Below are 118713 nucleotides of genomic sequence, written 5' to 3' on the forward strand. Positions count from 1 at the left end.
TGAGTAATGCATAGACTAATATACAGTAGATAGTATAGAATACAGTGTATACATATGAGATGAGTAATGCATAGACTAATATACAGTAGATAGTATAGAATACAGTGTATACATATGAGATGAGTAATGCATAGACTAATATACAGTAGATAGTATAGAATACAGTATATACATATGAGATGAGTAATGCATAGGCTAAGATACAGTAGATAGTATAGAATACAGTATATACATATGAGATGAGTAATGCATAGACTAATATACAGTAGATAGTATAGAATACAGTATATACATATGAGATGAGTAATGCATAGACTAAGATACAGTAGATAGTATAGAATACAGTATTTACATATGAGATGAGTAATGCAAAATATGTAAACATTGTTAAAGTGACTAGTGTTCCAAATACTAAAGTGGCCAGTTATTTCAAGTTTATGTATATAGACAGCAGCCACTCAATGTTAGTGGTGGCTGTTTAACAGTCTGATGGCCTTGAGATAGAAGCTGACTAGTGGTGGCTGTTTAACAGTCTGATGGCCTTGAGATAGAAGCTGTTTTTCAGTATCTCAGTCCCAGCTTTGATGCACCTGTACTGACCTCGCCTTCTGGATGATAGCGGGGTGAACAGGCAGTGGCTCGGGTGGTTGATGTCCTTGATGATTGTGACAGGATGCTCTCAATTGTGGATCTGTAAAATGTTGTGAGGGTTTTGGGTGCCAAGCCAAATTCTTCAGCCTCCTTGAGGTTGAAGAGGCGCTGCTGCTCCTTCTTCACAATGTTGACTGTGTGGGTGGACCAATTCAGTTGGTCCGTGATGTGTACGCCGAGGAACTTAAAACTTACTACCCTCTCAACTACTGTCCATCAATGTGGATAGGGGGGTGATCCCTCTGCTGTTTCCTGAAGTCCATGATCATCTCCTTTGTTTTGTTGACATTGAGTGTGAGGTTATTTTCCTGACACCACACTCCCAGAGCCCTCACCTCTTCCCTGTAGGCTGTCTCGTCATTGTTGGTAATCAAGCCTACCACTGTTGTGTCGCCTCAATTGGGTTGAGGTCAGATGATTGTGGAGGCCAGGTCATCTGATGCAGCACTCTATCACTCTCCTTCTTTGTCAAATAGCTCGTACACAGCCTGGAGATGTGTCGGGTCATTGTCCTGTTGAAAGACAAATGATAGTCCGACTAAGTGCAAACCAGATGGGAAGGCGTATATCTGCAGAATGTTGTGGTAGCCATGCTGGATAAGTGTGCCTTGAATTCAAAATAAATCACTGACAGTGTCACCAGCAAAGCACCCCCACACCATCACACCTCCTCCTCCATGCTTCACGGTGGGAACCACACACCTCCTCCTCCATGCTTCACGGTGGGAACCACACACCACCTCCTCCATGCTTCACGGTGGAACCCACACACCTCCTCCTCCATGCTTCACGGTGGGAACCACACATGCGGAGATCATCCCTTCACCTCTTCTGCATGTCACAAAGACACAGTGGTTGGACTCCAGACCAAAGGACAAATTTCCACCAGTCTAATGCCTATTGCACATGTTTCTTGGCCCAAGCAGGTCTCTTCTTCTTATCAGTCCTTTAGTAGGGGTTTCTCTTCAGCAATTCAACCATGAAGTCCTGATTCACGCAGTCTCCTCTAAACAGTTGATGTTGAGATGTCTGTTACTTGAAGTCTGTGAAGCATTTATTTGGCCTGCAATTTCTGAGGCTGGTAACTCTAATGAACTTATCCTCTGCAGCAGAGGTAACTCTGGGTCTTCCTGTAGCAGAGGTAACTATGGGTCTCCCTTTCCTGTGGCGGTCCTCATGAGAGCCAGTTAACTCTAATGAACTTATCCTCTGCAGCAGAGGTAACTATGGGTCTTCCAGTCCTGTGGCGGTCCTCATGAGAGCCAGTTTCATAATTGCACTCGATGGTTTTCGTGACTGTACTTGAAGAAACTTTCAAAGTTCTTGACATTTTCTGGATTGACTGTAATGATGAAGTAATGATGGACTCTCGTTTCTCTTTGCTTATTTGAGCTGTTCTTGCCATAATATGGACTTGGTCTTTTTTCAAATAGGGCTATCTTCTGTTTACCCCCCTACCTTGTCACAACAACTGATTGGCTCAAAAGCATTAAGGAGGAAAGAAATTCCACAAATAACTTTTAACAAGGCACAGATGTTAATTGAAATGCATTCCAGGTGACTACCTCATGAAGCTGAATACCAAATTCAAATACAGAGTTCAATCCCGGGCTGTATCACAAACGGTCGGAAGTCCCATAGCGTTGTTAGGGGAGGGTTTAGCCGGGTAGGCCGTCATTGTAAATAAGAATCTGTTCTTAACTGACTTGCCTGGTTAAATAAAGGTACAAAAAAATATAATGTTGTCACATGCTCCGAAATACTTATATATAATTATAATAATAATAATTATAATACTTAGCACTTAACCAACAAAGCAGTTCAAGAAATATTTAAGAAAGTAACATAAGAAAATGACATAACAATAATGAGGCCATATACACGGGGTACCGGTACAGAGTCAATGTGGAGGCTATATACAGGGGGTACCGGTACAGAGTCAATGTGGAGGCTATATACAGGGGGTACCGGTACAGAGTCAATGTGGAGGCAATATACAGGGGGTACCGGTACAGAGTCAATGTGGAGGCTATATACACGGGGTACCGGTACAGAGTCAATGTGCAGGGTACAGGTTAGTAATGAGGCTATATACACGGGGTACCGGTACAGAGTCAATGTGCAGGGTACAGGTTAGTAATGAGGCTATATACACGGGGTACCGGTACAGAGTCAATGTGCAGGGTACAGGTTAGTAATGAGGCTATATACACGGGGTACCGGTACAGATTAAATGTGCAGGGTACAGGTTAGTAATGAGGCTATATACACAGGGTACCGGTACAGAGTCAATGTGGAGGGTACAGGTTAGTAATGAGGCTATATACACGGGGTACCGCTCCAGAGTCAATGTGCAGGGTACAGGTTAGTAATGAGGCTATATACACGGGGTACCGGTACAGATTCAATGTGCAGGGTACAGGTTAGTAATGAGGCTATATACACGGGGTACCGGTACAGATTCAATGTGCAGGGTACAGGTTAGTAATGAGGCTATATACACGGGGTACCGGTACAGAGTCAATGTGCAGGGTACAGGTTAGTAATGAGGCTATATACACGGGGTACCGGTACAGAGTCAATGTGGAGGGTACAGGTTAGTAATGAGGCTATATACACGGGGTACCGGTACAGAGTCAATGTGCAGGGTACAGGTTAGTAATGAGGCTATATACACGGGGTACCGGTACAGATTCAATGTGCAGGGTACAGGTTAGTAATGAGGCTATATACACGGGGTACCGGTACAGATTCAATGTGCAGGGTACAGGTTAGTAATGAGGCTATATACACGGGGTACCGGTACAGATTCAATGTGCAGGGTACAGGTTAGTAATGAGGCTATATACACGGGGTACCGGTACAGAGTCAATGTGGAGGGTACAGGTTAGTAATGAGGCTATATACACGGGGTACCGGTACAGAGTCAATGTGCAGGGTACAGGTTAGTAATGAGACTATATACACGGGGTACCGGTACAGATTCAATGTGCAGGGTACAGGTTAGTAATGAGGCTATATACACGGGGTACCGGTACAGATTCAATGTGCAGGGTACAGGTTAGTAATGAGGCTATATACACGGGTACCGGTACAGATTCAATGTGCAGGGTACAGGTTAGTAATGAGGCTATATACACGGGGTACCGGTACAGAGTCAATGTGGAGGGTACAGGTTAGTAATGAGGCTATATACACGGGGTACCGGTACAGATTCAATGTGCAGGGTACAGGTTAGTAATGAGGCTATATACACGGGGTACCGGTACAGAGTCAATGTGCAGGGTACAGGTTAGTAATGAGGCTATATACACGGGGTACCGGTACAGAGTCAATGTGCAGGGTACAGGTTAGTAATGAGGCTATATACACGGGGTACCGTACAGAGTCAATGTGCAGGGTACAGGTTAGTAATGAGGCTATATACACGGGGTACCGGTACAGAGTCAATGTGCAGGGTACAGGTTAGTAATGAGGCTATATACACGGGGTACCGGTACAGAGTCAATGTGCAGGGTACAGGTTAGTAATGAGGCTATATACACGGGGTACCGGTACAGAGTCAATGTGCAGGGTACAGGTTAGTAATGAGGCTATATACACGGGGTACCGGTACAGAGTCAATGTGCAGGGTACAGGTTAGTAATGAGGCTATATACACGGGTACCGGTACAGATTCAATGTGCAGGGTACAGGTTAGTAATGAGGCTATATACACGGGGTACCGGTACAGAGTCAATGTGCAGGGTACAGGTTAGTAATGAGGCTATATACACGGGGTACCGGTACAGAGTCAATGTGCAGGGTACAGGTTAGTAATGAGGCTATATACACGGGGTACCGGTACAGAGTCAATGTGCAGGGTACAGGTTAGTAATGAGGCTATATACACGGGGTACCGGTACAGAGTCAATGTGCAGGGTACAGGTTAGTAATGAGGCTATATACACGGGGTACCGGTACAGAGTCAATGTGCAGGGTACAGGTTAGTAATGAGGCTATATACACGGGGTACCGGTACAGAGTCAATGTGCAGGGTACAGGTTAGTAATGAGGCTATATACACGGGTACCGGTACAGATTCAATGTGCAGGGTACAGGTTAGTAATGAGGCTATATACACGGGGTACCGGTACAGAGTCAATGTGCAGGGTACAGGTTAGTAATGAGGCTATATACACGGGGTACCGGTACAGAGTCAATGTGCAGGGTACAGGTTAGTAATGAGGCTATATACACGGGGTACCGGTACAGAGTCAATGTGCAGGGTACAGGTTAGTAATGAGGCTATATACACGGGGTACCGGTACAGAGTCAATGTGCAGGGTACAGGTTAGTAATGAGGCTATATACACGGGGTACCGGTACAGATTCAATGTGCAGGGTACAGGTTAGTAATGAGGCTATATACACGGGGTACCGGTACAGAGTCAATGTGCAGGGTACAGGTTAGTAATGAGGCTATATACACGGGGTACCGGTACAGAGTCAATGTGCAGGGTACAGGTTAGTAATGAGGCTATATACACGGGGTACCGGTACAGAGTCAATGTGCAGGGTACAGGTTATTAATGAGGCTATATACACGGGGTACCGGTACAGATTCAATGTGCAGGGTACAGGTTAGTAATGAGGCTATATACACGGGGTACCGGTACAGATTCAATGTGCAGGGTACAGGTTAGTAATGAGGCTATATACACGGGGTACCGGTACAGAGTCAATGTGGAGGGTACAGGTTAGTAATGAGGCTGTATACACGGGGTACCGCTCCAGAGTCAATGTGCAGGGTACAGGTTAGTAATGAGGCTATATACACGGGGTACCGGTACAGATTCAATGTGCAGGGTACAGGTTAGTAATGAGGCTATATACACGGGGTACCGGTACAAAGTCAATGTGCAGGGTACAGGTTAGTAATGAGGCTATATACACGGGGTACCGGTACAGAGTCAATGTGGAGGGTACAGGTTAGTAATGAGGCTATATACACGGGGTACCGGTACAGAGTCAATGTGCAGGGTACAGGTTAGTAATGAGGCTATATACACGGGGTACCGGTACAGATTCAATGTGCAGGGTACAGGTTAGTAATGAGGCTATATACACGGGGTACCGGTACAGATTCAATGTGCAGGGTACAGGTTAGTAATGAGGCTATATACACGGGGTACCGGTACAGATTCAATGTGCAGGGTACAGGTTAGTAATGAGGCTATATACACGGGGTACCGGTACAGAGTCAATGTGGAGGGTACAGGTTAGTAATGAGGCTATATACACGGGGTACCGGTACAGAGTCAATGTGCAGGGTACAGGTTAGTAATGAGGCTATATACACGGGTACCGGTACAGAGTCAATGTGCAGGGTACAGGTTAGTAATGAGGCTATATACACGGGGTACCGGTACAGAGTCAATGTGCAGGGTACAGGTTAGTAATGAGGCTATATACACGGGGTACCGGTACAGATTCAATGTGCAGGGTACAGGTTAGTAATGAGGCTATATACACGGGGTACCGGTACAGAGTCAATGTGCAGGGTACAGGTTAGTAATGAGGCTATATACACGGGGTACCGGTACAGAGTCAATGTGCAGGGTACAGGTTAGTAATGAGGCTATATACACGGGGTACCGGTACAGAGTCAATGTGCAGGGTACAGGTTAGTAATGAGGCTATATACACGGGGTACCGGTACAGAGTCAATGTGCAGGGTACAGGTTAGTAATGAGGCTATATACACGGGTTACCGGTACAGAGTCAATGTGCAGGGTACAGGTTAGTAATGAGGCTATATACACGGGGTACCGGTAAAGAGTCAATGTGCAGGGTACAGGTTAGTAATGAGGCTATATACACGGGGTACCGGTACAGAGTCAATGTGCAGGGTACAGGTTAGTAATGAGGCTATATACACGGGGTACCGGTACAGAGTCAATGTGCAGGGTACAGGTTAGTAATGAGGCTATATACACGGGGTACCGGTACAGAGTCAATGTGCAGGGTACAGGTTAGTAATGAGGCTATATACACGGGTACCGGTACAGAGTCAATGTGCAGGGTACAGGTTAGTAATGAGGCTATATACACGGGGTACCGGTACAGAGTCAATGTGCAGGGTACAGGTTAGTAACGAGGCTATATACACGGGGTACCGGTACAGAGTCAATGTGCAGGGTACAGGTTAGTAACGAGGCTATATACACGGGTACCGGTACAGAGTCAATGTGCAGGGTACAGGTTAGTAACGAGGCTATATACACGGGGTACCGGTACAGATTCAATGTGCAGGGTACAGGTTAGTAACGAGGCTATATACACGGGGTACCGGTACAGAGTCAATGTGCAGGGTACAGGTTAGTAACGAGGCTATATACACGGGGTACCGGTACAGAGTCAATGTGCAGGGTACAGGTTAGTAACGAGGCTATATACACGGGGTACCGGTACAGAGTCAATGTGCAGGGTACAGGTTAGTAACGAGGCTATATACACGGGGTACCGGTACAGAGTCAATGTGCAGGGTACAGGTTAGTAATGAGGCTATATACACGGGGTACCGGTACAGAGTCAATGTGCAGGGTACAGGTTAGTAATGAGGCTATATACACGGGGTACCGGTACAGAGTCAATGCAGGGTACAGGTTAGTAATGAGGCTATATACACGGGGTACCGGTACAGAGTCAATGTGGAGGCTATATACAGGGGGTACTGGTACAGAGTCAATGTGGAGGCTATATACAGGGGTACCGGTACAGAGTCAATGTGGAGACTATATACAGGGGGTACCGGTACAGAGTCAATATGGAGACTATATACAGGGTGTTCCGGTACAGAGTCAATGTGGAGGCTATATACAGGGTGTTACGGTACAGAGTCACTGTGGAGGCTATATACAGGGGGTACTGGTACAGAGTCAATGTGGAGGCTATATACAGGGGGTACTGGTACAGAGTCAATGTGGAGGCTATATACAGGAGGTACCGGTACAGAGTCAATGTGGAGGGTACAGGTTAGTAATGAGGCTATATACACGGGTACCGGTACAGAGTCAATGTGCAGGGTACAGGTTAGTAATGAGGCTATATACACGGGGTACCGGTACAGAGTCAATGTGCAGGGTACAGGTTAGTAATGAGGCTATATACACGGGGTACCGGTACAGAGTCAATGTGCAGGGTACAGGTTAGTAATGAGGCTATATACATGGGGTACCGGTACAGAGTCAATGTGCAAGGTACAGGTTAGTAATGAGGCTATATACACGGGGTACCGGTACAGAGTCAATGTGCAGGGTACAGGTTAGTAATGAGGCTATATACACGGGGTACCGGTACAGAGTCAATGTGCAGGGTACAGGTTAGTAATGAGGCTATATACACGGGGTACCGGTACAGAGTCAATGTGGAGGGTACAGGTTAGTAATGAGGCTATATACACGGGTACCGGTACAGAGTCAATGTGCAGGGTACAGGTTAGTAATGAGGCTATATACACGGGGTACCGGTACAGAGTCAATGTGCAGGGTACAGGTTAGTAATGAGGCTATATACACGGGGTACCGGTACAGAGTCAATGTGCAGGGTACAGGTTATTAATGAGGCTATATACACGGGGTACCGGTACAGATTCAATGTGCAGGGTACAGGTTAGTAATGAGGCTATATACACGGGGTACCGGTACAGATTCAATGTGCAGGGTACAGGTTAGTAATGAGGCTATATACACGGGGTACCGGTACAGAGTCAATGTGGAGGGTACAGGTTAGTAATGAGGCTGTATACACGGGGTACCGCTCCAGAGTCAATGTGCAGGGTACAGGTTAGTAATGAGGCTATATACACGGGGTACCGGTACAGATTCAATGTGCAGGGTACAGGTTAGTAATGAGGCTATATACACGGGGTACCGGTACAAAGTCAATGTGCAGGGTACAGGTTAGTAATGAGGCTATATACACGGGGTACCGGTACAGAGTCAATGTGGAGGGTACAGGTTAGTAATGAGGCTATATACACGGGGTACCGGTACAGAGTCAATGTGCAGGGTACAGGTTAGTAATGAGGCTATATACACGGGGTACCGGTACAGATTCAATGTGCAGGGTACAGGTTAGTAATGAGGCTATATACACGGGGTACCGGTACAGATTCAATGTGCAGGGTACAGGTTAGTAATGAGGCTATATACACGGGGTACCGGTACAGATTCAATGTGCAGGGTACAGGTTAGTAATGAGGCTATATACACGGGGTACCGGTACAGAGTCAATGTGGAGGGTACAGGTTAGTAATGAGGCTATATACACGGGGTACCGGTACAGAGTCAATGTGCAGGGTACAGGTTAGTAATGAGGCTATATACACGGGGTACGGTACAGAGTCAATGTGCAGGGTACAGGTTAGTAATGAGGCTATATACACGGGGTACCGGTACAGAGTCAATGTGCAGGGTACAGGTTAGTAATGAGGCTATATACACGGGGTACCGGTACAGATTCAATGTGCAGGGTACAGGTTAGTAATGAGGCTATATACACGGGGTACCGGTACAGAGTCAATGTGCAGGGTACAGGTTAGTAATGAGGCTATATACACGGGGTACCGGTACAGAGTCAATGTGCAGGGTACAGGTTAGTAATGAGGCTATATACACGGGGTACCGGTACAGAGTCAATGTGCAGGGTACAGGTTAGTAATGAGGCTATATACACGGGGTACCGGTACAGAGTCAATGTGCAGGGTACAGGTTAGTAATGAGGCTATATACACGGGTTACCGGTACAGAGTCAATGTGCAGGGTACAGGTTAGTAATGAGGCTATATACACGGGGTACCGGTAAAGAGTCAATGTGCAGGGTACAGGTTAGTAATGAGGCTATATACACGGGGTACCGGTACAGAGTCAATGTGCAGGGTACAGGTTAGTAATGAGGCTATATACACGGGGTACCGGTACAGAGTCAATGTGCAGGGTACAGGTTAGTAATGAGGCTATATACACGGGGTACCGGTACAGAGTCAATGTGCAGGGTACAGGTTAGTAATGAGGCTATATACACGGGGTACCGGTACAGAGTCAATGTGCAGGGTACAGGTTAGTAATGAGGCTATATACACGGGGTACCGGTACAGAGTCAATGTGCAGGGTACAGGTTAGTAACGAGGCTATATACACGGGGTACCGGTACAGAGTCAATGTGCAGGGTACAGGTTAGTAACGAGGCTATATACACGGGGTACCGGTACAGAGTCAATGTGCAGGGTACAGGTTAGTAACGAGGCTATATACACGGGTACCGGTACAGATTCAATGTGCAGGGTACAGGTTAGTAACGAGGCTATATACACGGGGTACCGGTACAGAGTCAATGTGCAGGGTACAGGTTAGTAACGAGGCTATATACACGGGGTACCGTACAGAGTCAATGTGCAGGGTACAGGTTAGTAACGAGGCTATATACACGGGGTACCGGTACAGAGTCAATGTGCAGGGTACAGGTTAGTAACGAGGCTATATACACGGGGTACCGGTACAGAGTCAATGTGCAGGGTACAGGTTAGTAACGAGGCTATATACACGGGGTACCGGTACAGAGTCAATGTGCAGGGTACAGGTTAGTAATGAGGCTATATACACGGGGTACCGGTACAGAGTCAATGTGCAGGGTACAGGTTAGTAATGAGGCTATATACACGGGGTACCGGTACAGAGTCAATGTGGAGGCTATATACAGGGGGTACTGGTACAGAGTCAATGTGGAGGCTATATACAGGGGGTACCGGTACAGAGTCAATGTGGAGACTATATACAGGGGGTACCGGTACAGAGTCAATATGGAGACTATATACAGGGTGTTCCGGTACAGAGTCAATGTGGAGGCTATATACAGGGTGTTACGGTACAGAGTCACTGTGGAGGCTATATACAGGGGGTACTGGTACAGAGTCAATGTGGAGGCTATATACAGGGGGTACTGGTACAGAGTCAATGTGGAGGCTATATACAGGAGGTACCGGTACAGAGTCAATGTGGAGGGTACAGGTTAGTAATGAGGCTATATACACGGGGTACCGGTACAGAGTCAATGTGCAGGGTACAGGTTAGTAATGAGGCTATATACACGGGGTACCGGTACAGAGTCAATGTGCAGGGTACAGGTTAGTAATGAGGCTATATACACGGGGTACCGGTACAGAGTCAATGTGCAGGGTACAGGTTAGTAATGAGGCTATATACATGGGGTACCGGTACAGAGTCAATGTGCAAGGTACAGGTTAGTAATGAGGCTATATACACGGGGTACCGGTACAGAGTCAATGTGCAGGGTACAGGTTAGTAATGAGGCTATATACACGGGGTACCGGTACAGAGTCAATGTGCAGGGTACAGGTTAGTAATGAGGCTATATACACGGGGTACCGGTACAGAGTCAATGTGCAGGGTACAGGTTAGTAATGAGGCTATATACACGGGGTACCGGTACAGAGTCAATGTGGAGGCTATATACAGGGGGTACTGGTACAGAGTCAATGTGGAGGCTATATACAGGGGGTACCGGTACAGAGTCAATGTGGAGACTATATACAGGGGGTACCGGTACAGAGTCAATATGGAGACTATATACAGGGTGTTCCGGTACAGAGTCAATGTGGAGGCTATATACAGGGTGTTACGGTACAGAGTCACTGTGGAGGCTATATACAGGGGGTACTGGTACAGAGTCAATGTGGAGGCTATATACAGGGGGTACTGGTACAGAGTCAATGTGGAGGCTATATACAGGAGGTACCGGTACAGAGTCAATGTGGAGGGTACAGGTTAGTAATGAGGCTATATACACGGGGTACCGGTACAGAGTCAATGTGCAGGGTACAGGTTAGTAATGAGGCTATATACACGGGGTACCGGTACAGAGTCAATGTGGAGGCTATATACAGGGGGTACTGGTACAGAGTCAATGTGGAGGCTATATACAGGGGGTACCGGTACAGAGTCAATGTGGAGACTATATACAGGGGGTACCGGTACAGAGTCAATATGGAGACTATATACAGGGTGTTCCGGTACAGAGTCAATGTGGAGGCTATATACAGGGTGTTACGGTACAGAGTCACTGTGGAGGCTATATACAGGGGGTACTGGTACAGAGTCAATGTGGAGGCTATATACAGGGGGTACTGGTACAGAGTCAATGTGGAGGCTATATACAGGAGGTACCGGTACAGAGTCAATGTGGAGGGTACAGGTTAGTAATGAGGCTATATACACGGGGTACCGGTACAGAGTCAATGTGCAGGGTACAGGTTAGTAATGAGGCTATATACACGGGGTACCGGTACAGAGTCAATGTGCAGGGTACAGGTTAGTAATGAGGCTATATACACGGGGTACCGGTACAGATTCAATGTGCAGGGTACAGGTTAGTAATGAGGCTATATACACGGGGTACCGGTACAGATTCAATGTGCAGGGTACAGGTTAGTAATGAGGCTATATACACGGGGTACCGGTACAGATTCAATGTGCAGGGTACAGGTTAGTAATGAGGCTATATACACGGGGTACCGGTACAGAGTCAATGTGGAGGGTACAGGTTAGTAATGAGGCTATATACACGGGGTACCGGTACAGAGTCAATGTGCAGGGTACAGGTTAGTAATGAGACTATATACACGGGGTACCGGTACAGATTCAATGTGCAGGGTACAGGTTAGTAATGAGGCTATATACACGGGGTACCGGTACAGATTCAATGTGCAGGGTACAGGTTAGTAATGAGGCTATATACACGGGGTACCGGTACAGAGTCAATGTGCAGGGCACAGGTTAGTCGAGGTAATTTATAAAGTGACTAGGTATGGATAATATACAGCGATTAGCAGCAGTGTAAAAACAATGGGGGGGGGGGGGGGGGGTTCAATGTAAATAGTTCGGGAGGCCATTTGTTGTTCATCAATCTTACGGAGAGAGAATACAGTAGACGGCATGTGTCCGAAAGTGATTGATGACCTATTTTATGTGTCACATGGTTACGTCCATTTATGGACATCCTGTCCGGATGTTCTCACGCTATCGAGTGAGTGTTTACGTAACCTGATAACCTGTTTTGGGTGAAGAATCTGTTTGCAATAAAGCTGTCCTGGTGATTGATGTGTAGTTGAACTGTGGAGTGTGTTGAACATTTGAAAGAGTTGGCAAATGTTGTAGTGAACTTATGGATCTGCTGTATATGAAACAGCCATTTCTGGGGTAGGTATGCCTCAGTTTAAGTAAGAGCTGTGAACACTACGAGCGCCAAGAAAACCACAAGAGAGATAATCTACATAAAACATGGCTCCTAGACACATTGTCGGTGTATTGTGTCCTTCGTGTCATGAACACAATGACAAAACCATCGATGCCATTCTTTGTGAGGCCTCTGATTGTTTTAATGGTGTGCTGGATACGACGGACGGACATCTTCCAACCGGATGATTCAGCAGTGAAGGTTTTCAGAAACAGAAAACTGCCTCAGAAACACCTTTTTCAACCAAAAACAGGGAGTTTTTTCTGCTGCCTTGCAGATGAGAGATTTGTTTGAGATAAGACTTGCTCTATGTCAAATCAAACAGGCCCTGAGTGGAACATTCCTGCCAGGGTACACATTGGAAGAGGGAGGGTGGAGAGATTATTTTAAAGTCCTTGAAATGATGAAACAAGTGGAACATTTTTCCAACATCGTGAACATTTACAGTGATGGGCCCTTCTGTCCTCAAGACATATGTCACGGGTGTCGTTGGAAGTAGGCCAAAGTGCAGCGTCGTGAGCGTACATTTTATTTTATTTTAAAATGTCGCCAACAAAACAACAAACGAAAGACACAACCGTGAAGCTTGCAGGGCTTAGTGCCACTAACAAAGTTAACTACCCACACTGAAATGAGGGAAAAAGGGCTACCTAAGTATGATTCTCAATCAGAAACAACAATAGACAGCTGTCCCTGATTGAGAACCATACCTGGCCAACACATAGAAATACAATACATAGAAATAAGGACATAGAATGCCCACCCAAATCACACCCTGACCAAACCAAAAAGAGACATAAAAAATGCACTCTAAGGTCAGGGTGTGACAACATAAGTATTTGCTACTTTTTAAAATATTTGCTTTTTTTGGTATACATTGAGTGAAATGATATACATTGAGTGACATTGTTCATAATTTATTTTCATAGTTGGCCATTATATGCATGAAAATAAAGATGTGTCACATTTTGGAGAGATTTTTGGACACTATAGGGGCCTCCGAGGCCTTGTTATGGATGAATGTCTATAAAGATAGATTGGTATAAGACACTGTTGAAGTCGGAAGTTTACATACACTTTACATACACAGGTTGGAGGCATTAAAACTCATTTTTCCACCACTCCACAAATTTCTTGATTATTTCACTTATAACGGTATCACAATTCCAGTGGGTCAGAAGTTTACATACACTAAGTTGACTGTGCCTTTAAACAGCTTGGAAAATTCCAGAAAATTATGTCATGGCTTTAGAAGCTGTGTGTGTTCGTTACGCGTGTGTGCATGTGTGTGTGCGTTCGTTACGCGTGCGTGCATGTGTGTGCGTTCGTTACGCGTGTGTGCATGTGTGTGCGTTCGTTACGCGTGCGTGCATGTGTGTGCGTTCGTTCGTTACGCGTGCGTGCATGTGTTTGTGTGTTCATTAGCAGCAGTAGGAGGGGATTACAGCAGCAGCTCTCTCTGAGGTCTATTCTCTACAGAACCTGCTAATCTAATGGCCCTGACTTAAACAACACACACACAAATGCACACACACACTGGGAATTTTTACTAGGATTAAATATCAGGAATTGTGAAAAACTGAGTTTAAATGTATTTGGCTAAGGTGTATGTAAACTTCAACTGTATCTGCTCCATTTATGGGTCCCATGTTGACAAGATGAATCACTGGAGGGAATATTGACCCACTAAGCATCTCAGTGTACAGCTCAATAATAGGTGTTTTGTTACATTTCAGTCTTCTGTGATGTATTTAAAGTGTCATATTGGGATGCAAACTCATAAATGAATAGATTTAAACTATATCTGACATGTTACAGGTGTCTTCTTTTTTAAAGTCCATAACCCTGTGTGTGTGAGGTGTACACTTTTGTTTCGCAGTAGATATGTTAAAGACTACCAAGAAACACTCCGTGTTCCCCTGATTTAGCCCAGTGCATTAAAAGGTTATTAAAGGGGGTAAAATGGATCTGTGTAAGTCATACGTATAGGGTCCATCTTAAAGAGTAACCTTTCAAAAAGAGGATGGCAGGCTTGATTGAGACAGCCACCCTAGGAGACCTCACGAGAATACATAAAAACGGTTTCCTGACATGTGTTGTTGCTGACCCTATATATGGATATGCTGAGAATTCTTCTGGAAGTTTAGGGGTCATGAGATCCTCGGACGCCACATGACCTCACAGTTTTCAGAAAGCTGTTTCAAAGACCTTCCACATGCTCACACACACACACACACACACACGCACACACACACAACCTTTGAAGGACAGAGACAGAGAGAGCCTGTTATATGTAATTATTCTCAAATTCCTTGCTTAGACAAAAGGGCCTTATGAAGGGACTGTTGTAAATCCCCATCGTCATGCTGTGAGTCAGACATTTTCTCTTCTTTGATGGATCTCATGAACGCTGTCACACACCCGAGGGGGAAGACAGAGGTCATGAGCTCCTCGAACGCCACAGTACCCCTGTCACGCCCTGACCTTAGAGATCTCTGTTTGACTAGGGTGGGTACTCTAGTGTTGTATGTGTAGGGTTTTGTCTGTCTAGTGTTTTGTATGTCTAGGGTTTTGTTTGTCTAGGGTTGTTGTAGGTCTAGTGGTTTTGTGTTTCTATGTTGGCCTGATATGGTTCCAAACAGAGAGAGCTGTTTATCGTTGTCTCTGATTGGGGATCATATTTAGGCAGCCCTGTTTCTCACTTTCTGTTGTGGGATCTTGTTTATGTGTAGTTGCCTGTCAGCACTCGTTTGTATAGCTTCACGTTTCATTTTGTTAGTTTGTTCAGTGTTCATTCAGTTAAATAAAAGAATGTACGTATACCACACTTCTAATTGTGGTTTTAAAAGAAAACATGAATCATCAGCGTATAATGACGCCTTAGTTTTTAAGACACGGGTTTCTAATCCCTTAATATTGTTTGATGTCATTTTAACACATAACAATTTGATGGCAATAATAAATAGATATGCCGATAGTGGACAACCTTGTTTTACTCCTCTTGACAGTTTAAACCTTTGAGATGTAGCCATTATTTACGACGTTACACATAGGGTATACATATCTTTAACCTGTTCAACCTATGGGGGCGCTATGTCATTATTGGATAAAAAGACGTGCCCGTTTTAAGCGCAATATTTTGTCACGAAAAGATGCTCGACTATGCATGGAATTGACAGCCTTGGAAAGACAAAACTCTGACGTCTCCAAAACTGCAAAGATATTATCTGTGAGTGCCCCAGAACTAATGCAACAGGCGAAACCAAGATGAAGTTTCATACAGGAAATGCCCCAGATTCTGAAGGCGCTGTGTTCCAATGTCTCCTTATATGGCTGTGAATGCGCCAGGAATGAGCCTGCGGTTTCTGTCTATTCCCCGAGGTGTCTGCAGCATTGTGACGTGTTTGTAGGCATATCATTGGAAGATTGACCATAAGAGACTACATTTACCTGGTGTCCTGCCCGGTGTCCTGTGTGCGTAATCTGTAGGTCCATGCGCGTTCCATTTCTTCAGAAGCGAAAGTAAACTGCCACAATGGATTTTATCGTCGATAGATATGTGAAAAACACCTTGAGGATTGATTCTAAACATCGGTTTGCCATGTTTCTGTCGATATTATGGAGTTAATTTGGAAAGAAGTTCGCGTTGTAATGACTTAATATATATATATATTTTTCCCTCCCCAAATGTGATGAACAAAACGGAGCGATTAGTCGACACAAATAATATTTTTTTGTAAAAACGGAACATTTGCTATCTAACAGTCTCCTCATTGAAAACATCTGAAGTTCTTCAAAGGTAAATTATTTTATTTGAATTCTTTTCTGGTTTTTGTGGAAAATGTTGCATGCTGAATGCTAGGCTTAATGCAATGCTAGGCTATCAATACTCTTACACAAATGCTTGTTTAGCTATGGTTCAAAAGCATATTTTGAAAATCTGAGATGACAGTGTTGTTAACAAAAGGCTAAGCTTGAGAGCAAATAGATTAATTTCATTTAATTTGCGATTTTCATGAATAGTTAACGTTGCGTTATGGTAATGAGCTTGAGGCTGTAGTCACGATACCGGATCCGGGATGGCTCGACGCAAGAAGTTAACCCATTTTAAAAGAGATTCTCCAAAATTGAAATATTCAAGGAATTTATACATAAACTCCATTCGTACTTCATCAAAAGCCTTTTCAAAATCAGCTATGAAAACCAGGCCTGGTGTCCCTGATAAAGTGTTTTATTAGGAATTTTCAAATCTGACTTCTTTATGGAAATTGGTTTTCTGAGCCGGGCTTCAGTTAAACTGCAGTACTGAAGCAAGACTGTAGAAGCAGTCGAAACCATGCTTCCTGACTGGAACCATGACTGGAACCATGCCCCCTTGGTTTTCATGCACTTTGTTATGTTATGTGTTTCGTTCATGAATAATGTTGTATATTTAGAGGTTACTCATAAGTGGATGGTATTGTTAAGATACCTTTTTAGGATGACATTAACATTATTGTATGTGTGAACGGTGGCTAGCTCCTCGAATGATCCCAGTCCCTTGTATTATAGAAAGAGTCGATGATTCTCAGAACATATGTGTTCTACAAATATTTTGTATTTTCTTTTGGATGCAGGTATGTGGTTTTGTGTTGATAAATAATGAGAGCTCATTTTTGTATTCAAAAAATAATTTTTATGCACTGTGAGAGTGTCATGTCTTTGGCTATGCCGGAATAAGTGATATGACATGCTATTCTATAAAAACCCTTTCTCCGTAATTAATATTACCTGATTGAGCTAATCATGTAAATGTAATTAACTAGAGAGTCGAGGCACCACTAAATAATATTTATAGAGCTGTTATCTTCCGAATAAACTCTTAAAGACCTAGTCATATTTTACATCAATAGCAGTCAATATTAATTGTCACCTTAATTCAATCTCATCTGAAAGTTGTAAATTCTTGGTTATCTTCACGAACCCTGGCTAACAAGTTGAATCAGCGATACAAAATTGGGTTTAATTACTTATTTACTAAATACCTAACTAATCACACAGAATTACATATACACAGAATGAATCATACCTTGATTACAAATTATATCATGAAGGAAAACGTCCCTAGTGGATGGAACAGATATGACAGTTGGTTACACAAAGAAAAGGGGCTGGGTTTGAGTGAAAGAGCGGGAAGACTGAGGAACAAAGGGAGAAGCGATGTCTCTATCGTAAATACAAGATCTTATGCATTCTAAATTACCACCCATTTGGAAACGGAAAATGCAATAAATATTTACTCTGAGCTGCGTTTCGGTAGGTTGGTGGTAGATGGAAGGCCGGGTTGCCCAACCGAGTGTCTGGTGGTAAATTGGAAACGTTGTAGTAACGTCGTTGTGTGGTAGACGGGACACTCTCTCTGTTCTTTCCTAGCCCACGTTTGCAGCTGCTGTTGCTAACTCAACGGCTAGGAGGTATCACTTCTGTAGTGAATAAGAGTTCAAAGTTCATACCATTTGCACCAAAGCTCATGCTGAGGTTGGCTTAGTCCTGTAGTTGACATGTTAGTCCTTTTAACGCAGAGGCTGCAGACCTCACGTACTTGGAACAGGAGGTTACATTTTCGTCAAGGCTTTATATAGTGGAGTGAGAAGGGTGCGTTTGAAAAGTTTTATAACCCATGTCTCTTCACAGGGGCGGGCCACTGATTGAGCAGAGCCCTAACCTTATGAAAACTCAAAACTCTCATTTGGAAGCTAAAATTACATTTAATCTCTTCACCAATAATGTTATATTCAAACATTTAAATTGAACAACAATTCCATGTGAATCCGATAACTACAATGTGCAGACCTTCCACTGTAGAGTTTATGTCATCCTATCATTGATGAGAATGTCTCAGATGACAACCGAACTGACATCATATTCATTAAGTACCACCGCATATGTTCGACTGGTCGGATTACCAGAATAGTTCATTTCCCCCCACCTTCTGATGTTCCCAGAATCTCTATGTTAACCAAAGGATTTTCAAATGTCACATCAGTAGGGTAGAGAGAGGAAAAAGGGGGAGAGGTATTTATGACTGTCATAAACCTATCCCCAGGCCAACGTCATGACGAAAGAAAGAGGTGACGATTCGCAGAACATAAACTCAGCAAAAAGTCCCTTTTTCAGGACCCTGTCTTTCAAAGATAATTCATAAAAATCCAAATAACTTCACAGATCTTCATTGTAAAGGGTTTAAACACTGTTTCCCTGCTTGTTCAATGAACCATAAACAATTAATGAACATGCACCTGTGGAACGGTCGTTAAGACACTAACAGCTTACAGACGGTAGGCAATTAAGGTCACAGTTATGAAAACTTAGGACACTAAAGAGGCCTTTCTACTGATTCTGAAAAACACCAAAAGAAAGATGCCCAGGGTCCCTGCTCATCTGCGTGAATGTGCCTTAGGCATGCTGCAAGGAGGCACGAGGACTGCAGATGTGGACAGAGCAATACATTTCAATATCCGTACTGTGAGACGCCTAAGACAGCGCTACAGGGAGACAGGACGGACAGCTGATCGTCCTCGCAGCGGCAGACCACGTTTAACAACACCTGCACAGGATTGGTACATCCGAACATCACACCTGCGGGACAGGTACAGGATGGCAACAACTGCCCGAGTTTCACCAGGAATGACAATCTCTCCATCAGTCCTCAGGCTGTCCGCAATAGGCTGAGAGAGGCTAGACTGAGGGCTTGTAGGCCTGTTGTAATGCAGGTCCTCACCAGACAAACCGGCAACAAGGTCGCCTACGGGCACAAACCCACCGTCACTGGACCAGACAGGACTGGCAAAAAGTGCTCTTCTCTGATGAGTCACAGTTTTGTCTTACCAGGGGTGATGGTCGGATTCCCGTTTATAGTCTAAGGAATGAGCATTACACCGAGGCCTGTACTCTGGATCGATTTGGAGGTGGAGGATCAGTCATGGTCTGGGGCGGTGTGTCACAGCATCATCGGACTGAGCTTGTTGTCATTGCAGGCAATCTCAACGCTGCGTGTTACAGGGAAGACATCCTCCTCCCTCATGTGGTACCCTTCCTGCAGGCTCATCCTGACATGACCCTCCAGCATGACAACGCCACCAGCCATACTGCTCGTTCTGTGCATGATTTCCTGCAAGACAGGAATGTCAGTGTTCTGCCATGGCCAGCGAAGAACCCGGATCTCAGTCCCATTGAGCACGTTAGATGGAAGGGTGAGGGCTAGGGCCATTTCCCCCAGAAATGTCCAGGAACATGAAGGTGCCTTGGTGGAAGAGTTGGGTAACATCTCACAGCAAGAACTGTCAAATCTGGTGCAGTCCATGAGGGTGAGATGCACTGCAGTACTTAATGCAGCTGGTGGCCACATCAGCTACTGACTGTACCTTTGATTTTGACCCCCCCCTTGGTTCAGGGACACATTATTCCATTTCTGTTAGTCACATGTCTGTGGAACTTGTTCAGTTTATGTCTCAGTTGTTGAATCTCATGTTCATACAAATATTTACACGTTAAGTTTGCTGAAAATAAACAAGTTTATGTGCTCTACAAATGCTTTGTCTTTCCTTTTGGATGCAGAGAGGGAATTCTGATTCAGTAAAACCTGATGTCCTAAGTCAATCAACCACACACAACGCGTGCTGTAGCGGTTACACCAGCTAAATCAGCTGCAGGTCCCAGTGGTCTGGCTGGTTATTTCCTGTTTTATTCCATCCCGACCAAACCCTCGGTCAGGCTTCTATTCTATACACTTTGGGTGAGTGGCCATGGGGTAGAGCTGGACCTGCCCCTAACCCTGGTCCGCTTTCCTTCTCTGTTGGTCTGTTTTTATGCCATCTGCATTAGTGATGGGACGTTCGCGAACGAACAGCTCTTTTGAACTGATTTTTTTTGGTTAATGTCGGGAACCGAATCGCGTCGGAGAAAGAGCCATTCATTTGGCTACCTGATTTGCATACTGCTGCTTTTTGAGATCAAACTGTTTTTCTGCAGATAAATGACAAAATAATTATCTGGAGGGGGAATCCTCACTTCAGAAACAATTCAGTCAGGAGAGCGCATTAATCTGGTCCACGCTGATTTGTTGTGTGCATAAAAAAAACAAGTTTTTTGCAGGGCATCTAATATGGCCAGGTAAACATTAATATGGCCAGGTAAACATTTGAACTTGCATTACATTGGAAATATGCAATTTTTTCATGGTTCAAGGTCAATTTTTAAGCATTTTGAACCAGCCGGCTCAGCGAAAAGACTCGGAATGCCCATCACTAATCTGCAATGGAGCGCTGGGTGGTGTTGAAAGGCTGTGTGAGTTTCCCTGCAGTTTGTAGGCTCGTTCGATGTGACCAATTTGCAGTGGGTAATGCTGCACATCTGATTCAACTGCACTGTGGCTGCTTTGAAAATGAGCAGTGTAGTTTGGGATAATTTGTTAGGTATTGTGAATAAGAACGTAACATAAGAATAATGTGCCCCCTGGGAAGCTGAAGGTGTGGCTTGTTGCAGTGTGATTGCACACGACTGCATATTGTGCGTTGCCACGGCATTCTTACATCCTAGTCACAAAAAGACACAGACAGTAGTACTTTTTTTTTTTTTTTTTTACTAAAAGAATAAATTTTATTTCAGCACTGTAAGTCGTTTCTCAACCGTACAAACACGACCGCCATCTTTACATCATCAAGCCTCCCTCCTGTTCCAGTCCTCCTTTGTGACATCACTTCCTCCCCAGCCAGACGAATATAAAAGGGCTCTGCTCTCCACAACATTCTGGTGCTTCCATTTAGCTAACGATGACAAATTATACCGATCATAATTAGAACAGCAATAATAGTAGTGATGAAGATGAACCCTTTACTGCACTGTTGTTGTTTTGAGGGGTGGGGGGGGGGGCTTACAGTACATGATATAGTTGACATTACTGCTGGTTTACAGTTTATGTATTACATGTGTTACAGTTGCTTCAGAAGGCATTGGTACAGATACTCAGACTGACACCTGTAAGATGTCATCATCATGTGACCTGAACTGACCGCTCACTCCTCCTCCCTATCTGCATCCCAAATAGCATCCGATTCCCTTTCTAGTACACTACTCATGACCAGGACCATAGGGTATCAGAAATTAAACATGACAGAAACCTCCCTGCACCACAAGGTCAAAAATGGTGCACTATTATCAGGAATGGAGTGCAACATGGAATGCAATCAACTGTCTTTATTACCTGTAAGCCTATCTAGTATGGACCACTCGGGCAGTGTAGCCATACATGTACTGAAACCATATAATACAGTCCTACAGTAACCAATAAGGCTCTGTTCTACTCATCACAAAACTCCACTCTATAGGGGTAAACCAATCACACGTGCTGTGATGTCATCATAGAATCGCTCTCATGATAGGCCATTATTTTTTTCTGGGGACTTCCAACTCTGTGCCAAGTTCAGCTTCACTTGAGTCGACCATGAAATCTTTATAAGGGATGTTAATAATAGGAGAATATACGAACGCAGTGCAGAAACGATGATCATTTTAAAACGCTTTAGACGGGCGATATTTAACTGACATAGTAATAAACAACGACAAGGTGATCTTTAAAATGATTTATGGCATATCAAATACCAAGAAGGATCATCGTAAATGGTTCCAATATAAATCTCTATGTTTGGCTAAAGCCTCTCAGAACTAACGGTTGAAGGGTTAGAACACGTTAAAAAGATTAAGAAAAAAAAAAGTTTGAAGCAAAATTGAATAAAACAGATTTTTTTTTTGTTGTTGACTTTTTTTTGTTGCAGACTCTGGCTAGTTTACAAAGAGAAACTGATAATCAATAATAACATAGCCTCTACTGTTAGTGTGGGTGGTTAGGGGCGGGGTCAGAAAACAGCCAATAGAAATGGTCCTAGAGGAAACAGATAAGGGCTGATCGAGAGACATAAGGACTGATACAGTGATACCCCATTCCATTTCTCTATCAGACTGTGTGTTGGTGTACCAGACAGACTGTGTGTTGGTGTACCAGACAGACTGTGTGTTGGTGTACCAGACAGACTGTGTGTTGGTGTACCAGACAGACTGTGTGTTGGTGTACCAGACAGACTGTGTGTTGGTGTACCAGACAGACTGTGTGTTGGTGTACCAGACAGACTGTGTGTTGGTGTACCAGACAGACTGTGTGTTGGTGTACCAGACAGACTGTGTGTTGGTGTACCAGACAGACTGTGTGTTGGTGTACCAGACAGACTGTGTGTTGGTGTACCAGACAGACTGTGTGTTGGTGTACCAGACAGACTGTGTGTTGGTGTACCAGACAGACTGTGTGTTGGTGTACCAGACAGACTGTGTGTTGGTGTACCAGACAGACTGTGTGTTGGTGTACCAGACAGATTGTGTGTTGGTGTACCAGACAGACTGTGTGTTGGTGTACCAGACAGACTGTGTGTTGGTGTACCAGACAGACTGTGTGTTGGTGTACCAGAGACTGTTGGTGAAAGGGTGTAAGAGACTACTCTACGGGCTGCTTTAAGCAGAACTACCTAATGAGAGGGACAGAAAGCGAGAACGGTGAAGACAGGGGTGAAGAGAGGTAGGGTTGAAGAGCGAGGGGGATGAAGAGAGGTGGGGTTGAAGAGCGAGGGGGTGAAGAGAGGTAGGGTTGAAGAGCGAGGGGGTGAAGAGGTGGGGTTGAAGAGCGAGGGGGTGAAGAGAGGTAGGGTTGAAGAGCGAGGGGGTGAAGAGCGAGGGGGGTGAAGAGAGATAGGGGTTGAAGAGCGAGGGGGTGAAGAGAGATAGGGGGTTGAAGAGCGAGGGGGTTGAAGAGCGAGGGGGGTTGAAGAGCGAGGGGGATGAAGAGAGGTGGGGTTGAAGAGCGAGGGGGTGAAGAGAGGTAGGGTTGAAGAGCGAGGGGGTGAAGAGAGGTGGGGTTGAAGAGCGAGGGGGTGAAGAGAGGGTAGGGTTGAAGAGCGAGGGGGGGTTGAAGAGTGATAGGGGTTGAAGAGCGAGGGGGTTGAAGAGTGAGGGGGTGAAGAGAGATAGGGGTTGAAGAGCGAGGGGGTTGAAGAGCGAGGGGGTGAAGAGAGATAGGGGTTGAAGAGCGAGGGGGGTGAAGAGAGGTAGGGTTGAAGAGCGAGGGGAGGTTGAAGAGCGAGGGGGTTGAAGAGCGAGGGGGTGAAGAGAGATAGGGGTTGAAGAGCGAGGGGGTGAAGAGAGATAGGGGTTGAAGAGCGAGGGGGTTGAAGAGCGAGGGGGTTGAAGAGCGAGGGGTTGAAGAGCGAGGGGGGTGAAGAGCGAGGGGAGGTTGAAGAGCGAGGGGGTGAAGAGCGAGGGAGGTTGAAGAGCGAGGGGGTGAAGAGCGAGGGGGATGTGAAGAGCGAGGGGGTGAAGAGCGAGGGGAGGTTGAAGAGCGAGGGGGTGAAGAGAGATAGGGGTTGAAGAGCGAGGGGGTTGAAGAGCGAGGGGTTGAAGAGCGAGGGGGTGAAGAGCGAGGGGGTGAAGAGAGATAGGGGTTGAAGAGCGAGGGGTTGAAGAGCGAGGGGGGTGAAGAGCGAGGGGGTGAAGAGAGAGGAGATGTTGGTATATAGAGGAATATTAAAATATGCAATAAATTCACTGATCAATAAAATCTAATACAACTAAATCAGACACGGATAACAATGGGAGAGTTATGTTGTTGACTTTATCCATACTAGCTAGTGTCTAACTCAGGGTGTGACATCAATGTGTGTGTGTGTGTGTGCGCGTGTGAGTATTCTTACGAGTCAAGAGGGCTGTGTGTGTGTCAGACTGCAGCTCGGCACAACAGTAGGTGTTACCAAGTCTCTCTGCTTCACCCACAGACAGTAACCGACGGGGAACAGCAACATTACATCACTTCAGCACAAACACAGAGAGGGCTGGTAACAACTACTGTGTGCTTGAGTAAGTCTTCTCACGAGTGAGTCGACAGGAACGTAATCTTGCCAGCTAGCGGAGTGACATAAGTAGGCCCACTCCTCCTCCTGGCTGAACAGAAATACTCATGACCTGCAGTGTCCCATTATCTTAATGTGCTACAGTAATGTCATGAGAAAAAGGGCCAAGCATTATTCATGGGTTGCAAGTTTTGTCACAATATTGTTTAGAACGTTCGTTTTGAACTGAGGCACGACTGAGCGTTCTACTGATGAAGATCATCAGAAGTGCATTACAGTGGCTTGGAAATACAATGACATTCAACAGGATAAAATAATAAATAACCTTTTGATGACGCCAGATTGACTTTAGATACAGTATAACATTAGCTAGCTAGCTAAGATTGAGGTGAGGCCACCAGATTGACTTTAGATACAGTATAACATTAGCTAGCTAGCTAAGATTGTGGTGAGGCCATCAGATTGACTTTAGATACAGTATAACATTAGCTAGCTAGCTAGCTAAGATTGAGGTGAGGCCACCAGATTGACTTTAGATACAGTATAACATTAGCTAGCTAGCTAGCTAGCTAGCTAAGATTGTGGTGAGGCCGCCAGATTGACTTTAGATACAGTATAACATTAGCTAGCTAGCTAGCTAAGATTGTGGTGAGGCCGCCAGATTGACTTTAGATACAGTATAACATTAGCTAGCTAGCTAGCTAAGATTGAGGTGAGGCCACCAGATTGACTTTAGATACAGTATAACATTAGCTAGCTAGCTAGCTAAGATTGTGGTGAGGCCGCCAGATTGACTTTAGATACAGTATAACATTAGCTAGCTAGCTAAGATTGAGGTGAGGCCACCAGATTGACTTTAGATACAGTATAACATTAGCTAGCTAGCTAGCTAAGATTGAGGTGAGGCCACCAGATTGACTTTAGATACAGTATAACATTAGCTAGCTAGCTAAGATTGAGGTGATGCCACCAGATTGACTTTAGATACAGTATAACATTAGCTAGCTAGCTAAGATTGAGGTGAGGCCATCAGATTGACTTTAGATACAGTATAACATTAGCTAGCTAGCTAAGATTGAGGTGAGGACACCAGATTGACTTTAGATACAGTATAACATTAGCTAGCTAGCTAAGATTGAGGTGAGGCCACCAGATTGACTTTCGATACAGTATAACATTAGCTAGCTAGCTAAGATTGAGGTGAGGACACCAGATTGACTTTAGATACAGTATAACATTAGCTAGCTAGCTAGCTAAGATTGTGGTGAGGCCGCCAGATTGACTTTAGATACAGTATAACATTAGCTAGCTAGCTAGCTAAGATTGAGGTGAGGCCACCAGATTGACTTTAGATACAGTATAACATTAGCTAGCTAGCTAGATAAGATTGTGGTGAGGCCGCCAGATTGACTTTAGATACAGTATAACATTAGCTAGCTAGCTAGCTAAGATTGTGGTGAGGCCGCCAGATTGACTTTAGATACAGTATAACATTAGCTAGCTAGCTTAGCTAAGATTGAGGTGAGGCCACCAGATTGACTTTAGATACAGTATAACATTAGCTAGCTAGCTAAGATTGAGGTGAGGCCACCAGATTGACTTTAGATACAGTATAACATTAGCTAGAAAGCTAGCTAAGATTGAGGTGAGGCCACCAGATTGACTTTAAATGCAGTGTAACATTAGCTAGAAAGCTAGCTAAGATAGAGGTGATGCCATTTTTAAAAATGAGGTTTTAGACAAAGTTTGCTAGCTAATGACAACATCGTAATCAAAGTATATTTGACGGCATGATAACGCTGGCAAAATCGTTTCCTACTAAATACTTGACTACTTTAGCAATGTCATTGTATTTCCAAAAATTACTTTTTTTTAATGGCAACTTTAGGGCACCACTATGGCGCCACCGATAGAGGCCTGCTTGAGAACGTTCAGAACAATGGCATGATGCGCGACCGAGTGACGGAGGTGCAACCTATGAATATGTACTGTATCTACATATACATGTATGAATTGTAGTCGTCTAGTCATGCTGGGTATTAGATGACCAGTTGGGGCTCTTCTCTAGCCAGTCTAGGGGTTCAAATCTGTCTGCTAGATAGCCCTGAGACGACTGGATTAAATGACTTGTTGTTGTTCCCAATACTTCGTTTTACGACAACCATCAGAAGGCAGAGATGGTTTGCTTGTAAGCAGTTCCACAACCCTTTGCACGCCATGGAGTCTCGAGCCACAGCTTTCTAAAATCATTTTGGTTGAAGGGTATGTTTGCTTTTTGCAACTTTGGGCTTTGTGGCGCTATGGAGATGCTACTAAGGTAGTTGGGGCTGGAATTGGACTAATTTAGCAGACAGAATGTCACCCTTTATGTTTGTGTTTTACCTACAGTCCTGAAGAGCTTCGTCCAATACTGTTACTACTGTCCTACAACTACAGTAGCAGCACTCCTAACAATGCTCTGTATGCTTCAGCTGTAGTCATATCAATAACCAGCCATCAGTAAAACCCTGGCTTTCATTTGGTAGTTGTTTGTTGACAAGTTAACAGGCCGTTCGTTGTGTCTCGGTGGATCTTAACGGTCAGTGATTTAAATATCAACGATGACTGTGTACCCTACGAGTCTGAAGATCAGCAGCAGAGGCAGTCTTGTGGAATCCTTAGGTTCTTCACAGGAGCGAAGAGGATCAGTCAGAATGTAGGGAATAGGGTGCCATTTCATCTGGTCAGGGTTTCCTTCAGTTAAACGGTTAAGATTTTAGACCAGCGTTTCCCCAACTCAGTCAACCCCCTCCCGGGTGCACCTTTTGGTTCTGACCCTAGCACTACACAGCTTTGATTATTTGAATCAGCTGTGTAGTGCTAGGGGGAAAAAACCATGGCGTCCCCAGGTCCGAATTTGGGAAACATTGTCTTAGGCCTACCATTAGATAGATGCAGCATCAAGTCATTGGCATGGTCTCCTTCTGTTGCCTTGCCAGGGATTCATATTGGGTGCCTCCCAAATGGTACCCCATTCCCTATATAGTGCACTACTTCTGACCAAAGCCCTATGGGCCATAAACAGAAGTAGTGCAGTAGAAGGACTAGGAGTCCTTTGGGAAGCATCCATGTCCCTACGCTGGTTTAGTTGAGTTGATTAAGTCCATGTTATTTCTACAGATGTCCAGGAGACAGACAGATCAATCTTACTGCTCTGCTCTGTCATTAAAACAAGTCAATACTCTGATTCCTCTCAGAGCACACCTATTAAGGGAATACTTATTTTTGTCCTCTATCATAATTATAAAACTATTTAGGATCTTTAGATTTGGGGCAGAACATTCAAGTGGTCCCACCCCAAACCCCTGCTGATTGTCTAGGTAGTTTGGGGGAAGTGCTTCCTGTTGGTTAAAGAGCTTAGAACTCTGTGCTATCGCCGTGGTGACTGCTAATCACCAGGCGGGGTTGGGGCGGCGGTGCTACCAGGCCTGTCCCGATTGGCCAGCCAGGTGACAGGGCTGGTGTGGGTCTATGCTTTGGGACTTCATCGGGTCTTGTCTATAACGGCAACCTACCCCCATAATGCACTGCTTCTGATGAACAGGAGTTGTAGTGCACCATGTAGGAAACAGGGTGCCAATTGAGAGGTTAATTTAGACGCGGTGCCAGTCAGAGGGGCTGACCTCTGACCTCTAACACCCGATGTGCCACCATGTTTGTCCTGACTGTGTTTTAACCTGGGATCCATTGGGACTCTTCTGAAGACCACTCTGCTCACATTTAAACAGCTATTGTTAACAGGGGTATATTAACGCACAAAAGAAGTCTCTAAAGGTGTCTAATGTCTAAAGTTAGAGGTAAAAGAAATGTCCTAGGTCACAGGTCACCCTCTCAGACAGACGGTCAATTCATTAATAATCACAACGAATGCAACATTAGTAAGTGCTCCCCATTGGGATATACAATAAGAGCATAGGGGATAATGCAGTAATATAATATAGGGGTAAGAGCTTCCATACGTTGGAGCATCAGGTTAAGGTGCGTACATACATCTGCGGTCAGGGGGTCTCAACACGGCTGGGCTAGGCTAAATTAGCATGCTAGCATATTAACGTAAGTGCTAATGTTATTCAAGGGTCTGGCCTACGTTAGCATGCTAACGCATTAGCGGTGCAAATGCTACTGAAGGGGCTAAGCTATGCTAACACACCGACGCTCAGGGTAATATTTTATATTTAAATGTAACCTTTATTTAACTAGGCAAGTCAGTTAAGAACAAATTCTTATTTACAATGACGGCCTACCGGGGAACAGTGGGTTAACTGCCTTGTTCAGGGGCAGAACGACAGATTTTTACCTTGTCAGCTCTGGGATTTGATCCAGTAACCTTTCAGTGACTGGCCCAACGCTCTAACCGCTAGGCTACTTGCCGCCCCAGGTAGTGATTAGCAACACAACGTAGCTAATACAGATGGGTCTGGGCGGGGAGGTTAGAGGCGCGGTTGATGCTAATAGATCATTATCGGTGGTGTATCGGGGGATTTAGCAAACGCCGTCCTCCTTTCTCTATTCCTCTCTGACCTCACATGGAACGCCGCTTGCCATGAGGTCCCTATGGCAACAGTTTACATCCGTGGTCAGGGGGTCTCAACACGGCTGGGTTGGGCAACTAAACCTTTACACACCTCTAATGGCCAGCAAACCGAGGAACTAACAGACTGGCCCAACAGTGTGTGTTTAGTGGCAACGTTACTGTGTGTGTAAACCCACTATTACTAAACACCGTAGTTCAAGTCTAACTGTGAGGACCTCGGTAGGGGAGAGTAGATCACATCATCCCATTTCAATTCACAATCCATTTTAACACTAGGGAGGGATCATTACAACATGAGACAGTGTGCTGGGGCTACAACAGCCATGGGGGCAGGGCTTTATGGGGCGGAGGCGGGGCTTAGACAAAATGGACTCATGGAGAAAAACCTCTCATCGTTAAAATAAAACATGACAAAATCAAAGGGGTTGGGCTTACTGCTCTGCCGAACCAATCACACAAAGAAGCAGAGAGAGGGGGGGGGAAAGGCTAGCGGAACACCTCAATCAAATCCACTGATTGAGCAGAGCACCTCCCCCTCTCTCTGACTTCCTGGTTGGTGTGTTGGTGGGCGAGGCTAACAGACAGGGGAAGGCAGTGGAACACAGACGGCACTTTCAGAACACCCTGGTGCATTCTGGGAAAGCCTAGTCAATCCTCCTTCGTTACATTCCGTCTGAAGGACAGCTGTCAAGGCAACAAGGGGCCTCCTCTGATTGGTTGTCTTTGCTGGCTAAGGCACACGGGTTTGGCTGGGCCAGTGGGGGAAGATCCAAAGGCTGGCCAATAGCGGAGGCTGCAGGGCTGCCGTTCAGCTTCTGGGCCACACCCCCAGAGTTAAGACCCTCACCTTCAGAGGACTTGGGGGGGCTGGTGGAGGGGGGAGGGGGTGAGGTCTAGAGGCAAGGAGAGAAAGAGTTAATGCTTATTTAAAACTACATCTAACGGTCTCTTTAAGCAGTGTGTTGTCACACTAAATGTATTCTATGGCTTGACCTTATTCTGATGTCAAACCTTTATTCTGTTGGCAGTCACCTTTTTACCTCCTCGCCCTCCTTTCACTGGGATGTCCTTACCCCTTCTGGAGGGACGGGGGAGAGAGGGATTAGTAAAAAGTCATATTAGACTCAAGTAAGGAGTTTAATTTAGAGAGCAGCAGCAGTGTCTTACCCTCTCCCAGCCCCGACTGACACCACCTGCATGTTGAATCCCCCTCTGCCACGCAGTGGTTTGTTCCCGGCCCACTGCCCCACCACCATTCCGGCTATCTCCAACTTCCCTCCCTGGGGGGGGATCGACTGCAGACCTGCTCATTAAAAGACAGATAAAAGTGTGCTTGTTATCTGTTAGAAAAGTGCAGATAGAACATCAAACTTCTTGGTGCACGAACAGCATCTCCGTTGCAGCACCAACCCCTCGGATCCAGCACCAACCTCTCGGATCCAGCACCAACCCCTCGGATCCAGCACCAACCCCTCGGATCCAGCACCAACCCCTCGGATCCAGCACCAACCTCTCGGATCCAGCACCAACCCCTCGGATCCAGCACCAACCCCTCGGATCCAGCACCAACCCCTCGGATCCAGCACCAACCCCTCGGATCCAGCACCAACCCCTCGGATCCAGCACCAACCCCTCGGATCCAGCACCAACCCCTCGGATCAGCACCAACCCGGTGTCTTGGATCAGCACCAACCCCTCTTGGATCCAGCACCAACCCCTCGGATCCAGCACCAACCCCTCGGATCCAGCACCAACCCCTCGGATCCAGCACCAACGCCTCGGCGTCTCGGATCCAACACCAACGCCTCGGCGTCTCGGATCCAACACCAACGCCTCGCCTCTCGGAACACCCCGCCTCAATCCAGCCAACGCCTCGGCGTCTTCCAGCACCAACGCCTCGGATCCAGCACCTCGGATCCAGCACCAACGCCTCGGCGTCTCGGATCCAGCACCAACGCCTCGGCGTCTCGGATTCAGCACCAACGCCTCGGATCCAGCACCAACGCCTCGGATCCAGCACCAACGCCTCGGCGTCTCGGATCCAGCACCAACACCTATGCATCGCAGATGCAGCACCAATGCCTCGGATCCAGCACCAACGCCTCGGCGTATTGGATTAAACACCGGCGCCTCGGATCCAAACGCCTTTGCGTCTCGAAGCCAACGCCTCGGCGTCTCGGATCCAACACCAACACCTATGCATCGCAGATGCAGCACCAATGCCTCGGATCCTCTTGGTCCAACAACAAACAACAAGGCCTCGGATCCAGCACCGACACCTCAGATCCAGCACCAATGCCTCGGTGCCTCGGATCCAACACCAACGCCTCGGATCCAACACCAACACTTTAGCGTCTCTGATGCAGCACCAACGTCTTGGATCCAGCACCAACGCCCCGGATCCAGCACCGACACCTCAGATCCAGCACCAATGCCTCGGTGTCTCGGATCCAACACCAAAGCGTCTTGAGATCCAGCACCAACGCCTCGGCGTCTCGGATCCAACACCTCAGATCCAGCACCAATGCCTCGGCGTCTTGGATCCAACACCAACACCTTGGATCCAACACCCAACGCATCGGCATCTCGGATGGATCAGCACTAGCACCTCGGCGTCTTGGATCCAACACCAACGCAGATGCAGCACCAATACCTCGGATCCTCAGCGCACCAACGCCCAGATCCAGCACCGCACCTCTTGGATCCAACACCAACACCTCAGATGCACCAATCCTCTCGGATCAACACCAACGTCTTGGATCCAGCACCAACGCCCGGATCCAGCACCGACACCTCAGATCCAGCACCAATGCCTCGGTGTCTCTTGGATCCAGCAACACCAAAGCGTCTTGAGATCCAGCACCAACGCCTCGGCGTCTCGGATCCAACACCTCAGATCCAGCACCAATGCCTCGGCGTCTTGGATCCAACACCAACACCTTGGATCCAACACCAGCGCATCGGCATCTCGGATGTAGCACTAGCACCTCGGCGTCTTGGCTCCAACACCAACGTCTCAGCGTCTTGGATCCAACACCAACGCATCGCAGATGCAGCACCAACGTCTTGGATCCAGCACCGACACCTCAGATCCAGCACCAATGCCTCGGCGTCTTGGATCCAACACCAAAGCGTCTTGAGATCCAGCACCAACGCCTCGGTGTCTCTGATCCAGCAACCCCCCCCCGCGTCTCTGATCCAACACCAACGCCTCGGATCCAGCACCAACGCCTCGGATCCAGCACCAACGCCACGGATCCAAACGCCTTTGCGTCTCGAAGCCAACGCCTCGGCGTCTCGGATCCAGCACCAACACCTATGCATCGCAGATGCAGCACCAACGTCTTGGATCCAGCACCAACGCCTCGGCGTGTTGGATCCAGCACCTCTGCATCTCGGATCGGCGTCTTGGATCCAGCACCGACGCCTCGGCTCCAGGCTCCAGCACCAAAGCCTCGGATCCCGCACAGACGCCTCAGATCCAGCACCAAAGCCTCGGCATCTCGGATCCAACACCAAAGCGTCTGATGCAGGATCCAGCACCAACGCCTCGGATCCAGCACCAATGCCTCGGCGTCCAACACCAAAGCGCCGGATTAACACAGCAACCCCGGCGCCCGGATCCAACCAACGCGCCGCCTTTGCGTCTCGAAGCCAACGCCTCGGCGTCTCGGATCCAACCAACACCTATGCAACACATCCAGCACCAACGCCTCAGATCCAACACCGGCGTCTTGGATTCCAGCACCAACGCCTCGGCATCTCGGATCCAACCAAACGTCTTGCACCAGATCGGATCAACACCAACGCCTCGGCACCAACGTCTTGGATCCAACACCAACGCCTCAGCGTCTTGGATCCAACACCAACGCCTCGGAGCGCCTCGGATCCAACACCAACGCCTCAGCGTCTTGGATCCAACACCAACACCTATGCCTCAGCGTCTTGGATCCAACACCACGCCGGATCAACACCAACACTTTAGCCTCTGATGCAGCGTCTTGGATCCAACACCAACGCCCTCGGATCCAGCACCAACGCACCAATGCTCAGCGCCTCTTGGATCCAGCACCAACGCCTCTCTGAGCGTCTTGGATCCAACACCAACGCCTCAGCGTCTTGGATCCAACACCAACGCCTCAGCATCTTGGATCCAACACCAACGCCTCAGCGCCTTGGATCCAACACCAACGCCTCAGCGTCTTGGATCCAACACCAACGCCTCAGCGTCTTGGATCCAACACCAACGCCTCAGCGTCTTGGATCCAACACCAACGCCTCAGCGTCTTGGATCCAACACCAACGCCTCAGCGTCTTGGATCCAACACCAGCGCCTCCAGCACCAGCGCCTTGGATCCAGCACCAACGCCTCGGCGTCTTGGATCCAACACCAACGCCTCAGCGTCTTGGATCCAACACCAGCGCCTCCAACACCAGCGCCTTGGATCCAACACCAACGCATCTCAGATGCAGCACCAACCTCTTGGATCCAACACCAACGCTCCAGCACCCACCTCAGATCCAGCACCAATGCCTCTGTGTCTTGGATCAACACCAACGCCTCAGCGCTTGGATCCCAACACCAATGCGCCTCAGCGTCTTGGATCCAACACCAACGCCTCAGCGTCTTGGATCCAACACCTTGGATCCAACACCAGGGATCCAACACCAGCACCTCGGCATCTTGGATCCAACACAAACGCCTCAGCGTCTTGGATCCAGCAGATCCAGCACCAACACCTCAGCGTCTTGGATCCAACACCAATGCCTCTCAACACCAGCGCCTTGGATCCAAAACCAACGCCTCAGCGTCTTGGATCCAACACCAACGCCTCAGGTTTCAACACCAGCGCCTCTTGGATCCAACACCAACGCCTCAGCGTCTTGGATCCAACACCACCTCGGCGTCTTGGATCCGCCTCCTCAGCGTCTTGGATCCAACACCAACGCCTCAGCGTCTTGGATCCAACACCAACGCCTCAGCGTCTTGGATCCAACACCAACGCCTCAGCGTCTTGGATCCAACACCAGCGCCTCCAACACCAGCGCCTTGGATCCAACACCAACGCCTCAGCGTCTTGGATCCAACACCAACGCCTCAGCGTCTTGGATCCAACACCAGCGCCTCCAACACCAGCGTCTTGGATCCAACACCAACGCCTCAGCGTCTTGGATCCAACACCAACGCCTCAGTGTCTGGATCTTTGCATTGATTTATTGGATATGTGTGTGTGAGATGCTCACCTGGGAAGGCTCTGGGTCTATGCTGGGCTGGGTGTGAGTGGTGATGAGGGTGAGGATGTTGAGGGTGGTGGTGTGGCATGTTTCCCATGGGCCGGGGAGGGTAGAGGGGAGGCAGAGGGTAGAAGGGGGGAGGGGGCAGGAAGGAAGGAGGGGGGAGAGGAGGAGGAGGGGGAGGAGGACGAGAGAAGTTGATGCCTTCTAGGATGGCCTGACGCATCTTCTCCACACGAGACACCAGCTCCTCCTGTTGGACAGAACAAATGAAATACACTTATAAATCCCGGAGGTCGAGTTAGCCTTTTATATGGGTCACAGAAAGCAGTCGAGTTAGCCTTTTATATGGGTCACAGAAAGCAGTCGAGTTAGCCTTTTATATGGGTCACAGAAAGCAGTCGAGTTAGCCTTTTATATGGGTCACAGAAAGCAGTTAGCCTTTTATATGGGTCAGTTTAGCCTTTTATATGGGTCACAGAAAGCAGTTTGTCTCATGGGGGACACCCCCCCCCCGACCGACCTGTCCTTCACACATGTCGAGCAGAGCCTGGCGGTCTCGGGCGGCGCGGGCCAGTTTGGTCTGGAAGAGTTTCCCGTCGAAGAAGCCCCAGGGGCAGCAGTGTTCCCATGGTAACGGCTGACCACACACGTCGTTGACCAACAGAGCCGTGTCCACGCCCGCCATGAAGAGAGACGCCAGCTGGACTCCCCGACTGTCTACCTTCTCCACCTACAGAGATACACATTAAATAATGTGTCCAATCAAAAACGCATCTTTTGACCAATGGGTAAAATAATATGTTAACTGGCCAGATAATCCTCTAAGAAAACCAATGTCCCAAACCTCATGTCTCTATCATAATCCATTCCAAAGTCATTGGAGTTTTTACCCCCAGTAGGATGGTCAGAATTAGTGTGACTAAATCAATGGAGGCCAGAGAAACAATACAAAAGGATCCCCCCCCCCCAGAAAAATGACATCAGCTAGGCTGGATGCTGTGAACAATTAAGGCCTCATGGCTACCTGACCCAATGAAGTGGAATTCACAGGACACAAAACAATAGAGGTCAAATGGATATTAATTTTGAGACGTGACATATTGTATTATCATATTTAGTATAAGCTTTTCACATCAATGCAAAGTCCCTGTTCTTTTTAGATTTCTCATAAAACCAACCATATGGATATGTAGTGATGTCATAGGTTGAACATCCTTTTAGTGTCCATGGAACTGTTATGGACGACTGAGTTCATCTAAGCTCTTGGTCTAAGACCCTTCACAACCAGGTGAAATATCATGTGACCTCACAGGGCCTGCTGGATCTAAAGGGTCACCCATCAGACAGTGTAACCAGGGAAACACCCATCAGACAGTGTAACCAGGGAAACACCCTAAAGGATCAGCCATCAGACAGTGTAACCAGGGACACACCCTAAAGGGTCACCCATCAGACAGTGTAACCAGGGACACACCCATCAGACAGTGTAACCAGGGAAACACCCTAAAGGGTCACCCATCAGACAGTGTAACCAGGGACACATCCATCAGACAGTGTAACCAGGGAAACACCCTAAAGGGTCACCCATCAGGCAGTGTAACCAGGGAAACACCCATCAGACAGTGTAACCAGGGAAACACCCTAAAGGATCAGCCATCAGACAGTGTAACCAGGGAAACACCCATCAGACAGTGTAACCAGGGAAACACCCATCAGACAGTGTAACCAGGGAAACACCCTAAAGGATCAGCCATCAGACAGTGTAACCAGGGAAACACCCATCAGACAGTGTAACCAGGGACACACCCATCAGTGTAACCAGGGACACACCCATCAGACAGTGTAACCAGGGACACACCCATCAGACAGTGTAACCAGGGACACACCCATCAGACAGTGTAACCAGGGAAACACCCTAAAGGATCAGCCATCAGACAGTGTAACCAGGGACACACCCATCAGACAGTGTAACCAGGGAAACACCCTAAAGGGTCACCCATCAGGCAGTGTAACCAGGGAAACACCCATCAGACAGTGTAACCAGGGAAACACCCTAAAGGATCAGCCATCAGACAGTGTAACCAGGGAAACACCCATCAGACAGTGTAACCAGGGAAACACCCTAAAGGATCAGCCATCAGACAGTGTAACCAGGAAACACCCATCAACAGTGTAACCAGACAGTGTAACACAAAGGATCACCCATCAGTGTAACCAGGGACACACCCATCAGACAGTGTAACCAGGGACACACCCATCAGACAGTGTAACCAGGGACACACCCATCAGACAGTGTAACCAGGGAAACACCCTAAAGGGTCACCCATCAGACAGTGTAACCAGGGACACACCCATCAGACAGTGTAACCAGGGACACACCCATCAGACAGTGTAACCAGGGACACACCCATCAGACAGTGTAACCAGGGACACACCCATCCGACAGTGTAACCAGGGACACACCCATCAGACAGTGTAACCAGGGACACACCCATCAGACAGTGTAACCAGGGACACACCCATCAGACAGTGTAACCAGGGACACACCCATCAGACAGTGTAACCAGGGACACACCCATCAGACAGTGTAACCAGGGAAACACATCCGACAGTGTAACCAGGGACACACCCATCAGACAGTGTAACCAGGGACACACCCATCAGACAGTGTAACCAGGGACACACCCATCAGACAGTGTAACCAGGGACACACCCATCAGACAGTGTAACCAGGGACACACCCATCCGACAGTGTAACCAGGGACACACCCATCCGACAGTGTAACCAGGGACACACCCATCAGACAGTGTAACCAGGGACACACCCATCAGACAGTGTAACCAGGGACACACCCATCAGACAGTGTAACCAGGGACACACCCATCAGACAGTGTAACCAGGGACACACCCATCAGACAGTGTAACCAGGGACACACCCATCAGACAGTGTAACCAGGGACACACCCATCAGACAGTGTAACCAGGGACACACCCTAAAGGATCAGCCCACGAGGGACCACCAAAACTCAGGACAAAGGAGAACGTACAAACCCCTCAACTCAGGACAAAAGGGAACGCACAAACCCCTCAACTCAGGACAAAGGAGAACGTACGGACCCCCCAACTCAGGACAAAGGAGAACATACGAACCCCCCAACTCAGGACAAAGGAGAACATACGAACCCCCCAACTCAGGACAAAGGAGAACGTACGGACCCCCCAACTCAGGACAAAGGAGAACGTACGGACTCCCCAACTCAGGACAAAGGAGAACGTACAGACCCCCCAACTCAGGACAAAGGAGAACGTATGGACCCCCCAACTCAGGACAAAGGAGAACGTATGGACCCCCCAACTCAGGACAAAGGAGAACGTACGGACCCCCCAACTCAGGACAAAGGAGAACGTACGGACCCCCCAACTCAGGACAAAGGAGAACGTACGGACCCCCCAACTCAGGACAACGGAGAACGTACGGACCCCTCAACTCAGGACAACGGAGAACGTACGGACCCCTCAACTCAGGACAAAGGAGAACGTACTAACCCAAGGCAACAGCTACTCTTCCTGGGGTTTATTATGGATCCCCATTAGTTCCTGTCAAGGCAGCAGCTACTCTTCCTGGGGTTTATTATGGATCCCCATTAGTTCCTACCAAGGCAGCAGCTACTCTTCCTGGTGTTTATTATGGATCCCCCTTAGTTCCTGCCAAGGCGCAGCTCCTCTTCCTGGGGTTTATTATGGATCCCCATTAGTTCCTGCCAAGGCAGCAGCTACTCTTCCTGGGGTTTATTATTGATCCCCATTAGTTCCTGCCAAGGCAGCAGCTACTCTTCCTGGCGTTTATTATGGATCCCCATTAGTTCCTGCCAAGGCAGCAGCTACTCTTCCTGGGGTTTATTATGGATCCCCATTAGTTCCTGTCAAGGCAGCAGCTACTCTTCCTGGGGTTTATTATGGATCACCATTAGTTCCTGGGGTTTATTATGGATCCCCATTAGTTCCTGCCAAGGCAGCAGCTACTCTTCCTGGGGTTTATTATGGATCCCCATTAGTTCCTGCCAAGGCAGCAGCTACTCTTCCTGGGGTTTATTATGGATCCCTATTAGTTCCTGCCAAGACAGCAGCTACTCTTCCTGGGGTTTATTATGGATCCCCATTAGTTCCTGGGGTTTATTATGGATCCCCATTAGTTCCTGCCAAGGCAGCAGCTACTCTTCCTGGGGTTTATTATGGATCCCCATTAGTTCCTGCCAAGGCAGCAGCTACTCTTCCTGGGGTTTATTATGGATCCCCATTAGTTCCTGGGGTTTATTATGGATCCCCATTAGTTCCTGCCAAGGCAGCAGCTACTCTTCCTGGGGTTTATTATGGATCCCCATTAGTTCCTGGGGTTTATTATGTATGGATCCCCATTAGTTCCTGCCAAGGCAGCAGCTACTCTTCCTGGGGTTTATTATGGATCCCCATTAGTTCCAGCCAAGGCAGCAGCTACTCTTCCTGGGGTTTATTATGGATCCATATTAGTTCCTGCCAAGGCAGCAGCTACTCTTCCTGGCGTTTATTATGGATCCCCATTAGTTCCTGCCAAGGCAGCAGCTACTCTTCCTGGGGTTTATTATGGATCCCCATTAGTTCCTGCCAAGGCAGCAGCTACTCTTCCTGGGGTTTATTATGGATCCATATTAGTTCCTGCCAAGACAGCAGCTACTCTTCCTGGGGTTTATTATGGATCCCCATTAGTTCCTGCCAAGGCAGCAGCTACTCTTCCTGGGGTTTATTATGGATCCATATTAGTTCCTGCCAAGGCAGCAGCTACTCTTCCTGGGGTTTATTATGGATCCATATTAGTTCCTGCCAAGACAGCAGCTACTCTTCCTGGGGTTTATTATGGATCCCCATTAGTTCCTGGGGTTTATTATGGATCCCCATTAGTTCCTGCCAAGGCAGCAGCTACTCTTCCTGGGGTTTATTATGGATCCCCATTAGTTCCTGCCAAGGCAGCAGCTACTCTTCCTGGGGTTTATTATGGATCCCCATTAGTTCCTGCCAAGGCAGCAGCTACTCTTCCTGGGGTTTATTATGGATCCCCATTAGTTCCTGGGGTTTATTATGGATCCCTATTAGTTCCTGTTGCCAAGGCAGCAGCTACTCTTCCTGGGGTCCATTTTAAAAACATTAGATTCATTACAGATTTCACAACACACTGTGTTCCCTCAGGCCCATCACTACCACATATCTACAACTCAAAATCCATGTGTACGTTTGTTTGTTTATCATGTGTGTATCCATGTGCCTATGTTTGTGTTGCTTCAGTCCCCGCTGTTCCATAAGGTGTATTTTTATCTGCGTTTTAAATCTGATTCTCCTGCTGCATCAGTTACCTGATGTGGAATAGAGTTCCATGTAGTCCTGGCTCTATGTAGTACTGTGGAATAGAGTTCCATGTAGTCATGGCTCTATGTAGTACTGTGGAATAGAGTTCCATGTAGTCATGGCTCTATGTAGTACTGTGGAATAGAGTTCCATGTAGTCATGGCTCTATGTAGTACTGTGGAATAGAGAGTTCCATGTAGTCATGGCTCTATGTAGTACTGTGGAATAGAGTTCCATGTAGTCATGGCTCTATGTGGTACTGTGGAATAGAGTTCCATGTAGTCATGGCTCTATGTAGTACTGTGGAATAGAGTTCCATGTAGTCATGGCTCTATGTAGTACTGTGGAATAGAGTTCCATGTAGGCATGGCTCTATGTAATACTGTGGAATAGAGTTCCATGTAGTCATGGCTCTATGTAGTACTGTGGAATAGAGTTCCATGTCGTCATGGCTCTATGTAGAACTGTGGAATAGAGTTCCATGTAGTCATGGCTCTATGTAGTACTGTGGAATAGAGTTCCATGTAGTCATGGCTCTATGTAGTACTGTGGAATAGAGTTCCATGTAGTCATGGCTCTATGTAGTACTGTGGAATAGAGTTCCATGTAGTCATGGCTCTATGTAGTACTGTGGAATAGAGTTCCATGTAGTCATGGCTCTATGTAGTACTGTGGAATAGAGTTCCATGTAGTCATGGCTCTATGTAATACTGTGGAATAGAGTTCCATGTAGTCATGGCTCTATGTAGTACTGTGGAATAGAGTTCCATGTAGTCATGGCTCTATGTAGTACTGTGGAATAGAGTTCCATGTAGTCATGGCTCTATGTAGTACTGTGGAATAGAGTTCCATGTAGTCATGGCTCTATGTAATACTGTGGAATAGAGTTCCATGTAGTCATGGCTCTATGTAGTACTGTGGAATAGAGTTCCATGTAGTCATGGCTCTATGTAGTACTGTGGAATAGAGTTCCATGTAGTCATGGCTCTATGTAGTACTGTGGAATAGAGTTCCATGTAGTCATGGCTCTATGTAGTACTGTGGAATAGAGTTCCATGTAGTCATGACTCTATGTAGTACTGTGCGCCAGTCTGTTCTGGACTTGGGGACTGTGAAGAGACCTCTGGTGACATGTCTTGTGGGGTATGTATGGGTGTCTGAGCTGTGTATTAGTAGTTTAAACAGACCCCTGGTGACATGTCTTGTGGGGTATGTATGGGTGTCTGAGCTGTGTGTTAGTAGTTTAAACAGACCCCTGGTGACATGTCTTGTGGGGTATGTATGGGTGTCTGAGCTGTGTGTTAGTAGTTTAAACAGACCCCTGGTGACATGTCTTGTGGGGTATGTATGGGTGTCTGAGCTGTGTGTTAGTAGTTTAAACAGACCCCTGGTGGCATGTCTTGTGGGGTATGTATGGGTGCCTTGTTGATAGTGTTGTTAAGAAGGTAGAAACTAGGACCTGTATGACCTGCCTTGTTGATAGTGTTGTTAAGAAGGTAGAAACTAGGGCCTGTAGGACCTGCCTTGTTGATAGTGCTGTTAAGAAGGTAGAAACTAGAGCCTGTAGGACCTGCCTTGTTGATAGTGTTGTTAAGAAGGTAGAAACTAGGACCTGCCTTGTTGATAAGGTAGAAACTAGGGCCTGTAGGACCTGCCTTGTTGATAGTGTTGTTAAGAAGGTAGAAACTATGGCCTGTAGGACCTGCCTTGTTGATAGTGTTGTTAAGAAGGAAGAAACTAGGGCCTGCCTTGTTGATAGTGCTGTTAAGAAGGTAGAAACTAGGACCTGTAGGACCTGCCTTGTTGATAGTGTTGTTAAGAAGGTAGAAACTAGGGTCTGTAGGACCTGCCTTGTTGATAGTGCTGTTAAGAAGGTAGAAACTAGGACCTGTAGGACCTGCCTTGTTGATAGTGTTGTTAAGAAGGTAGAAACTAGGGTCTGTAGGACCTGCCTTGTTGATAGTGTTGTTAAGAAGGTAGAAACTAGGGCCTGTAGGACCTGCCTTGTTGATAGTGTTGTTAAGAAGGTAGAAACTAGGACCTGCCTTGTTGATAAGGTAGAAACTAGGGCCTGTAGGACCTGCCTTGTTGATAGTGTTGTTAAGAAGGTAGAAACTAGGACCTGCCTTGTTGATAGTGTTGTTAAGAAGGTAGAAACTAGGGCCTGTAGGACCTGCCTTGTTGATAGTGTTGTTAAGAAGGTAGAAACTAGGGCCTGTAGGACCTGCCTTGTTGATAGTGTTGTTAAGGTAGAGCAGCACTTTATTATAGACAGACTTCTCCCCATCTTAGCTACTGTTGTATCAATATGTTTTGACCATGACCGTTTACAATCCAGGGTTACTCCAAGCAGTTTATTCACCTCAACTTGCTCAATTTCCACATGATTGATTACAAGATTCAGTTGAGGTTTAGAGTTTAGTGAATGATTTGTCCCAAATACAATGCTTTTAGTTTTGAAAATATTGTTGGTTAATTAACAGGTGTGCCTTCTTAAAAAGTTCATTAGTGGAATTTAATTCCTTCTTAAAGTATTTGAGCCAATCAGTTGTGTTGTAACAAGGTAGGGGGGGTATACAGAAGACAGCCCTATTTGGTAAAATACCAAGTCCATATTATGGCATGAACAGCTCAAATAAGCAAAGAGAAATGACAGTCCATCATTACTTTAAGACATCAAGGTCAGACAAGACGGAAAACTTCAACAACTTTTAAAGTTTCTTCAAGTGCAGCTGCAAAAACCATCAAGCGCTATGATGAAACTGGCTCTCATGAGGACTGCCACAGGAAAGGAAGACCCAGAGTTACCTCTGCTGCAGAGGATAAGTTCATTAGAGTTAACTGTCTCTCATGAGGACCGCCACAGGACAGGAAGACCCAGAGTTACCTCTGCTGCAGAGGATAAGTTCATTAGAGTTAACTGTCTCTCATGAGGAGGGCCACAGGAAAGGAAGACCCAGAGTTACCTCTGCTACAGGAAGACCCAGAGTTACCTCTGCTACAGAGAATAAGTTAAATTGCAGCCCAAATAAATGCTTCACAGAGTTCAAGCAACAGACATCTCAACATCAACTGTTCAGAGGGGACTGCGTGAATCAGGCCTTCATGGTTGAATTGCTGCAGAGAAACCACTACTAAAGGACACCGATAAGAAGAAGAGACCTGCTTGGGCCAAGAAACATGAGCAATGGACGTTAGACCGGTGGAGATCTGTCCTTTGATCATCTGTTCCCACCTCCATGTCTTTGTGAGACGTGATGTGAGTGAACAGATGATCTACGCATGTGTGTTTCCCACCGTGAAGCATGGAGGAGGAGGTGTGTGTTTCCCACCGTGAAGCATGGAGGAGGAGGTGTGTGTTTCCCACCGTGAAGCATGGAGGAGGAGGTGTGTGTTTCCCACCGTGAAGCATGGAGGAGGTGTGTGTTTCCCACCGTGAAGCATGGAGGAGGAGGTGTTTGTTTCCCACCGTGAAGCATGGAGGAGGAGGTGGGATGGTGTGGTGGTGCTTTGCTGGTGACACTGTCAGTGATTTGTTTAGAATTCAAGGCACACTTAACCAGCATGCCTACCACAGCATTCTGCAGCGATACACCATCCCGTCTGGTTTGGCCTTAGTGGGACTATCAGTTGTTTTTCAACAGGACAATGACCCGACACACCTCCAGGATGTTTAAGAGCAATTTTACTGCATCAGATGACCTGGCCTCCACAATCACCCAACCTCAACCCAATTGAGATGGTTTGGGATGAGTCTTGGGAACTAATTCAAGACTGGTGGGAAAGCATTCCAGGTGAAGCTGGTTGAGAAAATGCCAAGGATGTGCAAAGCTGTCAGCTGGATACTTTGAAGAAAATATATTTTGATTGGTTTAACACTGTTTTGGTTATTATAATAATTAGTCATTTCACATTGTAGTCACTTAGCAGATGCTCTTATACAAAAGCGACTTACAGCAGCAATTAGGGTTATGTGCCATGCTCAAGGGCACATGGACAGATTTTTCATCTAGGTGGCTCAGGGATTCGAACCAGCAACCTTTTGGTTCCTGGCCCAACGCTTTTAACCGCTTGTCTACCTGCCGCACTGCTCCTCGCCACAGATATCTCCTCGTCTCCACACACATGCTCCCCCATGTACCACTTCATCAACTGTCTACCACCCAATCATTGTCTCTCTCTTCTCCCTGCTGACCCAGCTACACCCATGTACAAGTGGGCAGCTAACATCGGGTCCCTCTCTTCTAGAATGTGCAGGAAATGGTTCCTCTCCTCCTCACTCCGTGACTCAAAACTATTGGGTCCAGAGGCGCAGTTGATGCTCAAAGATATGATGGGCTGTCCTGAACCTGTAGCATACTGGCACCAACAGGTCTCCAGCAATGGCTCCCTCTGGGAAGTGCTCAGGAACCAGCTTTACCTTCAGACTGGACCTGGTCCAGCAGTGTTGGCTGTGTCTAGTGTGTGTTGTACCTTCAGTTCCTGTAGCTGGTCTGGTTCGTAGAGCTGGTTAGAGACTGCCTGGGCCAGGAAGGCATCTAACTCATGTCTCTGTAGAATACGACCACCTGGCCACTGCATCATATACCTGTTAACACACACACACACCTTAACACACGACACACACGTGGTACACACACACACCCCTCTCACACCCTTCCAGTCTCACCTGAGCACGCAGTATACACACGTGGTACACAGACACACACCTCTCACACCCTTCCAGTCTCACCTGAGCACGTAGCACACACACCTCTCACACCCTTCCAGTCTCACCTGAGCATGCAGCACACACACCTCTCACACCCTTCCAGTCTCACCTGAGCACGCAGCACACACACCTCTCACACCCTTCCAGTCTCACCTGAGCACGCAGCACACACACCTCTCACACCCTTCCAGTCTCACCTGAGCACGCAGCACATGAGCAGAAGGTGTTGTGGGACCTGAGCAGGGTTGAGTAAGGCAGGACAGTCAGAGCGCAGACAGGCTAGGAAAGCTCTGGTCCTCCGGGAGCGATCTTCACTGGCTCTACCAAGCCACAGCCTCCGCAGGTTAGGACAGGTCCACTCTCTGAAGCACAGCGCTGGAACCAGCTCCGGGGTCAGGGCCGACTTCGACTTCCCACTGGACCACTCCTTCACTATCACTGGAGGAACTGGAGGACGATGACAACCGGGGAGAGAAAGAGACGAGACAGACAACCAGGGAGAGAAAGAGACGAGACAGACAACCAGGGAGAGAAAGAGACGAGACAGACAACCAGGGAGAGAAAGAGACGAGACAGACAACCAGGGAGAGAAAGAGACGAGACAGACAACCAGGGAGAGAAAGAGACGAGACAGACAACCAGGGAGAGAAAGAGACGAGACAGACAACCAGGGAGAGAAAGAGACGAGACAGACAACCAGGGAGAGAAAGAGACAGACAACCAGGGAGAGAAGAGACAGACAGACAACCAGGGAGAGAAAGAGACGAGACAGACAACCAGGGAGAGAAGAGAAGACAGACAACCAGGGAGAGAAGAGACGAGACAGACAACCAGGGAGAAAAGAGACAGACAGACAACCAGGGAGAGAAAGAGACGAGACAGACAACCAGGGAGACAGACAACCAGGGAGAGAAAGAGACGAGACAGACAACCAGGGAGAGAAAGAGACGAGACAGACAACCAGGGAGAGAAAGAGAGAGACAGACAACCAGGGAGAGAAAGAGACGAGACAGACAACCAGGGAGAGAAAGAGAAGAGACAGACAACCAGGGAGACAGACAGACCAGGGAGAGAAAGAGAGCGAGACAGACAACCAGGGAGAGAAAGAGAGACAGACAACCAGGGAGAAAAGAGAGCGAGACAGACAACCAGGGAGAGAAAGAGACGAGACAGACAACCAGGGAGAGAAAGAGACGAGACAGACAACCAGGGAGAGAAAGAGACGAGACAGACAACCAGGGAGAGAAAGAGACGAGACAGACAACCAGGGAGAGAAAGAGACGAGACAGACAACCAGGGAGAGAAAGAGACGAGACAGACAACCAGGGAGAGAAAGAGACGAGACAGACAACCAGGGAGAGAAAGAGACGAGACAGACAACCAGGGAGAGAAAGAGACGAGAGGGGAAAAGTAAGACAATAGTACAAGCAAAACTAAATTGTTCACTTCCTTCCCTCCCTCCTTCCTTCCTTCCCTCACCTTCGAGGGGTCCTCTGTTGCGCATGGCGAGTCTCTCGAGGCGTCGGTGGGTTTCAGCTAGGCTGAAGAGGACCCCATAGCTGTACTGTCGGGCTGCTCTGAACAGCAGAGAGGCTGGAGGCAGTTCACTGTTACAATCATCTTCAATACACACCGCCATCTTTATCTCTCCCTGAGAGGGATGGAGAGAGAGTGAGAGATGTATGACCATATTAGGGAGACATATTTCCCTCAGATTACACAGATCCACAAAGAATTAGAAAACAAATTCAATTTTGATAAACTCCCATATCTACTGGGTGAAATTCCACAGTGTGCCATCACAGCAGCAAGATGTGTGACCTGTTGGCACGAGAAAAGGGCAACCAGTGAAGAACAAACACCATTGTAAATACAACCCATATTTATGCTTATTTATTTTATCTTGTGTCCTTTACCATTTGTACATTGTTAAAACACTGTATATATATAATATGACATTTGTAATGTCTTTATTGTTTTGAAACTTCTGTATGTGTAATGTTTACTGTTAATTTTTATTGTTTATTTCACTTTTGTATATTATCTACCTCACTTGCTTTGGCAATGTTAACACATGTTTCCCATGACAATAAAGCCCCTTGAATTGAATTGAGAGGGATGGAGAGAGGAAGAGAGAGAGAGAGAGAGAGAGAGGGATGGAGAGGGATGGCGAGAGGAAGAGAGAGATGAAGGGAGAGAGAGAGAGAGAGAGAGAGAGAGAGAGAGAGAGAGAGATGTAGAGAGAGAGAGAGAGAGAGTGAGAGAGAGAGAGAGAGAGAGGGATGGAGAGAGAGCAACTGCTGATTGGCCCTTTAAGTGTCAATGGAGGCTTGAGGCCAGAGATGCACCTTCAAATGCCTGTTACTCTGCAACCCTACAGACACACTAACAGACAGTGGCAGAAGTGGAAGTCATTATCTGACATTAGAAACTGGGGAGTTCGAGCCGTGAATGCTGATTGGCTGAAAGCCATGAAATACCACACGTATGACAAAACGCGTATTATTATTGCTCTAACTACGTTCGAATAAAGTTTCTAATAGAAATAAGGCACTTCAGGGGTTTGTGTTATATACCAAGGGCTGTGTCCTAGTACTCCGCATATTACACACCTCCTCAAGACTTATTGATTAAAAATGGACACCCACAACAAAGAGCGTCTGTGGTGCCTTGGTCAGTATGTGGTATATCTGTGGATACATCAGTCCTCTGTGTCTGTTGCCTTGGTCAGTATGTGGTATATCTGTGGATACATCAGTCCTCTGTTACCTTGGTCAGTATGTGGTATATCTGTGGATACATCAGTCCTCTGTGTCTGTTACCTTGGTCAGTATGTGGTATATCTGTGGATACATCAGTCCTCTGTCTGTTACCTTGGTCAGTATGTGGTATATCTGTGGATACATCAGTCCTCTGTTACCTTGGTCAGTATGTGGTATATCTCTGGATACATCAGTCCTCTGTGTCTGTTACCTTGGTCAGTATGTGGTATATCTGTGGATACATCAGTCCTCTGTGTCTGTTACCTTGGTCAGTATGTGGTATATCTGTGGATACATCAGTCCTCTGTTACCTTGGTCAGTATGTGGTATATCTGTGGATACATCAGTCCTCTGTGTCTGTTACCTTGGTCAGTATGTGGTATATCTGTGGATACGTCAGTCCTGTGTTACCTTGGTCAGTATGTGGTATATCTGTGGATACATCAGTCCTCTGTTACCTTGGTCAGTATGTGGTATATCTGTGGATACATCAGTCCTCTGTGTCTGTTACCTTGGTCAGTATGTGGTATATCTGTGGATACGTCAGTCCTGTGTGTTACCTTGGTCAGTATGTGGTATATCTGTGGATACTTCAGTCCTGTGTGTCTGTTACCTTGGTCAGTATGTGGTATATCTCTGGATACATCAGTCCTGTGTGTCTGTTACCTTGGTCAGTATGTGGTATATCTGTGGATACATTAGTCCTCTGTGTTAGTCCTCTCAGTCCTCTGAATGTTACCTTGGTCAGTATGTGGTATATCTGTGGATACATCAGTCCTCTGTGTCTGTTACCTTGGTCAGTATGTGGTATATCTGTGGATACATCAGTCCTCTGTGAATGTTACCTTGGTCAGTATGTGGTATATCTGTGGATACATCAGTCCTCTGTGAATGTTACCTTGGTCAGTATGTGGTATATCTGTGGATACATCAGTCCTCTGTTACCTTGGTCAGTATGTGGTATATCTGTGGATACATCAGTCCTCTGTGTCTGTTGCCTTGGTCAGTATGTGGTATATCTGTGGATACATCAGTCCTCTGTGTCTGTTACCTTGGTCAGTATGTGGTATATCTGTGGATACATCAGTCCTCTGTTACCTTGGTCAGTATATCTGTGGATACATCATATCTCTGGATATCTCTGGACATCAGTCCTCTGTGTCTGTTACCTTGGTCAGTATGTGGTATATCTGTGGATACATCAGTCCTCTGTGTCTGTTACCTTGGTCAGTATGTGGTATATCTGTGGATACGTCAGTCCTGTGTGTTACCTTGGTCAGTATGTGGTATATCTGTGGATACATCAGTCCTCTGTTACCTTGGTCAGTATGTGGTATATCTGTGGATACATCAGTCCTCTGTGTCTGTTACCTTGGTCAGTATGTGGTATATCTGTGGATACGTCAGTCCTGTGTGTTACCTTGGTCAGTATGTGGTATATCTGTGGATACTTCAGTCCTGTGTGTCTGTTACCTTGGTCAGTATGTGGTATATCTCTGGATACATCAGTCCTGTGTGTCTGTTACCTTGGTCAGTATGTGGTATATCTGTGGATACATTAGTCCTCTGTGTTACCTTGGTCAGTATGTGGTATATCTGTGGATACATCAGTCCTCTGTGTCTGTTACCTTGGTCAGTATGTGGTATATCTGTGGATACATCAGTCCTCTGTGTTTACCTTGGTCAGTATGTGGTATATCTGTGGATACATCAGTCCTCTGTGAATGTTACCTTGGTCAGTATGTGGTATATCTGTGGATACATCAGTCTGTTACTCTGTGGTATATCTGTGGATACATCAGTTGGTCACCTTGTATGTGGTATATCTGTGGATACATTAGTCCTCTGTGTTACCTTGGTCAGTATGTGGTATATCTGTGGATACATCAATTCTCTGTGTCTGTTACCTTGGTCAGTATGTGGTATATCTGTGGATACATCAGTCCTGTGTGTCTGTTACCTTGGTCAGTATGTGGTATATCTGTGGATACATTAGTCCTCTGTTACCTTGGTCAGTATGTGGTATATCTGTGGATACATCAGTCCTCTGTGAATGTTACCTTGGTCAGTATGTGGTATATCTGTGGATACATCAGTCCTCTGTGTCTGTTACCTTGGTCAGTATGTGGTATATCTGTGGATACATCAGTCCTCTGTGTCTGTTACCTTGGTCAGTATGTGGTATATCTGTGGATACATCAGTCCTCTGTAAATGTTACCTTGGTCAGTATGTGGTATATCTGTGGATACATTAGTCCTCTGTGTTACCTTGGTCAGTATGTGGTATATCTGTGGATACATCAGTCCTCTGTGAATGTTACCTTGGTCAGTATGTGGTATATCTGTGGATACATCAGTCCTCTGTGTCTGTTACCTTGGTCAGTATGTGGTATATCTGTGGATACATCAGTCCTCTGTTACCTTGGTCAGTATGTGGTATATCTGTGGATACATCAGTCCTCTGTGTCTGTTACCTTGGTCAGTATGTGGTATATCTGTGGATACATCAGTCCTCTGTTACCTTGGTCAGTATGTGGTATATCTGTGGATACATCAGTCCTCTGTTACCTTGGTCAGTATCAGTGTGGTATATCTGTGGATACATCAGTCCTCTGTTACCTTGGTCAGTATGTGGTATATCTCTGGATACATCAGTCCTCTGTTACCTTGGTCAGTATGTGGTATATCTGTGGATACATCAGTCCTCTGTTACCTTGGTCAGTATGTGGTATATCTGTGGATACATCAGTCCTCTGTTACCTTGGTCAGTATGTGGTATATCTGTGGATACATCAGTCCTCTGTTACCTTGGTCAGTATGTGGTATATCTGTGGATACATCAGTCCTCTGTTACCTTGGTCAGTATGTGGTATATCTCTGGATACATCAGTCCTCTGTTACCTTGGTCAGTATGTGGTATATCTGTGGATACATCAGTCCTCTGTGTCTGTTACCTTGGTCAGTATGTGGTATATCTCTGGATACATCAGTCCTCTGTGTCTGTTACCTTGGTCAGTATGTGGTATATCTGTGGATACATCAGTCCTCTGTTACCTTGGTCAGTATGTGGTATATCTGTGGATACATCACCTCTGTTACCTTGGTCAGTATGTGGTATATCTCTGGATACATCAGTCCTCTGTTACCTTGGTCAGTATGTGGTATATCTCTGGATACATCAGTCCTCTGTTACCTTGGTCAGTATGTGGTATATCTGTGGATACATCAGTCCTCTGTGTCTGTTACCTTGGTCAGTATGTGGTATATCTGTGGATACATCAGTCCTCTGTTACCTTGGTCAGTATGTGGTATATCTCTGGATACATCAGTCCTCTGTTACCTCAGTATGTGGTATATCTGATACATTCCTCTGACCTTGGTCAGTATGTGGTATATCTCTGGATACATCAGTCCTCTGTTACCTTGGTCAGTATGTGATATCTGTGGATACATCAGTCCTCTGTTACCTTGCCAGTATGTGGTATATCTCTGGATACATCAGTCCTCTGTTACCTGGAATGTGGTATATCTGTGGATACCATCCCCTCTGTTACCTTGGTCAGTATGTGGTATATCTCTGGATACATCAGTCCCATCTGGATATCTCTGGATACATTCCTCTGTTACCTTGGTCAGTATGTGCTGTGGATACATCAGTCCTCTGTTACCTTGGTCAGTATGGGTATATCTCTGGACAGGTTACCTTGAGTATGTGGTATATCTGTGGAGAGATCAGTCCTCTGAGGTCAGATGTGGTATATCTCTGGTCCTCTGTTACCTTGGTCAGTATGCATATCTGACACGAGTCGAGAGACAAAGTTACCTTGGTCAGTAGGGGGAGAGAGAGTCCTCTGGGTGTCTGCGAGAAAGTGGGGAGAGAGGAGGGGAGAGAGAGAGAGAGAGAAAGGAGATGTTCAGTCCTCTGAGAGGAGAGACAGTATGGAGGTATATCTGGAGGATACATCAGATGGCTCTGGGAGAGAGGGAGAGAGGGAGAGAGAGAGGATAGAGAGAGGAAGGGTAGAGTTACCTTGCAGAGAGAAAGTGGGGAGAGAGAAGAAGGGGGAGAGAGAGAGAGAGAGAAGAGAGGGAAGAGGGGAGGAGAGAGGGGAGAGAGAGAGAAGAGGGGAGAGAGAGAGAGGGGAGATCTCTGAGAGAGAAGAGGGGGAGAGAAGAGAGAGAGAGAGAGAGAGGGAGAGAGAGAGAGAGAGAGAGAGAGAGAGAGAGAGGGGAGAGAGAGAGAGAGAGAGAAGAGGAGAGAGAGAGAGAGAAGAGGGAGAGAGAGAGAGAAGAGGGAGAGAGAGAGACCTTGGGAGAGAGAGAGAGGGAGAGAGAGAGAAGAGGAGAGACAGAGAAGAGGAGAGAGAAGAGAGAAAGAGAGGGAGAGAGAGAGGAGAGAGAGAAGAGGGGAGAGAGAAAGAGGGAGAGAGAGAGAAGAGATGGGAGAGAGAGAGAGAAGAGGGGAGAGAGAGAGAAGGGAGAGAGAGAGAGAGGGAGAGGAGAGAGAGAGAGAGAGAAGAGGGAGAGAGGAGAGAGAGAGAGAAGAGGGAGAGAGAGAGAAGAGAGAGAGAGAGGGGAGAGAGAGAAGAGGGGAGAGAGAGAGAGAGGGAGAGAGAGAGAAGGGGAGAGAGAGAGAGGGGAGAGAGAGAGAAGAGGGAGAGAGAGAGAGGAGAGAGAGAGAAGAGGGAGAGAGAGAGAAGGGGAGAGAGAGAGAAGAGGGGGAGAGAGAGAGAGAGAGGAGGAGAGAGAGAGAAGAGGGGAGAGGAAGAGGGGATAGAGAGAGAGTAGGGGATAGAGAGAAGAGGGGGAGAGAGAGAGAAGAGAGGGAGAGAGAGGAGAGAGAGAGAGAGAGGAGAGAGAGAGAGAGAGAGAGGAGAGAGAGAGAGAGGAGAGAGAGAGAGAGAGAAGAGAGGAGAGAGAGAGAGAGAGGAGAGAGAGAGAGAGAGAAGAGGGGAGAGAGAAGAGGGAGAGAGAGAGAGAAGAGGAGAGAGAAGAGGGGGAGAGAGAGAAGAGGGGAGAGAGAGAGAGAGAGAAGAGGGAGAGAGAGAGGAGAGAGAGAGAGAGAGAGAGAGAAGAGGGGAGAGAGAGAAGAGGGGAGAGAGAAGAGGAGAGAAGAGGGAGAGAGAGAGAGAGAGAGAAGAGGGAGAGGGAGAGAGAGAGAGAGAGGGGAGAGAGAGAGAAGAGGAGAGAGAGAGAGAGAGGGAGAGAGAGAGAGGAGAGAGAGGGGAGAGAGAGAAGAGGGGAGAGAGAGAGAGAGAGAGGGAGAGAGAGAGAGAGAGAAGAGAGGAGAGAGAGGAGGAGAGAGAGAGAGAAAGAGGGGAGAGAGAAGAGGGGAGAGAGAGAGAGGAGAGAGAGAGAGAGGAGAGAGAGAGAGAGAGAGAGAGGGAGAGAGAGAGAGAAGAGGGGAGAGAGAGAGAGGAGAGGGAGAGAGAGAAGGGGAGAGAGAGAGAGAGAGAGAGAGAGAGAGAGAGAGGGAGAGAGAGAGGGGATCAGAGAGAGAGAGAGAGAGGGAGAGAGAGAGAGAAGAGAGGGAGCGAGAGAGAGAGAGGGGAGAGAGAGAAGAGGGGAGAGAGAAGAGAGAGAGCGAGAGAGGAGTGGGGAGAAGAGAAAGAGAAGTGGGGAGAGAGAGAAGAGAGAGTAGAGGGGAGAGAGAAGAGAGAAGAGAGGAGAGGAGAGAGAGAAGAGAGAGAGGAGAGAGAGGAGAGAGAGAGGGAGGAGAGAGAGTGGGAGAGAGAGAAGAGAGGGAGAGAGAGAAGGGGAGAGAGAAGAGAGGGAGGGAGATCAGAGAGGAGAGGGAGAGAGAAAGAGGGGAGTGCGAGAAGAGGGGAGATCGAGAAGAGGGGAGAGAGAGAGAGAAGAGGGAGCGAGAGAGAAGAGGGGGAGTGTGTGTAGTGTGTGAGATCAGTGTGTAGAGAGGGAGAGAGAGTGTGTGTAGTGTGTGTAAGTGTGTGTATCAGTGTGTGAGAGAGAGAGAGAGAAGAGGGGGAGAGAGAGATCAGTGGGAGAGAGTGTGTGTAGAGTGTGTGTAGGGGTGTGTATCAGTGTGTGAGAGAGTGTGTATAGTGTGTGAGAAGAGGGTAGAGAGAGAAGAGTGTGTAAGAGAGAGAAGAGGGTGTATCAGAGAGAGAAGATCAGGATAGATCAGAGAAGAGGGGAGAGAGAGAAGAGGGAGAGAGAGAAGAGGGGATCAGTGTGAGAGAAGAGTGTGTAGGTGAGAGGGGAGAGAGAAGAGGGGAGAGGAGAGAGAGAGAGAAGAGGGGAGAGAGAGTGTGTGTAGAAGAGGGGAGAGAGATCAGTGGGGATCAGAGAAGAGAGGGGGATAGAGAGAGATATCAGTGGGAGAGAGAGAGAGAGAGTGTGTGAGAAGTGGGGAGAGAGAGATCAGTGTGTATATCAGAGAGTGTGTGTAGAGGGGTATCAGAGAGAGAGAGAGAGAGGGTGTAGAGAGAGAAGTGTGTATAGGGAGAGAGAGAGAGAGAGAGAGAGAGAGGTGAGAGAGAGGGGGTAGAGAGAGAGAGAGAGGGGGTGTGTGAGAGAGAGAGAAGTGTGTGTAGTGGTGTATATCAGAGTGTGTGTAGAGAGAGTGTGTGAGAGGGTGAGAGAGAGAGAAGAGGGGTGAGTGTATCAGAGAGAAGAGGGAGAGAGAGTGTGTAAGAGTGGGAGAGAGAAGATCAGAGAGAGAGAAGAGGGAGAGTGTGTATATCAGAAGAGAGAGAGTGTGTGTAAGAGGGTGAGAGATCAGATCAGTGTGTGTAAGAGGGGAGAGAGAGAAGAGGGAGAAGAGAGAGAAGAGTGTGTGTAGAGTGAAGAGGGGAGAGAGAGAGAATCAGGGTGTAGAGAGAGTGTAAGAGGGATCAGTGAGAAGTGGGAGGGGCGAGAGAGAGAGGAGGAGAGAGAGGGGAGTGTGTGTGTAGAGAGTGGGTGTGAGAGAGAGAAGTGTGTGTATCAGAGGGTAGAGAGAGAGAAGAGGGGAGAGAGAGAGTGTGTAAGAGGGAAGAGTGTGTGTAGAGTGAGTGAGAAGTGTGTGTAGTGGGAGAGAGAGAGAGAAGAGAGAGAGAGAGAGAGAGTGTGTATATCAGTGTGTGTAGAGATCAGTGTGTGTAGGATCAGTGTGTGAGAGCGGATCAGTGTGTGTATCAGTGTGTGTAGTGTGTGAGTGTGTATCAGAGAGAAGAGAGAGAGTGTGTGAGATCAGAGTGTGTATATCAGTGTGTGTAGTGTGTGAGTGTGTGTAGGGAGTGTGTAGAGAAGAGAGATCAGTGTGTGGAGATCAGTGTGTGTATCCGAGTGTGTGAGAGAGTGTGTGTATCAGTGTGTGGAGATCAGTGGTGATCAGAGTGTAGAGAGAGAGATCAGAGGCGTAGAGAGTGTGTATCAGAGAGGGAGAGAGAGAGAGAGAGTGTGTGTAGTGTGTGTAGTGTGTGTATCAGGGGAGAGCTGAGATAGTGTGTATATCAGTGAGATCAGAGAGAGAGAAGAGGGTATCAGTGTGATAGTGTGTGTAGAGAAGAGGGTGTATCAGTGTGTGTATCAGTGTGTGAGCTGATCAGTGTGTATCAGTGTGTGATCAGTGTGTGTATCATTGTGTGTATCAGTGTGTGTATCAGTGTGTGAGTGTATCAGTGTGTGTATCAGTGTGTATATCAGTGTGTGTATCAGTGTGTATATCAGTGTGTATATCAGTGTGTGTATCAGTGTGTGTATCAGTGTATATCAGTGTGTGTATCAGTGTGTGTATCAGTGTGTATATCAGTGTGTGTATCAGTGTGTGTGTATATCAGTGTGTGTATCAGTGTGTGAGGCGGATCAGTGTGTATCAGTGTGTGTATCAGTGTGTGAGGCGTATCAGTGTGTATATCAGTGTGTGTATCAGTGTGTGTATCAGTGTGTGAGGGCGTATCAGTGTGTATATCAGTGTGTGTATCAGTGTGTGTATCAGTGTGTGAGGGCGGATCAGTGTGTGTATCAGTGTGTGTATCAGTGTGTGTATCAGTGTGTGTATCAGTGTGTGTATCAGTGTGTGTATCAGTGTGTGTATCAGTGTGTGTGTGTATCAGTGTGTGAGGTGTGTATCAGTGTGTGTATCAGTGTGTGAGGGCGTATCAGTGTGTGTATCAGTGTGTGTATCAGTGTGTGTGTATCAGTGTGTGTGTGTATCAGTGTGTGTATCAGTGTGTGTATCAGTGTGTGTATCAGTGTGTGAGGGCGGATCAGTGTGTGTATCAGTGTGTGTATCAGTGTGTGTATCAGTGTGTGAGGGCGTATCAGTGTGTATATCAGTGTGTGTATCAGTGTGTGTATCAGTGTGTGAGGGTGTATCAGTGTGTGTATCAGTGTGTGTATCAGTGTGTGTATCAGTGTGTGTATCAGTGTGTGAGGGCGGATCAGTGTGTGTATCAGTGTGTGTATCAGTGTGTGAGGGCGTATCAGTGTGTATATCAGTGTGTGTATCAGTGTGTGTATCAGTGTGTGAGGGGCGTATCAGTGTGTGAGTATCAGTGTGTGTATCAGTGTGTGTATCAGTGTGTGTATCAGTGTGTATATCAGTGTGTGTATCAGTGTGTGTATCAGTGTGTGATATCAGTGTGTGTGTGTATCAGTGTGTGTATCATGTGTGTATCAGTGTGTGTATCAGTGTGTGAGGCATCAGTGTGTGTATCAGTGTGTGTATCAGTGTGTGTATCAGTGTGTGTATCAGTGTGTATCAGTGTGTGTATCAGTGTGTATATCAGTGTGTGTATCAGTGTGTATATCAGTGTGTGTATCAGTGTGTGATATCAGGGCGGATATCAGTGTGTGTATCCGTGTGTGTATCAGTGTGTGAGGGCGTATCAGTGTGTATGTGTGTATCAGTGTGTGTATCAGTGTGTGAGTGCGTCAGTGTGTGTATCAGTGTGTGTATCAGTGAGTGTATCAGTGTGTGTATCAGTGTGTATATCAGTGTGTATATCAGTGTGTATCAGTGTGTGTATCAGTGTGTGTATCAGTGTGTGTGTCATATCAGTGTGTATATCAGTGTGTATCAGTGTGTGTATCAGTGTGTATATCAGTGTGTGTATCAGTGTGTGAGGTGTGTATCAGTGTGTGTATCAGTGTGTGTATCAGTGTGTGTCAGTGTGTGTATCAGTGTGTGTATCAGTGTGTGTGTGTGATCAGTGTGTGTATCAGTGTGTGTATCAGTGTGTGTATCAGTGTGTGAGGGCGTATCAGTGTGTATCAGTGTGTGTATCAGTGTGTGTGTGTGTATCAGTGTGTATCAGTGTGTGTATCAGTGTGTGTATCAGTGTGTGTATCAGTGTGTGTATCAGTGTGTGTATCAGTGTGTGTATCAGTGTGTGTATCAGTGTGTGTATCAGTGTGTATATCAGTGTGTGTATCAGTGTGTATATCAGTGTGTGTATCAGTGTGTGTATCAGTGTGTGTATCAGTGTGTATATCAGTGTGTGTATCAGTGTGTATCAGTGTGTATATCAGTGTGTGTATCAGTGTGTGAGGGCGTATCCGTGTGTGTATCCGTGTGTGTATCAGTGTGTGAGGGCGGATCAGTGTGTGTATCCGTGTGTGTATCAGTGTGTGAGGGTGAGGGTGTATCAGTGTGTATATCAGTGTGTGTATCAGTGTGTGTATCAGTGTGTGAGGGCGTATCAGTGTGTGTATCAGTGTGTGAGTGTGTGTATCAGTGTGTATATCAGTGTGTGTATCAGTGTGTGTATCAGTGTGTGAGGGCGGATCAGTGTGTATATCAGTGTGTGTATCAGTGTGTGTATCAGTGTGTGTATCAGTGTGTGTATCAGTGTGTGAGGGCGTATCAGTGTGTATATCAGTGTGTGTATCAGTGTGTGTCAGTGTGTGAGGTGTATCAGTGTGTGTATCAGTGTGTGTATCAGTGTGTGTATCAGTGTGTGTATCAGTGTGTGTATCAGTGTGTGTATCAGTGTGTGTATCAGTGTGTGTATCAGTGTGTGTATCAGTGTGTGTATCAGTGTGTATCAGTGTGTGTATCAGTGTGTGTATCAGTGTGTGTATCAGTGTGTGTATCAGTGTGTGTATCAGTGTGTGTATCAGTGTGTGAGAGCTGATCAGTGTGTATATCAGTGTGTATATCAGTGTGTGTATCAGTGTGTGAGGGCGTATCAGTGTGTGTATCAGTGTGTGTATCAGTGTGTATATCAGTGTGTATATCAGTGTGTGTATCAGTGTGTGTATCAGTGTGTATATCAGTGTATCAGTGTGTGTATCAGTGTGTGTGTGTCAGTGTGTGTATCAGTGTGTGATATCAGTGTGTGTATCAGTGTGTGTATCAGTGTGTATCAGTGTGTATATCAGTGTGTGTATCAGTGTGTGAGGGCGTATCAGTGTGTGTATCAGTGTGTATATCAGTGTGTATATCAGTGTGTATATCAGTGTGTGTATCAGTGTGTATATCAGTGTGTGTATCAGTGTGTGTATCAGTGTGTATATCAGTGTGTATATCAGTGTGTGTATCAGTGTGTGTATCAGTGTGTGTATCAGTGTGTGTATCAGTGTGTGTATCAGTGTGTATATCAGTGTGTGTATCAGTGTGTATCAGTGTGTATATCAGTGTGTGTATCAGTGTGTGTATCAGTGTGTGATCCGTGTGTGTATCAGTGTGTGTGTGTGAGGGCGGATCAGTGTGTGTATCAGTGTGTGTATCAGTGTGTGTATCAGTGTGTGAGGGCGTATCAGTGTGTGTATCAGTGTGTGTATCAGTGTGTGAGGGCGTATCAGTGTGTATATCAGTGTGTGTATCAGTGTGTGTATCAGTGTGTATATCAGTGTGTGTATCAGTGTGTGTATCAGTGTGTGTATCAGTGTGTGTATCAGTGTGTGTATCAGTGTGTGTATCAGTGTGTGTATCAGTGTGTGTATCAGTGTGTGTATCAGTGTGTGTATCAGTGTGTATATCAGTGTGTGTATCAGTGTGTGTATCAGTGTGTATATCAGTGTGTATATCAGTGTGTGTATCAGTGTGTGAGGGCGTATCAGTGTGTGTGTGTATCAGTGTGTGTATCAGTGTGTATATCATCAGTGTGTGTATCAGTGTGTGAGGTGTATCAGTGTGTATCATCAGTGTGTGTATCAGTGTGTGAGGCGTATCATATCAGTGTGTGTATCAGTGTGTATCAGAGGCAGTGATCAGTGTGTGTATCAGTGTGTGTATCAGTGTGTGTATCAGTGTGTGAGGGCGTGTGTGTCAGTGTGTGATGTATCAGTGTGTGTATCAGTGTGTGTATCAGTGTGTGAGGGGATCAGTATCAGTGTGTGTATCAGTGTGTGTATCAGTGTGTGTGTGTGAGGTGTGTGTATCGGATCAGTGTGTGTATCAGTGTGTGTATCAGTGTGTGTATCAGTGTGTGAGGTGTATCAGTGTGTGTATCAGTGTGTGTATCAGTGTGTGTATCAGTGTGTGAGTGTGTGTATCGTGATATCAGTGTGTGTATCAGTGTGTGTGTGTGATCAGTGTGTGTATCAGTGTGTGTATCAGTGTGTGTATATGTGTGTATCAGTGTGTGTATCAGTGTGTATCAGTGTGTATATCAGTGTGTGTATCAGTGTGTGAGGGCGTATCCGTGTGTATATCAGTGTGTGTATCAGTGTGTGAGGGGTGTATATCAGTATCAGTGTGTGAGTGTGCGTATCAGTGTGTGTATCAGTGTGTGTATCAGTGTGTATATCAGTGTGTGTATCAGTGTGTGAGGCGTATCAGTGTGTGTATCAGTGTGTGTATCAGTGTGTGATCAGTGTGTGTATCAGTGTGTGAGGGCAGTGATATCAGTGTGTGTATCAGTGTGTGTGTGTGTATCAGTGTGTGAGTGTGTGTATCAGTGTGTGTCAGTGTGTGTATCAGTGTGTGTATCAGTGTGTATATCAGTGTGTGTATCAGTGTGTGTATCAGTGTGTGTATCAGTGTGTGAGGGTGTATCAGTGTGTGTATCAGTGTGTGTATCAGTGTGTATAGTGTGTATATCAGTGTGTGTATCAGTGTGTATCAGTGTGTATCAGTGTGTGTATCAGTGTGTATATCAGTGTGTGTATCAGTGTGTGTATCAGGGTGTATCAGTGTGTGTATCAGTGTGTATCAGTGTGTGTATCAGTGTGTGTATCAGTGTGTGTATCAGTGTGTATATCAGTGTGTGATATCAGTGTGTGTATCAGTGTGTGTATCAGTGTGTGAGGTGTGTGTATCAGTGTGTGTATCAGTGTGTGTATCAGTGTGTATATCAGTGTGTATATCAGTGTGTGTATCAGTGTGTGTATCAGTGTGTGTATCAGTGTGTATATCAGTGTGTGTATCAGTGTGTGTATATGTGTGAGGTGGATCAGTGTGTGTATCAGTGTGTGAGGGCGTATCAGTGTGTGTGTGTCAGTGTGTGTATCAGTGTGTATATCAGTGTGTGTATCAGTGTGTATATCAGTGTGTGTATCAGTGTGTGTATCAGTGTGTATATCAGTGTGTATATCAGTGTGTATCAGTGTGTATCAGTGTGTGTGTATCAGTGTGTGTATGTGTATCAGTGTGTGTATCAGTGTGTGTATATCAGTGTGTGTATCAGTGTGTGTATCAGTGTGTGTATCAGTGTGTGTATCAGTGTGTGAGGGCGTATCAGTGTGTATATCAGTGTGTGTATCAGTGTGTGTATCAGTGTGTGAGGGCGTATCAGTGTGTGTATCAGTGTGTGTATCAGTGTGTGTATCAGTGTGTGTATCAGTGTGTGTATCAGTGTGTGTATCAGTGTGTGAGGCGTATCAGTGTGTATATCCGTGGCGTATCAGTGTGTGTATCAGTGTGTGTATCAGTGTGTGATCAGTGTGTGAGGCGGATCATATCCAGTGTGTGTATCAGTGTGTGAGTGTGTATCAGTGTGTGTATCAGTGTGTATCAGTGGCGTATCAGTGTGTGTATCCAGTGTGTGTATCAGTGTGTGAGGGCGTATCAGTGTGTGTATCAGTGTGTGTATCAGTGTGTGTATCAGTGTGTGTATCAGTGTGTGAGGGTGTATCAGTGTGTGTATCAGTGTGTGTATCAGTGTGTGTATCAGTGTGTATATCAGTGTGTGTATCAGTGTGTGTATCAGTGTGTGAGGTGTGGTATCAGTGTGTGTATCTGTGTGTGTATCAGTGTGTGTATCAGTGTGTGTATCAGTGTGTGTATCAGTGTGTATATCAGTGTGTATATCAGTGTGTGTCAGTGTGTGGGCAGTGTGTGTATCAGTGTGTATATCAGTGTGTATATCAGTGTGTGTATCAGTGTGTATATCAGTGTGTGTATCAGTGTGTGTATCAGTGTGTGTATCAGTGTGTGTATCAGTGTGTGTATCAGTGTGTGTATCAGTGTGTGTATCAGTGTGTGAGTGTGTGTATCAGTGTGTGTATCAGTGTGTATATCAGTGTGTGTATCAGTGTGTATCAGTGTGTGAGGGCGGATCAGTGTGTGTATCAGTGTGTATCAGTGTGTGTATCAGTGTGTGAGGGTGTATCAGTGTGTATATCAGTGTGTGTATCAGTGTGTGTATCAGTGTGTATATCAGTGTGTGTATCAGTGTGTGAGGCGTATCAGTGTGTGTATCAGTGTGTATATCAGTGTGTGTATCAGTGTGTGTATCAGTGTGTGAGGCGTATCAGTGTGTATCAGTGTGTGTATCAGTGTGTGAGGGTATCAGTGTGTGTATCAGTGTGTGTATCAGTGTGTGTAGTGTGTGAGTGTATCAGTGTATCAGTGTGTGTATCAGTGTGTGTATCAGTGTGTGATATCAGTGTGTGTATCAGTGTGTATCAGTGTGTGAGGGCAGTGTGTGTATCAGTGTGTGTGTATCAGTGTGTGTATCAGTGTATCAGTGTATCAGTGTGTATCAGTGTGTGTATCAGTGTGTGAGGCGGATCAGTGTGTGTATCAGTGTGTGTATCAGTGTGTATATCAGTGTGTGTATCAGTGTGTGAGGGCAGTGTGTGTATCCGTGTGTGTATCCGTGTGTGTATCAGTGTGTGAGGGCGGATCAGTGTGTGTATCAGTGTGTGTATCAGTGTGTGAGTGTGTATATCAGTGTGTGTATCAGTGTGTGATATCCAGTGTGTGTATCAGTGTGTGTTTCAGTGTGTGAGGCGGATCAGTGTGTGTATCAGTGTGTATCAGTGTGTATATCAGTGTGTGTATCAGTGTGTGTATCAGGTGTGATCAGTGTATCAGTGTGTATATCAGTGTGTGTATCAGTGTGTGTATCCGTGTGTGTATCAGTGTGTGTATCAGTGTGTGTATCAGTGTGTGAGGGCGTATCAGTGTGTATATCAGTGTGTGTATCAGTGTGTGTATCAGTGTGTGAGGGTGTATCAGTGTGTGAGGGGCGGATCAGTGTGTATATCAGTGTGTGAGGGTGTATCAGTGTGTATCAGTGTGTGTATCAGTGTGTGTATCAGTGTGTGTATCAGTGTGTATCATCAGTGTGTATCAGTGTGTGATATCAGTGTGTGTATCAGTGTGTGTATCAGTGTGTAGGGCGTATCAGTGTGTGTATCAGTGTGTGAGGGCGTATCAGTGTGTGAGTGTGTATCAGTGTGTGTATCAGTGTGTGTCATCAGTGTGTATCAGTGTGTGTATCAGTGTGTGTATCAGTGTGTATATCAGTGTGTGTGTATCAGTGTGTGATCAGTGTGTATCAGTGTGTGTATCAGTGTGTATCAGTGTGTGTATCAGTGTGTGTATCAGTGTGTGTATCAGTGTGTGTATCAGTGTGTGAGAGCTGATCAGTGTGTGTATCAGTGTGTGTATCAGTGTGTGTATCAGTGTGTGTATCAGTGTGTGTATCAGTGTGTATATCAGTGTGTGTATCAGTGTGTGAGGGCGTATCAGTGTGTATATCAGTGTGTGTATCAGTGTGTGAGGGGCATATCAGTGTGTGTATCAGTGTGTGTGTATATCAGTGTGTGTATCAGTGTGTATCAGTGTGTGAGTGTGTGTATCAGTGTGTATATCAGTGTGTGTATCAGTGTGTGTATCAGTGTGTATCAGTGTGTATATCAGTGTGTGTATCAGTGTGTGAGGCGTATCAGTGTGTGTATCCGTGTGTGTATCAGTGTGTGAGTGGGGTGATCAGTGTGTATCCAGTGTGTGTATCAGTGTGTGTATCAGTGTGTGTATCAGTGTGTATATCAGTGTGTGTATCAGTGTGTGTATCAGTGTGTGAGGGCGTATCAGTGTGTGTATCAGTGTGTGTATCAGTGTGTGTATCAGTGTGTGTATCAGTGTGTATCAGTGTGTGTATCAGTGTGTGTATCAGTGTGTGAGGCGTATCAGTGTGTATATCAGTGTGTGTATCAGTGTATCAGTGTGTGTATCAGTGTGTGAGGCGGATCAGTGTGTGTATCAGTGTGTGTATCAGTGTGTGTATCAGTGTGTGAGGCGTATATCAGTGTGTGTATCAGTGTGTGAGGCGGATCAGTGTGTGTATCAGTGTGTGTATCAGTGTGTGTATCAGTGTGTGTATCAGTGTGTGAGGCGTATCAGTGTGTGTATCAGTGTGTGTATCAGTGTGTGTATCAGTGTGTGTATCAGTGTGTGTGTATCAGTGTGTGTAGTCAGTGTGTGTATCAGTGTGTGTATCAGTGTGTGAGGGTATCAGTGTGTGTATCAGTGTGTGTATCAGTGTGTGAGGGCGTCAGTGTGTGTATCAGTGTGTGTATCAGTGTGTGTATCAGTGTGTGTATCAGTGTGTGTGTGTATCAGTGTGTGTATCAGTGTGTGAGGCGTATCAGTGTGTATATCAGTGTGTGTATCAGTGTGTGTATCAGTGTGTGTATCAGTGTGTGTATCAGTGTGTGATATCAGTGTGTGTATCAGTGTGTGATATCAGTGTGTGTATCAGTGTGTGTATATCAGTGTGTGTATCAGTGTGTGTATCCAGTGTGTGAGGCGTATCAGTGTGTGTATCAGTGTGTGTATCAGTGTGTGTGTTTGAGGTATCGTGATCAGTGTGTGTATCAGTGTGTATATCAGTGTGTGTATCAGTGTGTGAGGCGTATCAGTGTGTATATCAGTGTGTGTATCAGTGTGTGAGGGCATATCAGTGTGTGAGGTGTGTATCGGATCAGTGTGTGTATCAGTGTGTGTATCAGTGTGTGTATCAGTGTGTGAGGTGTGCGTATCAGTGTGTGAGGGCGGATCAGTGTGTGTGTATCAGTGTGTGTATCAGTGTGTGTATCAGTGTGTGTATCAGTGTGTGAGGGCGTATCAGTGTGTGTATCAGTGTGTATATCAGTGTGTGTATCAGTGTGTGAGGGCGTATCAGTGTGTGAGGGCGTATCAGTGTGTGTATCAGTGTGTATATCAGTGTGTGTATCAGTGTGTGTATCAGTGTGTGTATCAGTGTGTGTATCAGTGTGTGTATCAGTGTGTGTGTGTCAGTGTGTGTGTGATCAGTGTGTGTATCAGTGTGTGTATCAGTGTGTTGTGTGTATCAGTGGTGTATCAGTGTGTGTATCAGTGTGTGTATCAGTGTGTGTATCAGTGTGTGTATCAGTGTGTGTATCAGTGTGTGTATCAGTGTGTGAGTGTGTGTATCAGTGTGTGTATCAGTGTGTGTATCAGTGTGTGTATCAGTGTGTGTATCAGTGTGTGATCAGTGTGTGTATCAGTGTGTGTATCAGTGTGTGTATCAGTGTGTGAGGGTGTATCAGTGTCAGTGTGTGTATCAGTGTGTGTATCAGTGTGTGTATCAGTGTGTGTATCATCAGTGTGTATATCAGTGTGTGTATCAGTGTGTGTATCAGTGTGTGAGGGCGGATCAGTGTGTGTATCGGTGTGTGTATCAGTGTGTGTATCAGTGTGTGTATCAGTGTGTGTATCAGTGTGTGAGGGTATCAGTGTGTGTATCATCGGATCAGTGTGTGTATCAGTGTGTATATCAGTGTGTGTGTGTGTATCAGTGTGTGTATCAGTGTGTGAGGGTATCGGATCAGTGTGTGTATCGGTGTGTGTATCAGTGTGTGTATCAGTGTGTGTATCAGTGTGTGTATCAGTGTGTGTATCAGTGTGTGAGGGGCGTATCAGTGTGTGTATCAGTGTGTGTTCAGTGTGTGAGGCGGATCAGTGTGTGTATCAGTGTGTGTGTGTCAGTGTGTGTATCAGTGTGTATATCAGTGTGTGTATCAGTGTGTGTATCAGTGTGTGAGGCGTATCGTGTGTGTATCAGTGTGTGTGTGTGTATCAGTGTGTGTATCAGTGTGTGAGGGCGGATCAGTGTGTGTATCAGTGTGTGTATCAGTGTGTGTATCAGTGTGTGTATCAGTGTGTGTATCAGTGTGTGTATCAGTGTGAGGTGTATCAGTGTGTGTATCAGTGTGTGAGGCGTATCAGTGTGTATATCAGTGTGTGTATCAGTGTGTGTATCAGTGTGTGTATCAGTGTGTGTATCAGTGTGTGAGGGCGGATCAGTGTGTGTATCAGTGTGTGTATCAGTGTGTGTATCAGTGTGTGTGTATCAGTGTGTATCAGTGTGTGTGTGTGAGGCGGATCAGTGTGTGTATCAGTGTGTGTATCAGTGTGTGAGGGCGTATCAGTGTGTATATCAGTGTGTGTATCAGTGTGTGAGGGCGGATCAGTGTGTGTATCAGTGTGTGTATCAGTGTGTGTATCAGTGTGTGTATCAGTGTGTGAGGGCGTATCAGTGTGTGTATCAGTGTGTATATCAGTGTGTGTATCAGTGTGTGTATCAGTGTGTGAGGGCGTATCAGTGTGTGTATCAGTGTGTGTATCAGTGTGTGTATCAGTGTGTATATCAGTGTGTGAGGGTGTATCAGTGTGTGTATCAGTGTGTATCAGTGTGTGTATCAGTGTGTGTATCAGTGTGTGAGGGCTGATCAGTGTGTGTATCAGTGTGTGTATCAGTGTGTGAGGGCGTATCAGTGTGTGTATCAGTGTGTGTATCAGTGTGTGTATCAGTGTGTGTATCAGTGTGTGTATCTGTGTGTATATCAGTGTGTATATCAGTGTGTATATCAGTGTGTGTATCAGTGTGTGTATCAGTGTGTGTATCAGTGTGTATATCAGTGTGTGTATCAGTGTGTATATCAGTGTGTATATCAGTGTGTATATCAGTGTGTGTATCAGTGTGTATATCAGTGTGTGTATCAGTGTGTATCAGTGTGTATATCAGTGTGTGTATCAGTGTGTGAGGGCGTATCCGTGTGTGTATCCGTGTGTGTATCAGTGTGTGAGGGCGGATCAGTGTGTGTATCCGTGTGTGTATCAGTGTGTGTATCAGTGTGTGAGGGCGTATCAGTGTGTATATCAGTGTGTGTATCAGTGTGTGTATCAGTGTGTGTATCAGTGTGTGAGGGCGTATCAGTGTGTGTATCAGTGTGTGTATCAGTGTGTGAGGGCGTATCAGTGTGTATATCAGTGTGTGTATCAGTGTGTGTATCAGTGTGTGAGGGCGGATCAGTGTGTATATCAGTGTGTGTATCAGTGTGTATATCAGTGTGTGTATCAGTGTGTGAGGGCGTATCAGTGTGTGTATCAGTGTGTATATCAGTGTGTGTATCAGTGTGTGAGGGCGTATCAGTGTGTGTATCAGTGTGTGTATCAGTGTGTGAGGGTGTATCAGTGTGTGTATCAGTGTGTGTATCAGTGTGTGAGGGCGGATCAGTGTGTGTATCAGTGTGTGTATCAGTGTGTGTATCAGTGTGTGAGGGCATATCAGTGTGTGAGGGCATATCAGTGTGTGAGGGCGTATCTGGGTGTTGTGTGTGTGTGTATTAGTGTGCTGTGTGTGTGTGTGTATTAGTGTGCTGTGTGTGTATTAGTGTGCTGTGTGTGTATCAGCGCATTCCTTTGGACCATGATAGTTTGTTGATGTGGAGGAACTTGAAGCTGTCAACCTGCTCCACTACAGCCTCGTCGATGGGAATGGGGGCTCAGTCCTCCAATCCTGTAGTCCACAATCAGCTCCTTTGTCTTGATCATGTTGAGAGAGAGGTTGTTGTCCTGGCATCACACAGCCAGGTCTCTGACCTCCTCCCTACAGGCTGTCTCGTCGTAGTTGGTGATCAGGCCTCCTGTTGTGTCATCAGCAAACCTGATGACGGTGTTGGAGTCGTGTTGGAGTTGTGCTTGGCCAGGGAGTACAGGAGGGGACTAAGCACGCAACCCTGAGGGGCCCCAGTGTTTGAGGATCGGCGTGGCAGATGTGTTGCTGCCTACCCTCACCACCTGGGGGCGGCCCGTCAGGAAGTCCAGGATCCAGTTGCAGAGGGAGGGGTTTAGTCCCAGAGTCTTTAGCTTGGTGATGAGCTTTGAGGGCACTATGGTGTTGAACGCTGAGCTGTAGTCAATGAACAGCATTCTCACATAGGTGTTCCTTTTGTCCAGGTGGGAAAGGGCAGTGTGGCGCACATTAGAGATCATGTCATCTGTGGATCTGTTGGGGCAGAATGGAAATTGGAGTGGGTCTATGGTTTCTGTTTCAAAGCACTTCATGGCTACAGGCATGAGTGCTACGGGTCGGTAGTCATTTAGGCAGGTTACATTAGTGTTCTTGGACACAAGGACTATGGAAGTTAGCTTGAAACATGTTGGTATTACAGACTCAGTCAGGGAGAAGTTGAAAATGTCAGTTAAGACACTTGCCAGTTGGTCAGCGCGTCCTCTGAGCACACGTCCTGGTAATCCGTCTGGCCCCGCAGCCTTGTGAATGTTGACCTGTTTAAAAGATCTTACTCAAGTCGGCTACGGAGAGCTTGATCACACAGTCATTCGGGAACAGCTGGTGCCCTCATGCATGCTTCAGTGTTGATTGCCTAGACGCATGAATATTAGTCATTTAGCTCATCTGGTAGGCTTGTGTCACTGGGCAGCTCAAGGCTGTGCTTTGTAGTCAGTAATAGTTTGCAAGCCCTGCCACATCCGACGAGCATTGGAGTTGGTGTAGGATTCAATCTTAGTCCTGTATTGATGCTTTGCATGTTTGAAGGTTTGTCGGAGGGCATAGCGGGATTTCTTATAGGTGTCCGGGTTAGAGTCCCGCCCCTTGAAAGCGGCAACTTTAGCTCAGAGCGGATGTTGCCTGTAATCTATGGCTTCTGGTTAGGGTATGTACGTACAGTCACTGTGGGGATGTTGCCTGTAATCCATAGCTTCTGGTTAGGGTATGTACGTACAGTCACTGTGGGGATGTTGCCTGTAACCCATGGCTTCTGGTTAGGGTATGTACGAACGGTCACTGTGGGGATGTTGCCTGTAATCCATGGCTTCTGGTTGGGGTATGTACGTAGTCACTGTGGGGATGTTGCCTGTAATCCATAGCTTCTGGTTAGGGTATGTACGTACAGTCACTGTGGGGATGTTGCCTGTAACCCATGGCTTCTGGTTAGGGTATGTACGAACGGTCACTGTGGGGATGTTGCCTGTAATCCATGGCTTCTAGTTGGGGTATGTACGTACAGTCACTGTGGGGATGTTGCCTGTAATCCATGGCTTCTGGTTAGGGTATGTACGTACAGTCACTGTGGGGATGTTGCCTGTAATCTATGGCTTCTGGTTAGGGTATGTACGTACAGTCACTGTGGGGATGTTGCCTGTAACCCATGGCTTCTGGTTAGGGTATGTACGAACGGTCACTGTGGGGATGTTGCCTGTAATCCATGGCTTCTGGTTAGGGTATGTACGAACGGTCACTGTGGGGATGTTGCCTGTAATCCATGGCTTCTGGTTAGGGTATGTACGTACAGTCACTGTGGGGATGTTGCCTGTAATCCATGGCTTCTGGTTGGGGTATGTACGAACGGTCACTGTGGGGATGTTGCCTGTAATCCATGGCTTCTGGTTGGGGTATGTACGAACGGTCACTGTGGGGATGTTGCCTGTAATCCATGGCTTCTGGTTAGGGTATGTACGTACAGTCACTGTGGGGATGTTGCCTGTAACCCATGGCTTCTGGTTGGGGTATGTACGTACAGTCACTGTGGGGATGTTGCCTGTAACCCATGGCTTCTGGTTAGGGTATGTACGTACAGTCACTGTGGGGATGTTGCCTGTAACCCATGGCTTCTGGTTAGGGTATGTATGTACGTACAGTCACTGTGGGGATGTTGCCTGTAACCCATGGCTTCTGGTTAGGGTATGTACGTACAGTCACTGTGGGGATGTTGCCTGTAACCCATGGCTTCTGGTTAGGGTATGTACGAACGGTCACTGTGGGGACGACTTAATCGATGCACTTATTGATGGAACCATTGACTGATGTGGTGTTCTCCTCAATGCCAACGGAAGAATCCCGGAACGTATTCCAGTCTGATAGCAAAACAGTCCTGTAGTTTAGCATCTGCTTCATCTGACCACTTCCGTATAGAGTCACTGGTACTTCCTGCTTTAGTTTTTGTTTGTAAGCAGGAATCAGGAGGATAGAGTTGTGGTCAGAACTGCCAAATGGAGGCCGGGGGAGAGCTTTGTACTCGTCTGTCTGTGGAATAAATGTCTAGAGTTGTGTGTGTGCGTGTGTGCGTGTGTGTATCACTGTGAGTGTGTGTGTGTGTGTGTGTGTGTATCACTGTGTGTGTGTGTGTGTGTGTGTGTGTGTATCACTGTGTGTGTGTGTGTGTGTGTGTGTATCACTGTGTGTGTGTGTGTGTGTGTATCACTGTGTGTGTGTGTGTGTGTGTGTATCACTGTGTGTGTGTGTGTGTGTGTATCACTGTGTGTGTGTGTGTGTGTGTATCACTGTGTGTGTGTGTGTATCACTATGTGTGTGTGTGTGTGTGTGTGTATCACTGTGTGTGTGTGTGTGTGTGTGTGTATCACTGTGTGTGTGTGTGTGTGTGTGTGTGTGTGTATCACTGTGTGTGTGTATCACTATGTGTGTGTGTGTATCACTGTGTGTGTGTATCACTATGTGTGTGTGTGTGTGTGTGTGTGTGTATCACTATGTGTGTGTGTGTGTGTGTGTGTGTCACTGTGTGTGTGTGTGTGTGTGTGTGTGTGTGTGTATCACTGTGTGTGTGTGGGTGTATCACTGTGTGTGTGTGTGTGTATCACTGTGTGTGTGTATCACTATGTGTGTGTGTGTATCACTGTGTGTGTGTATCACTATGTGTGTGTGTGTGTGTGTGTGTGTGTGTATCACTATGTGTGTGTGTATGTGTGTGTGTGTGTGTGTGTATCACTATGTGTGTGTGTGTGTGTGTGTGTGTGTGTGTCTTACTTGCTGTCGTTTGGTTCATCTCCATCAGATGATGAAGGAGACGGGGAGGGAGCGGCCGCATGGTGATTCGGTAATCTACTTCCTCCCTGGTCATATGGAGCTGACCAATCGGTGAAGGCCATTTTCCCTGGCAGTGAATCGTTGCAGTCCTGCAGAGGAGGTGGGGGGTTCTGGAACAGAGGGGTGTGGCCCGGTCCGTACGGAGCATTCTGATAGGGTGGCTTCACACCCTGGAGGGGGTACTGGGGGGAGAGAGAGATGTCAGAACTACAACAAGCTGGAATACAGCCATTGTTGCTGGTTAAGTGATAGCAAGAGTCAACTGAGTCAATACAAGAGAACCAGCTACTGTACTACTGAGTCAATACAAGAGAGGAGCCAGCTACTGTACTGCTGAGTCAATACAAGAGGAGAGACAGCTACTGTACTACGGAGTCAATACAAGAGAGGAGCCAGCTACTGTACTACGGAGTCAATACAAGAGAGGAGCCAGCTACTGTACTACTGAGTCAATACAAGAGAGGAGCCAGCTACTGTACTACGGAGTCAATACAAGAGGAGAGACAGCTACTGTACTACTGAGTCAATACAAGAGAAGAACCAGCTACTGTACTGCTGAGTCAATACAAGAGAACCAGCTACTGTACTGCTGAGTCAATACAAGAGAAGAACCAGCTACTGTACTGCTGAGTCAATACAAGAGAAGAACCAGCTACTGTACTGCTGAGTCAATACAAGAGAAGAACCAGCTACTGTACTGCTGAGTCAATACAAGAGAACCAGCTACTGTACTGCTGAGTCAATACAAGAGAAGAACCAGCTACTGTACTGCTGAGTCAATACAAGAGAACCAGCTACTGTACTACTGAGTCAATACAAGAGGAGAACCAGCTACTGTACTACTGAGTCAATACAAGAGAACCAGCTACTGTACTACTGAGTCAATACAAGAGAACCAGCTACTGTACTGCTGAGTCAATACAAGAGAACCAGCTACTGTACTGCTGAGTCAATACAAGAGAACCAGCTACTGTACTACTGAGTCAATACAAGAGAACCAGCTACTGTACTGCTGAGTCAATACAAGAGAACCAGCTACTGTACTGCTGAGTCAATACAAGAGAACCAGCTACTGTACTGCTGAGTCAATACAAGAGAACCAGCTACTGTACTACTGAGTCAATACAAGAGAACCAGCTACTGTACTGCTGAGTCAATACAAGAGAACCAGCTACTGTACTACTGAGTCAATACAAGAGAACCAGCTACTGTACTGCTGAGTCAATACAAGAGAACCAGCTACTGTACTGCTGAGTCAATACAAGAGAACCAGCTACTGTACTGCTGAGTCAATACAAGAGAACCAGCTACTGTACTGCTGAGCCAAGAAGCTTAGGAGGTAATAACTAGCTACATCAGAGGCATGTGACTCCTACCTGGGTCTTTACAGTCTGCATCGCCCCCATGTGGCCAGGAGGTCCACCAAACGGAGCCGGCCCAAACCCTGGCACTACACACAGACAGAGAAATAAATTACTTGTCCAATTTAGCAGGTCTAACAAGTATTTAAGAAAAAGCTTTAGCCAATCGTGTCACTGACTACAAGAGATACTGTATGACGGACAGCGGCCTTCGCCAAATGCGGGGTTACTCACAGAGGTAGGGGGAGGTTCCCATGGAGAGTGGGCGGGGTTACTCACAGAGGTAGGGGGAGGTTCCCATGGAGAGTGGGCGGGGTTTAGAGGCAGCTGAGAAATACTCCACAGCTCTCTTAAAACGCTGCACCTTGTCCTCCATACGAGACTAGAGGGAGACAAATGTATATTTATTTAACCTTTATTTATTAAACAGGGATCCACATTGAGATTAGACATATTTTACAAGAGAGCCCTGTACACATTACAATAAAAACAGAATATTAAAACATACACGTGTATAAAACAATAGAATTCAGCTCAATAAAAAAAAAATAATAATTTCATAAAAGCATTCCCATTCAACTACATAGAGGTCCTCAATCAACAATGTAAACTGCCTGAGTGGCACCAGCACATCTAAGTGCAGTGAACTAGAAGCAATAAAAACAAAATGCAGATTTTCCCAAGTCTGTAGAGACTGGAGAGATCTCTGTTATCCATTCCTGTGAATGGGTTATTTTGATATGAAAAAAACATCTTGGATCTTAGCTTCTTAGTCAGATGATTAATGTGTGTTATAAAGGACAACTTGTCATCAATCCAGACACCCAGGTACTTCTATTGAGAAACAAGCTCAATGTGGGCTCCATTTATAGGGCAAGTCCTCAGGGTCAACATTTCATGACCTACAGAACAGCATGAGCTTGGTTTTACTTAGTATTTACACTAATTTAAGATCTGGATTTCTGAACTGAATAAAAGTCATCCTAAAGTTCATGAATGGCCTGCTGCACTGAGGTGGCACAGGAACACAACACTGGGTTATAGAGATGAATGGCCTGCTGCACTGAGGTGGCACAGGAACACAACACTGGGTTATAGAGATGAATGGCCTGCTGCACTGAGGTGGACACAGGAACACAACACTGGGTCATAGAGATGAATGGCCTGCTGCACTGAGGTGGAACAGGAACACAACACTGGGTCATAGAGATGAATGGCCTGCTGCACTGAGGTGGCACAGGAACACAACACTGGGTTATAGAGATGAATGGCCTGCTGCACTGAGGTGGCACAGGAACACAACACTGTGTCATAGAGATGAATGGCCTGCTGCACTGAGGTGGAACAGGAACACAACACTGTGTCATAGAGATGAATGGCCTGCTGCACTGAGGTGGAACAGGAACACAACACTGTGTCATAGAGATGAATGGCCTGCTGCACTGAGGTGGAACACAACACTGGTCATAGAGATGAATGGCCTGCTGCTGACAGGAACACAACACTGGGTCATAGAGATGAATGGCCTGCTGCACTGAGGTGGCACAGGAACACAACACTGTGTCATAGAGATGAATGGCCTGCTGCACTGAGGTGGAACAGGAACACAACACTGTGTCATTGGATACTGGGGGGCAGTATAGAGTAGCTTGGATGAATACGGTGCCCAGAGTAAACTGCCTGCTACTCAGGCATTAAAGCTACAATATGCATATAATTAGTATATTTGGATAGAAACCCCGTTGAAGTTTCTAAACCTGTTTGAATGATGTCTGTGAGTATAACAGAACTCATATGGCAGGCGAAAACCAGAGGAAAAAAATCCAACCAGGAAGTGGGAAATCTGAGGATGGTCGATTTTAAACTCAGCCCTTATTGAAGATACAGTGGGATATTAGTCATGTTGCACTTCCTAAGGCTTCCACTAGATGTCAACAGTCTTTAGAAACTTGTTTGAGGCTTCTACTGTAAAGGGGGGCTCATAAGGGCTCTTTGAGTCAGTGGTCTGGCAGAGTGCCAGCGCGGTCATGAGAGAGTTAGCGCGGTCATGAGAGTTAGCTCGCATTCCATTGCTTTTCTACAGACAAAGGAATTCTCCGGTTGGAACATTATTGAAGATTTATGTTAAAAACATCCTAAAGATTGATTCTATCCATCGTTTGATATGTTTCTACGGACTGTAACGGAACTTTTTGACATTTCGTCTGCTCCTAGTGAACGCGCTTTGTGACTTTGGATTTGTTTACAAAACGTGCTAACAAAAGTAGCTACTTGGACATAAATGATGGACATTATCTAACAAATCAAACATTTATTGTGGAACTGGGATTCCTGGGAGTGCATTCTGATGAAGACCATCAAAGGTAAGTGAATATTTATAATGCTATTTCACACTAATGTTGACTACACAACATGGTGGATATTTCTTTGGCTGGTTTGGGCTCTGAGCGCCGTACTCAGATTATTGCATGGTGGTTGCATTAAGGAGAAGTTTATCTAAAGTTCCATGTATAATAGTTGTATCTTTCCTCAATGTTTATTATGAGTATTTCTGTGAATAGATGTGGCTCTCTGAAAAATCACGGCATGTTTTGGAACTACTGAACATAACACGCCAATGTAAAATAAGATTTTTGGATATAAATATGAACTTTATCCAACAAAACATACATGTATTGTGTAACATGAGTGTCATCTGATGAAGATCAAAGGTTAGTGATTCATTTCATTGCTGCTTTTTGTGACTCGTCTCTTTGGCTGGAAAAATGGCTGTGTTTTTCTGTGACTTGGTGGTGACCTAACATAATAGTTTGTGCTTTCGCTGTAAAGCCTTTTGGAAATCAGACTGTGGCTGGATTAACGAGAATTTCATATTTAAAATGGTGTAAAATACTTGATTGCTGAAGAATTTTAATTAGGAGATTTTTGTTGTTTTGAATTTGGCGCCCTAAACTTTCACTGGCTGTTGGCGGGGTGGGACGCTACCGCCCCGAATATCCCAGAGGTTAAGTAGCTAGCCTCCCAGGTGAACATCCCAGAGAGGTTAAGTAGCTAGCCTCCCGGGTGAACATCCCAGAGAGGTTATGTAGCTAGCCTCCCGGGTGAACATCCCAGAGAAGTTAAGTAGCTAGCCTCCCGGGTGAACATCCCAGAGAGGTTAAGTAGCTAGCCTCCCGGGTGAACATCCCAGAGAGGTTAAGTAGCTAGCCTCCCGGGTGAACATCCCAGAGAGGTTAAGTAGCTAGCCTCCCGGGTGAACATCCCAGAGAGGTTAATATACAAAGTGAACAATGGACCCAAAATCAAACCCTAAGGAACACCTTTTTGAATCTCAATTCAGATTAAACCCCATCTACCAAGATGGCCTGAGTTCTGTCACTAAGATAATTCAGATTAAACCCCATCTACCAAGATGGCCTGAGTTCTGTCACTAAGATAATTCAGATTAAACCCCATCTACCAAGATGGCCTGAGTTCTGTCACTAAGATAATTCAGATTAAACCCCATCTACCAAGATGGCCTGAGTTCTGTCACTAAGATAATTCAGATTAAACCCCATCTACCAAGATGGCCTGAGTTCTGTCACTAAGATAATTCTGAAACCATAAAAAGGCTGTACAGTGGCAAGAATAAGTACGTGAACCCTTTGAAAATACCTGGATTTCTGCATAAATTGGTCATAAAATTTGATCTGATCATCTGGGTCACAACAACAGACAAAGAGTCTGCTTAAACTAATAACACACAAACTATTGTCTATACTGAATACATCATTTAAACATTCCGTGTAGGTTGGGAAAAGTATGTGAACCCCAAGGCTAATGACTTCTCCAAAAGCTAACTGGAGTCAGCTAACCTGGAGCCCAATCAGTGAGACGAGGAGCCCAATCAGTGAGACGAGGAGCCCAATCAGTGAGACGAGGAGCCCAATCAGTGAGACGAGGAGCCCAATCAGTGAGACGAGGAGCCCAATCAGTGAGACGAGATTGGAGATGTTGGTTAGAGCTGCCTTGCCCTGTTAAAATACACAGTTCTCTCTTCACAAGAAGCATTGCCTGATGTGAACCATGCCTCGAACAAAAGAGATCTCAGAAGACCTACGTGTAATCATTGTTGACTTGCATAAAGCTGGAAAGGGTTACAAAAGTATCTCTAAAAGCCTTGATGTTCATCAGTACACGGTAAGACAAATTGTCGATAAATTGAGAACGTTCAGCACTGTTGCTACTCTCCCTAGGAGTGGCCGCCCTGCAAAGATGACTGCAAGAGCACAGTGCAGAATGTTCAATGAGGTTAAGAAGAATCCTAGAGTGTCAGCTAAAGACTTACAGAAATCTCTGGAACATTCTAACATCTCTGACGAGTCTACAATACGTAAAACACTCAACAAGAATGGTGTTCATGGGAGGACACCACGGAAGAAGCCACTGCTGTCCAAAAAAAATATTGCTGCATGTCTGAAGTTCGCAAAAGAGCACCTGGATGTTCCACATCGCTACTGGCAAAATATTCTGTGGACAGATTAAACTATAGTTGAGTTGTTTGGAAGGAACACACAACACTATGTGTGGAGAAAAAGAGGCACAGCACACCAACATCAAAACCTCATCCCAACTGTAAAGTATGGTGGAGGGAGCATCATGGTTTGGGGCTGCTTTGCTGCCTCAGGGCCTGGACAACTTGCTATCATCGACAGAAAAATTAATTCCCAAGATTAGCCTAGTGGTAGCCTAGTGGTTAGAGCGTTGGACTAGTAACCGGAAGGTTGCGAGTTCAAACCCCCGAGCTGACAAGGTACAAATCTGTCGTTCTGCCCCTGAACAGGCAGTTAACCCACTGTTCCCAGGCCGTCATTGAAAATAAGAATGTGTTCTTAACTGACTTGCCTGGTTAAATAAAGGTCAAATAAAAATCAAGACATTTTGCAGAATGTAAGACTATCTGTCCGCCAATTGAAGCTCAACGACCCAAAACACAGAAGTAAATCAACCACAGAATGGCTTCAACAGAAGACAATACACCTTATGGAGTGGCCCAGTCAGTCCTGACCTCAACCCGATTGAGATGCAGTGTCCTGACCTCAACCCGATTGAGATGCAGTGTCCTGACCTCAACCCGATTGAGATGCAGTGTCCTGACCTCAACCCGATTGAGATGCAGTGTCCTGACCTCAACCCCATTGAGATGCAGTGTCCTGACCTCAACCCCATTGAGATGCAGTGTCCTGACCTCAACCCCATTGAGATGCAGTGTCCTGACCTCAACCCCATTGAGATGCAGTGTCCTGACCTCAACCCCATTGAGATGCAGTGTCCTGACCTCAACCCCATTGAGATGCAGTGTCCTGACCTCAACCCCATTGAGATGCAGTGTCCTGACCTCAACCCCATTGAGATGCAGTGTCCTGACCTCAACCCCATTGAGATGCAGTGTCCTGATGAAAAATACATTTGAGAATGTAAACATATTTGAGGACGGATTAAATATTGGATGTTGAAATCATAAAGCAAACAATTGAAAGCAAAATGTATAGAATTGTTAATAAAAATAAGACATCAAAAGCAAAACCCCAAAAAGCGAGAGCAGAACTATGACAAATTATTTTTTTTAAATATTTTATAACGAATGCAAAAATAATTTTCGGTTTAACTTTCCCAGCAACCAATCGTATTGAATTCATTTAGCCTCTTGCCTGCATGGACTACCTTTTGGTTACGCTACTCATCTTTGCTTTCAACGTCTGTTTCTTTGCTTTCACAGAGTCTTTTCGATCTCGAGTTTTGGCATTATTTTTCCATGAAGGGTTTAGGGGGAGGCGTAGACAATGAGTCTCCTTTGGTCTGCTAGTTTTGGCATTATTTTTCCATGAAGGGTTTAGGGGGAGGCGTAGACAATGAGTCTCCTTTGGTCTGCTAGTTTTGGCATTATTTTTCCATGAAGGGTTTAGGGGGAGGCGTAGACAATGAGTCTCCTTTGGTCTGCTAGTTTTGGCATTATTTTTCCATGAAGGGTTTAGGGGGAGGCGTAGACAATGAGTCTCCTTTGGTCTGCTAGTTTTGGCATTATTTTTCCATGAAGGGTTTAGGGGGAGGCGTAGACAATGAATCTCCTTTGGTCTGCTAGTTTTGCAGTGATGGTTGACCTTAACCCAAATCAATGAACATGATAGACAGGCTTTTTTTCTATTGCCTACTTAAGTCGACGGTCTGACGTCACCACCACACTCCAAATCTTCCCCCCTGTGCTCTCAGTTACCAACACATGCTCTGAACATTGTGCAACAGGCAAATCACATATTTACTTATATAGTTAGAAGGGTCAGAGCCAGTGACACCTCAAATCATTGATTGGGTTAAGACAACTGTCACTCCAAACTAAAGGGGGGAGCGAGAGAAAGAGAGAGAACTAGTGGTGTGTGTGTGTACCTGTGACTGTTTGAAGACATCTCTGGCGATAACGTCCAGGTTCCCCAGGTCTTTAATGGAGGAGACGTACTCTGACACCGCCTTGATGACCACCTCACAGGGAGGCAGCACCAACTGGTGGGCACGCACCTAGAGGGTTAGAGGTCAGGGGTTAGAGGTCAGACACCGCCTTGATAACCACCTCACAGGGAGGCAGCACCAACTGGTGGGCACGCACCTAGAGGGTTAGAGGTCAGACACTGCCTTGATGACCACCTCACAGGGAGGCAGCACCAACTGGTGGGCACGCACCTAGAGGGTTAGAGGTCAGGGGTTAGAGGTCAGACACTGCCTTGATAACCACCTCACAGGGAGGCAGCACCAACTGGTGGGCACGCACCTAGAGGGTTAGAGGTCAGGGGTTAGAGGTCAGACACCGCCTTGATAACCACCTCACAGGGAGGCAGCACCAAATGGTGGGCACGCACCTAGAGGGTTAGAGGTCAGGGGTTAGAGGTCAGACACCGCCTTGATAACCACCTCACAGGGAGGCAGCACCAACTAGTGGGCACGCACCTAGAGGGTTAGAGGTCAGGGGTTAGAGGTCAGACACCGCCTTGATAACCACCTCACAGGGAGGCAGCACCAACTGGTGGGCACGCACCTAGAGGGTTAGAGGTCAGGGGTTAGAGGTCAGACACCGCGTTGATAACCACCTCACAGGGAGGCAGCACCAACTGGTGGGCACGCACCTAGAGGGTTAGAGGTCAGACACCGCCTTGTTAACCACCAACTAGTGGGCACGCACCTAGCGGGTTAGAGGTCAGACACCGCCTTGTTAACCACCAACTAGTGGGCACGCACCTAGAGGGTTAGAGGTCAGACACCGCCTTGTTAACAACCTCACAGGGAGGCACCACCAAACTGGTGGGCATGCACCTAGAGGGTTAGAGGTTATAGATGATGGGCCAGACAGCAGGGGTATAGCTTAATGTTATGGTTCAGAAGTAAATAGAAGAGATCATCAGGGTCAGGGGTCAGAGGTTAGAGATGATGGGCCACACAGCAGGGGTATAGCTTAATGTTATGGTTTAGAAGTAAATAGAAGAGATCATCAGGGTCAGGGGTCAGAGGTTAGAGATGATGGGCCAGACAGCAGGGGTATAGCTTAATGTTATGGTTTAGAAGTAACTAGAAGAGATCATCAGGGTCAGGGGTCAGAGGTTAGAGATGATGGGCCAGACAGCAGGGGTATAGCTTAATGTTATGGTTTAGAAGTAACTAGAAGAGATCATCAGGGTCAGGGGTCAGAGGTTAGAGATGATGGGCCAGACAGCAGGGGTATAGCTTAATGTTATGGTTTAGAAGTAAATAGAAGAGATCATCAGGGTCAGGGGTCAGAGGTTAGAGATGATGGGCCAGACAGCAGGGGTATAGCTTAATGTTATGGTTTAGAAGTAAATAGAAGAGATCGTCAGGATTAAAGGTCAGAGTTTATACCTTGAGTGAGGCCAGGGGGTGTTCTGGTCCTAAAAGGCTCCAGTGGAAGGCAGCCAGGTCCTCATCAGGGAGAATATGGTTCCCTACGGGGGGAGAGGAGAGAAAGTTCAGTTGTGTGTGTTTGAGCAAAATTCCAAATGCCTGTATGGCAAGAATAACGGTTTTAATTAACGTTTGTCAGCTTGTTCTGGTGATTGTATTTCTGGTCTCCTTCACTCCTCTGTGCTGTGTGCATTTCCCCATTTACACCAGAGATCTGTAAATAATGACAAGATGCACGTCTCCTCCATAACAATAGGAGTCGTCCCAAAGGCAGGAAGGCAGGCTAAGGCCCAAAATAAACCCATAGAAACGCATTGGCCTTAACCTGTTACTCCTACCCTCTACCTTTTTGAACATTCTGTTAAAAATCGCGCAACATTTCAGCGCCCTGCTACTCATGCCAGGAATATAGTATATGCATATGATTAGTATGTGTGGATAGAAAACACTCAGACGTTTATAAAACTGGTTAAATCACGGCTGTGGCTATAACATAACGTGCGTTTCATCGGAAAGCGCAGGAAAAACTGATCACTGAAAATGGAAAAATATATTGCTGCGCGACTTGAACCCATTGATAAAGGTGAACCACAATTAACGAGGCTGAGGTTGCAGTACCTACATCTTCCACACGGTGTCTAGAGTCTTGTCATTTGCCTTCGATTTGTTTCTTGGTCAAACAGATGCAAGGCAGCGCAGTTCTTCAGGTCTAGGACCTGATATTTTGGTTGAGTTTCTAGCCGGACATTTTTCCAGACGGACAGCTATAGAATATACTTCGTCTTGTGATTAATTTGATCGCTTATTAACGTTTACTAATACCTAAAGTTGCATTACAAAAGTATTTCGAAGTGTTTTGTGAAAGTTTATCGTCGACTTTTTGAATTTTAAAAAATGACGTTACGTTTTGAAACGCTGTTTTTTTTCGTTGATCACACAGTCTACATATAACGATATCTAGGCTATATATGGACCGATTTAATCGAAAAAAAGACCCAATAGTGATTATGGGACATCTAGGAGTGCCAACAAAGAAGATGGTGAAAGGTAATGAATGTTTTCTATTTTATTGTGCGGTTTGTGTAACGCCGAAATGCTAATTATTTTGTTTACGTCCCCTGTGGGTCTTTTGGGGTGTTGCATGCTATCAGATAATAGCTTCTCATGCTTTCGCCGAAAAGCATTTTAAAAATCTGACTTGTTGCCTGGATTCACAACGAGTGTAGCTTTAATTCAATACCCTGCATTTGTATTTTAATGAACGTTTGAGTTTTAACTAATACTATTAGCATTTAGCGTAGCGCATTTGCATTTCCAGAGCTCTAGATGGGACGCAAGCGTCTCAAGTAGGAGCAAGAGGTTAACTTGGACACATTTTATCTTTGCCTTTTCCTCTATGGTTTACACACGCCAAGCCCCTCCCCCCCACGCCAAGCTGGTTTTTGGAAAAATGAGCCAGAAATTGTAGTTTTTCTAGGTGGCTCCCATTTTGGCTGTAGTGTTTCCAAGCGCGTGAATGAGAGCGCGTTCTTTGGTATTTTTCTCCAGTAACGATTCTGTCTTAAATTGTATTGTTTATTTGCGTATTAGGGTACCTAAGGTTTGATTATAAACGTTGATTGACTTGTTTGGATAAGTTTAGTGGTAACGTTTGGGATTCATTTTGTATGCATTAGGGAAACAAGTGGATTATTGACTGAAGCGCGTTATGCATGTGTGTGTGTGCTGGGCGCTGTCCTCAGATAATCGCATGGTTTGCTTTCGCCATAAAGCCTTTCTGACACGGCGGCTGGATTAACAACAAGTTAAGCTTTATTTTGATGTATTGCACTTGTGATTTCATGAAAGTTTAATATTTATAGTAATTTAATTTTGGCACTGCAATTTCACCAGAAGTTTTTGCGTCCCACTGATCCGTCGGGAGTTAATATTAGGAAAGTTTAGGTCTAGTCTGTAGAAAGCTGATGGGATCCTCCTCTTTTTAATAGAGGCCATCACTCTGTTCTCTCACACAATAGCATAGCCTATAGAAATATTGCCCAACATGAGCTCATGGGCTCTCATGAAGTCTTTGATTAGATTTTCCATTACATTTGCATTGATGTCAGAGTGATTAGAGGGACAATAGAGTGCTGAGGACCAGGCAGTTAGCAAGTTTGGTAGGCTACGAATGACCATCAGCAGCATCAGAGCTTAGAGAAGCCTAATTACAGTGACTAAACGGTCATGTGGAATTTGACTAGTCATGACTCGTGACCCCCGGTGTGGAGGTAATATGGTCACCGTGACAACTCGTTGGTGCTGCACGTTCCTCACTGTTTATAAACCGGACACATTTTGCATTGAGTTTTTCCATATGCTAATTTGTAACATTGCAGAAAAATGTAAAACCTTGAAGAAAAACCACATTGTGTTCAATCAGCATACATCGATCAGCATATTTTGATGGGGCTTCAAATCTGCGATGTCCAAGCTATCCTCCTGCAATATCTACTATAATAATCTGGTCCCTCTGGAGTTCTGCCCAAGCAAGGCATTTGATTAGTTTGACATGTTGCGAGGTCACTGATTTACATCAGGTCACCTATTTAGCTGTTTTTCTACCATGGACTTACCCAGGCTTCAAGTTTTGGTTAATTAGGTACCTACCCAGCAGTGCAGTGAAGCAGGGCAGGTGTTGTGTCTTCAGACCCAGCTGTCTGGCTGCTTCAGAGAGCAGGTACTGGTGGGTGGTCAGGTTCTTGCCGTTCCAGGACAGTTTGAGGGCATGCGAGGAGAAGTAGGCGGGCACGTTGCAGAGGGCAAACTCTGAGTCCTGGGCGATCAGGCCGCAGAAACCAAAGTCCCTGTAGAGGGACAGCACCTCCTGGTGGTGGTCCTCCAACGTCTGGACAACCTGGATAATACAACAGAACATTACACACCGTAACCCTTCACCCTGACAGTAGTAGTGAATCCGGAGGTCAGTCAGTCTTCAGTCCAGTAGAGATTCTACAGATATCACATGCTGAGTTTAGCATTAGTCTCTCGGTATCAGAGGCTATAAATTATGGTTTCATAGGTACACTGGTATACATGGTTAAATTGATTGAGATATAGAATTCATTCAGGCCCAATATTCTATATCACAATCAATTAAAACATATAGAATTCATTCAGGCCCAATATTCTACATGTATGTCTGTATGAATTCAATGCTAAATGTGAAATGTTTTTTGCGATGGGAAGTAATAGTTGTAAATTCAGACTGGAAAATGTTTATGTATTCTTATGATTACGATCTACTGGTTTATTATGTGAGTATATGGACTGCTTATCCTTTAGTTTAACATCCTGCTGTGCGTGACTGCTGTCTGTCCATCAGCCCTATGCAGTGGAGTAGTGGTGCTTTCAACAAGCACAGCACTTACACACATTACTGATTGGCTGAGAGAAATTGATACGAAGATTGTGGGGGCTGTCTTGTTAGACTTCAGTGCAGCTTTTGACATTATCGATAAGTCTGCTGCTGGAAAAACGTATATTTGTTATGGCTTTACACCCCCTGCTATATTGTGGATAAGGAGATACCCGTCTAACAGAACACAGAGGGTGTTATGGCTTTACACCCCCTGCTATATTGTGGATAAGGAGATACCCGTCTAACAGAACAGAGGGTGTTATGGCTTTACACCCCCTGCTATATTGTGGATAAGGAGATACCCGTCTAACAGAGGGTGTTATGGCTTTACACCCCCTGCTATATTGTGGATAAGGAGATACCCGTCTAACAGAACAGAGGGTGTTATGGCTTTACACCCCCTGCTATATTGTGGATAAGGAGATACCCGTCTAACAGAACACAGAGGGTGTTATTGCTTTACACCCCCTGCTATATTGTGGATAAGGAGATACCCGTCTAACAGAGGGTGTTATGGCTTTACACCCCCTGCTATATTGTGGATAAGGAGATACCCGTCTAACAGAACAGAGGGTGTTATGGCTTTACACCCCCTGCTATATTGTGGATAAGGAGATACCCGTCTAACAGAACAGAGGGTGTTATGGCTTTACACCCCCTGCTATATTGTGGATAAGGAGATACCCGTCTAACAGAACACAGAGGGTGTTATGGCTTTACACCCCCTGCTATATTGTGGATAAGGAGATACCCGTCTAACAGAACACAGGGTGTTATGGCTTTACACCCCTGCTATATTGTGGATAAGGAGATACCCGTCTAACAGAACAGAGGGTGTTATGGCCCGTCTTACACCCCCTGCTATATTGTGGATAAGGAGATACCCGTCTAACAGAACAGAGGGTGTTATGGCTTTACACCCCCTGCTATATTGTGGATAAGGAGATACCCGTCTAACAGAACACAGAGGGTGTTATGGCTTTACACCCCCTGCTATATTGTGGATAAGGAGATACCCGTCTAACAGAACACAGAGGGTGTTATGGCTTTACACCCCCTGCTATATTGTGGATAAGGAGATACCCGTCTAACAGAGGGTGTTATGGCTTTATACCCCCTGCTATATTGTGGATAAGGAGATACCCGTCTAACAGAACAGAGGGTGTTATGGCTTTACACCCCCTGCTATATTGTGGATAAGGAGATACCCGTCTAACAGAACAGAGGGTGTTATGGCTTTACACCCCCTGCTATATTGTGGATAAGGAGATACCCGTCTAACAGAACACAGAGGGTGTTATGGCTTTACACCCCTGCTATATTGTGGATAAGGAGATACCCGTCTAACAGAACACAGAGGGTGTTATGGCTTTACACCCCCTGCTATATTGTGGATAAGGAGATACCCGTCTAACTATATTGTGGATAAGGAGATACCCGTCTAACAGAACAGAGGGTGTTATGGCTTTACACCCCCTGCTATATTGTGGATAAGGAGATACCCGTCTAACAGAACACAGAGGGTGTTATGGCTTTACACCCCCTGCTATATTGTGGATAAGGAGATACCCGTCTAACAGAACACAGAGGGTGTTATGGCTTTACACCCCCTGCTATATTGTGGATAAGGAGATACCCGTCTAACTATATTGTGGATAAGGAGATACCCGTCTAACAGAACAGAGGGTGTTCTTTAAATGGAGCCTATCCAACGTAATCCAGGTAGAATCAGGAATTCCCCAGGGCAGCTGTCTAGTCCAATTACTTTGTTCGATCTTTACTAACGACATGCCACTGGCTTTGAGTAAAGGGTTCGTGTCTATGTATCCAGATGACTGTCAGCTACCACAGCCACTGAAACACTTAGAGGGCTGCAGTTAGTTTCAGAGCGGGTGGTAAGGAATAAGTTATTCCTAAATATTTCAAAAACTTAAAGCAAACTAAATCTTGTAATTAATCATGTGGAAATTGAGCAAGTTGAGGTGAATAAACTGCTTGGAGTAACCCTGGATTGTAAACGGTCATGGTCAAAACATATTGATACAACAGTAGCTAAGATGGGGAGAAGTCTACTGTTCAGTCGTGTGGTCAGGTGCCACAAAGAAAATTTACAATTGGCTCAGAACAGGGCAGCACGGCTGGCCCTTGGATGAACACAGAGAGCTAATATTAATAATATGCATGTCAATCTCCCCTGGCTCAAAGTGGAGGAGAGATTGACTTCATCACTACTTGTATTTATGAGAGGTATTGACATGATGAATGCACCGAGCTGTCAGTTTAAACTACTGGCACACAGCTCAGACACCCATCCATACCCCACAAGACATGCCACCAGAGGTCTGTCTAAACTCTAAACTACACCCATCCATACCCCACAAGACACACTGTCTAAACTACTCAGACACCCATACATACCCCACAAGACATGCCACCAGAGGTCTGTCTAAACTACTGGCACACAGCTCAGACACCCATCCATACCCCACAAGACATGCCACCAGAGGTCTGTCTAAACTACTGGCACACAGCTCAGACACCCATACATACCCCACAAGACATGCCACCAGAGGTCTGTCTAAACTACTGGCACACAGCTCAGACACCCATACATACCCCACAAGACATGCCACCAGAGGTCTGTCTAAACTACTAGCACACAGCTCTGACACCCATCCATACCCCACAAGACATGCCACCAGAGGTCTGTCTAAACTACTGGCACACAGCTCAGACACCCATCCATACCCCACAAGACATGCCACCAGAGGTCTGTCTAAACTACTGGCACACAGCTCAGACACCCATACATACCCCACAAGACATGCCACCAGAGGTCTGTCTAAACTACTAGCACACAGCTCTGACACCCATCCATACCCCACAAGACATACCACCAGAGGTCTCTTCAGTCCCCAAGTCCAGAACAGACTATGGTACTACATAGAGCCATGACTACATGGAACTCTATTCCACAGTACTACATAGAGCCATGACTACATGGAACTCTATTCCACAGTACTACATAGAGCCATGACTACATGGAACTCTATTCCACAGTACTACATAGAGCCATGACTACATGGAACTCTATTCCACAGTACTACATAGAGCCATGACTACATGGAACTCTATTCCACAGTACTACATAGAGCCATGACTACATGGAACTCTATTCCACAGTATTACATAGAGCCATGACTACATGGAACTCTATTCCACAGTACTACATAGAGCCATGACTACATGGAACTCTATTCCACATCAGGTAACTGATGCAGCAGGAGAATCAGATTTAAAAACAGGTAAAAATACACCTTATGGAACAGCGGGGACTGTGAAGACACACACACAGGCACAGACACATGCATACACACACGATAACATACGCACTACACACACACACATGGATTTTGTACTGTATGTGGTAGTAGTGGAGTAGGGGCCTGAGGGCACACAGTGTGTTGTAGATATGTGGTAGTGGTGGAGTAGGGGACCGAGGGCACACAATGTGTTGTGAATGTATTGTAATGTTTTTAAAATGGTATAAAACCCCAGGAAGAGTAGCTGCTGCCTTGGCAGGAACTAATGGGGATCCATAATAAACCCCAGGAAGAGTAGCTGCTGCCTTGGCAGGAACTAATGGGGATCCATTATAACCCCCAGGAAGAGTAGCTGCTGCCTTGACAGGAACTAATGGGGATCCATAATAAACCCCAGGAAGAGTAGCTGCTGCCTTGGCAGGAACTAATGGGGATCCATAATAAACCCCAGGAAGAGTAGCTGCTGCCTTGGCAGGAACTAATGGGGATCCATAATAAACCCCAGGAAGAGTAGCTGCTGCCTTGACAGGAACTAATGGGGATCCATAATAAACCCCAGGAAGAGTAGCTGCTGCCTTGGCAGGAACTAATGGGGATCCATAATAAACCCCAGGAAGAGTAGCTGCTGCCTTGGCAGGAACTAATGGGGATCCATAATAAACCCCAGGAAGAGTAGCTGCTGCCTTGGCAGGAACTAATGGGGATCCATAATAAACCCCAGGAAGAGTAGCTGCTGCCTTGACAGGAACTAATGGGGATCCATAATAAACCCCAGGAAGAGTAGCTGCTGCCTTGACAGGAACTAATGGGGATCCATAATAAACCCCAGGAAGAGTAGCTGCTGCCTTGGCAGGAACTAATGGGGATCCATAATAAACCCCAGGAAGAGTAGCTGCTGCCTTGGCAGGAACTAATGGGGATCCATAATAAACCCCAGGAAGAGTAGCTGCTGCCTTGGCAGGAACTAATGGGGATCCATAATAAACCCCAGGAAGAGTAGCTGCTGCCTTGGCAGGAACTAATGGGGATCCATAATAAACCCCAGGAAGAGTAGCTGCTGCCTTGGCAGGAACTAATGGGGATCCATAATAAACCCCAGGAAGAGTAGCTGCTGCCTTGGCAGGAACTAATGGGGATCCATAATAAACCCCAGGAAGAGTAGCTGCTGCCTTGGCAGGAACTAATGGGGATCCATAATAAACCCCAGGAAGAGTAGCTGCTGCCTTGACAGGAACTAATGGGGATCCATAATAAACCCCAGGAAGAGTAGCTGCTGCCTTGGCAGGAACTAATGGGGATCCATAATAAACCCCAGGAAGAGTAGCTGCTGCCTTGGCAGGAACTAATGGGGATCCATAATAAACCCCAGGAAGAGTAGCTGCTGCCTTGGCAGGAACTAATGGGGATCCATAATAAACCCCAGGAAGAGTAGCTGCTGCCTTGGCAGGAACTAATGGGGATCCATAATAAACCCCAGGAAGAGTAGCTGCTGCCTTGGCAGGAACTAATGGGGATCCATAATAAACCCCAGGAAGAGTAGCTGCTGTCTTGGCAGAAACTAATGGGGATCCATTATAAACCCCAGGAAGAGTAGCTGCTGCCTTGGCAGGAACTAATGGGGATCCATAATTAATACAAATCTGCTAAATATGTGTATGCGACCAAAAACATTTAATTTGACTTCGATATTGGGGTGATGGAGTTGATGTGAGCCATAACCAGCCTTTCAAAGCACTTCATGACTACAGAGTGCTACAGGGCAGCAGTCATTCTGGCAGGTAGCCTTAGAGTTCTTGGGAACAGAAATGATGACTAGCTTGAGATGTGTGGGAATTATAGACTGAATGATTGTTAATATGGCTGCCAGCTGTTTTTTGCTGGAATAACATCCGGCCACATGGCCTTACGAGTGTTGACCTGATTAAAAACCTCACGTCAGCCTCAGAGAGCGAGATCACCCAGTCTCCTTGTCGTAGCCTCAGAGCGACATCACCCAGTCTCCTTGTCGTAGCCTCAGAGCGAGATCACCTAGTCTCCTTGTCGTAGCCTCAGAGCGACATCACCCAGTCTCCTTGTCGTAGCCTCAGAGCGAGATCACCCAGTCTCCTTGTCGTAGCCTCAGAGCGAGATCACCCAGTCTCCTTGTCGTAGCCTCAGAGCGAGATCACCCAGTCTCCTTGTCGTAGCCTCAGAGCGAGATCACCCAGTCTCCTTGTCGTAGCCTCAGAGCGAGATCACCCAGTCTCCTTGTCATAGCCTTAGTTGTCTGCGATAGCTTTGTCTTTTAGTTTAGCACCAGCCTCTGTGTTAATTAAGGGCTTTTGATTAATGAAGCAGCGAAACTTCACTGTGGGGACAACGTCGCCGATGCATTTCCTAATGAAACTGGTCACCGAGGTGATTTGCTCGTCTATGCTATCGGCAGAGTCCAGGGAACATATTCCAGTCAGCGCTAGCAAAGCAGCCTTGTAAAGCAGAGTGATCGATAAATTTACACAAACGCTTGTATTGCTTTCGTTGTAAAGCACAATTTCAAAATCTGAGACGACAGGTGGATTAACAAAAGGCTAAGCTGTGTTTTGCAATATTGCACTTGTGATTTCATGAATATGAATATTTTCTAGTAATATTATATGACTGTGGCGCTATGCTATTCAGCGTTGCTGATGACAATTATACTGGATCCGGGATGGGTATTTCAGAGGTTAAGCTTGTTAACCCTCGCAAGGCTGCCGGCCCAGGCGGCATCCCTTTCCGCGTCGTCAGAACAGCTGGCTGGACTGTTTAAGGACATACTCAATCTCTCCCCATCCTAGTCTGCTGTCTCCACATGCTTCAAGACGTCCGGCATTTTTCCTGTACCCAAGAAAGGAAAGGTAACTTTACTAAATGGCTATCGACCCGTAGCACTCCTGTCATCATGAAGTGCGTTGAGAGGCTAATCAACGATCATATCACATCTACCTGACACCCTAGACCCCTACTGAAAACCTAACAAATATATTACAATATGATGATAAATAAAGCAATATTTTCTTACCTCTGTCAGTAATCTTTAATTTTCAACAGACAAAAAGACAAATTTCCTTTATATAAATATCCCCATAACATGAACATCCATTCAAAATCAGTAGACTATATTTTCTATTTTAGCAAAAGTGGGCAAATTTACTGAAAAAACAATAATAGCAATTTTCTATCATCCACTCTGGACAAAAAAATAAAGTGCAAAAATCTATTAATCAAAGGAATTTTACCTCTGCCTTTTGTAGCCTTTGTTCCATGAATTCTTGTTTTTGTCTGTTCATTGACTACAGATTATACTCTTTCAGCATTCAACAGAAGACCATTGTATCCTCTCCGACTCCCACCTTGTTTGAAACCCCGGTTCTCAGTATCCACCTTCCGTTTTGCCATTTTTGATGGGTATCTGAAAGTTAATTTTACTGGATCCTGCTGTACCTGGCATTTGGTGGTGTACACAGTAAAAGATCTGGTCCTTGTACCAAGATCATCCCAGGCATGGTGGTGACTCTGACATATGTAGAGCTTACCGTCCACAAAACGCAATTGTACCTCTGGACAAGAGGAATCTAGAATGCTGTTCATTGGTGATTCACAGTAGAGGTCCTTGTACCTGGCATGGTGGTGACACAGTAGAGGTCCTTGTACCTAGCATGGTGGTGACACAGTAGCGGTCCTTGTACCTGGCATCTAGCATGGTGGTGACACAGTAGAGGTCCTTGTACCTGGCATGGTGGTGACACAGTAGAGGTCCTTGTACCTGGCATCTAGCATGGTGGTGACACAGTAGAGGTCCTTGTACCTGGCATGGTGGTGACACAGTAGAGGTCCTTGTACCTGGCATCTAGCATGGTGGTGACACAGTAGAGGTCCTTGTACCTGGCATGGTGGCGACACAGTAGAGGTCCTTGTACCTGGCATGGTGGCGACACAGTAGAGGTCCTTGTACCTGGCATCTAGCATGGTGGCGACACAGTAGAGGTCCTTGTACCTGGCATCTAGCATGGTGGTGACACAGTAGAGGTCCTTGTACCTGGCATGGTGGTGACACAGTAGAGGCTCATAGAGAATGCCACCGCTTGTTCACAGCCTTGAGTACTTTTACAATTTTAACCCCACGGTCTGTGTCGGCAGGTTTGTTGAGCAGGCGTTTCAATGCCATGACAGAGGGGTCTGCTGCCAACACAGTTCTTTATCCAGTCAGTTTCAACAATACTGTGTAACTCCGGTAGGGCAACATCTGAACAATAGCACCTACTTGCTAGTGTGTACCGGGGCTCGAGGTGCTCGACCAGTCGGCAAAAGCCAACATCATCCACGACAGAGAACGGTTGATTGTCAAGTGCAATGAATTCCATTATCTTGGCGTTAATGGATGTTGCCATTGAGTTGTCTTGCTGAAATGACTGCTCAACTTGAACTTGGTTAGTTGTTGGAAGTTTGTATTATTCTGCTTTTGTTCGGCGTCATTACGTCATCTACCTACGTTGCATAGGTATGCATGTCAGCTTTGACGTCGGTGTTAAACTAGACATCAGGCTGATGGCGACGTTGGCATTTTTAGCTAATGTCGGCCGATTCCCATATGCTTACCGATATATTGTGCATCCCTACCTAAAACCCTCACAAACCTTTACAGATGACCAATCGAGAGCATCCTGTTGGACGATATCAACACCCAGTACTGCAACTACACCGCCCTCAACCGCAGGGCTCTCCTGAGGGAGGTGTGGTCTGCCCAACACATCACCATGGTCAAACTACCTGCCCTCAAGGACACCTACACCACCCAATGTCACAGGAAGGCCAAAAAGATCAAGGACAACCACCACCCGAGCCACTGCCTGTTCACCCCACTACCATCCAGAAGGCGAGGTCAATACAGGTGCATCAAAGCTGGGACCGAGAGACTGAATAACAGCTTTTATTTCAAGGCAATTAGACTGTTAAGTTGTTGATCCGTGAACGGGATCGTTGTCATCATCTGACACTAATTAGCATAACGCAACGGACATAAATAGTACTAGAAAATATTCCTATTCATGAAAATTACAAGTGAAATATATTAAAACACAGCCTTAGCCTTTTGTTAATCACCCTGTCATCTCAGATTTTCAAAATATGCTTTACAGCCAAAGCAAGACAAGCATTTGTGTAAGTTTATCGATAGCCTAGCATAGTATTATGTCCAGCTAGCAGCAGGTAACTTGGTCACGAAAATCAGAAAAGCAATCAAATTAAATAATTTACCTTTGATGAGCTTCGGATGTTTTCACTCAAGAGACTCCCAGTTAGATAGCAAATGTTCCTTTTTTCAAAAAATATTATTTTTGTAGGTGAAATAGCTCCTTTTGTTCTTCACGTTTGGCTGAGAAACCGACTAGAAATTGCGGTCAAGCGCTGAAAAATATTCCAAATTAACTCCATAATATCGACAGAAACATGGCAAACGTTGTTTATAATCAATCCTCAAGGTGTTTTTCAAATATCTATTCCATAATATATCAACCGGGACAGTTGGCTTTTCAGTAGGAGCGAAAGGAACAATGGCTACCTCTGTATTTTACGCAAGAATCACTCAGAGCCATCAGGTGACCACTTGCGCAATGTAGCCGCTTACGCATATTCTTCAACATAAAGGCGTGAAACTACGTCACAATGCTGTAGACACCTTGGGGAATACGGAGAAAAAGTAATCTGGTTGATTCACTGCTCAATAGGAACGCTTTCAAAAGATGAGTCACTTCCGGATTGGATTTTTCTCAGGCTTTCGCCTGCAATATAAGTTCTGTTATACTCACAGACAATATTTTTACAGTTTTGGAAACTTTAGTGTTTTCTATCCTAAGGTGTCAATTTTATGCATATTCTAGCATCTTGTCCTGACAAAATATCCTGTTTACTTTGGGAACGTTATTTTTCCAAAAATGAAAACACTGCCCCCTAGTCACAACAGGTCAAATAGCCATCACTAGACAGCTTCCACCCGGTTACGTAACCTTGCTTCTAACACACCGACAGCATCACTGTGCAAAATAGTACGCAGCATCATCTGGATGTGTCTGCAACAAAAGTTCAACACTCACCTTCTGCTACCTGTCAAGCCGTCTACACATACAGTTTGACGCATACATTCGAACATCCAAGGTACGCACCACACCGAACACACTGCAACTGCCTCTGCAACACAATGCTGCAAAGCAAACGCAGCGTTTCATTGGAAACAAATGTGATTCTGGTGTACCACAATGCAATGACACTGTCGGTGTGAGCCAAGCATTAGAATCTGCTGACTTGAAATCACTGGCCACTTTAATAAAGGAACACTAGTCACTTTAATAAATGTTTACATACTGCTTTACTCATCTCATATGTACAGTGGGGCAAAAAAGTATTTAGTCAGCCACCAATTGTGCAAGTTCTCCCACTTAAAATGATGTGAGGCCTGTAATTTTCATCATAGGTACACTTCAACTATGACAGACAAAATGAGAAAAAAAATCCAGAAAATCACATTGTAGGATTTTAATGAATTTATTTTCAAATTATGGTGGAAAATAAGTATTTGGTCACCTACAAACAAGCAAGATTTCTGGCTCTCACAGACCTGTAACTTCTTCTTTAAGGGGCTCCTCTGTCCTCCACTCGTTACCTGTATTAATGGCACCTGTTTTAACTTGTTATCAGTATAAAAGACACCTGTCCACAACCTCAAACAGTCACACTCCAAACTCCACTATGGCCATGACCAAAGAGCTGTCAAAGGACACCAGAAACAAAATTGTAGACCTGCACCAGGCTGGGAAGACTGAATCTGCAATAGGTAAGCAGCTTGGTTTGAAGAAATCAACTGTTGGAGCAATTATTAGGAAATGGAAGACAACAAGACCACTGATAATCTCCCTCGATCTGGGGCTCCACGCAAGATCTCTCCCCGTGGGGTCAAAATGATCACAAGAACAGTGAGCAAAAATCCCAGAACCACATGGGGGGGGACCTAGTGAATGACCTGCAGAGAGCTGGGACCAAAATAACACACTACGCCGCCAGGGACTCAAATCCTGCAGTGCCAGACGTGTCCCCCTGCTTAAGCCAGTACATGTCCAGGCCCGTCTGAAGTTTGCTAGAGAGCATTTGGATGATCCAGAAGAAAATTGGGAGAATTTCATCTTACTATATGACACCAAAATATAACTTTTTGGTAAAAACTCAACTCGTTGTGTTTGGAGGACAAAGAATGCTGAGTTGCATCCAAAGAACACCATACCTATGGTGAAGCATGGGGGTGGAAACATCATGCTTTGGGGATGTTTTTCTGCAAAGGGACCAGGACGACTGATCCATGTAAAGGAAAGAATGAATGGGGCCATGTATCGTGAGATTGAGTGAAAACCTCCGTCCATCAGCAAGGGCATTGAAGATGAAACGTGGCTGGGTCTTTCAGCATGACAATGATCCCAAACACACCGCCCGGGCAACGAATGAGTGGCTTCGTAAGAAGCATTTCAAGGTCCTGGAGTGGCCTAGCCAGTCTCCAGATCTCAACCCCATAGAAAGTCTTTGGAGGGAGTTGAAAGTCTGTGTTGCCCAGCAACAGCCCCAAAACATCACTGCTCTAGAGGAGATCTGCATGGAGGAATGGGACAAAATACCAGCAACAGTGTGTGAAAACCTTGTGAAGACTTGAAGAAAACGTTTGACCTCTGTCATTGCAAACAAAGGGTATATAACAAAGTATTGAGATACTTTTGTTATTGACCAAATACTTATTTTCCACCATAATTTGCAAATAAATTCATTAAAAATCCTACAATGTGATTTTCAGGATTTTTTAAAATCATTTTGTCTGTCAAAGTGTACCTATGATGAAAATTACAGGCCTCATCTTTTTAAGTGGGAGAACTTGCACAATTGGTAGCTGACTAAATACTTTTTTGCCCCACTGTATATACTGTATTCTATTGTATTTTAGTCCATGCTTAAGCTAATATTTATATATTCCTTAATTCCATTATTTTACTTTGAGGTTTGTGTGTATTCTTGTGATTTGTTAGATATTACTGCCCTGTTGGAGCTAAAAAGACAAGCATTTCACTACACCTGCAAAAACATCTACTAAATGTGTATGTGACCAATAAAATTTGATTTGATTTACTTTCCTTACGTTTCCAAAACTGTATTGATGTCTAGAGCAAGCATTTGGCCTTTTAACAGAAGTCCCCCAGGAAGAAGAGGCCTTCGTCAATAGGCGTTAAAGGTAGATAGCCTCTATGAATGGGGAAGCAGCTATTGCTCTTTACTCACCCGCACTCTGAAGCGAAACATGGCGAGGCGGACACAGTGGCTGAGGCAGGCTGGGGGCAGGAACCAAGCACGGGGAGGCGGAGTTGCCTTGCTGCCAACGTGATTGACGATGAGCTGGGCCGTCTGGCGTTGCCCCTGGGCCCGGCGCGCCCACTCCGGCCACCTTTCCTTCCCCAGGGTCCCGTTGAACACCACGACCAGCTCCAGCCCGCCCTGGTACAGACAGGCCTGGGACAGAGCGGACAGGTATCCCAGCATGGCGTTCCACTCCCCGCCGCACACCCAGTCCGTCTGGTAGCCGCCGTACAGACGCTGCAGACCGGAGTCAGCATCGATGAGTATCCGGGCCGGGGGTGGAGGAGGCATAGGGCCGGGGTGATGGGGGTGGTGGTGCGGGGGCTGGCGGCCCGGTGTACGGGCTAGTTTGAGGAGGTCCACGGGGACGGCTGCCCCGGGACACCGTTTCTCAAGATACTCCTGGAAGCCCTGCACACCCATCCCGGTGTTGTTGAGCCGGTGGGTCTGGCCAGGGGAGGGGGGCTCCGGGTACGTTCGGAACGCCGTGGTGATAGCTGATGTGAGAGTCGAGACTGTAACTAGCTAGAACCTGGCAGCTAGCTAACGTCTCTCTCTGTGTGACTGACTGAACGACTGTTGCTGCACCTAGCTGCTGCCACCCTCAACTCTGATACGAGTGACCAACCCTGCAAAGGCAAACTAGCCTAGTACGCTAGTTGGCCAGGCCGAGAGGTGTACTTCCTCACAGCAAGTAAGACAGCTAGCTAACTAGTTAGTGTGCAAAGCCAATCTTCTATATTTGGTCGTGTGAGTACAATTGTGTGTCCATCCCTAGCAGTATTTTGGTCAACTGCCAGCAAAGCCAGCTAGTGTAATTCTCCGGATAAAGTTTAACTTCCCCTCTAACCAGCTAGCTAGCTAGGTAATAACACATGAAATGTTGATAACTGATGATGGCTAGTGGCTAACTATAGTAATGGTATGTTTTACTCCAAAATTATAATCCTGATTCACACGAAGAAACGTTGCGCATTAGTTGGCGAACATGACGGTCGAGTAATTCTTAATCTGACAGTATATTGATATTAGAACAGTTAGACTATTTCAAATTAATGAGACGTGCTAGTTAGCAGGCCGATGGGATATCAAAAATATTATTTAGTTAGCTAGCTAACCAGCTATCTCGCTGGCTAACGTTAACCGCTGTAGCGAGCTGGGTCCCCGGCGTGACTTGACGCGTCAACTCTCAAAGACAACTCTGGGACAGAGACGACGCGAAATGAAATGGATGTTTGGAGAAATTAACGGCAGAAATAAAATAAAAATAAAAAGTTAATTAAAAACAAACGGCCGATGGTGCCTCCCTCGCTTTCTTCCACACTCACGACTTCATGTTGAGGAAGGAGACATACTTTCAAGCGATGTCAGCCATCTTGCGACTTCCTCACGGACCAACAAAAGTGGGAGGGAAGGCGGTGAGCGGAGATGACGCCGAGGGAGCTGTAGGGAAATGTAGTTAGAAAAGCTCGCATTTTTCTCTAAAGGTCCCTGGAATGCTAAGTTGAAAAGACTCTAACTACCAAGAATACATGTGACGCCCTCTAACCTTGGCATGAAACGTCGGAGGGTCCTTGCTACTGGGGATCCTTGGAACGTCCCTACCATATTGAAGTTGAAATGTAAAATGGTTATGGTTAGGAAATTGATTTATGGTTAAATTGATGTTAAATGTATGGGTTAAGGTTACGTTTAGGGTCGTCCCGTCCCAAAGATACAGGATTGCACTAACCAAAACCCAGAGGAGCGTTTTGGACTAAATGTTAAATTATGATCAGCAACACAAGTTAACTACTAAATCGATGATTGTCATGCACATTCTTCTTGCAGACTTTGCCCCCCTGCTAGAATGGACTATAGATTCATCAAACAGACGATGTTTAATATTTATATTAGATCAAGTAAAGTATACATTGCATTGCATGTAAACACTAGGTGAGAGACTAATGTAACAAGTATGTAACAAGTAACCAAGCTAAGATCAGTGTAATGTAACGAAACTAAGATCAGTGCATGTAGTGTATATATCGCCCTCTTGTGGGGGCATTTGGGACAGCAGGTACACCATTTATGTTTGTATTTGAACATGAGGAAAATAGACTTTGTGTGTTTCAGATCAACCCCTCCATATCCCTCTACCCATAGCACGTTTAGCCCAGAGGCCTAGACACTACTCTCCCTGGCTGTCCCTAGCACTCCAAATACAACCCTGCTATATCACACTCACTGAATACCAGCCCACCACCATCATCACACACATCACACAGACCTGGCATCCTATTTTTATGATATCATTCACAGATTGACTGCAATAGAAGTAAGTTTGTGAATTATGTTGCTCTCTCCCCCCTCTTCTCCCTCCACTTGTCCTCTCTCCCCCCTCTACTTGTCGTCTCCCCCCTCTTCTCCCTCCACTTGTCCTCTCTCCCCCTCTTCTCCCTGAACTTGTCCTCTCTCCCCCTCTACTTGTCCTCTCTCCCCCTCTTCTCCCTGAACTTGTCCTCTCTCCCCCTCTACTTGTCCTCTCTCCCCCTCTACTTGTCCTCTCTCCCCCTCTACTTGTCCTCTCTCCCCCTCTCCGCCCTCTACTTGTCCTCTCTCCCACCTCTACTTGTCCTCTCTCCCCCTCTACTTGTCCTCTCTCCCCCTACTTGTCCTCTCTCCCACCTCTACTTGTCCTCTCTCCCACCTCTACTTGTCCTCTCTCCCACCTCTACTTGTCCTCTCTACCCCTCTTCTCCCTGAACTTGTCCTCTCTCCCCTCTACTTGTCCTCTCTCCCCCTCCCCCCTCTAATTGTCCTCTCTCCTCCCTCTACTTGTCCTCTCTCCCACCTCTACTTGTCCTCTCTCCCCTCCTACTTGTCCTCTCTCCCCCTCTACTTGTCCTCTCTCCCCCTCTACTTGTCCTCTCTCCCCCTCTACTTGTCCTCTCTCCCACCTCTACTTGTCCTCTCTCCCACCTCTACTTGTCCTCTCTCCCCCTCTTCTCCCTGAACTTGTCCTCTCTCCCCTCTACTTGTCCTCTCTCCCCCTCTTCTCCCTCCACTTGTCCTCTCTCCCCCTCTACTTGTCCTCTCTCCCCCTCTTCTCCCTCTACTTGTCCTCTCTCCCACCTCTACTTGTCCTCTCTCCCCCTCTACTTGTCCTCTCTCCCACCTCTACTTGTCCTCTCTCCCCCTCTTATCCCTGAACTTGTAATCTCTCCCCCTCTACTTGTCCTCTCTCCCCCTCTTCTCCCTCCACTTGTCCTCTCTCCCACCTCTACTTGTCCTCTCTCCCCCTCTCTACTTGTCCTCTCGCCCACCTCTACTTGTCCTCTCTCCCCCTCTACTTGTCCTCTCTCCCACCTCTACTTGTCTCTCTCCCCCTCTACTTGTCCTCTCTCCCACCTCTACTTGTCCTCTCTCCCCCTCTACTTGTCCTCTCTCCCCCTCTACTTGTCCTCTCTCCCCCTCTTCTCCCTGAACTTGTCCTCTCTCCCCCTCTACTTGTCCTCTCTCCCCCTACACTTGTCCTCTCTCCCCCTCTACTTGTCCCTCTCCCCCTCTACTTGTCCTTCTCCCCCTCTACTTGTCCTCTCTCCCCCCGCCCTCTACTTGTCCTCTCTCCCACCTCTACTTGTCCTCTCTCCCCCTCTACTTGTCCTCTCTCCCCCCTCTACTTGTCCTCTCTCCCACCTCTACTTGTCCTCTCTCCCACCTCTACTTGTCCTCTCTACCCCTCTTCTCCCTGAACTTGTCCTCTCTCCCCCTCTACTTGTCCTCTCTCTTGTCCCCTCTCCCCCTCTAATTGTCCTCTCCCTCCCTCTACTTGTCCTCTCTCCCCCTCTACTTGTCCTCTCTCCCCCTCCTACTTGTCCTCTCTCCCCCTCTACTTGTCCTCTCTCCCCCTCTACTTGTCCTCTCTCCCACCTCTACTTGTCCTCTCTCCCACCTCTACTTGTCCTCTCTCCCCCTCTACTTGTCCTCTCTCCCCCTCTTCTCCCTGAACTTGTCCTCTCTCCCCCTCTACTTGTCCTCTCTCCCCCTCTTCTCCTCCACTTGTCCTCTCTCCCCCTCTACTTGTCCTCTCTCCCCCTCTTCTCCCTCTACTTGTCCTCTCTCCCACCTCTACTTGTCCTCTCTCCCCCTCTACTTGTCCTCTCTCCCACCTCTCCCTTGTCCTCTCTCCCCCTCTTATCCCTGAACTTGTAATCTCTCCCCCTCTACTTGTCCTCTCTCCCCCTCTTCTCCCTCCCCCCTCTACTTGTCCTCTCTCCCCCTCTACTTGTCCTCTCTCCCCCCTCTACTTGTCTTCTCTCCCCCTCTACTTGTCCTCTCTCCCCCTCTTCTCCCTACTTGTCCTCTCTCCCCCTCTACTTGTCCTCTCTCCCCCTCTACTTGTCCTCTCTCCCCCTCTTCTCCCTTGTCCTCTCTCCCCTCTACTTGTCCTCTCTCCCCCTCCACTTGTCCTCTCTCCCCCTCTACTTGTCCTCTCTCCCCTCTCTTGTCCTCTCTCCCCCTCTACTTGTCCTCTCTCCCACCTCTACTTGTCCCCTTCTCCCCCTCTACTTGTCCTTCTCCCCCTCTTCTCCTTGTCCTCTCTCCCCCTCTACTTGTCCTCTCTCCCCCTCTTCTCCCTCTACTTGTCCTCTCTCCCCCTACTTGTCCTCTCTCCCCCTCTATTTGTCCTCTCTCCCACCTCTACTTGTCCTCTCTCCCCCTCTATCCCTTTGTCCTCTCTCCCCCTCTACTTGTCCTCTCTCCCCCTCTACTTGTCCTCTCTCCCCTCTTCTCCCTGAACTTGTCCTCTCTCCCCCTCTACTTGTCCTCTCTCCCCCTCTGCTTGTCCTCTCTCCCACTCTACTTGTCCTCTCTCCCTCTACTTGTCCTCTCCCCCCTCTACTTGTCCTCTCTCCCCCTCTCTTGTCCTCTTTCACACCTCTACTTGTCCTCTCTCCCCCTCTACTTGTCCTCTTTCACACCTCTACTTTGTCCTCTCTCCCCCTCTACTTGTCCTCTCTCCCACCTCTACTTGTCCTCTCTCCCCCTCTTCTCCCTGAACTTGTCCCTCTCTCTCCCCTCTACTTGTCCTCTCTCCCCCTCTTCTCCCTCCACTTGTCCTCTCTCCCACCTCTACTTGTCCTCTATCCCCCTCTACTTGTCCTCTCTCCCCCTCTTCTCCCTCCACTTGTCCTCTCTCCCCTCTACTTGTCCTCTCTCCCACCTCTACTTGTCCTCTCTACCCCCTCTACTTGTCCTCTCTCCCCCTCTACTTGTCCTCTCTCCCCCTCTGCTTGTCCTCTCTCCACCTCTAATTGTCCTCTCTCCCCACCTCTACTTGTCCTCTCCCCCTCTTCTTCCTGAACTTGTTCTCTCTCCCCTCTACTTGTCCTCTCTCCCCCTCTCCCCCTCTAATTGTCCTCTCTCCTCCCTCTACTTGTCCTCTCTCCCACCTCTACTTGTCCTCTCTCCCCCTCCCTACTTGTCTCTCTCCCCCTCTACTTGTCCTCTCTCCCCCTCTCGTGTCCTCTCCCCCTCTACTTGTCCTCTCTCCCACCTCTACTTGTCCTCTCTCCCCCTCTACTTGTCCTCTCTCCCCCTCTCTCCCTCCACTTGTCCTCTCTCCCCCTCTACTTGTCCTCTCTCCCCCTCTTCTCCCTCTACTTGTCCTCTCTCCCACCTCTACTTGTCCTCTCCCCCTCTATTTGTCCTCTCTCCACCTCTACTTGTCCTCTCTCCCCCTCTTATCCCTGAACTTGTCATCTCTCCCCCTGTACTTGTCCTCTCTCCCCCTCTACTTGTCTCTCTCCCCCTCTTCTCCCTGAACTTGTCCTCTCTCCCCCCTCTACTTGTCCTCTCTCCCCCCTCTACTTGTCCTCTCTCCCCCTCTACTTGTCCTCTCTCCCCCTCTACTTGTCCTCTCTCCCCCTCTACTTGTCCTCTTTCCCCCTCTCCCTCCACTTGTCCTCTCTCCCCCTCTACTTGTCCTCTTTCCCCCTCTACTTGTCCTCTCTCCCCCTCTACTTGTCCTCTCTCCCCACCTCTACTTGTCCTCTCTCCCCCTCTTCTCTCTGAACTTGTCCTCTCTCCCCCCTCTACTTGTCCTCTCTCCCCCTCTTGTCCCTCCTCTACTTGTCCTCTCTCCCCCTCTACTTGTCCTCTCTCTCCCCCTCTACTTGTCCTCTCTCCCCCTCTGTCCTCTCTCCCCCTCTACTTGTCCTCTCTCCCCCTCTACTTGTCCTCTTTCCCCCTCTACTTGTCCTCTCTCCCCCCTCTACTTGTCCTCTTTCCCACCTCTACTTGTCCTCTCTCCCCCTCTGAACTTGTCCTCTCTCCCCCTCTACTTGTCCTCTCTCCCCCTCTAATTGTCCTCTCTCCCCCTCTACTTGTCCTCTCTCCCCCCCTTCTCCTTTGTCCTCTCTCCCCCTCTACTTGTCCTCTCTCCCCCTCTTCTCCCTGAACCAACTTGTCCTCTCTCCCCCTGAACTTGTCCTCTCTCCCCCTCTTCTCCCCTCCACTTGTCCTCTCTCCCCCTCTACTTGTCCTCTCTCCCCTCTACTTGTCCTCTCTCCCCCTCTACTTGTCCTCTCTCCCCCCTCTACTTGTCCTCTCTCCCCCTCTACTTGTCCTCTCTCCCCCTCTACTTGTCCTCTCTCCCCCTCTACTTGTCCTCTCTCCCCCTCTACTTGTCCTCTCTCCCCCTCTACTTGTCCTCTCTCCCCTCTACTTGTCCTCTCTCCCCCTCTCCCCCTCTACTTGTCCTCTCTCCCCCTCTACTTGTCCTCTCTCCCCTCCACTTGTCCTCTCTCCCCCTCTACTTGTCCTCTCTCCCCCTCTACTTGTCCTCTCTCCCCTCCTCTCTCCTCCTCCCCCTCTACTTGTCCTCTCTCCCCCTCTACTTGTCCTCTCTCCCCCTCTACTTGTCCTCTCTCCCCCTTCTCTCCCTTGTCCTCTCCCCCCTCTCTTGTCCTCTCTCCCCTCTACTTGTCCTCTCTCCCCCTACTTGTCTACTTGTCCTCTCTCCCCCTCTACTTGTCCTCTCTCCCCCTCTTGTCCTCTCTCCCACTCTACTTGTCCTCTCTCCCCCCTCTACCCTGTCCTCTCTCCCCCTCTACTTGTCCTCTCTCCCCCTCTACTTGTCCTCTCTCCCCCCTTCTACTTGTCCTCTCTCCCCCTCTACTTGTCCACTCTCCCCCTCTACTTGTCCTCTCTCCCCCTTGTCCTACTTGTCCTCTCCCCCCTCTACTTGTCCTCTCTCCCCCATCTACTTGTCCTCTCTCCCCCTCTACTTGTCCTCTTTCCCCTCTACTTGTCCTCTCTCCCACCCTCTACTTGTCCTCTCTCCCCATCTACTTGTCCTCTCTCTCCCACCTCTACTTGTCCTCTCTCCACCTCTACTTGTCCTCTCTCCCCCCTCTTCTCCCTGAACTTGTCCTCTCTCTCCCTCTACTTGTCCTCTCTCCCCCTCTTCTCCCTCCACTTGTCCTCTCTCCCACCTCTACTTGTCCTCTCTCCCCTTCTACTTGTCCTCTCTCCCCCTCTACTTGTCCTCTCTCCCCCTCTCTTGTCCTCTCTCCCTCCTACTTGTCCTCTCTCCCACCTCTACTTGTCCTCTCTCCCCCTCTACTTGTCCTCTCTCCCTCTCTGCTTGTCCTCTCTCCCCCTCTTCTCTCCCACTTGTCCTCTCTCCCCCTCTACTTGTCCTCTCTCCCCCTCTACTTGTCCTCTCTCCCCCTCTACTTGTCCTCTCTCCCCTCCTCTACTTGTCCTCTCTCCCCCTCTACTTGTCCTCTCTCCCCTCTCTCCCCCTCTACTTGTCCTCTCTCCCACCTCTACTTGTCCTCTCTCCCCCTCTACTTGTCCTCTCTCCCCCTCTACTTGTCCTCTCTCCCCCCTCTACTTGTCCTCTCTCCCCCTCTCCCTGAACTTGTCCTCTCTCCCCCTCTACTTGTCCTCTCTCCCCCTCTCTCCTGAACTTGTCCTCTCTCCCCTTGTCCTCTCTCCCCCTCTACTTGTCCTCTCTCCCACCTCTACTTGTCCTCTCTCCCCTCTACTTGTCCTCTCTCCCCCTCTTCCTCCCCCCCACTTGTCCTCTCTCCCACCTCTACTTGTCCTCTCTCCCCCTCTACTTGTCCTCTCTCCCCCTCTACTTGTCCTCTCTCCCCCTCTACTTGTCCTCTCTCCCCCTCTACTTGTCCTCTCTCCCACCTCTACTTGTCCTCTCTCCCCCTCTACTTGTCCTCTCTCCCCCTCTACTTGTCCTCTCTCCCCTACTTGTCCTTCTCCCTCTACTTGTCCTCTCTCCCCTCTACTTGTCCTCTCTCCCCCTCTACTTGTCCTCTCTCCCCCTCTACTTGTCCTCTCTCCCCCTCTACTTGTCCTCTCTCCCCTCTACTTGTCCTCTCTCCCCATCTACTTGTCCTCTTTCACACCTCTACTTGTCCTCTCTCCCCCTCTACTTGTCCTCTTTCCCACCTCTACTTGTCCTCTCTCCCTCCCCTCTCTCTCTTCCTGAACTTGTCCTCTCTCTCCCTCTACTTGTCCTCTCTCCCCCTCTTCTCCCTCCACTTGTCCTCTCTCCCACCTCTCTGTCTTGTCCTCTCTCCCCTCTACTTGTCCTCTCTCCCCTCTACTTGTCCTCTCTCCCCTCTTCTCCCTCCCCCTCTGTCTTGTCCTCTCTCCCACCTCTACTTGTCCTCTCTCCCACCTCTACTTGTCCTCTCTACCCCCTCTACTTGTCCTCTCTCCCCCCTCTACTTGTCCTCTCTCCCCCCTCTACTTGTCCTCTCTCCCACCTCTACTTGTCCTCTCTCCCCCTCCACTTGTCCTCTCTCCCCCTCTACTTGTCCTCTCTCCCCCTCTTCTCCCCTCCACTTGTCCTCTCTCCCCCTCTCTTGTCCTCTCTCCCCCTCTACTTGTCCTCTCTCCCACCTCTACTTGTCCTCTCTCCCCCTCTCACTTGTCCTCTCTCCCCCTCTCCCTTCCTCTACTTGTCCTCTCTCCCCCTCTACTTGTCCTCTCTCCCCCTCTACTTGTCCTCTCTCCCCCTACTACTTGTCCTCTCTCCCCCTCTACTTGTCCTCTCTCCCCCTCTACTTGTCCTCTCTCCCCCTCTACTTGTCCTCTCTCCCCTCTACTTGTCCTCTCTCCCCCTCCACTTGTCCTCTCTCCCCCTCTACTTGTCCTCTCTCCCCCTCTCTGTCACTTGTCCTCCTCTCTCCTCCCACCTCTACTTGTCCTCTCTCCCCCTCTACTTGTCCTTTCTCCCTCTACTTGTCCTCTCTCCCCCTCTACTTGTCCTCTCTCCCCCCTCTACTTGTCCTCTCTCCCCCTCTCTCCCTGACTTGTCCTCTCTCCCCCTCTACTTGTCCTCTCTCCCCCTCTTCTTGTCCCTCCCCCTCTACTTGTCCTCTCTCCCCCTCCTCTACTTGTCCTCTCTCCCACCTCTACTTGTCCTCTCTCCCCCTCTACTTGTCCTCTCTCCCCCTCTACTTGTCCTCTCTCCCCCCTCTACTTGTCCTCTCTCCCCCTCTCTTGTCATCTCTCCCCCTCTACTTGTAGAGAAACCCCCTCTACTTGTCCTCTCTCCCCCTCTACTGGTGTCCTCTCTCCCCCTCTACTTGTTCTCTCTGGTAGAGAAACCCCCTCTACTTGTCCTCTACTGGTAGAGAAACACCACCCTCCTCTCATGTTGACTCACCCTACTGGTAGAGAAACACCACCCTCCTCTCTGTCATGTTGACTCACCCTACTGGTAGAGAAACACCACCCTCCTCTCTGTCATGTTGACTCACCCTACTGGTAGAGAAACAACACCATCCTCCTCTCATGTTGACTCACCCTACTGGTAGAGAAACACCACCCTCCTCTCTGTCATGTTGACTCACCCTACTGGTAGAGAAACACCACCCTCCTCTCTGTCATGTTGACTCACCCTACTGGTAGAGAAACACCACCCTCCTCTCTGTCATGTTGACTCACCCTACTGGTAGAGAAACACCACCCTCCTCTCTGTCATGTTGACTCCCCTACTGGTAGAGAAACACTGTCATGTTGACTCACCCTACTGGTAGAGAAACACCACCTCTCCATGTCTCTGTCATGTTGACTCACCCTACTGGTAGAGAAACACCACCCTCCTCTCTGTCATGTTGACTCACCCTACTGGTAGAGAAACACCACCCTCCTCTCTGTCATGTTGACTCACCCTACTGGTAGAGAAACACCACCCTCCTCTCTGTCATGTTGACTCACCCTACTGGTAGAGAAACACCACCATCCTCCTCTCATGTTGACTCACCCTACTGGTAGAGAAACACCACCCTCCTCTCTGTCATGTTGACTCACCCTACTGGTAGAGAAACACCACCCTCCTCTCTGTCATGTTGACTCACCCTACTGGTAGAGAAACACCACCCTCCTCTCTGTCATGTTGACTCACCCTACTGGTAGAGAAACACCACCCTCCTCTCATGTTGACTCACCCTACTGGTAGAGAAACACCACCCTCCTCTCTGTCATGTTGACTCACCCTACTGGTAGAGAAAACACCACCCTCCTCTCTGTCATGTTGACTCACCCTACTGGTAGAGAAACACCACCCCTCCTCTCTGTCATGTTGACTCACCCTACTGGTAGAGAAACACCACCCTCCTCTCTGTCATGTTGACTCACCCTACTGGTAGAGAAACACCACCCTCCTCTCTGTCATGTTGACTCACCCTACTGGTAGAGAAACACCACCCTCCTCTCTGTCATGTTGACTCACCCTACTGGTAGAGAAACACCACCCTCCTCTCTGTCATGTTGACTCACCCTACTGGTAGAGAAACACCACCCTCCTCTCTGTCATGTTGACTCACCCTACTGGTAGAGAAACACCACCCTCCTCTCTGTCATGTTGACTCACCCTACTGGTAGAGAAACACCACCCTCCTCTCTGTCATGTTGACTCACCCTACTGGTAGAGAAACACCACCCTCCTCTCTGTCATGTTGACTCACCCTACTGGTAGAGAAACACCACCCTCCTCTCTCATGTTGACTCACCCTACTGTAGAGAAACACCACCCTCCTGTCATGTTGACTCACCCTACTGGTAGAGAAACACCACCCTCCTCCTCTCTGTCATGTTGACTCACCCTACTGGTAGAGAAACACCACCCTCCTCTCTGTCATGTTGACTCACCCTACTGGTAGAGAAACACCACCCTCCTCTCTGTCATGTTGACTCACCCTACTGGTAGAGAAACACCACCCTCCTCTCTGTCATGTTGACTCACCCTACTGGTAGAGAAACACCACCCTCCTCTCATGTTGACTCACCCTACTGGTGACTCACCCTACTGGTAGAGAAACACCACCCTCCTCTCTGTCATGTTGACTCACCCTACTGGTAGAGAAACACCACCCTCCTCTCTGTCATGTTGACTCACCCTACTGGTAGAGAAACACCACCCTCCTCTCTGTCATGTTGACTCACCCTACTGGTAGAGAAACACCACCCTCCTCTCTGTCATGTTGACTCACCCTGATGGTAGAGAAACACCACCCTCTCTGTCATGTTGACTCACCCTACTGGTAGAAAAACACCACCCTCCTCTCTGTCATGTTGACTCACCCTACTGGTAGAGAAACACCACCCTCCTCTCTGTCATGTTGACTCACCCTACTGGTAGAGAAACACCACCCTCCTCTCTGTCATGTTGACTCACCCTACTGGTAGAGAAACACCACCCTCCTCTCTGTCATGTTGACTCACCCTACTGGTAGAGAAACACCACCCTCCTCTCTGTCATGTTGACTCACCCTACTGGTAGAGAAACACCACCCTCCTCTCTGTCATGTTGACTCACCCTACTGGTAGAGAAACACCACCCCCTCCTCTCTGTCATGTTGACTCACCCTACTGGTAGAGAAACACCACCACCACCTCCTCTGTCATGTTGACTCACCCTACTGGTAGAGAAACACCACCCTCCTCTCTGTCATGTTGACTCACCCTACTGGTAGAGAAACACCACCCTCCTCTCTGTCATGTTGACTCACCCTACTGGTAGAGAAACACCACCCTCCTCTCTGTCATGTTGACTCACCCTCTGGTAGAAACACCACCCTCCTCATGTCTGACATGTTGACTCACCCTACTGGTAGAGAAACACCACCCTCCTCTCTGTCATGTTGACTCACCCTACTGGTAGAGAAACACCACCCTCCTCTCTGTCATGTTGACTCACCCTACTGGTAGAGAAACACCACCCTCCTCTCTGTCATGTTGACTCACCCTACTGGTAGAGAAACACCACCCTCCTCACTGTCATGTTGACTCACCCTACTGGTAGAGAAACACCACCCTCCTCTCTGTCATGTTGACTCACCCTACTGGTAGAGAAACACCACCCTCCTCTCTGTCATGTTGACTCACCCTACTGGTAGAGAAACACCACCCTCCTCTCTGTCATGTTGACTCACCCTACTGGTAGAGAAACACCACCCTCCTCTCTGTCATGTTGACTCACCCTACTGGTAGAGAAACAACACCATCCTCCTCTCATGTTGACTCACCCTACTGGTAGAGAAACACCACCCTCCTCTCATGTTGACTCACCCTACTGGTAGAGAAACACCATCCTCCTCTCATGTTGACTCACCCTACTGGTAGAGAAACACCACCCTCCTCTCTGTCATGTTGACTCACCCTACTGGTAGAGAAACACCACCCTCCTCTCTGTCATGTTGACTCACCCTACTGGTAGAGAAACACCACCCTCCTCTCTGTCATGTTGACTCACCCTACTGGTAGAGAAACACCACCCTCCTCTCTGTCATGTTGACTCACCCTACTGGTAGAGAAACACCACCCTCCTCTCTGTCATGTTGACTCACCCTACTGGTAGAGAAACACCACCCTCCTCTCTGTCATGTTGACTCACCCTACTGGTAGAGAAACACCACCCTCCTCTCTGTCATGTTGACTCACCCTACTGGTAGAGAAACACCACCCTCCTCTCTGTCATGTTGACTCACCCTACTGGTAGAGAAACACCACCCTCCTCTCTGTCATGTTGACTCACCCTACTGGTAGAGAAACACCACCCTCCTCTCTGTCATGTTGACTCACCCTACTGGTAGAGAAACACCACCCTCCTCTCTGTCATGTTGACTCACCCTACTGGTAGAGAAACACCACCCTCCTCTCTGTCATGTTGACTCACCCTACTGGTAGAGAAACACCACCCTCCTCTCTGTCATGTGGTGACTCCTCTCTGTCATGTTGACTCACCCTACTGGTAGAGAAACACCACCCTCCTCTCTGTCATGTTGACTCACCCTACTGGTAGAGAAACACCACCCTCCTCTCTGTCATGTTGACTCACCCTACTGGTAGAGAAACACCACCCTCCTCTCTGTCATGTTGACTCACCCTACTGGTAGAGAAACACCACCCTCCACTCTGTCATGTTGACTCACCCTACTGGTAGAGAAACACCACCCTCCTCTCTGTCATGTTGACTCACCCTACTGGTAGAGAAACACCACCCTCCTCTCTGTCATGTTGACTCACCCTACTGGTAGAGAAACACTACCCTCCTCTCTGTCATGTTGACTCACCCTACTGGTAGAGAAACACCACCCTCCTCTCTGTCATGTTGACTCACCTAACTGGTAGAGAAACACGACCCTCCTCTCTGTCATGTTGACTCACCCTACTGGTAGAGAAACACCACCCTCCTCTCTGCCATGTTGACTCACCCTACTGGTAGAGAAACACCACCCTCCTCTCTGTCATGTTGACTCACCCTACTGGTAGAGAAACACCACCCTCCTCTCTGTCATGTTGACTCACCCTACTGGTAGAGAAACACCACCCTCCTCTCTGTCATGTTGACTCACCCTACTGGTAGAGAAACACCATCCTCCTCTATTGTTGACTCACCCTACTGGTAGAGAAACACCACACTCCTCTCTGTCATGTTGACTCACCCTACTGGTAGAGAAACACCACCCTCCTCTCTGTCATGTTGACTCACCCTACTGGTAGAGAAACACCACCCTCCTCTCTGTCATGTTGACTCACCCTACTGGTAGAGAAACACCACCCTCCTCTCTGTCATGTTGACTCACCCTACTGGTAGAGAAACACCACCCTCCTCACCACCCTCTGTCATGTTGACTCACCCTACTGGTAGAGAAACACACCACCTCCTCTCTGTCATGTTGACTCACCCTACTGGTAGAGAAACACCACCCTCCTCTCTGTCATGTTGACTCATGTTGACTCCCCTGTCATGGTGACTCAGACTGGTAGAAACACCACCCTCCTCTCTGTCATGTTGACTCACCCTACTGGTAGAGAAACACCACCCTCCTCTCATGTTGACTCACCCTACTGGTAGAGTAACACCACCCTCCTCTCTGTCATGTTGACTCACCCTACTGGTAGAGAAACACCATCCTCCTCTCTATCATGTTGATTCACCCTACTGGTAGAGTAACACCACCCTCCTCTCTGTCATGTTGACTCACCCTACTGGTAGAGAAAAACCACCCTCCTCTCTGTCATGTTGACTCACCCTACTGGTAGAGAAACACCACCCTCCTCTCATGTTGACTCACCCTACTGGTAGAGAAACACCACCCTCCTCTCTGTCATGTTGACTCACCCTACTGGTAGAGAAACACCACCCTCCTCTCTGTCATGTTGACTCACCCTACTGGTAGAGAAACACCACCCTCCTCTCTGTCATGTTGACTCACCCTACTGGTAGAGAAACACCACCCTCCTCTCTGTCATGTTGACTCACCCTACTGGTAGAGAAACACCACCCTCCTCTCTGTCATGTTGACTCACCCTACTGGTAGAGAAACACCACCCTCCTCTCTGTCATGTTGACTCACCCTACTGGTAGAGAAACACCACCCTCCTCTCTGTCATGTTGACTCACCCTACTGGTAGAGAAACACCACCCTCCTCTCTGTCATGTTGACTCACCCTACTGGTAGAGAAACACCACCCTCCTCTCTGTCATGTTGACTCACCCTACTGGTAGAGAAACACCACCCTCCTCTCTGTCATGTTGACTCACCCTACTGGTAGAGAAACACCACCCTCCTCTCTGTCATGTTGACTCACCCTACTGGTAGAGAAACACCATCCTCCTCTCATGTTGACTCACCCTACTGGTAGAGAAACACCACCCCCTCCTCTCTCCTCTCATGTTGACTCACCCTACTGGTAGAGAAACACCACCCTCCTCTCTGTCATGTTGACTCACCCTACTGGTAGAGAAACACCACCCTCCTCTCTGTCATGTTGACTCACCCTACTGGTAGAGAAACACCACCCTCCTCTCTGTCATGTTGACTCACCCTACTGGTAGAGAAACACCACCCTCCTCTCTGTCATGTTGACTCACCCTACTGGTAGAGAAACACCACCCTCCTCTCTGTCATGTTGACTCACCCTACTGGTAGAGAAACACCACCCTCCTCTCTGTCATGTTGACTCACCCTACTGGTAGAGAAACACCACCCTCCTCTCTGTCATGTTGACTCACCCTACTGGTAGAGAAACACCACCCTCCTCTCTGTCATGTTGACTCACCCTACTGGTAGAGAAACACCACCCTCCTCTCTGTCATGTTGACTCACCCTACTGGTAGAGAAACACCACCCTCCTCTCTGTCATGTTGACTCACCCTACTGGTAGAGAAACACCACCCTCCTCTCTGTCATGTTGACTCACCCTACTGGTAGAGAAACACCACCCTCCTCTCTGTCATGTTGACTCACCCTACTGGTAGAGAAACACCACCTCCTCTGTCATGTTGACTCACCCTACTGGTAGAGAAACACCACCTCTCCTCTCTGTCATGTTGACTCACCCTACTGGTAGAGAAACACCACCCTCCTCTCTGTCATGTTGACTCACCCTACTGGTAGAGAAACACCCTACCACCACCCTCCTCTCTGTCATGTTGACTCACCCTACTGGTAGAGAAACACCACCCTCCTCTCTGTCATGTTGACTCACCCTACTGGTAGAGAAACACCACCCTCCTCTCTGTCATGTTGACTCACCCTACTGGTAGAGAAACACCACCCTCCTCTCTCATGTTGACTCACCCTACTGGTAGAGAAACACCACCCTCCTCTCTCATGTTGACTCACCCTACTGGTAGAGAAACACCACCCTCCTCCTCTCTCTGTCATGTTGACTCACCCTACTGGTAGAGAAACACCACCCTCCTCTCTGTCATGTTGACTCACCCTACTGGTAGAGAAACACCACCCTCCTCTCTGTCATGTTGACTCACCCTACTGGTAGAGAAACACCACCCTCCTCTCTGTCATGTTGACTCACCCTACTGGTAGAGAAACACCACCCTCCTCTCTGTCATGTTGACTCACCCTACTGGTAGAGAAACACCACCCTCCTCTCTGTCATGTTGACTCACCCTACTGGTAGAGAAACACCACCCCTCCATCTACTGTCATGTTGACTCACCCTACTGGTAGAGAAACACCACCCTCCTCTCTGTCATGTTGACTCACCCTACTGGTTGAGAGAAAACACCACCCTCCTCTCTGTCATGTTGACTCACCCTACTGGTAGAGAAACACCACCCTCCTCTCTGTCATGTTGACTCACCCTACTGGTAGAGAAACACCACCTCCTCTCTGTCATGTTGACTCACCCTACTGGTAGAGAAACACCACCCTCCTCATGTTGACTCACCCTACTGGTAGAGAAACACCACCCTCCTCTCATGTCTCACCCTATGTTGACTCACCCTACTGGTAGAGAAACACCACCCTCCTCTCTGTCATGTTGACTCACCCTACTGGTAGAGAAACACCACCCTCCTCTCTGTCATGTTGACTCACCCTACTGGTAGAGAAACACCACCCTCCTCTCTGTCATGTTGACTCACCCTACTGGTAGAGAAACACCACCCTCCTCTCTGTCATGTTGACTCACCCTACTGGTAGAGAAACACCACCCTCCTCTCTGTCATGTTGACTCACCCTACTGGTAGAGAAACACCACCCTCCTCTGTCATGTTGACTCACCCTACTGGTAGAGAAACACCACCCTCCTCTCTGTCATGTTGACTCACCCTACTGGTAGAGAAACACCACCCTCCTCTCTGTCATGTTGACTCACCCTACTGGTAGAGAAACACCACCCTCCTCTCTGTCATGTTGACTCACCCTACTGGTAGAGAAACACCACCCTCCTCTCTGTCATGTTGACTCACCCTACTGGTAGAGAAACACCACCCTCCTCTCTGTCATGTTGACTCACCCTACTGGTAGAGAAACACCACCCTCCTCTCTGTCATGTTGACTCACCCTACTGGTAGAGAAACACCACCCTCCTCTCTGTCATGTTGACTCACCCTACTGGTAGAGAAACACCACCCTCCTCTCTGTCATGTTGACTCACCCTACTGGTAGAGAAACACCACCCTCCTCTCTGTCATGTTGACTCACCCTACTGGTAGAGAAACACCACCCTCCTCTCTGTCATGTTGACTCACCCTACTGGTAGAGAAACACCACCCTCCTCTCTGTCATGTTGACTCACCCTACTGGTAGAGAAACACCACCCTCCTCTCTGTCATGTTGACTCACCCTACTGGTAGAGAAACACCACCCTCCTCTCTGTCATGTTGACTCACCCTACTGGTAGAGAAACACCACCCTCCTCTCATGTTGACTCACCCTACTGGTAGAGAAACACCATCCTCCTCTCTGTCATGTTGACTCACCCTACTGGTAGAGAAACACCACCCTCCTCTCTCATGTTGACTCACCCTACTGGTAGAGAAACACCACCCTCCTCTCTGTCATGTTGACTCACCCTACTGGTAGAGAAACACCACCCTCCTCTCTGTCATGTTGACTCACCCTACTGGTAGAGAAACACCACCCTCCTCTCTGTCATGTTGACTCACCCTACTGGTAGAGAAACACCACCCTCCTCTCTGTCATGTTGACTCACCCTACTGGTAGAGAAACACCACCCTCCTCTCTGTCATGTTGACTCACCCTACTGGTAGAGAAACACCACCCTCCTCTCTGTCATGTTGACTCACCCTACTGGTAGAGAAACACCACCCTCCTCTCTGTCATGTTGACTCACCCTACTGGTAGAGAAACACCACCCCTCCATGTTGACTACTGGTAGAGAAACACCACCCTCCTCTCTGTCATGTTGACTCACCCTACTGGTAGAGAAACACCACCCTCCTCTCTGTCATGTTGACTCACCCTACTGGTAGAGAAACACCACCCTCCTCTCTGTCATGTTGACTCACCCTACTGGTAGAGAAACACCACCCTCCTCTCTGTCATGTTGACTCACCCTACTGGTAGAGAAACACCACCCTCCTCTCTGTCATGTTGACTCACCCTACTGGTAGAGAAACACCACCCTCCTCTCTGTCATGTTGACTCACCCTACTGGTAGAGAAACACCACCCTCCTCTCTGTCATGTTGACTCACCCTACTGGTAGAGAAACACCACCCTCCTCTCTGTCATGTTGACTCACCCTACTGGTAGAGAAACACCACCCTCCTCTGTCATGTTGACTCACCCTACTGGTAGAGAAACACCACCCTCCTCTCTGTCATGTTGACTCACCCTACTGGTAGAGAAACACCACCCTCCTCTCTGTCATGTTGACTCACCCTACTGGTAGAGAAACACCACCCTCCTCTCATGTTGACTCACCCTACTGGTAGAGAAACACCACCCTCCTCTCTGTCATGTTGACTCACCCTACTGGTAGAGAAACACCACCCTCCTCTCATGTTGACTCACCCTACTGGTAGAGAAACACCACCCTCCTCTCTGTCATGTTGACTCACCCTACTGGTAGAGAAACACCACCCTCCTCTCTGTCATGTTGACTCACCCTACTGGTAGAGAAACACCACCCTCCTCTCTGTCATGTTGACTCACCCTACTGGTAGAGAAACACCACCCTCCTCTCTGTCATGTTGACTCACCCTACTGGTAGAGAAACACCACCCTCCTCTCTGTCATGTTGACTCACCCTACTGGTAGAGAAACACCACCCTCCTCTCTGTCATGTTGACTCACCCTACTGGTAGAGAAACACCACCCTCCTCTCTGTCATGTTGACTCACCCTACTGGTAGAGAAACACCACCCTCCTCACTGTCATGTTGACTCACCCTACTGGTAGAGAAACACCACCCTCCTCTCTGTCATGTTGACTCACCCTACTGGTAGAGAAACACCACCCTCCTCATGTTGACTCCCTACTGGTCATGTTGACTCACCCTACTGGTAGAGAAACACCACCCTCCTCTCTGTCATGTTGACTCACCCTACTGGTAGAGAAACACCACCCTCCTCTCTGTCATGTTGACTCACCCTACTGGTAGAGAAACACCACCCTCCTCTCTGTCATGTTGACTCACCCTACTGGTAGAGAAACACCACCTCCTCTCTGTCATGTTGACTCACCCTACTGGTAGAGAAACACCACCCTCTCTCTGGTAGAGAAACACCACCCTCCTCTCTGTTGACTCACCCTACTGGTAGAGAAACACCACCCTCCTCCATTGTTGACTCACCCTACTGGTAGAGAAACACCACCCTCCTCTCTGTCGTGTTGACTCACCCTACTGGTAGAGAAACACCACCCTCCTCTCTGTCGTGTTGACTCACCCTACTGGTAGAGAAACACCACCCTCCTCTCTGTCATGTTGACTCACCCTACTGGTAGAGAAACACCACCCTCCTCTCTGTCATGTTGACTCACCCTACTGGTAGAGAAACACCACCCTCCTCTCTGTCATGTTGACTCACCCTACTGGTAGAGAAACACCACCCTCCTCTCTGTCATGTTGACTCACCCTACTGGTAGAGAAACACCACCCTCCTCTCTGTCATGTTGACTCACCCTACTGGTAGAGAAACACCACCTCCTCCTCTCATGTTGACTCACCCTACTGGTAGAGAAACACCACCCTCCTCCTCTGTCATGTTGACTCACCCTACTGGTAGAGAAACACCACCTCTCCTCTCTGTCATGTTGACTCACCCTACTGGTAGAGAAACACCACCCTCCTCTGTCATGTTGACTCACCCTACTGGTAGAGAAACACCACCCTCCTCTCTGTCATGTTGACTCACCCTACTGGTAGAGAAACACCACCCTCCTCTCTGTCATGTTGACTCACCCTACTGGTAGAGAAACACCATCCTCCTCTGTCATGTTGACTCACCCTACTGGTAGAAAACACCACCCTCCTCTCTGTCATGTTGACTCACCCTACTGGTAGAGAAACACCACCCTCCTCTCTGTCATGTTGACTCACCCTACTGGTAGAGAAACACCACCCTCCTCTCTGTCATGTTGACTCACCCTACTGGTAGAGAAACACCACCCTCCTCTCTGTCATGTTGACTCACCCTACTGGTAGAGAAACACCACCCTCCTCTCTGTCATGTTGACTCACCCTACTGGTAGAGAAACACCACCCTCCTCTCTGTCATGTTGACTCACCCTACTGGTAGAGAAACACCACCCTCCTCTCTGTCATGTTGACTCACCCTACTGGTAGAGAAACACCACCCTCCTCTCTGTCATGTTGACTCACCCTACTGGTAGAGAAACACCACCCTCCTCTCTGTCATGTTGACTCACCCTACTGGTAGAGAAACACCACCCTCCTCTCTGTCATGTTGACTCACCCTACTGGTAGAGAAACACCACCCTCCTCTCTGTCATGTTGACTCACCCTACTGGTAGAGAAACACCACCCTCCTCTCTGTCATGTTGACTCACCCTACTGGTAGAGAAACACCACCCTCCTCTCATGTCATGTTGACTCACCCTACTGGTAGAGAAACACCACCCTCCTCTCTGTCATGTTGACTCACCCTACTGGTAGAGAAACACCACCCTCCTCTCTGTCATGTTGACTCACCCTACTGGTAGAGAAACACCACCCTCCTCTCTGTCATGTTGACTCACCCTACTGGTAGAGAAACACCACCCTCCTCTCTGTCATGTTGACTCACCCTACTGGTAGAGAAACACCACCCTCCTCTCTGTCATGTTGACTCACCCTACTGGTAGAGAAACACCACCCTCCTCTCTGTCATGTTGACTCACCCTACTGGTAGAGAAACACCACCCTCCTCTCTGTCATGTTGACTCACCCTACTGGTAGAGAAACACCACCCTCCTCTCTGTCATGTTGACTCACCCTACTGGTAGAGAAACACCACCCCCCTCTCTCTGTCATGTTGACTCACCCTACTGGTAGAGAAACACCACCCTCCTCTCTGTCATGTTGACTCTGTCATGTTGACTCACCCTACTGGTAGAGAAACACCACCCTCCTCTCTGTCATGTTGACTCACCCTACTGGTAGAGAAACACCACCCTCCTCTCTGTCATGTTGACTCACCCTACTGGTAGAGAAACACCACCCTCCTCTCTGTCATGTTGACTCACCCTACTGGTAGAGAAACACCATCCTCCTCTCTGTCATGTTGACTCACCCTACTGGTAGAGAAACACCACCCTCCTCTCTGTCATGTTGACTCACCCTACTGGTAGAGAAACACCATCCTCCTCTCTGTCATGTTGACTCACCCTACTGGTAGAGAAACACCAAACACATGTTGACACCCTACTGGTAGAGAAACACCACCCTCTGTCATGTTGACTCACCCTACTGGTAGAGAAACACCACCCTCCTCTCTGTCATGTTGACTCACCCTACTGGTAGAGAAACACCACCCTCCTCTCTGTCATGTTGACTCACCCTACTGGTAGAGAAACACCACCCTCCTCTCTGTCATGTTGACTCACCCTACTGGTTGACTCAGAGAAACACCACCCTCCTCTCTGTCATGTTGACTCACCCTACTGGTAGAGAAACACCACCCTCCTCTCTGTCATGTTGACTCACCCTACTGGTAGAGAAACACCACCCTCCTCACTGTCATGTTGACTCACCCTACTGGTAGAGAAACACCACCCTCCTCTCTGTCATGTTGACTCACCCTACTGGTAGAGAAACACCACCCTCCTCTCTGTCATTGACTCACCCTACTGGTAGAGAAACACCACCCTCCTCTCTGTCATGTTGACTCACCCTACTGGTAGAGAAACACCACCCTCCTCTCTGTCATGTTGACTCACCCTACTGGTAGAGAAACACCACCCTCCTCTCTGTCATGTTGACTCACCCTACTGGTAGAGAAACACCACCCTCCTCTCTGTCATGTTGACTCACCCTACTGGTAGAGAAACACCACCCTCCTCTCTGTCATGTTGACTCACCCTACTGGTAGATAAACACCATCCTCCTCTCATGTTGACTCACCCTACTGGTAGAGAAACACCACCCTCCTCTCTGTCATGTTGACTCACCCTACTGGTAGAGAAACACCACCCTCCTCTCTGTCATGTTGACTCACCCTACTGGTAGAGAAACACCACCCTCCTCTCTGTCATGTTGACTCACCCTACTGGTAGAGAAACACCACCCTCCTCTCTGTCATGTTGACTCACCCTACTGGTAGAGAAACAACACCCCCTCTCTGTCATGTTGACTCACCCTACTGGTAGAGAAACATGTCTGATGTTGACTCACCCTACTGGTAGAGAAACACCACCTCCTCTCTGTCATGTTGACTCACCCTACTGGTAGAGAAACACCACCCTCCTCTCTGTCATGTTGACTCACCCTACTGGTAGAGAAACACCACCCTCCTCTCTGTCATGTTGACTCACCCTACTGGTAGAGAAACACCACCCTCCTCTCTGTCTCATGTTGACACCACCCTCCTCTCTGGTTGACTCACCCTACTGAAACACCACCCTCCTCTCTGTCATGTTGACTCACCCTACTGGTAGAGAAACACCACCCTCCTCTCTGTCATGTTGACTCACCCTACTGGTAGAGAAACACCACCCTCCTCTCTGTCATGTTGACTCACCCTACTGGTAGAGAAACACCACCCTCCTCTCTGTCATGTTGACTCACCCTACTGGTAGAGAAACAACACCATCCTCCTCTCATGTTGACTCACCCTACTGGTAGAGAAACACCACCCTCCTCTCTGTCATGTTGACTCACCCTACTGGTAGAGAAACACCACCCTCCTCTCTGTCATGTTGACTCACCCTACTGGTAGAGAAACACCACCCTCCTCTCTGTCATGTTGACTCACCCTACTGGTAGAGAAACACCACCCTCCTCTCTGTCATGTTGACTCACCCTACTGGTAGAGAAACACCACCCTCCTCTCTGTCATGTTGACTCACCCTACTGGTAGAGAAACACCACCCTCCTCTCTGTCATGTTGACTCACCCTACTGGTAGAAACACCACCCTCCTCTCTGTCATGTTGACTCACCCTACTGAAACACCACCCTCCTCCTCTCATGTTGACTCACCCTACTGGTAGAGAAACACCATCCCTCCTCTCTGTCATGTTGACTCACCCTACTGGTAGAGAAACACCACCCTCCTCTCTGTCATGTTGACTCACCCTACTGGTAGAGAAACACCACCCTCCTCTCATGTTGACTCATGTTGAAACACCCTACTGGTTGACTCACCCTACTGGTAGAAAACACCACCCTCCTCTCTGTCATGTTGACTCACCCTACTGGTAGAGAAACACCACCCCCTCTCTGTCATGTTGACTCACCCTACTGGTAGAGAAACACCACCCTCCTCTCTGTCATGTTGACTCACCCTACTGGTAGAGAAACACCACCCTCCTCTCTGTCATGTTGACTCACCCTACTGGTAGAGAAACACCACCCTCCTCTCATGTCATGTTGACTCACCCTACTGGTAGAGAAACACCACCCTCCTCTCTGTCATGTTGACTCACCCTACTGGTAGAGAAACACCACCCTCCTCTCTGTCATGTTGACTCACCCTACTGGTAGAGAAACACCACCCTCCTCCATGTCTGTCATGTTGACTCACCCTACTGGTAGAGAAACACCATCCTCCTCTCATGTTGACTCACCCTACTGGTAGAGAAACACCACCCTCCTCTCTGTCATGTTGACTCACCCTACTGGTAGAGAAACACACCCTCCTCTGTCATGTTGACTCACTCTGGTAGAGAAACACCACCCTCCTCTCTGTCATGTTGACTCACCCTACTGGTAGAGAAACACCACCCTCCTCTCTGTCATGTTGACTCACCCTACTGGTAGAGAAACTCCTCTCTCATGTTGACTCACCCTACTGGTAGAGAAACACCACCCTCCCTCTCTGTCATGTTGACTCACCCTACTGGTAGAGAAACACCACCCTCCTCTCATGTTGACTCACCCTACTGGTAGAGAAACACCACCCTCCTCTCTGTCATGTTGACTCACCCTACTGGTAGAGAAACACCACCCTCCTCTCTGTCATGTTGACTCACCCTACTGGTAGAGAAACACCACCCTCCTCTCTGTCATGTTGACTCACCC

General features: G+C 47.3%; 1 protein-coding gene across 1 annotated transcript; it reads right to left on the reverse strand.

Annotated features, from left to right (window-relative positions):
* Positions 1-24617: 24617 nt before the first annotated feature.
* On the reverse strand, positions 24618-95620 carry LOC115126149 (constitutive coactivator of PPAR-gamma-like protein 2). The gene is made up of 17 exons (XM_065021115.1): positions 94161-95620; positions 81759-82005; positions 79068-79150; positions 77589-77717; positions 71442-71544; positions 71178-71251; positions 69742-69983; positions 66894-66963; positions 47692-47727; positions 46251-46422; positions 44969-45218; positions 44534-44648; positions 35204-35413; positions 34690-34933; positions 30613-30748; positions 30478-30523; positions 24618-30338 (listed from the first exon to the last, which is right to left on the reverse strand). Exons 1-17 carry the CDS (start codon positions 94656-94658, stop codon positions 30108-30110), a joined length of 2886 nt encoding a protein of 961 aa, XP_064877187.1. The 5' UTR covers positions 94659-95620; the 3' UTR covers positions 24618-30107.
* Positions 95621-118713: the final 23093 nt, after the last annotated feature.

The sequence above is a fragment of the Oncorhynchus nerka genome, linkage group LG7 (assembly GCF_034236695.1).
Source record: "Oncorhynchus nerka isolate Pitt River linkage group LG7, Oner_Uvic_2.0, whole genome shotgun sequence".
NCBI lineage: Eukaryota > Metazoa > Chordata > Actinopteri > Salmoniformes > Salmonidae > Oncorhynchus > Oncorhynchus nerka.

Coding starts and splice junctions, on each gene's coding strand:
- LOC115126149 (XM_065021115.1), bottom strand. CDS start 94,658: ATGGGTGTGCAGGGCTTCCAGGAGTATCTTGAGAAACGGTGTCCCGGG. Junction 46,423..47,691: donor TATACCACATACTGACCAAG/GTAACAGAGGAC, acceptor CATCCCTCTCAG/GGAGAGATAAAGATGGCGGT. Junction 45,219..46,250: donor CAACAGAGGACCCCTCGAAG/GTGAGGGAAGGA, acceptor ATCGTCCTCCAG/TTCCTCCAGTGATAGTGAAG.